This window comes from Ochotona princeps, chromosome 2 (assembly GCF_030435755.1).
Source record: "Ochotona princeps isolate mOchPri1 chromosome 2, mOchPri1.hap1, whole genome shotgun sequence".
Lineage (NCBI taxonomy): Eukaryota > Metazoa > Chordata > Mammalia > Lagomorpha > Ochotonidae > Ochotona > Ochotona princeps.
Genome location: NC_080833.1, coordinates 61922621 through 62066799, shown reverse-complemented (window position 1 = coordinate 62066799; position 144179 = coordinate 61922621). Strand labels below are relative to the sequence as shown.

General features: G+C 38.3%; 1 protein-coding gene across 1 annotated transcript; it reads left to right on the top strand.

The window, feature by feature from the left end:
* Window positions 1-34407: 34407 nt before the first annotated feature.
* ERICH3 (glutamate rich 3) lies at window positions 34408-125489 on the top strand. The gene is made up of 10 exons (XM_058681246.1): window positions 34408-34668; window positions 35386-35544; window positions 38940-39158; window positions 59177-59357; window positions 67764-67950; window positions 89355-89644; window positions 94802-95038; window positions 105835-106269; window positions 119979-120104; window positions 123472-125489. Exons 1-10 carry the CDS (start codon window positions 34408-34410, stop codon window positions 125487-125489), a joined length of 4113 nt encoding a protein of 1370 aa, XP_058537229.1.
* Window positions 125490-144179: the final 18690 nt, after the last annotated feature.

The following is a 144179-nucleotide window of genomic DNA, read 5'->3' as shown; positions in this document are numbered from 1 at the left end:
AGAGTCCTCAAATCTAGGTACTTGCGATACAAGCGGGTTTTTTTCCCCTTTTCTTCTTGTATTTATCTGTATGTTGAAAATTTTCTACTTTGAGTAGGAAAGTGATACAAAAAAGTTAAAACTGTTCAAAGTCCTGTCACCCATAAATAATTAAGGTATTCTGACAATAAAATTAAGGTAGTCTGACAACAGTATACTAGTTTAAAAGCTATCTTTAAGACTATACATTACTGGGCCACAGCTCCCACTGGTTGAATAAAGGGCCGAGTGCATGCTGGGCAGAACCAGGTTTGACTGCAACGCCCATTGGTTCCAGTGCAAGTCGGGACTGAGAGCAGAACCAACCCAGCAACTGCAACCACCAGCTGATTGTGGAGATGGACTGTGCCGGGCCCTGTGCTTACTAGAACATACGGGAATCTGATCTGGGAATACCTCAAAGTTTCTTTGGAGATCTCCCCAATTGAACTGTTGAAGTCAGAACTCTAACCAAGAAAAGACAGAGGACAGAACAAGTCAATCAACCATTTCAGCTGTATGTTGGCAGCGAAATACTGGGCGGATAAAGACTCTATGATGGTCTATGGCAATCAATGGATTCTTCAATGACCTCATCGAGCTGGAAGTGGCGAGATTGGCAGCGATTCACAACTGGAGAACTAATACAACCACTTGAGCAGATGAATAAATGAAGATACAGAAAGGCAACTACAACCTTGTTAATAAGTGGTTGATTCTTAACAATCAGGTATTCAACAGATGAACTTATCTGGACAATATGATGCTGGACTTTATGCCTGGTAGATGCTTTCATTGAGAGAACCTCAGCTGAATTTGAACTGTGGTAACGCAGTGGGGTGGAGGAGTCCGCCATGGGGAGGGGTTGGGGGGTTGGGGGGGGTGGGGGGAATCCCACTGTCTATTAAACTATGTCACATAATGCAATGTAACCAACAAAAAAAATTTTTCTAAAAAAAAAAACAGTAAAAAAAATTAAAGTGTGTGTGTGTGTGTGTGAGAGAGAGAGAGGGAGAGAGAGAGAGAAAGAATCTTTCATTCCTTGTAGCACTCTCTAATTCCCCCCCAAAAACTGAGTTGAGCAAGGCTGAAGGTAGGAACCAGGAACTCAAGCCGAATCTCTCAAGTGGCTGAAAGGGAGTCAACTACTTGTGTACCACCTGCTACCTTCCAGGGCATGCACTTACAGGGAGCTGGAATCAAAAGTGGAGTCAGTTTTCACACTCCAGCATCCAATATGCAGGCACACCAATACTTACCGCAGAGTACACATGTTACTTCCATCACAGAGTTAGAGTTGTCTTCATTTCTCCCATGTAAACTGCAATACTTTATACTAAAGGATGCATTTCTTTACAACTTCAAATCCTCATTTCATCCTCAAGACTATCCCTGAACTTAATTGAATAAATGCTGGTGTATGTCTTATTTTAGTGACCATTTATTGTAAGTCCTGACAGTGTATTCATTCAGTCAGTCAAATAATAGTTACTGCATGTCTACAGTGTGCTAGTTTCTCGGCAATCAAATTAAGCGTTTTTGTGTTTCAGAAGTTCATTTAAGAGAAATTCATTTGAGTTCTTGAAAACTATCTGAATAGCCAGTTTTAAAAAATAGTCGTCAAGCATTACTGCAATTTGTCCTTGAGCAGCACTGTGGCTGTTTCCGTTAGACTGTGCTCAGCTGCTGTGTGGTTTAAACCAGAAGAAACTTTGATATTTATTTCACAAGCAGGCTACAGATAAATGCTTATATTTTTAAATAATATCAGGATTTGGATCCTTAGATCTGTAACTTTTTTGGTCATTTCTTATGATAGTAAGATGATTTCCCTATATTTAGGCATTATATCCTTTTAAAACCACCCCAAACAGAAAGGAAAACACAAGTCCAAGGGGAAAAAAATCTTCATTTTTGTTTTTGTTATTGAATAATGGAAGCAAGTATTCCCAGAGTTCTTCTGTCAGAGCTTTCTTTGCACCTCCTTGATTATAAACACGGTCAGTGGACTTGCAGTGAGTGAGCAGTCGATTTTTTCAGCTCTGCTTCTGGTGGGAGCTAGGCAATGGAAAGCACTTGACATTGGTAACATCCAGTAAAGAGTTTAGTCACTGCTTCTCCGCCACTGAACCCATGTTCTCTGAGATTGAGACTGCTGTATGTGCCACAGGACTGTTCTGTGACCTTGAAGATTTTGCTATCTCTATGATTTTTTAAAATTTTTATTGAAGAGTTAGATTTAGAGACAGAATGAAAGACAGAAAAAGATCTTCCATCTGCTGGTTCACTCCCCAAGTGGATGCAATGGCCAGAGCTGAGCCTATCCAAAGCCAGGCTCCAGGAGCTTCTTCCAGGTCCCATGTGCGTGCTGGTCCCAAGGCTTTGGGCCGTCCTTGGCTGCTTTCCAAGGCCACAAGTAGGGAGCTGGAAGGGAAGTGGAACAGCTGGGATACAAACCGCTGCCCATATGGGATCCTGGCGCATGTAAGACGAAGCCTTTGGCTATTACACTGCTGTACTGGGCCCTCTGATTCTTTTTTTAAGAAAAGATTTTATATTTATTTTTATTGGAAAGGAAGATTTACAGTGAGAAGGAGATATATGGAGAAAGTTTCCCATATGGCCAGGACCTAGCTGATCTGAATCCAGGAACTAGGAGCCTCTTTCGAGTCTCCCACAAGGGAGCAAGAGCCCAACAACTTGGCCCATTCTCTACTGCTTTTTAGATCAAAAGTAGATTGCTGGATCATAAGTGGATCTGCTGGGACATTTAGTGGTACCCATATGGGATGTCAGCACTTGCAGGTGGAAGATTAGCTTGTTGAGCTACCATACTAGCCCCAATCTCTATGATTCTTTTGGGATTTGCCTCATAGGAGACATTTCTGCTTTGTAGGTTGTTAGAATTACACAAGATACCCCAGTACATTTAGCACAGGGCCTGGCATGCAGCAGTAATTCTCATATGCCAGGTTGGTGCCTCATAGTTTTTGCCCATAGAAGACATAGATATCTGGGGAAGAGCTTCTATTTCCTAGTCCTGAGATAAAGGTCAAGTTAGATTAATTAGATATCACAGAGAAATTAATTTGGGGCAAGAGTCTTGAAGGAGGGGGGATACACACAAAACAGTGAATGATTTTAAAAAAATGTAAAATCATTATCATAATTACTGCAGTAGTCACTACAGTAGCCCATTAAGATTTTGAACAAGTGGACCTGCCTCGGTAGCCTAATGGCTAAAGACCTAGCCTTGAATGTGCCAAAATCCTGTATGGGCACTGGTTTGTATCCTGGCGACCCCAGTTCCCATTCAGCTCCCTGCTTGTGGCCTGGGAAAGCAGTTGAAGGTGACCCAAAACCTTGGGGCCCTGCACCTGCATAGGAGACCTGACCTGGAAGAGGCTCCTGGCTCCTGGCTTTGGATTGGTTCAGCCTGGCTGTTGTGGCCACTTAGGGAGTGAATCAGTTTACGGAAAATATTCCCCTCTATCTCTCTTCCTCTCTGTATATCTGCCTTTCCAATAAAAATAAATAAATCTTAAAAAATGATTTGGGACAAGTGAAAGGTGAAAGCTGCTGAATTTGTTTACTTAGCTGACATACTCTTAGTAGGTAAGGAAGCTGTAAAATCAAGAGAGCCGGCCTCTGCTGGGAAGTTATCAGCTCTGACTTGATTTGAAGTTTCCCTTACTTTTTTTCATTTTTTGGACACTTGAAAAAGTGCTAACTAGATATACTAGGTATGAAATTTCCCTTCAATTTGATGTCAGAAATTAATTTCTAATGTATTATTGACCATCTCTGAACCTATACAGAAATTAATTTGAACATTTTCTTCTCTTAAAATAGTTTGAATATATCTCTGTAACTATAGTTAATGAATTTTCCACCACAATTTACAAGGATTTACATGGGACGATTTATCTCTGTTAAAGTCTTCTTTTCTAGAAATTCTTCTTTCTCTTCAGTGAAGCTGTGGCCATAGAGCTTGGGCTGGATCTTCCCAAACTTGGAGTAGGTGTGAGGCTGGTTTCCGGCTACAGTAGTTACTAGAAAGGGTATTCAATTTCTAATTCCTGGATGAAACTGGCTCAGGAATATGGAAGATTTTTGTAGAGTTTGTGTATAATGTGTATTTTGAAAAAAATTATTTATGAATGTAAAAAAATGGCACCAAACAGATATCTTTTAATTTTACTTCCACCCGGAATATTTTGAAAGACTTTCGTGTAATGGAGGATCTGGAGTTTCAGGGGCAAATGCAAGAGCAGGCAGCAGTAATTAAATTCCAGAATCCCATGACAGGGAGTGGGAGCATTATGGCAGGGCATTTGGGAGACAAGACAAAAAAAAAAATTAAAATTGTGCTGGGAGGTGTAGGCACAAGGCTGGGATACTGGAGTGTAGGATCGGGAGCTGAACCATCTTTATACATTTTTTTCCTCCTCCAAATAAAAGAAAGACTGATATTGCAAAATCAATGTTGTATAAAACTATGTTACTGCTGTAACAACTGTTTTTGGAATGAGAAAGATAAAGGTTGAACCTCAGTTACACCTTGTGAGAATTGAGGAGAGTTCATTTCTCTGTGCCACACTTTTCATTTTCAAAAAACACAGATGAGGCTAGCAGCTGGTGTTGTGGTACAGAGGGTCAAATCGCTCTCTGTGATGGCAGCATCTCATATGGGTGCTGATCCCTGTTCCAATTGCTCCACTTCCAATCCAGCTCCTAGCTAAAGGCCTGGGAAATACAGTGGAAGATGCTTGAGTGTTTAGGTCTCTGCCACCCACCAGGAGTCTAAATGATGCTCTAGCTTTCAGTTTGTGCCTGGCTTTAGCAGCCATTTGGGAATGAATCAGCAAATGTAAGTTCTCCTCTTTCTAACTCTGACTTTCAGATAAATAAATAATTTTTTCAAATGAGGCTAATCAATACCGCTCTAGCTAGAGTACTGAGTGCATGATAGGGGCTCAACGTATGTCAGCTCTTGCCCATTTATGCTAATCATTATTTAAAGTATATATAATTAAATCTTTCTGATTTAATAAACTGTATAAACCAAAAACAAATAAAAAGTAATCATAGTCCCTAAGCTTATTGGAAATGAAGACAGGGAAGATGCTTGTGGTCCATAGATCACTTTCCTGTTCAGTTAAGGTAATTTATGTGAGATGAGAATTGCTATTAAAATCATACATGTTTATAAAGAAATGTTTAACACACTGACCTGGTGAAAACCACTGTGTGTGTTGAAAAGAGACATGCAATCAACTATTCCAACTATTCCAACCTTAAGTTAAGGTTGTCCCTTTGAGTAACTCATGCCCTGGACAAGTGAGGATTTTAGTAAAAGTGGACACAATAACTCAGGACATTTTAACCTCTGCAGTACTCTTACTCAGTTGCCAGATTTGAGAATATAAGACAGTCATAAAATGTATCATCAACTTGACATTGACAAATAGTAGAAAGACGAGTGAGTTTCATGGATATTTTCTTTTTAGTGGTTGACTATTTAAAATTTAGTCAACCTCTCAGATCTTTGACCAGAAACTATTGCTGTTTTACATCTTACTACTGCAGATAAGGAATATATTTTAGGAGAATGAGAGAAAGGAGTTTTAAAATTTATTTATTTATTAATATAAAAAAAACATGGATTCAAGAATTTCTCAGGCAAGAAGACAATGACACTTCTGCCGCCCACTCCCCCGCCCACCGCCCGGTCCGCCCTCCTAGAATGCTTGCTCACACATTCCTTTTCAACACATCCGGTGATTTTCTTGAAGTTGTCTTTTCGGAAGCTTGAAATTTTTGGTGTTTTCTTCACATTTTTTCCCTTTCCTTTTTCTTTCTTACAGTAAGCATAGTAGTTTCTTGAGTCATGACTGAAACTTTTCTATTGGGCTTAAAAGAGTGGTATTAATTTATATTGAACAATATTTCCCAAGCTTAGGTGGGTAAGCCCTGTGAGTGTCTAAGCAGGAGTCCATAAGAGCTGCTAGTTGCCATCTGTGGACAAACCCAATAACTAGAAGGGACCTTAAAGTTGTATACATGCATGTGTTAAAAGCATGTGTCTATGACTGTGTGCACATACACACACATTCAGCCTTCTGATCATCAGTAGGTGGTACTTTAAAAAGGTTATGTGGGCTAACTGTATCTATTAGGACTTTATTCCACGATCAAGAATAAACAATGTCAAACTTCCAAATCTGGAGAGCCTGTTGAAATATATTTGACATATAATATGTAACTGTCTTAACTGAAAATCTGATAATACTCTGTGTGTCAACACCCCCATTAGTACTCATTGTAAATGAGTGAAAAATCCCTACTAGGGTGCCAGGAACTTGTGATGTCCTTCTGACTTTGTGTATGACATTCCTACTTCTTGGAGTGATTAAGAATACTTCTGCCCCAAATCCCCATCCATATTTTCTCCTTTCATTAACACTTGATGTACCATGTAGAAATCGGCTAGAGTTCTCATTTACTCTTCCAATTGGCATAGTGTTCTTGCAAAATAAGATAATAACTTCAGATGGGATGATTTGAAGATCAAATGAGATCACGCATGCTGGGCATGCTAACCAACAGCTTTTACTATTGTAGCACCTGATACTCTACTGCAATTGTTTCCTTGGTTGACTTCTCTGTACCTTGAGATGAAACAGCATTATAACCTCAGGACAGCCACAAAGCCAGGGGTCTCTTCATTTTTCAGAAAATATCTTTACCACTAACTTTTGCATCAGCCTTGCTGTCCTCCCTCATTTTAGTTTTTTAAAAAAAGGTTTATTTATTTGTTCTAAAATATTTATTTTATTAATTTATTTTTATTGCATAGTGAGATATACAAAGAGGAGGAGAGTCAGAGGGGAAGATCTTCCATTCGTTGATTCACTCCCCAAGCAGCTGCAATGGCTGGAGCTGCACCTATCTGAAGCCAGCAGCCGGGAGCCTCTTTTGGGTCTCCTATGTGGGTGCAGGGTCCCAAGTTTTGGGCCATCCTCAGCTGCTTCCCAGGTCAGAAGCAGAGTTGGGTGAGAAGCGAGGCCATTGGGACATGAACCAGCACCAAAATGGGATCCTGGTGTGTGTAAGGCAAAGACTTTAGTAGCTAAGCTACCACGCCAGGCCCCCCTCATTTTAGTTTTACCTCTGAGCTTTTTAACACACTTGGAGTCCCCCAGATTTCCAATAGGGACCTAGAACTGTGTGTGTAGAGGAGTGGTGGCCAAAACTCTACCTGTAACAGGAGGGATTTTTGCAGGGAGGATAGGGTAAAGGTAACTTCCTTGTTTGTTTTCATTATGAATGATAATTCTTCTTCCAAGAAAATTCTGATATCAGTTTCCTTACCTTTGCATCACATGGTCTGGCCCCTATTTGCACTGGCTCAGATTTCAATTTCTTGCTGGGCATTTGTTCCAAACTCCTGCTCTTCAAGTCTGCTTGATGTACCTCTGTGATTTTGAAGCATGGTATATTTGCTCCTTTCAGAACACAGAAAAATATACATAGTTTTAGAAGTTGTGATCTCCCATAATACTTGACTCTACCAATAGGAAGAAAGTGGAAAGTGGAACAGCATGGAGATTTAAAGGCTGCGGTTGTTTGATTTGTTAAGTTAAAATGGATATTGACAACTAGGAAAAAGATTGAGAATCTTCATAAGTACAATATCTATTTATTTATATATGAAAAAATATGTCGCAGGCATGGCTCTGTGTACCTGCAATACTAGACACTAGGACACAGGGCTAAAATTAATGCTCTTGTGGAGTTTATAATCCAGAGAAATGACATCAAGGAATCTGGATTTAAATGCTCAAGAAGATGGTGTTTGGATTTACATGAGATTCTAGTAAAAGGATCAACTCTTCATTCTCTGAAGAACAAGCAGGAAGAACTCCAATTCTTTCAAGCATATTTTCCAGCCAGGGGGATTTCACTATAGGAGAGAGTGACTGAGGGTGTAAGTCTTTAAGGAGTAGCTGGGGTTAGTATTATTGCAATTGAAGTCTGTATTGGAGAGCCCGGAGGAGGTGTATTCTCAGTGCAACTTCTGTCCTTTACTGAGCATGTACGATGTGTTAACTATGTGTGCACATGCTGTTTCAGGAGGCTGTATTGAACTTTCTAGGAAACAATAGTATTATTCTCATTTTCAGAGGAAGATGTGAGGCACAGAGAAGTTCAATATGTAGTCCTTGTTACCTATCTGATAAATACTCTGGGTAGTGTTCAAACCGAGTAACTCTGCCTTGAGAGATAGGACACCAGCATACTGGGCCTCTCAAGATCCAAGCAAAAGGTTTTGGGGTTTTAGGATATTTCGATTTTAGGTTTTTCTGTCTAAAACCCCTTGACTTCTGTCACAAACATTGAGTCCCACTGGACATATAGCTTTTCTGTCTAAAACTCTTCTACTTCTGTCAGAAAACATCAAGTCCCAGGAGAATGGGCCTTATCAACTTACAGTCTCTTCCTTGAATTTTAACATAACTTTTCTTTTGATCAGGTTGTATCTGTTTTTTTTTTTTTTAAGATATATTTATTCCCATGCTCTCACTTTTTTTTTTTTCCTGATCCTGCCTTCTTAGCATCATCCACGGGGCAACTGTTTACTTTTTTCTTTTTTTCAGTCTGAGCTAAATGCGGCTTTTGACCTCGTAGACATCATAGAACTCATGCTCTCCAGTGGCTGTAACAGAAAGGTTGCCAGTTTGATTCCTGGATCTGCACTTAGCTAATGTGAGCTACTTAGCTAACCATCTGTATCGCGGTTTATTCAACTATGAGGAGGGAAGATAATAATACTTCACAGCACTCTTGCATGAATTAAACTATACAGTGCGCGTTATATGGACAGTCTTCTGTATTGCTACAAAAAAGGGAATTCTCAACAAATGCTAATCCTGGGAATTACTGATTTCTAAAACATCTCCTCTTGGTTATCTTTTCTCTGAACTGCCTCATCATCTCCTTTCATTTGGTTGTGTTTTTATATGAATGCATGTTTTTAAGTGGTCACTTTCTTTTTCCGTTTGAGGTTATTAAATTTGAAGAGAAGAGCTTGGAGGCAGACAGCATATCTTCTAGGGAGGTGGTCAGAGTTGACATGTTCTGGGGCTCCTGACTCCCCTTGCACAGCTATCCCATGGCCTCGTCCGTGAACACTACAAAACTGTCTTGCTGGCAGTCAGCACAGTTGGAGACCAGTTTTGTTTTTACTAGTCACTTCAAACCATCATATTAAGGCTATAAATAAAATAATATTATGGTTCTCATCTGGCTGCATTGCTAGAATAAGCTGAAAGAAATTGTAAATCAATATTTAGCATAATTGCTGAGATCTGGCCGGTTTGAATGCAAATAAAAAAGAGTGAAGAATGTAATATAAAATCATTTGTATTATATCAGCTCAATCACCCCCTACAAAGTGGCAGGCTGCAGAAACTCCTCATTTAATTTGACTTGGCAAAGAGTTTTCTTATACAGAAATGGAAAATTATTGACCGTTATACCAATTGTTCTTCTGTATTTGTCTTTCTTCAAGTTTCCACAAAAGAATTTTTTTTTGCCTCCTTGGGAATTTTTTTTCTAGGACAATTGTGTAGCACACTGCAAAGGCACATATTTGACAAAAACAAACAAACATGGTTAGTATGATCATCCCCATTCAAACTTGTGTATTGAAAAAACAAAGCAAAAGCATGATATTGACCCATTTATGTCACAAATTACTTCCATTTATCTAAAGGTAAGATAGGAAAGGTTATGATTCTCACATGTGGGTTTTTTTAAGATATGTATCCAAAAATCAAATCAATATACTTTATTTCCATTAACTGATTCCATCATTCACTCGACGAATATTGGCTGAGTGTTTATTCCTGCATGGCTCTATACCACACCCGCTGAGAGGGCCCCAGAAAAGAATTTTTTTGTGAGTCTAAAGGAAGTGATTAAACATGAATGAAAGAAATTCTGGCAATGGCAGTGTGAAAGGCATGGACCCAATTCTGTGGGAACTCCTCTGACATTCTGGCATCTTCCTTTTTTTGAGTCTTTGACATGATTAATTAATTCTGCCTACTCTTAGAACCTCATTTTTCAGAATTTAAAATGAGAGAGTAGGCCAAACCCTAAGTGGTCCTGTCCAAGTGTGTATTTCTATAAGCCAATGCTACAGTAGCTCCAAGTAGATACATTTCCAGACCAATGATCTTAGATCATCCACTTCAGGAAACAGCTATAGCATTCCGCCTCATGGAGATAATTTTAACATTGAATTTCCAAGGCCATGCACCTTGTAAGATTTATATCATCAAGTCTTACAGACACAGGGATACATCCCTTTTAAATGTCATCAAATTTTACATTGGGCTGGTGGTAGTTGGATACAGATTTATCTGCTTAAAATAATTATAGGAAATCATTGTACCTCTAAAGACTTAATATGCATAGTTCTTTATTCTGTAAATGTTCTCACTTTTAAACAATGCATATGCAGCCTTTAGTTATAGAAAGCTGCATTATCTAGGGCTATTTGTTATGTTTCTGGTTATTGTTAACCCTTTCAAATACTTTATTTGGAGAATTTAGATATTACTAAGTTCTTTGCTGAGTGAGTCTCTTGCTGAGATTGAACACGTTTGACTTCATTGTGTGGCTTGAGGTGATGAATTTTTATGGAACTGGAATTCTTTGTGTTCTTGCAAAATTTTCAGGCAGAATGAGAAAGGTATTAGGCCACGAGATAGAGCACCATCCCTTGTGATCTGTGAACTAACAGAAAGGCAATCAAGCCATAATAAGCTGTGATTTGTTTAACTGGCCTTCACAATGCAAGCACTTGATTTGTGAGCTGCAGAAACATTTTACCAGGCTTTCATTAGAAGCCTGCCTTGGCAATGGAGTTTGGATGCGGCCCTCCTTTAACACTTTCAAACTCTTCACAAATTGCAGCTTTAGTGACCTCTGAAATGCAAAGCAGCTCTCAATTAGACTTTTCATCTTCAATCATAAAACTGTGATCAGTCATACAAATCTCACTCGATTCTCTTGAGCATAAAATGGTGTAATCAGTTTTTTTTTCCAGATTGGTAGGTGAATTGAACCTTCGCATTTGTGATGATGTCAAGAAATATCTTGCACAGAATTTCTCGATTGATGAAGCAGAATGTTTGTTAGACTGCTTATATTCTTATTAGGAACAGGAAACAACTGAACAAGTACATGAGCCTTTAGCAACTATCACATATAAAAGATATTTTTTTAGGCTAAAAGTATGTAAATCCTAGTTTTGTATGTTTATTAATTAACCATACTATTTTCCTTCTGTATTTATCTGCCACTTTGAAAATTTAGTCAGTAGTGTGCTTGTAAACGGGCTTTTCAAGGGAGAAAAGGAGCCCTGATTTTCTATGTTTGCCAAGTTCTATAGTGTAAATACTCCTATGATGACCAGTATCTTGAAAAATCCTGGAAGAATGTTAGAACTATAGAGGAAATATGAGGCTACTCTTCCATACCAATGTATTTGTTTAAATATGGTTTTGCATTGTTTGCAATTGTTGTGTGCATTGAGACCTTCCCTGGGTCATTATTTCAAGACTCTAAATGGTAGAGATCCTGTCATGCTTTTGTAATTGTCTTGTTTTTCTTGTCCCCCACATATGCTCATCTGTGTTCAATGGACAGCATACAGTAATATGTTTCATCAATATGACAATAATTTCTTTTTTTATATTTTAATAGCACTGAAATCACTTGTAGCTTACAATGTTAAGATGTGGTATAATTGGCAAATTTTTTGGCTTTTTGCATTGTGTAAAATGTAATTATCTGAATTAAATGATGTATGCTAAGAACTGAATAAGTGGTGTTTGACATGAAAACAATAATCTACAATGGGCTAATCTGTCACCTTAAAGGAATTTATTTCTATGCAATTATCCTTAGGAAGAAAAGCAAATTACTTGAAATGCTTTTTACTTTCCCTCTTGTTCTTTTGTCTTGACACATCAGCAGGACAGACTTCAACTTGTTCTGCAAGGTTTCAAGAATGTTCTTCCTCCATTTGGGAAGTATCTCTTTGGAAGTGTGGATCATCAATATGACTCATCATTGAACAATATATGTTATAGCCCAATTATCAGCACATTTGGTATTGAACATTTCTGTTCCATGGCATCTGGCACACAGGAAAAATGTGTGGTGGCAGAAGGTGTCTGATCATAATCCTCAGAATACATGAAAATATTATCTTACATGGCAAGAGAGAATTAATGGTGCACTTGTCATTAAGGTTGCTAACCAATTGATCTTAAGGCTAGATAATCTCTGTGGGCTCCATATAATAACAAGAGTTTCTAACAGTTTTATTTTATGTTCATTTTATTGGAGAGGCATTGAGCGAGAGAGAGAGAAGGCTAAGAGAAATTATCCACAGTTATAGTCCCCAAATACCCCAAACAGCCAGGGTTAGTACTGGCTGAAACCAGGAGTCTAGAACGCCATTTGGGTTTCCCACAGGGGTGGCAGGTCCCAAGTATTTGAGGCAGGCATAGCTGCAAACCAGGGTATACATTTGCATGAAGCTGGATCAGAAATGGAGTAGTTAGCACCTGAACCAGGCATCCCAAGTATCAGTCTGTGCTAAATGCTATCCCTCATAAAAGTCTTTAAGTGGGAAGGGAGGAAGCAGATTTGTTAGAACTCAGGAGATAACATTACATTAGAAACATTTTTTTAAATGATATGGTTCCATAGGTACAAAGATTTCCCCTTCCACACCCCTCCCATTCCACACTGCCACTGTTTTTCCCCATATTGCAACAATAGTATAGTCTTTTAGCAACAGTCATAAGCCCATCATTCTGCTGTTTAAGTGTATCCTGAAATTGCAGGCATAGAAAACTGTAGAAAGTCCAGTATCCTATTTCAAGATCTATTTAATGGTTTTATCTGGAGTCCTCCTTTCATGTGGGAGTACAGATGCATACTGCAATGTATTTTCACTTCCTGTGTGCTACTCTCCATTACACAGTTCCTCTAGGTGAACATAGGCATGCATGTCTACCTATATACTAATTGATTTTGTATTTTCCATGAAGGTTGCCTTATATCAGAGAGAACATATGATATTTTTCCTTTGGAAATTGGCTTCTTTCTTTTTTTTTTTTTAAAGATTTTATTATTATTGGAAAGCCGGATACAGAGAGAGGAGGAGAGACAGAGAGGAAGATCTTCCATCCGATGTTTCACTCCCCAAGTGAGCTGCAACGGGCCAGTACACGCCAATCTGATGCGGGGACCAGGAATCTCTTCCGGGTCTCCCACGCAGGTGCAGGGTCCCAAGGCTTTGGGCCGTCCTCTCCTGCTTTCCCAGGCCACAGGCAGGGAGCTGGATGGGAAGTGGAGCTGCCGGGATTAGAACCGGCACCCATATGTGATCCCGGGGCTTTCAAGGCGACGACTTTAGCCGCTAGGCCACACCGCCGGGCCCCAAATTGGCTTATTTCAATGAAAAAAATGGTCTCAATGATTTTGTTGCAAGTGGTAGAATTTCATTTCTTTTTAATGGCTGAGTAGTATTTCATGGAGTAGATGTATCAGTTTCATTTTTTTTAAAAGATTTATTTATTTTTATTGGAAAAGCGGATATACAGAGAGGAGAGACAGAGAGGAAGATCTTTTCATCCGATGATTGACTCCCCAAGCAGCCGCAATGGCTGGAGCTGAGCCAGTCTGAAACCAGGAGCCTCTTCCGGGTCTCCCACATGGGTGCAGGGTCCCAAGGCTTTGGGCCATCCTCGACTGCTTTCCCAGGCCACAGGCAGGGAGCTGGATGGGAAGTGGAGCTGCCAGAATTAGATCCAGCGTCCATATGGGATCCTGGCACACACAAGGCAAGGACCTTAACCACTACGCCATTGCGCCGGGCTCTGTACCAGTTTCTTAATCCATTCCTCTTTCGACAGACATCTGGGTTATTTCCATGTCTTTTCTATTGTAAGTTGTGCTGCTGTGAAGATAGGGTTGCGGGTCACTTTCTCATAAGCGGATTTTATTGCCTTTGGAGACAGTCCCAGGAGCTGGATAGCTGAGTCATACAGTAGATCATTTTTCAGTTTTCTGAGTACTCCCCAGAGCAAGTTCCATAGTGGCAGTGGAATTGGCTAGCAGCCTGCAGAAAAAAGAAGAAACACCTCCACCTCTTACCTTATAAAAACAAAATCAGTTCTAAATGGATCAAGAACTAAATTTGCACTTAGATTCCATCTATTGAGGAAAATATAGCATACAGCCAACAAGGTTTAGGCATAAGTAAAGACTTTTTAGAAAACTCTGTATAGCACACGCAGTCAAAGCCAAAATGAACAAATGGAACTACATCAAACGAAGAAGCTTCTTAACAGCAAAGGAAATATTCAATAAAGGAAAGAAGTAACCAGAAGAATGGGAGAAAATCTTTGCACATTACACATTGGTCCAGGATTTACAAACAGCTTCAGAAACTCAACTACAGTAGAACAAACAACCCTGTGAAGAATTGGGAAAAAGAATTGAATAGGCACTTTTCAAAAAGAACAAATTCAAATGGCTAATAGACATGTAAAAATATATAGTCTTCCTAACTATCAGGGAAATATAAGTAAAAACCACATTGAGGTTCCATCTAACATTAGTGAGGTTGACCTATATTTAGAACTGTACTAGCAACACCTGCTGTCATAGCTGTGGGGAGAGAAACAACATTTTAGGAAAGATTTTACCAGTCTTTCCTGGCTATACCAAAGGATGGGATCAAGACTCTAGGATTATAGACAACTTCCAGAAGATGTACAAGAAAAGGAAAAGAATTCTCTATTTATTTTGATTGGAAAGGCAGATTTACAGAGAGAAGGAGAGACAGAAAGATCTTCCATCTGCTGGTTCACTCCCAAAGTGGCCACAATAGCCAGAGATGAGCCAGAAATTTCTGCTGTGTCGCCTATGCAGGTGCAGGGTCCCAAGGCTTTGGGCCATCCTTGATTGCTTTCCCAGACCACAATCAGGGAGCTGAAAGGGAAGTGGAGTAGCTGGTTCATGAACTGGAGTCCATATGGGATCCCAGTGCATGCAAGGTGAGGACTTTAGTCACTAGGCTATCGTGCTGGGCCCAAGAATTCTCTCAGCTTTTCTTAGAGAAGCAAAATAGCTTGACTGGCCCTTGTCTTTAGTTCAGTCTGTCCTGTTAAGATTTTTTATTTCAATGGATAAGAAATTTATGTCTCTTAAAATAGTAGTGTATACTCCTTCATTAGAGCAATAATAGGAAACTAATACAGACTTAATTAATTCAGGTGAGCAAAGTTAAAACCTAAAGTATCCTGGTTTTGTTAAAATGATTCTTTGTTATTCTTTCTGAAAAAGTTTTTTTTTAAGTGTTTGCCAGAGAAACCTGTACTATAAAGCAGATTTTGGCAATATTAGCTGATTTAAATATTTTAGTACATTGTTTTTATGCTAATTATATGGATAATTACAAATGAACATTATGTATTTGTTAATTTAGTCTATAGAAAAATACATTTAAAATTTTCCTGTCTCTGTATTTGAGAACTGGTGGAATTACAGTTCTCTATGAATATTTCATGATCTGTATTTTCCATTATCCTTCAGTCCTTGCCTTAATAAGGGCTGGTGTGTGCTATTCACTGATTCAGGTGTAGTATCAGGAACCGGTTTTAGGTTATATGATCTTTGGCAAATGATAAGGAAGGTTTGTTTTATGTACAAATATTTGGACAGTACTGTTTTCCAGTGTGGCCTATATGTTTCTGTTTCCTTCAAATCTATGTTCACACAGTTCCCCATTGTGACAGTACTTGGAGTTAAAGAGAGCCATGTCCTGTATGCACTTTCCTGTAAGGATACTATGAGACCAATACCATCTGCCTGAACATGTTGGCACCATATCTCAGACTTAGTATCTAGAACTTTGGCACAGACTTGGTTATTATTTAAGATATACAGGCCATGATGTTCCGTGTTAGCTGCCCGGACAGACTGAAATAGAAATTAATATTGAGATACAGAGTGCTGTGAAACCACTGCCAAAAAATATGGACGTGGCTCTGAAATTGGGTAGTGCATAGAAGCTGAAAGAGTTTTCATGTGCACACTAGAAAAAGTTAAAATTACCTTGATGGGTTTTAAGAAATGATCCAGGTGAGAATTCAGAAAGAAAAGAGAAAAGCTGCAGACAAAATGTGCGTTTTCTTAGGGAACTCTAAACAATTATGGATTGAATGTGAATAGAAACGCAGTTGTTAAGGGTTATAATGACGACTTTTCAATGTTAGGATAGACTAAGAACTTAAACTATTTATGTGTGTATGTATTTAAAATATTTATCTTTATTGAAAAGCATATTTTACACGGAGAGGTCTTGGTATCTGCTGATTCATTCCTCAAAAGGCCACAATAGCCAGAGCTGAATTGATGTATGGCTGGGAGCCAGGTGCTTTCTCCAGGTTCTCCAATTGGGTGCAGGGGTCCAAGGCCTTGGGCCATCTATTCACTGCTGCTTCCCCAGGCCATAAACAGAGAGGTGGATCAGAAGTGGAGCAGCTGGGACATGAACCGGTGCCCATATGGGGTGCTGGCATTAGCAGGTAGAGGATTAGCATGCCATGCCACTTAACTGTGTTTACGTTCCAGTGATTTGTGAATAGTAGAACAGTCATGGCAGAGGGAGGTAGCTTATGTTGCTTGATTCAAGTTACAGAGTCAGGTTCAGTGTTGCCAGGATTGAATCAGATCTGGACATCAGGAGCTGTATCACTTTCCTACTGACAGTGTCTGGATGACCAATACTGGGTGTGGGGTTTGTGGTTAAAGTGCATTTTAGGCCAGCAGAATGACTGAAGACATAAGGAAATAGTACTTTAGTCATATTTTCCTTCTAGTGACTCATATTAAGCAATAATTTTTCTTCGGAGATTTTTTTACTTTGGAAAGATGGAAGAATTATAACAGTTAGATATTGCTCAGGTTCCAGGGGCCTAGCAGAAAGCAAATGAATCCTGGTATGTGGAAGTACATGGTGATCTGCAGAATGATAAATGGATATTGGACTCTTTCAGCTCAGGGCACAATGTCTGAATGATAACACCTAGTAACCCTTTGTGAATGAACCAACTCATGACACAGGGAGCAATCAGCAAACATGCACACACCGAACAGATGCAAGATGCAACACACGCAACACACACAGGATGTGCACAGCTCCCCAATAGGTTGCAAATATGTGGCTTCAGTATCTGGGCCACTGTATGTCTCTAGTACTTTAGTAAATGACCTAAACTAATCAACAGTCAATTAAATATGTTTCAGTGCCTATTCTTTTAACTGGGTTGTTTATGGGGACGGCTCTTTGGGGCCAGATGGAGGGATGGATAGGATTCAATACTTTTAATGCTATAGGATCTTGTTTATATGTTCTGCATAGTGGGTGGTGGGGATTCAGAGTTTACTGCTAAAAAGCAACAGTTGAGAGGTCAGCTCTGTCAATGACTCAGCAGTCAGACTCTAAACTCCAAGCCCTTTGTGAAGGGATGTGGATTGTGAACTGCAGTGGGATTAGTAGAAGCTAACACAGAGACGACATAGCTTTGTTTCGTGGAGGGTGGTTTTCCTGATGGCATTGATTCATAAAGTGCACTTTGCTCCACAAAGACTCCAGGGCTGAGTAAACAGTCTATCACATCAAGACACAAATGAGTTAGACCTATCTGGCAAGTGAGGGACTTGGTGTGGCCTGTGAGTAGTATGGTTACCATGGCCTGGTGGTTTTGCTGTGACCAAGGGAGACACAGTTGAGGATCCCAGGACAAAGGCAGCATGACCAGGAAGTCCAGTTTTGACAATGGATGCAAAGAGTAATGCTAACAAAGGAGTGTTCGGTGTGCAGGATGATCACAAACCAGAGCAAGGTAACCGTATCTGGCCTGGGGTTATGCCAAGTGCAAGAAAGGAAAAGAAAGCAGGGTGAGAAACAGCAGTGAATGCAGAGGATCAGGAAGGAGCATCAGAAACACCCTACTGCCTTGTTATTGTGGCTTGGCTAGTACATTTTTATAATTCAGTAAATATAGTGGGAGGTTACAGCCCACACCAAATACAAAGACAAGCAGTGCAGAAGGGATCAAATAGACAAATGGCTTGCACAGGAAAGGTGCTTGAGAGAGCAGAATTACAATTAGGTGGTGCTGAAGCTGGACATTGTTATTAGGACTTAAATATTAAAATGGTGCAAAGCCTGAATCAAAGGAAAAGGATATTTTATATATCAATAAGGAAACTAACATCCATGCTAATCCAGCTTTTTTGACCCCAAGTCATGTAGTCAGGTTTTTGGAATCTTAGCTATTCTGAAACTATTGATTTTTTTTTGTACTTGAGCCTAAAAAACAGACAAAAGAACATATATGATATCACTTTAATGATTTATCTTAGGAGTCCGTGAACTGTGGAATCAGCATTGTTAGGACTGAGAGACACCTGCTCACCTTTTGAAATGAGGAGCTGAAAAGACATTCTGAGATTCAGAAAGGGTAAGGGATACAATGTTGACCTTTTGGAGACAGGAAACCTTTGATGAACTGTAGGACACCAAGACAGTTCATTTAAAAGATGGTTTCAAAGCATTATCTGGGTCTGGTTTTATATGTGCCTTAGTGAAGCTCTTGGGCTGTCTTTTTACATAAACCCAGCAAAATAACAGTTTCTGTAGTTGTTCATATGTCTGCAAAACTCACGTGGCACCTTGGCTTCTGGGCTTTGTAACTGCTTTTCAGTTTCATTTGTGGACAATATTAAACTTTCCTTGCCATTTGACAGCATGGAACTTTCCTGCGATGAGCTGCTAAGGAGAAAAGAGACAGGAAAAGGTCACCAATACCATCTCCATATAATTAAGGCAGTGCAAACAGCTAAATAAAATTGTTGCTAATGACATTTACTCGATTCTATGAGTCCCTGTGCTGGTCTCTGAATAAATTAAGGATCAGCTGTTCCAAAAATGTACAGATTGTAATTTTGTGTTGCAGGTAATAGAGGATCTTTCTTTGTTTCTTTGTTTCTGCTTTCTTTTTTTCTTTGTTTCTCTCTTTCTCTCCCTCCCCCCTTCCTCCCTTCCTTCCTTCTTTGTCAAACAACTTTAGTTTAGGTTTGTGTTTTGGCTTGACTGTGCTTTTTTCACTGCCTCTTTCTCTCAGAACTCAGCCCCATCTCTATTTATTCACATATACTTATATCCAACATTTGTGCATATCTATTTATATGAATGCGTATGTACAGGCACACATGCATACATAACTATATGTGTAGCTTTTTTCAGTAAAACACCAGACTAACTCATACAGCAAAGGTTAAAACTGGAAAAAATAGTTCCAACTTTGATTTACAGACTTAGACTGATAATTTGCTGGCGTATAAGCATGTAATAAATAAACTAGTCTGTTCTCTTTTTGCCCTTAAAATAAAACTCTCAGAAAAAAATCTAAGATAAATCTAAGGAGGGAGGTTACGGGTTATGAAATTAAGAAAATTATCTAGGTACATATGAGAGTGTTTAACACTTCAAAAATGCCTAACTTAAAAGTTGAGTAATGACTTAAAACAGTAAGAGTAAGTCCTAAACAAAATGACATCTTCGTGGCTGGCAATGTATCTGTGCCTCCATCTGCACAACTGGCATCTTACATGGGCGCCAAAGCTTGCCTTAGCTGTTCTGCTTCAGATCCACCTCCTGCTTGTGGCTTGGTAGGGCAGCAGAGGGTGGGATGAGTACTTGGGCCCCTGAACTGCATGAGAGACCCAGAGGAGCTCCTGGCTTCAGATAAGCCTGGCTTTGGCTGTGGCTGTCATTTGGGGAGTAAATCTATTGGTTTTCTCTCTGTCTCTCCCTCTCTCTGTAACTCTGCCTACAAATAGAAATAAAATAAGTCTTAAGAAATAATTGTGTCTTGGTTTGCTGGTTACATTACAGTTTGCCATATCACAAGTCTATATCCATGAATTCTAAAACTTACAATCAAAAGTAATTTTTAAAAAATTGTACATGCATTGGTCAAATTGACTTTTTTCCCATTGACATTATTTCCTAGATGATAGTGTAACATTTACTTACAGTGCATTTGCATTGTGTAAGGCCTCATAGACAATCTAGAGATAACAAAGTTTGTGGTAGGATGTATGTAAGTTACATGGGACTACTACCCTGTTTTATGTCAGAGACTTGAGCACATCTTCAGGTTTCAAGATCCACTGGAGAAAAGAGAGGAGTCCCAAACCCAATACTCTATGAGCACCACACGTAGGGATATCATGAATAATGCACTGTTCTGAGCCTCAAGTCTGTGATGTGAAATGTAACTCAGCATCCTACAGGAGTGGAGTGGAAGGTAATTTCGCACACTCTTTGCACAGCAGTGCATGCTTCCTCAAGGAGGAGGTGCCTGTGCATCAGTTGTTAGCAACTAACAGACAAGGGGTGGTTCTTCACAGTGGGAAGACTGGTTGATTTTTGATAGTATATATTGAGGGAGAGCAGACAAGCTTGAGTGTTCGGATTTAGGATACAATGTAACAAGAGGCCAGAGCCCTACTTTTCTATCAGGACTTTTCTCAGAAATCTTTTCTGGCAAGTGGAGCTGGTGTCCCCTTCTGTGTTCCCATGACTGTTTGCATGTTTCTATTATTGGATTTTTCACACCCTATTTAATTGTCTGCAGGATAATGGAAATCAGGCTGTCTTCTAGCTTGAGTCTAGAAAACAGTAACTGCTCATACATGTTTATGAAATATATCCATGAATGAGTGCCTGGATGAATGAATGATTAATCACAGTCTGGGGATAAGAACATCAAGAATCATCTTGGTTATCAAGCAATACTTCATAAAATCTTAATGGTTTCATTTTTCTGTTTCAGATTACTTGCAGCATACAACAGCCTTACTGATAAGCACCTGGCTGGGTATTTTAACAATACGAGGATAAGGCGGCATCTTTTAAGATCAGGGCTGGTAAGATTGGCTTTACTTACTTTCCATTTTCCTGTTTCATTAAGTCCAATAATTCCCTGCCTTTTTAGATTCCCCTTGTGAACTAATCAATGGTATATTTTTGTGCATTAATTTTAGAAAAAAATTACTTCCATTCCAAAGTTCTGCTTTATCTGATTGTGCTTCAAAAGGTGGGAAGAGATGTCATAATGCGTTCTAAAATTTAAATTGAGAAAAAGTCCCTGTGATTTTTTTCAATCACTTATTTATTTGTTTATCTATTCATTTGGGGGTGGCACAATGGCACAATTGGTTAATCTTCTGCCTGTAAGTGCCTGCATCCATATGGGGATCAGTTCATAACCCAGTTGCTCCATTTTCAGTCCAACTCCCTGCTTATGGACTGGGAAAGCATTGCAGAATGGCCCAGAGCTTTGGGACCCTGCACCCACAAAGGAGAACAGGAAGACTCCTGGCTCCTGACTCCTAGTTTCGGATCAGCTCAGCTCTAGTTGTTGCATCCATTTGGGGAATGGATCAGCAAACGGAAGATTTTTCTATCTCTCCTTCTCTCTTTGTAAATCTAACTTTCCAATACAAACAAAATCTTAAAAAGAGTATAAAACATCTATCTGTTCATTTATTTATCACATAGTTATTGAGTACATTCTATGAGCCAGAAAATGTTAGAGAATGAAGACAGAGGAGATTTTATTGACTTTGGAAAAAATTGTATTGTTTTTAATAATCATAGACATGATGTGTGGAAAACATGAAGAGTTCTGTATCTCCTCTGAAGTTTATTTAAACTTTTGTTTCCTCTGATGGATAGTTGATACTTATTATTATTAATTACGTTGCATTATGTGTCACAGTTTCATAGGTTCTGGGATTCCCCCATCCCCTCCCCGTGCCCTTCCCCCATGGTGGGTTCCTCCACCTTGTTGCAGTATTACAGTTTAAATTAAGTCAAGATTCTTTCGTTGCAACCATATACCAAGCACAGAGTCCAGCATCTTATTGTCCAGAAAATTTCAACAGTTTCTTGGGGAGATCTTCTCTGGCCTGAAGGTAGTGCTGGCAGAATATTATCCTATTCAATTGGAAGCCCCAGCACAACATCAACAACAATTTACTACTTGGGTTTTCCACTGAAAGGGGTGTGGTTATAGAAAGCGTAAGCTATTTACCTCTTTAATACACAGTGGGTTTCCTTAACAATTGTTTTCCTGATGTTGAAAGAACATACACTGCCCTTCTAATTGCTGTTTATGTGCTGGGCTCTCTAACCGCATACATCTCAGAGCACTTGTCTTCCCTCTCCTAGGGCTTTGTTATCAGACAGAGCTGGTTGAAATCTGATTCTTCCCTTATAAGAGAGAATACTGAGCAAATCACTTAACTTTTTCAGCCCTAGTTTCCTTCCCTGTAAAATGAAGTGCAAGATCCTGATGCCTAGCCCTCAGGATTGTTGTGGCTATTAGTAGTATGCAAAAATGGTAGTTATAGTTATTGTATTAATTACTAACATCACTTCTTGGATAACAGTCTGTAAGTTCCATGTTTAAATGGCCAGGACTTTATGTATTTACATATCATATCATGAACTAGCTCTTACTTAACAGTGCCTATGTTTATGTAGCTCAAATAAGGAAGATACAGCCAAACCTCTAGAGCAGTTGTTCAAATACAGTCCCTCATCTGCAGTGCTCAGTGTCACCTGGGAACTTGTTAAAGAATGCAAATCTGAGACCTTCCTGGGTCCTATCTGTAAGAAACTCTGGGACAGGGACTATGAGTCTGTTTTCAACAAGCAATCCAGTATTCTGTTGCAGGTTCAATTTTAAGAACCTTTGCCCTATAGGAGCTTCCAATCTAATTAGGAAGACCAGATATAGTCCCATAGGAGAAATCACATTGACACATGTTATCTGCCATGTTGTTTCAATCAGGGTCTGCTAGCATTTTTCCCAAATTTTACCCATGTGACTAGTGCTGCTATCAACAGCACATTCTGAAAGCTGCAGCTGGGTTGTTATTCCAAGTATCCTTTTTATAATCAGTTCTTTTTCTTCCATTGGAAAGTGCATTTTTAAACAAATTATCATAGCCAAACACACATAAAATCTTAGTTAATCTCTACACCCCAATAGATGGCAACAAGTGTTAAAAACACTCTATTTAGAAAAATTGAGAGCACAAGTAAGAAGAAACACATGCCCTGTATTATAACTAAAAGGAAGAAAAGGGGTTAAATAACCAGAAAATAAGATAGAAATCTAGAAAAGATTCATCTACAGGAAGGAATCCTGCCCAGAGGAAGTATTTAAAGAAAAAAGAAAGAACACAAACTTTTACCCCTGGGACTTGTAGTGATGCCAATTGAGACCATCATTAAATACTTATCTATACAGTACTGCATACTTCGTAAAAATCTGAATCACAACTAATTAAAGTATATTCTAGGCTAGAGAGTGAGAGAAGAAAAGCAGGGGGTGGGAGTTTGGGGGTAAATCCCAGCTTATACAGAATTGTATGACATAATTCAAAATACAAAAAATATATATATATTTTTTAAAAAGAAAGCAAAGCAGTGGGACAGCAGAGTAGCAAAACCAATTATTTAAAAAATAAATAAATAAAACTGATAAGATCCTTAGTAGCTTGAATGTTTTACCCTTCAAGGCGTCACTGTGAGATCATCAGTGGTGTGATGATCCCTGCCCCTGTTCACTTTGGCTACCCCCTTCTTCCCAGCATGAAAAGAACACCTGGGTTCCATCAGGGAAAATTGTTGCTCTAATGAAAACCTTGTTTTGAAACGTCAAGTGCACCACCTGTGTGTGTTCTCACAATGAAGGGTATATGAGACTGCTTTTCTCCTTTTTGCCTTATGAAATATTTATTAGAAGTGAAAGTTTATCAGCCATCTTGATACACTCCGTTAGACTTGGAGGACACTGCTGCTTTTTCCCCTGTGTCTGCCCACCCCACCCTTGCACCTCTCTCCTCATCACCCCTTTTATTTCTTGGTAACAAAACATTTTCTAGTTTGCATTTATATATATGTTTTATTTACTCATGACAGATCACTAGAAGTGGAAGAATACTTTCTGAAAAAGAGTACAAACTGAATATCATGAAGCGAGAACACCAAAAATACATCCGGGAGTGCTTAGCCCAGGCTATTTTTCATAAGGTTCTTGATATGGAGGTATAAATATTTACTATTTTCTTTATAATTGATATTTTCTAATTCGGTGATTAACAGAGCTTTCGTACTGAGAATCAGGGGGAATTCTTCATGAATTTGATTACAAAGGAAATGGAAAGAAATAACCTGAGAATCACTATCTCTCTAGGTAGCCAAGAGCCAGGAGGCTGAAATATGCATTTCTCTTTATTTGGGAAAAAAATATGGAGAGTATATATTTTGTGATACTCAATTTTCCAAATGTAGATTTTTGAAAATCCACAATGGCTACTCTGAAGCATAACAGCACTCACCATCTGCACTTCAATTTCCATTTGCTAAAACAAAAAAGTGACATCTGTTTAAATATCAGTAATTCCATTGCCATGAATTATTTCAGATCTGTTATTCTTTTAAGGCTCTGAAATGCAGCCATATGTTAGGTTTCAAGGAATAGGCATTGAAACATCTGCTGTCCCTCCTACTCTAGGCCACATTGGTCAGCACAGATTCACAACCTAAGCATCAACTTTTTTTTTTATCTTACATAGCATTTTTAGTGGGATATCTGGATAACTTGATAAATCATGAAAGCCTTGCTCTGTGAAGCTTATAGTTTCAAGCATCAGCACCATTGTAATCTCTGTGAAAAAGGGAAAGCATATCACTTCTTGGTTTGGCCAAAAAGCAGTAAATCAGAAAAGTTGGCTTGTGAAACCATTGACCTGTGAGTACAACAAACATTTACGAACAGCTCTAGACCTACCAGTAAGCCAGTAGTAAGTACAGTGCCATTGAAATTATGTATTGTGCTGCATTTTATTTAGTTAGTGCAGTTCTTCCATAAGATACTTCTGATAGGGCCCGGCGCGATAGCATAGTGATTAAAGTCCTCACCTTGAACTCACCTGGGATCCCATTTGGTCTCCGGTTCTAATCCCGGTAGCTCTGCTTCCCATTCAGCTCCCTGCTTGCAGCCTGGGAAAGCAGTCGAGGACAGTCCAAATACTTGGGACCCTGCACTCATGTGGGAGACCCGGAGGAGCTCCTGGCTCCTGGCTTTGGATTGGTTAAGCTCCAGCCATTGCGCTCACTTGGGGAGTGAACCATCAGACAGAAGATCTTCCTTTCTGTCTCTCCTCCTCTCTGTGTATCTACTTTTCAAATAAATAAATAAATAAATAAATAAATAAATAAATAAATAAATCTTTAAAAAAAGATACTTCTAATAATTTAGGAATTTTGTGTATTGTATCATGTGTATGAGTTATAGAGTATCAGCATTTATAGTCCTCTTGCTTACAAATGTTTTAGTTGGGATCCATAATTCTGATAGAAAGTAAATAGTGTAGCATAAAATTAATTTATACAAAGTTTCAGTAGGTGTTGAGTCCAATATTAACTTTGCTCATTGAAGATTTTCCAAAATCTCATTTATGTGATATACCATGTCACATCAAAATTATTAATTTTCCATTATTTGAGTGTTTGTGAATTCTTAAAGTATAACATGACTCTTAATATAATATAATGCATAATATAATTTTAGATAATAGAAAACACACAAGTCTTAACATATAAATTAGGCATCCCTAACCCCAAAATATAACATCCTTTGCAAAATAAACATTTTTGAGGGCTATTATTCTTGAAGTTTCAGAGGTTGGATTATTTTAGATTTGGAGCCTTGATATTAGGGATGTTAAAGCAGTAAAATCTATGCAAGTATTCCAAAATCAAAAACCTCTGAAATCTGAACCATTGTTATTCCTAAGTACAAGTGTACCCACACACTGTGTCGTAGTATTCATATAGTATGAAAAAACAATACTTGTGAATTGTCACATTTGTCTCCCATTTAATTTATGCTGATCATATTTTCTGATGTATTCATATGCTTAATCATGCAACAAACATTAATTTCATGCTTTCCACGTGCCATTATGATGGTAGGTGAATGTAAAAAAAAATACAGTGAAAGATGCCTGAATGCTAGAAGACAGAAAACTTCTGGGGGAGGGACCCGTTCGTCTAGGAGAGTTGTAGGCAGTCAAACAGCTCCTGCTAATGGAACGGAACTGTGAAGGCTAAACGAGAGGCAACACGAAAACATGGGAAAGGCCTTCCAGAGAGTGAAGGCAGCAGGCACACAAGGACATTGTGGATGGCGAGGGAAGAGCACCGAGGCCAGACTGCACAGTGCGTGGTTGGAAGGAGTGGTAGGAAGTGACTCTCCCATAGGTTGGGGCCTTGCTGTACCCTTAAGTTCCCAACTTAGTGTGTGGAGTGTAGGTGATAGAGGATGAAACATGTTTCAGCAGGGGAGTGAAATAAATGAGCAGAGCTCTTTCAGAAAGATGATGTAGCTAAAATTGTGGAAGATGGATTAATGAGCTGGAAAAGATGGGAGGTGGGAGGTCAATTAGGAAGCTATTGCCAGAGGGCATGGGCTAACAGCAGTTGTGGTAACGCTTGGGAGATGCAGCTGTCTAAGGAAACACTGAAGACATTTAAACTGACTGAACACAGGGGCTGAGGGAGAGGGAGGAGCTGCAGGCAAGCCTGAGTTCTCCAGCCTCCTACAGGTGCTGCATTTACTGAGGGATGGCAGGGATAACAATAGGGGCCGGGCAAATACATTCAGGTGGCAAAATCGTGTCCCATAGAAGGGTGCCCAAGACGCGTGAGGCTCTCCCAGGCAGGATGGGTGAGCAAGACAAGCACTGGGGTAGCAGGAAATTAGGTTTGACCCAGAAGGCAAAGATGTTAGTGGCCTTGGTGAAAGTTGTTTCCAAAGTGGTAATGAGCAGGGACTGACTGCTGAGAGCTGGGAATAAGTGAAAAGATTGAAAATGGTTGATAGTGAATTTAATAAAGTTTGGTGATAAGTGGGTGAGAGATCAGGGAAAGAGGGAGAAAGGAAAGGGAAGTGTCAAGAAGAGGATTGATGATGCTCAGGTAGAGAATGATTGAGTGTGTAAGATCCCCAAGGCAGCAGGAGAGGCTCAGAAGCAAAGAAAACATTTTCTCAAGGAGCCAATAAATAAAACACCCTCAAATATGACCAAATGATTTAAATCCATATTATAAACAGGTTACTTTTATGCAAGATTTATTTTTAATTTACAGAATTATTACAAAATTGTTATTCCAGAAAAAAATGGAAAATGAAAGAAGCACATTATAGGAAAACAAACTCTTATGATTTCTCCTCTTGGATAACTGCTGTTAACATACTCTAATTTTTAAATTTTTAAATTCACTTTTATACATTAATAAAATAATGCTGTGTTTTGTGAGGGACATGACTTTATGGAAAAACGGAAACGTTACAGGCAGCTAATGTCAGGTAGGTTAAGGTTCCAATTATACCTCCCCTACTGGCTGGATGGTGAGGATGATCCCCGGCCTCAACTTCTTCGTGAGAGCGCTCAGCAATTAAAGTTGTTTAAGAGGAGATAATGGACTTGAATCGTCTTTCTGCATACCATGAATTCTCCATTAAAAGAAAATATTTATGACTCTGATTTCATTTATGACTGATTATCATAAGGATAGGCAGAGAAACCATTATCTTTGAAGTTTGTATTTCTTTTGTTGTTTTGTTTTGAAGAAAAAGCAAAAAACCATTTTCAAGCAATAGCATTGTACAGAAAACATTTCTAAGATTATTCATGTTTTCTCTAGATTTTGAAGTTAAATTTAGTGATTAAAGGATATAAACACTTTTAACTGCCTAATATATGTTTGAAATTGGTTTGCTGAAGACTTGTTCCAATTTATAGTCGCACCTGCAACTTATACACAGGTGATTCTTCTCCATCTCAATGACGGGAGGTAATTGACAATATAGTTTGCTATTGAGATTTTTTTTCCTTAAAAATTCTTTGCTATAATTGATAGGGATGTTCTTCTTCATTCTTAGCGTCACCATCAGCTTGAAATAAAAAAGAAACTGGAGATCTTAGCTAGGAAAGAGCGAATGCCTGGATTTAAGGTAAGGAGCTACATAACTTTTACTTGTATTATCTTGGAAAAAAGTTGCACTATTAGATTCCCTGGAGCACTTTTCTTTTGAATAACACATAGCTGAGGTCAAATGATGGTTTCACCACGCCTGAATTTTGATTATGATGTTTATGGATGATGGTGACAAATAGGAGCCATTCATTGTTTAAATGTATTTTAACAAACACAAATCTTTCAAACTTGAAATCATCCTTTTTATGTATGAAATTTTGTTAGTATTTTCCTCTAATAGAGGCCAAATAATGTTTGTGCTGTATTAGAAAAATAGACGTAGATGGTGATGTTCCCACCATGGTAGGTGACTTTGACCAAGCATTGGCAGTGCTACATTTTCACGTGAATGTGACACATAAAAATTACAAAGGGGAAAGATCGTTCCGAGCAAAGGAGAGCAGAGTAAAATTTCAACATTCTGCACAGAGCATCTTCCAATTCCTTGTTTGCTTTCTATTTTTCTGTCTGGTATCTCAGTTTGGCAGTGAATTTATGAAATATATAAGTTTGAACCAAGAGATAAGACATTCTATTAGGCGTGTTGAAAGATGTCAGTTTACGTTGGCAATGTTCCTATGTTTCTCAAGCCCTTCAGACTCATGTGTTGCTAGTAGTTTTTTAAATGTGGGGCTCAAGCCACCTTTCACAGGCGGATGAACACTTGTAAAGCTTCTCCAGCATAACTTGCCATAACAGACGGTGTTTCTCCCTTCTTGCCTGCTAGACACAAGTCTATTCTAACATAGCCAAAAGTTAATCCTGTTACTAACATGTTGCAAAAATGAGAAGATTGGTCAGATTTTCAAGAACAGAAGAGTGGGCACGTAAAGATTTGTGGTAATTCAGCTTGGTGAATGTTGTGCTACATCTAGCACTGCGTTATAGATTCTGTAATTTATCTACTGAAATGTTGATAGTGAAAAAAATGGTCGCTGAAAATCCAGAGTTACTATTTCAGTCTAAAACCCTAGAAGCTGTTGTGGCTGTGGCCAGCTTGCCAGACACACAAAACCTGGTCATGTTATGGCATTGGCAGAATTTGGAGGCAATGCTGCAGGCTCTTTCTCGCTTGCAGGGTTTTTATTTGTGAGGATTTTCCCTGTTTGGCTGCGATGGGCCACAGATACGGTTTAGAGCCCCTCATTTAGTATGCAAACTTTTTGCTTAATGTCATTTATTTTTAAAGATAGAAAAGTGCTGTTCTGCAGTGTTTTTTTCTGATCCCAGTAAAGGACTATTATACAGTAGGGAAAGATTTGTACTCTCTGTGGTAATTTGCATCAAGAAGCTGAATAACCTGCTTCTGTCCCTCACATGTCAGCTGCTAACCTAACCTGTATCTATTCACTGAATCCTTTTCTTATTTCAGGGAGAGCACACAAGCCGGTCTGCTGAAAACAACATGACAATCCTGTCTCCTCACCCCCCATTGGGCCCAAAGACTAACGGTGGCCATAGCATTCTGATTGATGAAAGACATTCTAGTCCATTGACACTGGTGAGTCAAGTTAAACACTCTGTCAAGCAGAATCCCAGTTATTTAATTTACATTTTCTTATTAATCTCAGAAAGAATGCTCTCTGGGCACATGTCCACATAAGCCTGTGGTTCTTACTGATTGCAAAGATAGTCTAATACTTGTTCAACTCTGTTTCTCTTGAATGCTCGCTCACCTCCAATCTCCATTACCCCTGCCAAATCCATTTTGCCTGCTACCAACCAGCTATTTTTCTTGAAGTACAGAGTATTTAACTGTGTTATTTCCTTGCCCAAATACTTTGTCTGCACATTACTTGTTAAAAAAAAAAAAAAAGGAGAGTCTTCTACCTGACAGTTAAGACCTTAGATTATATGACCAATTTAGCTAGATTGGCATGTCCTCCATGATTACCCCATTAACACCTTATAATCTGGCAAACCTGAACTACTAGATGGCCCATGCATGATTTATATTTTTCTAACTCTGGATTTTGTTCTTGAGGCTCTTGCCTTATTTGTACAAATTCACTGGTACCATAAAGTCTGTTCAGTCAGATACAAGTATTTGAACTCCTTATGTCAAAAGTGTGTACATGTACTCTAAAATAAAAACAAAGATACGGAAATTCTATTTGAAGAATTACATGTTTGTTCCATTTCTATCCTAGAGGTAGTTTTGCATGAAGACAGGTGAAGTATCTTGAAACAATATACATTCAGGGAAAGTTTTGCTAAGATTTGCAGGAGATCAGTAGTTTCAAATGGAACTGGATTGCTTGATTAATCTTCCTTCTTGTTTTGTGTAACTTACTATATTTCCTTGTTACCTTTAGCATCTTTTGAGTTGCACAATATAGAGAAACACAATGCTTTCAGGTTGTTGAAGCAGGATCATTGCCTATGTTAAGCTTTGACATTTTTTCACAAGGTAAATCTGTTTTGACATTTGCTGATGAACAGCACAACTGTTCTTCCTTTTGTTGGCACCCTATTCCCAGGTTTGATTTGAATGTGTATGTATATAAAGGATTCTTTTATTGGATGGTAAATTCACTAGATTCTCAAAAGCTTAACTGGGGTGAAACAAAGGAAACAATCAAGGGTTGTTTTTCAGTCTTCCCACCTGTTTCAGGGAGGAAAACCCTTCACAGGCTTTCTTTTCAATTTTCCAGCTGAACACTCTCAATAAATAGTTTATGATACATCCAGGAGATCTTAATGTAGCAGGAGTGAGAAAGTAATTTAAAAATTACAGGAAACACTGACACTAGCAGCTTAAAAGTCTTCTTTTCTTTGGTAAGCTGGAATTCTTCACTTGATTACCCCATCGTGCCTTTGCACCTGAGTGGATACCCACTGTTCACCTTGGAATTGTAGTAGTTCCCATTTTACAGAAGCTCAAGTTTGATTTTTTTGTTTTCCTAATGTGGATACAGATCTTTTGAAGCTGACTTATGATTTAGAAGTGCCACGCAGATGAGGATGATAATCCTTTGGGGATTTCCCCACTGTTTTTTTTTTTTTTTTTTTTCATTCTCTTGAGTGAACAAGGAAAGTACCAGGGCCTTGTTAGTGTCGTTGGTTCTAATTGCATTTAGAGTTTGAAAATAGCGTATAAGCTTTGAGCTGCAACATTCCCATTTAAACTGTGGAAAGTCATTTCAAGTAATTCTGCACATGCTTGGAAAATTCACCCCAAGAGATCTGCTAAGAATTAGAAATGCTCAGCTAAGCTGAGTAATCACCAGGTAGTCAATTTCAATTCACATTTGGGTATATTTGGAGAATGCTAAGCTACAGTGTCATATTTATTCTCAGAAAATATATTGCGACTGACTTAAAATGTAGCAAGTTTAAGGTAGTTGTTAATGTGAACTACAGTAGTTTGTAGCTCACAGCTGTTAGTTAATGATGCAGATTTGTTTTGAGAGATAAATGTAGTCAGTTAAACATTTGCCACATTCATCTAACTGAATGCTATCTGTAGGCAAATGGAGGGAGATAAATTTTAGGGCATAATGACTGATAGATCATGTTCTAGTTCTGTCACCTGCTTTGTTGAATTCCTATGAAATATTCTTCATGTTTTTGTTTTCAGTGAACTGTCTATAGGGCAGTCTCTTAAGGCACATTTGTTTTTTTAGAGGTCAAGTGAATTCTTTTTATTTCCTTTGTTCAGGAACCTACAATTTAATTTTCCTGTATGGGCCTTTATACTTCCTACCTCTTGGCCCTTATAACTCTTATTTCCCCTTTCTTTCAACCAAATGTTGCTCCTGTCAACCCACTTGGCTCCTTTTATTGCTCTAGATATAGGTTTGTGTTAAGAGGACCAAAACAAGGTGTTGTGGCTCAGTGAGCTAAGCTGCCTCCTGAATTGCTGGAATCCCATATCAGGGTAAAAGTTTTGATCTGAATATTATGTTTTTGCTTCAACTCTCTTCTAATTCACTTGGGAAAGCAACAGATGATGCTCTAAATAGTTGGGTCCTGGCACCTCCATGGGGTACCTGGGTGAAGTTCCAGGCTCCTGGCTTTGGCCTGGCCCAGCCCAGGCTCTTGTGGCTATTTGAGGATTTAACCAGCGGGTGAAAGTGCCTTCTTTTCTTCTCTTCTCCCTACTTCCTCTCTCCCCTCCTCTCCTCTTCACCTTTTCTCTGCTTTCCTCTCCTCTCTTCTTCCTCTCTCTCCCCCTGCCCCTGCCTTTCAAATAAATAAAAAATAAAATAAATATTGAAAAAAGAGTTGGATGCCATTATTCCATGTCAGAGTGCCTAGGTTTGAGCCCCAGCTCGATTCACCATTCCAGCTTGTTGAAAATGTGGGACCTTGGAGGGAACAGGTGTTGGTAGCTCGAGTGCTTTAGTTCCTGCCACCAACTTATGTGTGAGACCCAAACGGAATTCCATTGTACAACTGTTATGTACAATGTCTTAAGTAAACTTTTAAAATTATATTTATAAAAAGTTTGTGGAAAATGAAATCAAATGGAATATCAATTTTCCATAAACTCTTTGAAGTTACTAGTATATGAGTGTCTCTTAGCCTGCCATCCTTACTCAAGAGAGTCACCAAAAGTTCGTATCTTTTTTATGCTGCTGACATACCAGATGTAGAGTGTTGCCTTCACCCACATGAGACTAGATGGCAGACCTATGTGGATCTTTCTGCCAAAGGGAAAGCTTAGAAAGCATCTAACTGTTACCAGAAATGCCCGGTGGGTTCTTTCCTCAGCTTAGTATAGAAATAAAAAGCCGGGAATCTGTTGTTGACAGAAAAGTTTATTTGCGAAGGGACCAGGTGAGCAGGGAAGGGAGGGAAGGGAAAGCACCTCCGGAGAGAAAACCGGGAGGTGGGGTGCCTCTCGAAAGGGGAGGGAGAGAGAGACGCTGAAGGTTTGAAGAAGGGTCTTGGGATTTTAAGCATTCCTTGACCCCTCCTTATTGGGCAGGGAACCTACAGGTAAGATGTTCCCCATTGGTTGTCTCTTAATTAGTTAGAAAATGGGTGGGCAACACTGGTGCCACCCACCTGAAGGTGTGGCCAAGACCTCAGCAGGCCTGAATGGGCTCATAACAGTATGATCTGAAAGTTTTGTGTATCACATTTGCTTGTATCTTATTCACCAAAGCTAAAGTCATTCAGATCTTTTCAGGGTTATAATGGATGTTAAAAAATGCAACACTTACTTCTGATATGTGTGATACCAGATACAAATTCTTTTATTAGTGAAGAAATAAAAACAGGTATCACAAAATATTATCCCCTACTACTCTTTCTGTGTCTTGGCTGACAACCAGTTCTCTTCTTTTTTGAATATTCAGACTTATCATTCTTCTCTGCTTACCAGTTTCTTCTTTTGTTTAACCAGTTGAATATAACCTAGTTGCTTCTGTGAAACTTTAATTTTATTATTCTCACTGGGCTAACAAAATATTTTGAGATATTTGGTTATGTGTTCTGTTTGCAGGTATTTTGTTGTCACTGCTCGGCAACTGTCTTGGGTTACTGATGTTAAAAATTACTGTTTTGTTTTAGCAAAAGACCTATCCAATGGTAGAAATTCAATAAATGCGGATGCAGCAGAAGCAGATATTTAGCAATATATGCCATGCTTCTCAAGATGGTACCAAGATTGATTTTTGGAAGTAGAAGCTGCTTCAACATAATTTTTTTAAAGTACATTTACACTTCTTTTTTCAGTGTTTGTTCTGTATGATTCAAGGGAGTCAAAAGTATTGAGCTTTAGTCATGAGAACTTAACATACCATCTTTGCATTATCCTCTTATCCAAACAAGCATGTCCTATTGTTGACCAATTTTGCACTATTTTTGTAATAAGGAAACCAGACCAAAAATCTCCTTTTTCCTCCTGCTTTTGACAGATTGCAAAGCTTTGCACTAAACATACATGTTCTATCAGTGCCCAGAAATGTGATTCTCATTCTCCATACTGACACTTTTGGTATTTGTTGCAGCACTTCGTGACTGGAAAATGCCCCAGCTAGGGGCTCAGCAGGAAACAGATGGCTCACACAAATAGGGTAATTAGGAAGCATTAAAAAAAAAAACTGTTTACAAAAAAATTGCACTCAGGGTTAAGGAAAAATCAAGGAGTGATGTTAAGCCTGCTGAGGCTGGCGCAGTGGGAAGCCACAGCCTCCAGAGACATACAGGAAGAGAAATTGGATATCAGGAGTAGACAGTACCTGGAGCTAGGAGAGGACTTTCCCACAGGAGCTATGGACCTTCGTAGAGGGTCTCAGCTGTCCCATTATGAGCTGCAGGGAGGGGTCCAGGAGAATAAACACCCTGATCTCAGTCTCCTGTCCTGTCTCCTGTCATGCCTCTCACTGGAGGAATCCAGCTGCACTTCTGAGGTTAGTTGGTGTGGTTCTCAACAAAGGACTTCCTGATGCCCCAGCAAACCAGAGAAGGTGAGCGGTAGACCTAGAGGAGCAACTGGAAAACATCCCTTTTTTATACGGTGTTTGCCAAAGTTGCCAGTTTACAATTTTTCATCTTTGTTTTCTTATTATTTCAAGGAAATGATTGAATAAATGACAAGGAATTACAGTTAAAAATCCATCTTTCCTCGTGTTTGAATTATATTGTCCGGTTTTACTTCCGCACCAATTTTAATCTTAAGTCTTGAAAGCTTCAGAGGTAGAGTTTTTATTGAAAACATTGAAGCAGAAGTGAGTCCATTCCAATAATATCCTTTCAGACCTTTAAAACAGGAATATTATTCAACTTAACATTTAATTGAGCAAAGCCAATCTATGCACAGCATAAATTAGATATTGTCTGTGAATTTATGGTATGAATAACAATACAGGAATGCAATAGAGGACATCTCTTTTGTCTACAATGTTCCATAATTGTGGCATTTAGTTATGTAGAGGACTTCAACACCATATGTTTTAACAAATACTTTGGGTCATAAGGGTATGTATAATGGAAGAACATAATTAAAGTTTAATCTGCTCAGTAAAAAGGCACCATTAATTACTCTAGGCAATTTGTTGGGTTATTAATTGGTTCTGGAAACATGTCAAGGTACTAATTTAAATGAAATTTTCCCCCTAATTGTCTAGACAGCCCCTCGACCATATACGGCTCCAGGAAATATGCAGCCTCCAATTCGATTGCAGCTTCTTGCCAGTAATCCAGCTGTAGGAACTGTGCCAAAGATAACTTCAGGGTCCAGACCAAAAACCTCAATGCTGGAAAGTGAAGCTCCATTTCCTGTTGGGGTAAATGTCATTTTATTAATGAAATATATTTAAAGTCTTGATTAAACATTAGGTTATCATAGTTGTTTATATGCGGTATTCGTTAACCCACATTGTGAAGTATATGCAGGGCATTTATTGAGCAGTTACTGTGTACTTTTGATTAATTACATGATACTCCAATTAAAGGCCTTCAGTTTTTATGTTATTGATCAAAAAGAGTATGGATAGATTTTTGAAAGCGTGTGGAGTTCTAATTACTCAGAAAGACTAATTGAAAAACAAAGAGCAAAGACTTCATAGTCAGATATGACTTTCATCAGAAAAGACCCTTGTTCACTCCTTCCATATTTTCAATTCATGAACCCCAGAAAATGAAACTTTCCAAGAACAGTTTTGCATTTGCATGCCGACTTACTTTCCCATCAGTGTATGAAATTGCTTTGAGTTTGACTCTGAGAAGGTTGAATATGGAAGGAAGTGAATGTCCATCTTTGAAAATGCTGATTTAATCGCACCCAGGAGCTTGAATCTGCTTCTCTTTCAAGGTTATGTCTAAGATAATTTTCATTTATTTTAACACAGCACATGCGGGTGGTATGGTAACCATGAAATATGAGTTACTTAAATAGGGAAGGATAATTAAACATTCCTATATAGGGAGGACATTGTTTATATTTCTGACATGAAAGAGCAGCATTTGCCAGTTTCAGAGTGAAGCTATGCTATATGGTTGTCATATTAAAGTGAGTGGATTACATTTTGTGTCTTATTAGGAAATATGAAATATCTTAGATATTTTAAAGCATTCACTTGCCGCTAAAAATCATTCAAATAAGCCATTGAGTTTTATAGAAAAAATATAATTATAGCTAAAAATGATGTTTTTATCCATTAATGTATTTTTCAGCTTGTGAAGCACTATTTACTAACCTTTACTTCAATAATTTAACAGTAGCTTCCAAGACAGTAGTAGAATTAATCCAAAGGTGATGGTGTTCTGTCTAGGCTTACAGCTTAGCAGGAACACATTGACTCCTAAAGCAATTAGTTCGGCACTTTCTAGGATCAGATCTCTATCCTGTGGCAAAGATTTCCTATGTCAGCTAATGTACAGAAATGGTCAAGTCATGAGAGCCTGTTGGGGTTGAAGTAAAACAATTTACAGTAAGTTCATTTACACTTCAATAATCAAGCCAAAAGAGCAACAGAGTCATAATTAGTGGCCACTGAGTCACCAATGAATGTCAGTCAAAGGAGTGGTGTGTTCTTTCTTGTAGGCAGACCTACATGGGAAGTGAAACCATAGTGAGAAGGTTGCTTAGTGAGTGTGGAATCAGAATGAGTGATATGGAATGTTATCCATTTCATACCAAGATGGGCTAATGTATTCATTGCATTATAGGAGTAGGTTTGCTTGGGCAAAGGTTACCAAAACCCCTCAAAGGCTTTGGCTGAAAATTGCTATCCTCCAAGGAGAGTATTACAGTTAGAACTGGAAATACTCAAGTCCATGGATAGTATTTTCTCTTCCCAAGTTCATCCTCAGATGAGTTCTTCACATACTTACCAAGGTGATTGTTTTTTTTTTTTCTCAGCTCCCCATACTTACAAATTTTATCTTTGATCAATACGTTGTCTTATCAGATGTCTTATTCACATTCTATTGACTGGGAACCAGTTTTTTTGTTTTGTTTTGTTTTGTAGGAGGATTTCCAAATCCTCCCAGCCTTATGGATAGATTTACTTATTAAATCTATATAAGACCTTTTATTTTCCTGGTTCTAAGTTTTTGGTGTGTGAGTTGTTGAGAGATAGCCACTTATTGGTTCATGAATGTTGATAAGGTTAAGATAATTTTCACAATGGTTTTGATTAGCTGTACTTAATTTCATTCAGTGAGTATTGAGCACTTGCTGTCAATAGGTGTTGATATAGACATTTATGGTATATCAGTTATCAAAGCAGACAAAGTAACTTTTTGGAGATTATTATATAATGTAAAGAGGAAGCATACAATTATTGTCATTGACATTGATTATGAAAATACAATATAATCAGAAGTTCCATAAAAAATACTAATTCATGGGACTGGTGCATTGGTTCAATAGCTATCCTCACCTTGCAAGTGAGGATGAGCCAAAGCTTTGGAACCCTGTACCACATGGGAGACCTAGAAAAACTCGTGGCTTTGGATCGGCTAAACTCTGACCATTGTGGGAGTGAACCACCAGACAGAAGATGTTTCTGTGTTTCTCCTTCTCTCCAAAAATCTTATCTGCCTTTCTAACAAAAAATATTTTTTTCAAAGAATACTACTAGTTCATGATTGAGTTAGTGAATCATCACTCAGTAAATTCTCATTGTCTTTAAGTTAAGAGCTAAAGACTTGTGTATGGGTAGTATTTAAAATGCCATAGATATAAGCCAGTTGAATTTTGCTGTGCAGTAGAAGTGATATTCCTTGAATTAAGCAAAAAAATGGGGTAAAAAACATGATTTGGAGATGCAACTGAGTAAAATAATGAATCGATGGAAGATGAATATCTTCAAAATCTGGTTTTTGTAATACCAGTAGTAGAAGTATAAAATGTTAGTATATTTATTTGTGAAGGAAATAGAGGACTATCTATCACAATTTCAAATGAAGACACTCCAGCATATAAGAATTTAACCTAAGAATATTCTCATATATAAGGAGATTTAGCAAAGTTGTGTACTGTCATCTTTGTAATAATGAACAATTGAATGACACCTAAGTATTTCACATGGTATTGTCTAAAATGTTATTCATTGACATAATAAAGTGCATTTAAAAATGCTGATTCATTCAGACCAGAGATGGTCTCCCAAGGAAACTGTCGAATTTATCTGGACAATAAGACGCCGGACTTTCTGCATGGTCCATGCCCGCAATGTAGGAATCATGACTAGATATGAATTGTAATACTGCAACAATGTGGAGGAATCCAACATGGGGGGAGGGCATGGGAAAGGGTTGGGGGAATCCCAGAGCCTATGAAACTGTCATAAGACAAAATTTATAAAATAATAATATTTTAAAAAATGCTGATTCAAAACCATAATTTGCAAACTTTTTTATTTTGTTACCTAAATGCATTGGGTTTCTATAGCGCTTTGTTAAGGGAAAGAATGCTGAAAATACTATCATAAAAATGTCATCCCTATTTTGTTAAACTGTGCTATATAGATTTAGAAACTTACAAATATTTAGTTTGCTATGGAATGACTGTAAAATTCCTCCTCATGCTTTTATTTTTTTAAACAGTTTTGAGTTTCTTGATGTCATATGTGTTTGCCTGCAATTTTAGTCATTCAAGCTGTCTTTAATTTTGGGTTAAACTCGGTCACCACTTTTGTTTCATTGGTTCTTATGTCATGATATGTGATTACAGGGCAAGAAGGCCATGATGAAGTTCAAGAACTCCACAGACAGTTCACAGAGAATGAATCCATATCAACTTCCGAACATTAGCAATTACTTGATGCCTATTCCTCCTCCACCTCCTCCCCTAAATGGACAAATCAGAAAGGAAAATAGATCTGAACCCTGGAGAAGGAGAAGGTTTCGCCCAACCACTGCTCCAAATGGCTTGGAACCTCTCTTCACAAGGGTGATTATGGAGTTGCATGTTCTTATTGTAGTTTCACAAAGATTAAGTGGTCCTATTAGATTTCTAGATTTTCCATAAAGATTTTATGGAAATTTCATGCAAACTGCCTTAGATAAAGAAATAGAATAATGTTATAAATATAATTATAAGCTTAAATTAATCTGAAACCAAATATTTTAGTAAACGATTTTTAGCACAATTGATAATAAAGGATCCAGCAAATCTTGTGGTGAAACTGTACCTATTTCTGAATCACTGTTTCCTCTTAATTTGCTTGTACAATCATATGTTGTCTGAAGTATCTTAACATTTACTTTATGAGAATTCAGAAACTTAATTATACCTAACATATTCAATCTACCTTATCAAAGATAATTTTTAATGATATAGCTAACACATGTAAAGAGTTTTCTCTCAGTGTTCTTTGCAAATAATACCATTTGTTGCACTCATATCCTGAAAATGCTGATGAAGAAATTATGCAAAATCTTCAAAACTATTCTGAAAAAGTGTGCATTGTGGAAAAGGTACATCATGGTTTTCTATTTTTTTTTTTTTGGCATCAAAGTAACATCTTTTAATTGCATTTTTCTACATAGTTTTTGAAGTGCCCTGCTAGTCCTAAAGCCACATGAATCTACACTTATATAGGCTAGTAAGAAAGCAGTGGATACATTAATTTCCCCTATGTAAACCGACAAAGAGCCAGTAGTGGTTTTATGCTACTTTTGCGGTTATTAGCTACACAAAGCCAGCATTTCACTGGCCAGGCATCAGGCAATGAAGTTCCCTTGTGTACAGACTCGGACAGCTGTTTCTTCAAAGCCAACCTCACTCTGCAATGGCTCCTCACATCATGTCCACAGCTCACTCCCAGCAGCTGCCCTCACCTCTAACCTTCTCCAAAGAGTGGAACTCCCCTGCTCCAGCTTGCTCACATTTCCTCCTTTCATCTCCATTTTTACCAGTTCTCCCTTTGTCACTGCCTCTGATGGAGCACTTTCTCTCTAATCCCCAAGGTTCACCCTCTGCCCTCTGACCTTCATCCTGGACTTTCAGCTTGCCGGTAGTATGAATGTTGTACTGTCAGTCATTCTCCTCCCTAATTTGGATGTCCTGTAATATTCATCTCCACTTCTCAAGGTGTTCTTGTTTACAGTAACCAGAGCCTTTCCTCACTGGTTGTAACCGGAGACTTTTTGTTTTCTCCTTTGTTTCACTGTACCACTATCCAAACATAGCTTAGCCTGTAGACTGTAGTGTACAATAGCAAAGATTCATTTTGTGATCTCATAATCTTCAACTGGACTCCTGGCCCTGGACAGGATGAGCAGTTCAGACCACAGGAGTCTGGCACATTTCTTCATGGGTATCAGAACCATGCATCTCTGTTAATGTTTTGCCTCTGAGTGGCACACATCGCTTACATGCTTATACTTAAAATTCCATTGTTGAAGCAAAACCATGGCCAAACTTGTCAGCCACAGAGTAGGGGAAATCACCTTTGTAAAGTCAAGGCAGTGAATATTTGGAGCAGTACTGGACTACATACCCACTACTATTTAAACCCTGTGTGCCGACATATGCTTGCTTGCTTTCTCTTTCTCTCTCTCTCTTTCTCTCTCACCCTCTCCCTCTTTCTTTTTTTCTTTCTCTCTTTCTTCTTTTTTTTGACACATGCTTTCTTGAAGTCACCTGCTTAAATGACAATGACTTTCTCATCATCCATAAACACTTAACTGGCAGCATTTAAATTTTTGAAACTAAAATAAATTATTGGGATAAGTCTACTTGGTCATACTTTAAAGAACTGAATATCTCATAAACAAAGAATGCATGAAATATAAAGATACACCTTAACATTGTAGTCAGACAGACTTTCACGTATTTAGCATTATGACTAAAGGAATCATTTACTGTTAGATTAGATACATGTCCTTGTTTCTGATTCCATCATGTTCCCTACTTCCTCAAGCAATCACTTTACTGATTCCTATGTTGTTTCCATGATTTTCTTGAAAGTTGTTTCATTTACATACATAAACTTTCAGAAATACTCATCAATCCAAATACAGCAGTACAATGACAGGATAACATTTACAGGAGAAAATAAATTGAAAAGAATCTTTGGATTAGCACCTGGTCTTGTGTCCATGACAATGTTTTAATTTATTGATAACCTCTCCAGGGTCAGAGGTGAAACCCTGAGCACATTCTGGGAAAAAATGGAGCTCACTGGAATCACAGTTTGTGGCGAGGTCCTGGTGTTGGACAGGCTCTAGATGTCAAGAGGGAAGATGGATAAGGGTATGGATGGGTGTGCAAGGGAGATCACAACTGCTTCATCTTCTGACATGTTAAGTGAAGCACAAATAAGCATCTGAATCAGGTTACCCAGAGTTCTGCACTCAAATGAGCAGCACATAGAGTTAGCAGCCATTCTGACCTTGGCAGATGACTTCATGTCTTTTTAAGTTTTTATTCAATATATTATTATCTCCCCACATTTTTTCAAAGATTTGCTAGATGTTTGATGGATATTTCTGTAGCCTTGCATGATGAGAGTCATGCATATTTCCAAGTACACAAGTCAAATGCTGGATTTATTTTAGACACAGAAAATTCGTTTAATGGGAAATGATGCTCATGACCAATTTACACAGTAATGTCACTTTTTAAAGATTTATTTATTTACTGGGAAAGGGGAGGGCAAGATGTACAGAGAAAAGGACAGATTGAAAATTGAAAGATCCTCTCTCCAGTGGTTCATTCACCAAATGGCTGCAATGGCCAGAGCTGAGCCAATCCAAAGCCTGTAGCCAGGACCTTCTTCCAGGTCTCTCCCATGGGTGTAGGATCCCAAGACTATGGGCCATCATCCACTGCTTTCCCAGGCTACAAGTAGGGAGCTGGAAGGGAAGTGGAACAGCTAGGACATGAATGGGATGCTGGCGCTTGCAGGTGGAGGATTAGCCAACTGGGTGTTTGTGTCGGCCGCTGGTCTTTTGTTTTATGACTGCTACCTACCAAAGCATCCTGCAAATGTTCTTGAAACAAAGGAAAGAGTCAGGTGTTTGTTGCATTGGCCATACTGCTATAGCATGGATAGCTTGAATTGCCTACATCCCACACTGAGTGCCTGTGTTTGCATTCCCACTCTGTTCCTGATGTCTGCTACATTTTAGTGTGTACCTAGGAAGGCAACAGGTAATGGCTCATATATCTGCTTAGTCGCCAACCATGGCAAAGACCTTCTGTCCAGCCCTGATTGTTGCAGACATTTTGGGAGTGAACCTGTGGATAGGAGATGTTGGTGAATTTCTCTGCCTGTCAGATAACATAAGCAAATTAAATAAATATTTTTTAAATCAGAAAGAGGTGGATGTCTGGCACAGTGATTAAAGCATCATTTGGCACAGCTATATCTCAGATCAGAGTGCCTGGATATGAATCCTGGCCCCACTCTCCAGTCTTGCTTCTGCATTGCTTGCCACCCATGTGGAAGAGCAGAATGGAGCTCCTTCCTTTTGGCTTAAGTCAGACTCAGCCCTAGTTGCTGCAGACATTTTGTAAAGGAACAACAGATAATAGCTCTCTCTGATTTTCAAACAAATAATAAAAATAAAAACAGTTTTAAAAAATGAAGTTTAAAATCAATGAAATATGGCCTACTGGTGGCTATCACCTGTTCTCTGCAGGCATGAAGAGCAACATGGTCTGTAGCTTCTGTGACTCATGTCTCTGGAGTGTGGTCAGGGGAACCTGATGCCCAAGGGTGGTAGGACTCATAAACTAGTAAGTTGCCTCTGTCTTGTTGCTTTTAGTATTGTAACCTGCTCAGTGCCACTGACTATATTGGAACAAGCTGCAAATCAGCTTGTATTTGGCCTTGAGATTTCTGCCTTCACCGATCTGCAGATGTTAATACTCCCACTCGAATTGAGAGAACCTGTCTTTGTTGTTCACTACTCCATTCAGAAGCATGCAGGAACTATATATAGTTCATAAACACTGCCACCCCACCCCACCCCATTTGCCCATATTCATTTATATATTTGAAAGGCAGAAGGAAGGACAGCAAAAGAACAACAGACACAGGGATCTCCTGTCTGTTCACTTTTCACGTGAGTGCAAGTTAGGCCTAAGTATGGAACCAGAAACTGAATCTGAGGCTTTCTGTTGGGAAGGGCCCAGGTCCTTGAGTCATCACCTGCTGTTGAAGGAGGCAGAGCCATGACTATTAAAGGATACAGGCCTGCCAGGCAGCATTTTAACTGCTAACTCTGATGCCTGGCTAATGAACATCCTTTAAAATGTGAAAATATGGACTCACTTTCAAACAGGAACCTACTTAATGGTTATGTTCATTGATTAGAACACTTGAAATGAGACTTGTCGTTTCCTAAAATTTATTTTCTTTCATTGGTGGGGGAGGAACAGAGTGGGCAAAGAGCTCTGGGCTTCACAGCAGTTTGAGACTCTGCCCACAGTCAGTTGAAGCTGCATCCTGGCTCCAGATGAGTCCTGTGGTTACAAGCGCCTGACTGATAGTGTGGGTAGCTCTTTAAAAGCAGCGTGGCTAATACATCAGTCAGCTTCTGCATTCAACTGCCTTGTTTCTCTTCAAGCACAATTTCTCTATTGTCATTTGGTCTCAAAATCTGAGATTCTTTTTCTCTTCATCAAAACTCCAGTTAATTGCTAAGACTTGAGATCAGAATTGAGCAATGGAAATAAAATGCAAGCCAGAAATTCAATTTAAAATTTTCTGATAGATTTATGAAAAAGGCGCAGAGAAATATGCAAACTAATTTTAGTAATATATATTCTAATTAAATATATCCACATGTTATCATTTGAACATATAATGAACAAGAAAATTTCAATGAAGTATTGCATATATTTCACTGTGGTTTTGAAATGCAGGGTTTTGCACATACAACACATGTCAGTGAAACCAGCCCACTTCCAGATATTCAACTGCTAACTAGGGCAAATGTTTACTACCCTAGCTAACACAGCTCCAATCCATCTTGACCCTGGTTCATGTATGTATTAGTGTTTTTTATTCTCATTGCAAGATTCCTAGGTCAGGTACATGTAGTTAACTCTTAACAGGACTATTCCAATAATCTAGCTATTCGGAGTCTGTCTCTGAATCTCCAAGTATTATGTTCAGCTTTTATTGCTTATGCAGCAATTACATATCAGGTGCTGAGGTTACAAATTTGATTTAAGACTAAACTGTTTTTAGAAAGATTTCAGCTTATTAAGGGAGACAGAAGCATGAAGAATTAACTGCAGTACATTTTCATTAGTAATTTCATTGTGATAGAAATAAGCCCCAAGGGGAATACAAATGCAGAAAATACACCAGTTTTGACTACCAACTTTGAATAATGCCTTGAAGAGAAGGTAGCCTTGGAAATGTGCCCTAAAAATGAGTAGGAAGTCAGCATGTAGGAGTGGACAGTGAAAGACAGAAGAATCCAGCTCAGAGTTAACAGATTGCAATACTGGTGCTAAATTGTACATGGCCCTCACCTGCGTAAAACCGTCACTAACCACTCCATTCCAAATGAAAGCAGGGGTAGTCTTCTGCCTGATGTTTTTAAAGTATGTATTTCAAAAATTACTATTCTTGCGGTATGGCAATACCTATGTATCAGAAGAAGATACCATTGAAATTAGAATTTGTTACTCACAGTTGCCAAGAGCAGACATCATACTGTTTTCATCAGGGTTTTATCCAGAATTGTATTGCATCACTTGTCTGGACGTGGTGGCTCAGCTAAGTTGATTGATAGCACCAGCCGTCATACCACAGCAGGCAGGGCTGCACAGGAATCATGGGGGTAGGTTTGGGGGCAGAAAGAATGAGGAGGAAAGTGTGGATAAAACCCATTACTGCAGTTGTCATGAGAAGGAACTGGTGAGTATGGGTAAGCAAGTTTAAGACTGAGAGGCTAATTTTGACTCTGGAGTGGTGGGGCACCTCAGAGTTGGTTCATACCTACCTAGTCTTTGGATAATCATGGCATGGCTATTTTTGGTAGAGTATACGACCAGATGGAAGATGGGGTTGCAGTAGGCAGATGTAGTCTCCAGATTGGTTGGTTTTCAGATGAAATGTACCCTTTCAGGCAATTCCATAACTATCTGCAGATACTGTTTAGCTTTGAGAGGGGCAGTTTCTACAGTTGATGATGCCCCAGTTGCTAAAACATCAGAATAAAAAGTCAAGTTTAATACACTGGCATTCTATCCCACTACAGCTTTCCATTCTGCTTCCACCCGCTTCCACAGCTGGAGAGTATCCGGCTGGTTTGACTCTCACTTGCTTCCCCCTTACTACAGATTTGTTTTATTTTCTGGTGTTAAATCACCTACCTTCAAATCATCTGTTTTTTTTTCCCTCATTTCGTTACATGTTGTCATGATTCTTCCCTTTTTTCACCTTTTAATAAAAGATAGAAGTTTATACTTAATTATGACAATAATGATTGATTTTGTGACTCCGCCTAAGACTGTTCTACTTTCAATTGCTAATATATAGCTTGTTAGAATTATAAGACTTTTGATTGCCCTAGAATGCACAAAGTTCTGTAAAAATCTTGCTTAAATATTATAAACTGATACATTTAAATAAAAAGAAAGTGCCCCTCCCCCAAAAAAACTTCTTTATGATATCCTCAGAGTTTTGCTTGGCATTTTTTAAACATTCTATTTTCTAGATGGACTGTAATAATGTTTTCCCCTGGTCTTTCTCATGGGAGCAGAGGCCAAAAAGCCCAGGCCATCTTCTGCTGCTTTCCCAGACACGTTAGCAGGGAGTTGGATTCAGAGTGAAGGAATCATGACTTGAACTGTTAAATATTTGGGATGCTGGCATTTCAGAAAGCAGCTTAATATACTATGCCACAATCCCAGTCCCAATGGTTGTATCCCTTTCAATCAACTTTCAATATGTTTTTCCAATTTCTATTCCAGTCAATATATTACACTCACATATTTTTACTGTTGCTTTTCCTCACCTGTGAACTCAGATGTAAGAATTCCAACGAAAACATCAGCATGATTTTAGTATAAGGTAATTCACTATTTGTCAGTGCAGTTTGGTAACTACAAACAAACATGATTTGAAAAGCAATTTGAATAGTCAATCTACAATCAAAATATCTTAACAGTTAGCCTTGTGGGACAAAGTCTTGCAAGAAAGGGAAAGTCAAAGCAGCTTCTGGTGTTGCTGCAGAGCTGGAAGTTCAGAGGAATGCTCTTGTTGGGGCGTTGGCCTGGCCCAGCAGGGTCAAGACGCCTTTGCTTCTGGGTTCCATACCCTGATGCAGCTCTTGATTTTAGCTTCTGATCAATGCATGTTCCGGAAGGCAGCTGTGATGGCTTAAGTGACTGCAATTATGCAATCCACTTGGGAGACCTGGGTTCAGTTCCTGGATCCTGTAATTGGCTTCAGCTCAGCTCTGGCACTCTGGGAGCATTTGAGAAATTAACCAGGATGTCAGAACTCTCTCTCTCTCTACATTTCTCAGTCTTTCAAATTAATTAAATTGAATAATTTTTTAAATATGAGATGAAATCTTGGTTTTTCTGAAAAGGAAATGGAGGATATATTCCTTGCTGCATCATTTATGTATTTTCTTTTTAAATTGTTGAATTGATTTTGTTGAGGGAGGTCAAGTAACATGTTTCACCATGCATCTCACTTTGATTTATAGATTTTGTAGTTGTTCTAATAACTAGTTGTTTGTTACAGAGCTCCAGGAAAGACTTGATAAGATTGAGAGTTCACTAGGACTTGGTTAAGTAATTGGGAGGAGGCGTTGTCCAGCAGGTGCTGATGGTATAGGGGATTGACTTGCTGTTTTAGTTACCTGTATCCCATATATGTACATGTATGTATACATGGGATACAGGTAACTGTATAACTTGCTTGTTCAAGTCCTGGTTACTCCATTTCCTATCCAGTTTCTGCTAATACATTCTTGGACGAAGGACATTGTGGGCAACTATTTGAGTCAGTCTTACCAAAATAAGAGACCTGAATTGAGTTATAGGCTCATGGCTATGAGCCTGGTCCCAATCCTGGCTGCTACAGCCATTTGGGGAGTGAATCAGAACAGGGATGCACTCTCTTTCATTCTTTCTCACTTTTTTGCTCTTTCAAGTAAACTTTTTTTTTAAAATGTAAATAATCAATCACAAGAATGGGAACATTGAAATATATAAAACCTTTTTAAAGATTTGTTTACTTATTTATTTGAAAGGAAGAATCATATCATAGGATAGAGAAAGAGAGACAGAGGGGGAGATCTTTCATCTGCTGCTCAATATGACTGGGGCTGTGCCAGGCCAAACCCAGGAATCCTGAGCTTTTTCTGGGTTTCCCACATGGATCTAGGCACATGAATCATTCTTCACTGCTTTCTCACGTGCTGTAGCAGTAGGGGGTGTGGGTGGCGGGGAGGGGGGCGGGGAAGGTATGGGTTGTAAGTGAAGCAGTGGGACTTAAACCAGTGCCCGCAGACACTGCAGGTGGCACTTCAATTCACTAAGTCACAGTGTCAACTGCAATACCAGTAAGATCTTTGTTATACCGTTACATACATTCGGGCAGGGATAAAATAGATTCCACTGAATAGTTTTAATTTAAAAATAAATTTTGCAAGTACACGATGAGTAACTGCTTAGCTATGCAATGAGCCTGCTGTTTGCTCAGATAGCACTTGCCTAGATAATCTGAACATAAATGAACATTCTAAGCAACTGGAAAAGGAAGGAAGAAAGATAATAAGCTTTAGCTGGGGAGGGGCATGTGGACTTGTTCCTGCTCTTGAAATGCAGCTAAATTTTCATGGGAGGTTTTAATACTTGCTTGAGAATGGAAGAAAGGTCCCAGAAACCTTGTTAAAATTTCATCAGTCCTGGGTCATTTTAACCTTGGAAGATAGTAAGTTTAGAAGCAATTTAGTCAATGAAAGAAACGATTGTTTATTTCCTAGTGCATGTCTTTAATCAAGAGCTGTCACACAGGCATTTTATTAGAACTCAGGAAAGTTTACTTGGTGGCAATAATTGGGGAATATTTTCTAAAACAGAATGAAGTAACTAGACCCAAGAGAAAATATATGTTGCCATCAGAAATACATTTTTGCAGGAAAACAAATATGATTAGTGGAAATGAAGACAGGTAAGGACTATCAATATATTTATTAGTATTTTCTAAGTTTTTCTCCTTCATTTTTCAACTTGTACATGTGACATAGGCCTTTTCTCCATTCTGATCCAAATATTATCTTATGTTTATATTGTGTTTATCTCCCCAAAGCTCAATTGTCTATCTCTAATGCATTAATTTGATCAGCCATTTTATTAAATGCTCCAGCAAGAGCTTGGAGCTGGGTTTGCCTTAGGTCCACCGATTATGCAGTGCCCTCCTTCGTGGCACAGGCAAGAGGAAATATGGGTTAGGATATTGCAAGTTAGAGTGCAGGTCCACCTTTGCTTTCAGCTTTAATGTATGGAGATGTCTCTAACCTATAAAAGATTACCCAGCTTGCTAATTAGCCCTTGCAACCTTTGATGTCTCTGACTTATATCTAGTGAATTCCTGTGTATTGAAGAGCACAGTCTGTGCAGAGTCAAAGGCCGTTTGCTTGACTTGAACTTCTCGCTCCTCCAAACCACCATTTACTCTGTTCAGGAAGTTGTTTGCAGAATTTCATTTCAACAGATGTATCTCTTCCAGTTTTTGCTTCAGAGAAATAGAATTAAATGAAAAAGAAAATCCTTTGAGGTAGAAAGGGATGAGTTTGGGATGGAAATGTTTTTGTGCTTCCTTCAGATTTTTTGGTGCATCTTTGATATGCTTAAAAACGTGTGCTTCCCATGCATCCATAATTGAATGAAATTAAACTCAAATAATTGCCTTGGATTCTTTGCAGAGTGATCTCTCTACATTTCTCATTTAGTCAAAAATTGATTTTTAGAAAAGTGAAGTAGACTAAAAGCGAAGCCTGCCTTTCAGAGTTCTCAACACCTTCAACATTCTTCCTAGGCCCTCTTAAAGTCTTTCAACTACTCCTATCTGACTATTCTCCCTTTTCTATTTCCTAGATCTACTTCCTCCTCTGCTCCTTTGAGTTTAGGTAAACTCTATTCTTCTCATAAGATAAATTAAGAGAAAATTCGCTGCATATAAGAGTAATTCATCTTTAACAATAAATTGTGGCCTGGCGAGGTAGCCTATTGGCTAAAGTTCTTGACTTGCATGCACCGGGATCCCACATGCGCTCCAGTTCTAATCCCGGGTGGCCCCGCTTCCCATCCAGTTCCCTGCTTGTGGCCTGGGAAAGCAGTCAAGGACGGCCCAAAGCCTTGGGACCCTGCACCCGCATGGGAGACCTGGAGGAAATTCCTGACTCCTGGCTTTGGATCAGCTCAGCTCCGACTGTTCTGGCCACTTGGGGGGTGAATCATTGGAGGGAAGAACTTCCTCTCTTGTCTCTCCTCCTCTCTATTTCTAACTTTGCAATAAGAATAAATAAATCTTTTAAAAAAACTGAAGAACACATAACATTTATAGAATAATTTAAAACATAATATCTATACTTAAAATTGTGGATATGATTATGTTGATAATAAAAAATAACAATTTTCTTAAAAGCTTCTGTACAGCAAAGGAAACAATTACCAAAGTGAAAAAGCAACTAATAGAATGGGAGAAAATTTTTACACACTACGCAAGTGATAGGGGACTAATATCCAGGATCTACAAAGAACTTCAGAAACCCAGGGACAGAAGCAAACAAACCAACCAACCAACCAACCCTCAGTACTATGCCAATTAATTCCATAACGTTATAAATTGTTGCTGATGATATGTTCGAGCTTTTAATTGATCGGGATGATACTCTGCTGACTCTACCTTCAGACCAGAGAAGGTCTCCCTAGGAAGCCGTTGAACTTAACTGGACAATAAGATGCTGGACTCTATGCTTGGTATATGCTTGCAATGAAGAAATCTCAACAACTTAAACTGTGGTTATGCAACAAGGTGGAGGAATCCACCATGGGGGAGGGTTTGGAGAGGGGTACCTATAAAAATGTGTCACATAATACAGTGTAATTAATAAATAAATTAAAAAAAGAATGTATTTGAGCATTATAAGGTATCTGAATCCATGCTGAATATGTCAAGTCGGGGATAGGGATCAATTCCTTTTTCTGATTTATTAGCTGACTGAGGAAAGCTCATCCAAAATTTAAAATGCTGACATTCTGCCAAGCATACACCCTTCAGAAAATTGATAAAAAAATATTTTGTTTCCTTAAGCCAATTTTAAAAGATTGTATTCAAACATATTGATTTGACTTTACAAAAATGTTTTCTTTTTTTTTTTTTTTCATTAAAATGATAACATTTTCTGGTTTGTAGTTAAAAAAAAAAAAAACAACCCTGTAACAAAATGGACAAAGGAAATGAACAGACATTTTTTTTAATTATTTATTATTTAACTTCATTAATTACATTGTATTATGTGACACAGTTACATAGATACTTGGGTTCTCCCCACCCCTCCCCAAACCCTCCCACCATGGTGGATTCCTCCACCTTGTTGCATAACCACAGCTCAAGTTCAGTTGAGATTCCCACATTGCAAGTGTATACCAAACCTAGAATCCAACATCTTATTGTCCAGTCAAGTTCAACGGCTTCTTAGGTATACCCTCTCTGGTCTGAAGACAGAGCCAACAGAGTATCATCCCAGTCAATTGAAAGCTCCAACATACCATCAGCAAAAATTTACATCATTATGGAATTAATTGACATAGTAATGAGTAACCAATATGTTAAAGGTAAATGCGAGTTCCCAGCCACCTTCTGTGACCACCTCACCTACACTTCAATTTTAGTTTATACACAACATATAACATTCAAAACATAACATGTTATACATAACATCATATCATCTTAAATTAAGGCAAACATGTGGTATTTAACCTTTTGGGATTGGCTCATTTCCCTTAGCATTATGGTTTCCAGTTTGGCCCATTTGGCCACAAAGAACTGCATTTTGTTTTTTTTAATAGCTGAGTAGTATTCCATGGAGTAGATGAACCATAGCTTTCTTATCCAATCCTCTGTTGATGGGCATTTTGGTTGCTTCCATGTTTTTGCAATTACTGATTGTGCTGCTATGAGCATAGGAGTGCATGTTGGTTTCTCATAAAACAATTGTTCTGGATATATTCCTAGGAGTGCTATTGCTGGATCATACGGTATGTTGAATTTGAGTTGTTTGAATATTCTCCATACTGATTTCCATAGAGGCTGTACCAGCCTGCAGCCCCACCAGCAGTGGAGTAGGGATCCCTTTTCCCCGCAACCTCGCCAACAAGTGTTGTTGGTGCTTTTATTTATTCATGTGGGCCAGTCTTACTGGCGTTAGGTGGTACCTCATTGATGTTTTAATTTGGATTTCTCTTATTGCCAGGGAACTTGAGCATTTTTTCATATGTTTATTTGCCATTTGGGTTTGTTCCTTTGTGAAGTGTTTGCCCATTTCCCGTGCCCATTTCTTGAGTGGCTTGTTTGTTTTGACATTTTGGTTGTTTTGTAGCTCTTTGTATATTCTGGAGATCAGCCCTCTATCACCTATGTCGTGTGCGAAGATCTTCTCCCATTCTGTGGGTTGCCTTTTTACTTTGTTGATTGTTTCTCTAGCTGTACAGAAGCTTCTTAGTTTGATGAGGTCCCAATTGTTTATTTTGGTCTCGATTTCTACTGCATTTGGAGTCTTTTTTAGGAAGTGAGGGCCTACCCCTAAGTGTTGCAGTGTGTTTCCAACATTTTCTTCCAAAAGTTTGAAGGTTTCTGGATGTAGGTTTAGATCTGTTATCCATTTAGATCTGATCTTAGTGTATGGTGAGAGATGTGGATCTATTTTTTTGTTTCTGCAGGCTATTAACCAGTTGTCCCAACAGCATTTATTGAACAGACCTTCCCATTTGCCTGGATTGTCGTTTGTCTTTTTGTCAAAGATTATTTGGCTGTATCTGTGTGGGTTTCCTTCTGGTGTTTCTATTCTGCTCCATTGATCTTCCTCTCTATCTTTGTGCCAGTACCACGCTGTTTTGATAACCACTGCCCTATAGTATGTCCAGAGGTCCAGAACTGTGATTCCCCCTGCTAACTTCCTGTTCTTCAGGATGGTTCTAGCTATCCGTGGTTTTTTGTGCTTCCAGATGAACCTTTGGATCATTGTTTCCAGTTCCATGAAGAATGTTTTGGGCAATTTGATTGGGATTGCGTTGAATGTATATATTGCTTTTGGCAGTATAGACATTTTAATGATATTGATTTTACCTATCCAGGAGCATGGGATGTTACTCCATCTTTTGAGGTCTTGTTCAATTTCTTTTTTAAGTAGTTTGTAGTTTTCTTCAAATAAGTCTCCTACATTTTTGGTTAGATTTATTCCCAGATATTTCATACTTTTCTCTGTTATTTTGAATGGTATCTTGCTGGTTAAGTCTTTTTCCATCTTGGGGCTGTTCGCATACACTATGGCTGTTGATTTTTGTTCATTAATTTTGTACCCTGCCACTCTACCAAACTCTCGTACAAGTTCTAGCAGTCTCTGTATTGAGTCTCTTGGCTCTTCTACATAAAGAATCATATCATCTGCATATAGTGAGAGTTTGACTTCTTCGTTTCCCATTTGGATTCCTTTGATTTCTTTTTCTTGTCTTATGGCCTCAGCGAGTACCTCTAGGACTATGTTGAATAGTAGTGGAGAAAGTGGACATCCCTGTCTTGTTCCAGATCTCAGTGGGAAGGGTTCCAGCTTTTCTCCATTCAGTATGATGCTGGTGTTCGGTTTTTCATATATGGCTTTAATTATGTTGTGGATTTTTCCATCTATGCCTACCTTGGTTAGGGTTTTTAGTAGGAAGTGGTGTTGGATTTTGTCGAAAGCTTTTTCTGCATCTATTGATACTATCATGTGATTCTTGTTTTTCAGTTTTTGGATGTGGTGTATCACATTTATGGATTTGCGAATGTTGAACCATCCCTGCATTCCAGGGATGAATCCTACTTGATCTGGATGAACGATCTGTCTGATGTGTTTTTGAATTCTGTTGGCTAGGATTTTGTTGAGAATCTTAGCATCAATGTTCATCAAAGAGATAGGTCTGTAGTTTTCCTTCTCTGTTAGTTCTCTGTCTGGTTTTGGGATTAAGGTAATGTTGGCTTCATAGAATGAGTTTGGAAGGGTTGCCTCTTCTTCTATTGTTTTGAAGAGTTTGTAGAGGATTGGGGTCAGTTCTGTTCGGAATGTTTTGTAGAATTCTGGAGTGAAGCCGTCTGGGCCTGGGCTTTTCTTTGTTGGGAGGTCTTTAATCACTGATTCAATCTCTACTTCAGTTATGGGTTTGTTCAGGTCGTTTGTTGCCTCTGGGCTAAGGTTTGGCAGGTGGTAGAAGTCTAAGAACTTTTCCATTTCTTGGTGATCTTCTGATTTGTTGGAGTACAGTGCTTTGTAGTAATTTCTAATTATGGCCTTAATGGATGCGGTGTCTGTTGTTATGTTGCCTTTTTCATCTTTGATGCTGTTAATTCTTGCCTTCTCTTGTTTTTTCTTTGTCAGTCGAGCCAGTGGGGTGTCTATCTTGTTTATCTTCTCAAAAACCCAGCTTTTTGATTCATTGATTTTGTGTATGGTTTTTTTTATTTCTATCTGGTTGATTTCCTCCCTTGTTTTGATGATTTCTTGTTTCCTATTGTGTGTGGGGCTCTTCTGCTGTTGTTTTTCCAATTCCTGGAGGTGTGTGTTTAGTTCCTGTATTTGGCGCCTCTCTTGGGCCTTGACATGAGCTCCAATTGCGATGAGTTTACCCCGTAGCACTGCTTTGGCAGTGTCCCACAAATTTTGGAATGTTGTGTCAGAGTTTTCATTTGTTTCCATTAACTTTTTGATCTCATCTTTAATTTCTTCTCTGATCCATTGTTCGTTTAATAGCATATTGTTCAGCCTCCAAGAGTTTCTGTATTTCCTGCGGCATTTTGAATTGCTGATTTCCAGCTTCATTCCGTGGTGGTCTGAGAGGGTACATGGTATGATTCCTATCTTTTTGAAGTTATTTAGGTTTGCTTTGTGTCCTATCATGTGGTCGATCCTGGAGAAGGTGCCATGCACTGCTGAAAAAAATGTATAATCTGTGGCCTTAGGGTAAAAAATTCTGTAAATGTCAACCAAGTCCAGTTGTTCTATTGTTTGTATGAGCTCTGTTGTTTCTTTGTTGAGTTTTTGTTTTGTTGATCTGTCTATTGTTGTTAGTGGGGTGTTAAGATCACCCACTATTATTGTGTGCATATCTATGTCTCCCCTTAAGTCCGTGAGTAATTACTTCACGTAGCTAGGTGCGTTTGAATTTGGTGCAGATATGTTCACAATGGTAATTACTTCCTGATGGATCAGTCCCTTCACCAATATATAATGTCCTTCCCTGTCCTTTTTGATGTGTGTCAGATTGAAGTCCACATCATCTGAAATTAAGGCAGCTACCCCGGCCTTTTTTTCTCGTCCATTGGCATGAAATATCTGTTTCCAACCTTTCACTTTCAGCTTCTTCGAATCTCTTCTGGTTAGATGTGTCTCTTGTAGGCAACAGATAGTTGGGTGCTGTTTGATAATCCATTCTGTTAATCTATGTCTTTTGATTGGTGAGTTCAGGCCATTTGTGTTAAGAGTTAAAATTGAGAGGTTGTGATTTTGCCCTGCCATACTTGTTTTTGTGGGTGTTGATATCTGTGTAATTGCCCTTCCTTGTGTGGACTTTAGTGGGGAGATCTTCCTGTTTGCCATCTTTGCTTATGATTCACCTCCTTTTTTTCTGGATTTAGTGCATTTCTAAGGAGATTTTGTAGAGCTGGTTTTGTGCTGGCATATTCTTCTAATTTCTCTTTGCTGTGAAAGTATTTGATTTCGTTCTCAAATACGAATGAGATCTTTGCTGGGTACAATATTCTTGGTTGACAGTTGTTCTGATTCAGGATTTGGAAGATCTTTGTCCATTCTCTTCTTGCTTGTAAAGTCTCTTCAGAGAAGTCAGCAGTGATCCTGATTGGTTTTCCCCAGTATGTGATCTTTTCTCTGCTTCGTACTTGTCTTAGGATTCTTTCTTTGTCTTCGTTGGAGTGGAACTTGAGCACCATATGTCTGGGTGAAGATCGCTTTGGGTCATATCTGCTGGGAGTCCTCTGACCGTCCTGGATTTGGGCTGGGTTCATGTTCCAAGTGTTTTGAAAGTTTTCCTGTATAATTTCGTCAAGCACCATTTGCATTCCTGACTCTTTTTCCGCTCCTTCAGGAAGGCCAATAATCCTAATATTTGATTTTCTGAGGTTGTCTTTCATTTCTTGTATGGTCTTTTTGGCTTTGTTCAGACTTGTCTCCAGCTGTTTAATGAACTGGGTATGTTCGTTTTGTGTGTCTTCCGTTTCAGAGATCCTCTCTTCTGCTGTATTTGTTCTGTTGGTAAGGCTCTCAATTTTGTGCTCTAAGTCAAGGATTTTACTTTTCATTTGCTGTATTTCTGAGTCTATGTGGTTCTTGAATTCCTTGAAGTCCTCCCAATTCTTCTCATTGTCTCTGACATATTTTAACATTATTTTTTTGAATTCCTTGTCTGGTAGATCTTCTATGTCTTCATCTCGCATCTCCGAAATAGACATTGGCTTTTGATTCTTTATTGGTAGGGTGTTGGCACTCTCATCTGGATCATTACCTTTTCTGGTATTTCTTCCCATTGTGTTAGTGTTTCTTTTTTGAGAGACCTAGGCACCAGTGTGCTGAGGGGTCTCCAAGCACTATCCTGTAGAGATCGGAGTCTGCAGGCGTGGAGTAGCAGGGTGTGGGAATTTTCAAGGCACTTTTGGTGCGTCTCCAGAACACTGGACCTCAGGGCGCCACTTCCAGGGCCCAGCGGATTCAAAGCGCACTCTCAGCTCATCCCCTACAGGTATGCTACCACAGGGCATGGGGGAGTGAAGGCACTCTCTGTGCGCGCCCCCTGTGCGCAGGATCACAGGGCTCAGAGGATTCTAGGTGCTATCTCGGTGTGTCCCCAGTGCCAGGGACTGCAGGGCGTGGAGGTTCCAGGTGCTCTCTGGGAACGCCTCCTGCACGCGGGTCCGCAGTGCTCTCCTGGTTCGTCTCCCAAGCACGGGACTATAGGGCGTGGGGTGTTCCAGGTGCTCTCTGGAAGTGCATCCTGCGCAGGCCACCCACCCCAGCGCTTGCAGGGGACCGACCGCCCCAGCGCTAGCACGGGACTGCCCAGCCCAGAGGCGTGCTTGGGTTCCTGTGAGATAGCACTGCCCAGCTGAGTGCCAGACCACGAAGGCATGGGGGAGTATTCAGTGTGCCTTTTGCCTTTCTCCCAGACACTGTTTTGGCAGTTTCAAGGCACTCTCCTGGTGTCTCTAGATGCTGGAGTCTGGGGGGGGAGGGGCGGGGAGACGTGCACCAATTGTGTTCAGGCTCTATGCATGCCCCGGGGGGCCAACTCCCGAAGCCTCCAACCAACCACTGTCCCCACCCAACTCACTCAAACCTCAGGTTCTTGCAGTCTGCCTCTTCCTCTGGTGGGAACCCTAGCCGCGGGTGCGTCTCCTGGCTACTGCGTCCGTTGCTGGTCCCAGCGGGTGCAGGCGGCTGGAACCTGGAGGCTGCGGCTGGAACCTGGAGGCTGCGGCTGGTGCAGGTCCCGGCTGGGCTTGGGGACCAGGGTGAGCAGATGCCAGAGGGTCCCAATCACCGCCGGTCCTCACAGCGTCTGCGGGTAGGTCTGTGGGTCAGTCTGCGGGTCGGTCTGCGGCTTTCAGCGTCTGCACTCAAAGGTGACTCAGCAGGTCAGGAGCGGAAAGTCGTCTTCCCTGCCCTTTGTTTTGTTTTGTTTTTCCCTGGTTGCTCTTCCGAGTTGTGTGGATTTTTTTGGTTCCACACTGTCCAGGGAACTTCACGTTCTTCTCCCTGTAGTTCTATGCTGCTCCACTTACGCTTTTGTCGCATTCTAGCCCTCTCTGTCTGTGAGCTCTCTCACAGTCTTCCTCCTATGTCGGCCATCTTGCGAGTCTCCCCGAACAGACATTTTTCAAAAGAACAGATTCAAATGACTAACAGACATATGAAAAGATGCTCAGGCTCCCTAGTCATCAGAGAGATACAAATGAAAACCACGTTGAGGTACCACCTAATTCCAGAGAGAACTAACAACACTTGCTGCCGTGAATGTGGGGAGAAAGGCACCCTGCTTCACTGCTGGTGGGAGTGTAGGCTAATCTAATACAACCACTGTGGAAATCAGTATGGAGAGCACTTGGAGAATTGCAAATAAATCTGCCATATGACCCAGCTATCCCACTCCTAGGAATACACCCAATAGAAATGAAATCTGCATATGAGAAGGAATCTGTAATCCTATATTTGCAGCAGCACAAGCTACAATAGCAAAGACATGGAAACAATCCAGATGTGCATCCAAACAAGCGTGGTTAAAGAAATTGTGGTACATCTGCTCCATGGAATATTATTCAGCTATTAAGAAGAATGAAATTATACTATTTACAACTAGGTGGTCCCAACTAGAGACTGTTATCCTCAGTGAAATGAGTTACTCACAAAAGAACAAATACCATATGTTCTCTCTTGTATAAGGAAACCAGCATGGAAAGTGTAACTTCAATAATCTGATTCATACTGATTTTTTTGTGTGCTTTTTTGGCTGTATTCCATGTGTTTTGATGCTTTTTTATTTCAGTTTTATTTATTCCAAATACTTTCTTTTCTCTTGTTGAATTCATTGCTGGCTCTTGGGTTACACGGTGGCATCATTTTTCCCAAGAGACTTCTGTGTTTCCTTTTTGTCACCCATGTGTTGGTTACTCAGTGGCGCGTTTTTTCATGGTGCTGTAATTTGTTGTTGTTGATGTTGTTATTGTTGTTGCTGTTCTAACTCATACCAGTTGTTGACCTTGTTTCATGACTACTCAACTATGGAAATGTATAGTGGTGGAGTACTGGGGTCTACCATATCCAAATGTGGGGGTATAATGCAACATGTATCCCTGCTTCTAGACGAAAGATGGATTCACAATGAAACTGATGGACATGTGCATACAATTGGATACTAGACTGTCTGAAAGTGTCTGTACCAGCAATGTTGGGGCACACTTAAATAAGAGACTGATGGAATTATGATTCCTTATGAAGGACTATACCACTATAGTAAAATGGGAAAATCTGTTGGGGGGTGAGTGTTTGGGGGAAATTCCCGTCTATATAAAATTGTACCACATAATTCAAAAATTTAAAATAATATATATTTAGCCAATTTCTTTCTTTTGTTTTTTAGTTAACTTAAATGCCTCTTGAGAAACTGAAAAATTGTAGTCACATACCATATATGGTCCCTAATTTAGAGTGACAGTAGAATTAATTGAATGTATACATCTTTCTGCGAACTACCTAAGCACAGTGCTCAATTGTAAAGACAAAGCAGTCAACTACAGAAATTATTACAAAATCATAATTGATGTCAATTCAAAATAGAATAAAGTGATGTCACCAATATCTGTTTCAATTTTTAAGAACCAGTGAAGAAAATTAGAAGTAGTCCCTTTCCAGTGCCATTGATATTTTTGCCATATATATGAAGCACACATAGAATCCTAAAATAAAAACATGACAGATTTGCTGAAATCTACATTTGCATTAAAATATAAAGACAAAGCACATTAGCTATAGTTGTTCAAAACTATGTCTATTTTATAGGATGCTTGATTTCATTGCACAATGTAGTTAAGCTTGTAAAGATTTTGTTACTACATGTTTAAAAATAGTCTTTTCTGTTCATATTCCAATGTTATCTGAGACTAAGAATTCTGATTAGGAAGTGATTAGTTAATAACCTTCATTGTTTTTTATTTATTCCAGGATTCAAGAAAGATTCATAAAACATCACTGCATAGTAATGCAGCTATTACAATGATTTATTTGGGGAAAAATGTGCATCTCTCTTGTGATAACTCTGACTTCAGAGATGAAATAAAAGTTTATCAACAGCACTGTGGTGGGGAGAACCTTTGTGTCTACAAGGGCAAGCTACTTGAAAAAGGTACATATAAAATGTGAATTTGTTTAAATTGCCTGAAGTTGACGCTATAGATAAGCTGTTGTTGACATAATATCCAAACGACTTCAATCACTTTATGAAATTATGCATATCCAGGGACTTATAAACCAGCTGCCTAAAAGTAAATCTAGATTTACTGCCGCATGATTGAAACTGAAGTAGCAATTACTCTTGCAGTTTGTGGAAGAAAGATTTGGAGTGATTTAACCTGGTAACAGATTAATTTGGGGATAGAGATAGATATATGATCATTCAAATATTGCATGAATAAGCTGTCCCCCAAATTACAATTTAACTATTTAGCTTGCCATAGTGAATTATATCATGCATTATTCTAAGAGGAAAACAGCAGATTGGCAATTCATTTTTTGGAGGTATGCTGAGATAAAATCACAAATCCAATAAACTCCAGGGTGAATCACACCTAAATAACTTGGTTTAAAACTTGGCTAAATGGCTTTTTAGTACATTTACGCTATTACTTGCTAATAAATCCATGCTTGTTGGCATAAGATACCTTCTATATTCAACACAGGTTTTAAAATAATGTATTGTGCTATCTTTCTTCAGTTGTGAGTTCTGTGGAACAACAACGAGACGAAGGTTTAAAGGATTGTATTTGCTACTTTCTTGCTTAGGAAATGGTTTATAAAGTCATGCTATATTTTGTCAATTAAGTTAAATATTTAAACTTGGGTAAGCTTCATATAACATTTGGAGATACACAGAGAACATATAACATTGGGGATATACAGATAATTTTTACTTTTTATTTTTGTCCTTTCTGCGTTCCCCGCTTAGTCAAAAAGAGTGACTCTATGGGTAGAAGTTTGGCCTAATGGTTAAGCTGCTGGTTAAGATAACTGAGTCTGATATCCAAGGCCCTGGGTCCCATGCCCATCTCCAGGTCTTATTAGCTTCCTGTCAGTGGAAATCCTGGCAAGCAGCAATAACGGTACACACTGTTGAGTTGTTGCAATGCTCATGAGAAACTTTCGCTGAGTTCCTGGGCTCCCAATTGTGTTCCCAACTTCTGTGTGCATTTGGGAACAGGCAGCAGAGAGGAGCATTCTGCTTATCAATTATCTATCCCTTTCTCTCTCTCTCTCCCTATCTCCATTCTTGTTTCTACCTCAGATTAGTAAATAAATATGTAAAAAGACTAACAACTCATTCTTTATAAGCAAAATACCTCAACATAACATTGACTGTTAATTATAATAAGTTATGTCCTTAAAAAGAAATCATAGCTGTATGTCTAGGAATTATATACTTAAAAAAAATCCCAACGTAAAAATTGAGTGTGTGCTTGAATTTAGTTTTAACTTAAAGTAAAACAATGCAATGTTTTATCATGCTAGGAACAACTTTTCTCACTTTGTGTGTTTGGTGGAAATTTACTATGTCTCATTTTGAGATAGAATGCCAGAGTGCTTCCCCTCTAGTTAGTACAAGAGGAAAATGAGAGCAGTTTGGAGGCAGTGCAGCTTCCTATGGTCTCACATCCAGCTCTGGATACACTTAAGAGCAGACCCTGGACCACAGACTGGGAACAAAACTTTTGCTCAGTCAGTTCCATGCTGCCCCAGTTACCTTACTCTCAACAGCAAGAAATTTCAGGAAGATGTGAACTCATAATCACGGTGGCATAGATACATGCATTTATTTTTTAAGTATGATTCCAGTTAATATTTTAGGTGAATTGCTGAAATTAGCTATAGTCAAAATTGGAATTAACATCATGAAAATTTTCCTGGGCTTCAGATCACAATTTATTCAGCAAAATGCATTTATTATGTGTGTTTGACTGCTGGAAAATGTGATAGAGAGAAACAAAATCCATTCTTCAGTGAGGCTCAGCTGAATGATTCTGTGCTAGATGAGAAACCCTGTGTGCTGAAAGTGCAGTATCAACAAATCTGGGAGTCAGGCTGGTACTTGGCTCAGAGTTAGTTTGCACACACATATTGAGCCTCGGACTTTTTTGTGATGGTGCTTGGCAGTCATGAATAATAGGGTGGAATGAGGATTTGAATAATTGAATACTGTCCACACAATAATTTTGTTTCGGCTTGCCCTTGGTTGCCAGGAAAGTAATTGTCCAAAATTGAAAAGTTGGGTGTCTCAGAGTTGACTTGTGCTTCAGCAATCTTAGCAATTTAGTTAGACTGAAAAGAATGTGCCCTTTTTGAAAATCAAAGCTGTGCATGATTCAGTGAAATGTGGATAGGTTTTTAGAAGCTTTTTGCTAAAAAAAGAATGAGGGCATTTAACGTTGTGCTTGGAGCAGTAAACTCATTAAAAAGTGGCATTTGTTAATTTGTCTTGCTATTTTATTAGAAATAACAAAATCATTTAGGAAAGTGGCAACTGCCCCTTTTATTTTCACAGTAACTCATGATGTCTTGCAGTTTGATTTTAGCCTTCAAACTGCAAGTTGATTGTTTACTATATACACCTGTGAAGACTCTGAAGATTTTCTGCTGCTTGTACACAGCATAATTTCTTTACCAGCATGTTAGTTTGCCATGTTTATCTTTTAAAACAAGACAAACTGTGGCCTCTGGGGGCTAATGTGGAGCAAAGTACAATGTTAACTTTTTGCCTGGCCTGCTTTTAATCCCTTCCTTTGCTGCTTAATTTTCTTATACCTCCATAACTTCCTTCTTTTATACTCCTCTGTGCAATCCTCATTAGTCCCCCAAAGGTGGTCCTTCTTGACCTTTACCTCACACACACTTATTTTGCCCTTTCTTGTGCTAAATTCTTTGTCCTTTTTTTTCTGCATTTAATAACTGACATCTTAGCCATCTTTTAGGACTCAGATGGAGGCCCTACAGCCTTCCTAGCTGACTTTTGTTGTTTATCCCATGGCCAATACCCTGAATTATAATAATTAAAAAAAAAAACCTGAAAAAATTTATTTTAACTCTGATTTATAGTAGCTGGTTTTTATTTATGTATTTTATATATTTATCATTTTAATTTTTAAAAACAGCTTATTGAGGAATAAACAACATGGCTTTGCTAAAAGTGCATGATCAATCATTTTTCCGAATTGTACAGAGTTGTACAATCAGTATCCAAGATCAGTATTAGGATAACTCATGTACTCATTGCAGCTAGTCCTGTTCTCATAGCCAGCCCCAGGAAGCCACTGATTTGCTTCTATAGCATATTTTTTTTTGAGAGGCAGGCAGGCAGAGACAGACAGGCACACACATTCACACTCACAAAGAGCCAGCTCCCATCTGATAGCTCACTTCCCAAATGCCGAGAATGAGCAGAACTGGACAATGCAGAAACCAGGAGCTAGAAACTCAACCCCCCAGGTGAGTATTAGGATGTAGTCACCGAAGCCATCATTTCTGCCTTCCAGTTTTTGCATTAGCAGGAGGATGGAGTCAGAAGCTGCTGCTAAGGATCAAGCCTATATATGCCAGCATGAGTCTCAATCAGTAGGCTGAACATTTGTCCCAAAGTCTTTGAGAATGATGTTTTTGTAGTGCTTGTATATCCCTAATCTCAATACCTGAAATACAAACTGTCTCAAAATCTGCCATTTTTGAGTGTTGACATGATAAAAGCTTACAGATTTTGGAGATTTTCAGTTTGTAACTTTCAGGTAGGGATTTTAAGCTAATAATTGGTATAGTGATATTCCCAAATCCAAAAATACCCCTCCAGAATCTGAAATATTTGTAGTTTCAAGTATTTCAAGTATGAACTATTCAGCCTCTATCTATTATAGGTGCTCTCTTCTTATACTGCTGAATATATTCCACTGTATGCTTAAGCCACGCTTTCAAAATCTATCCTTGGTGGATGGACATTTATTCTATTTCTAGTTGGGGTCTATTAAAATAATGCTATTCTGTGAACATACAGATACAAATTTTGTGTAGGACTATGTTGCTTTGCCTTTTAATTCAACCCTAGATGTGATCCCATATCCCTTTTGCTTTATGTGCATTTTTTTGTCACTGTTTTTGAAAACTGGATATTTCAGCTAGTGCATTATACCTACAATGAACTGTGGATTCTGATGTTTTCCTATCAAAAGTTACCTTTGTTCCTGATTTGAGTATGTGTGAGTTTTGTTGCTTATTTAGTAACTTATCTAGAACAGATCTGTGAAATACAGTCTTCATCACCCTGGTGGGCAGTTAGGAATGTTTAACAAGATTTTTTAAAAATTATAATTTCAGTTTGCTTAGTTTGGTAATCATCATTGATTTTTTCAGAAATTAGGCTCAAATGCTCAGAGCCAGCAGAGCCTTCACCACGTGCCAGTGGAAGTGTTTGTGTGTATGTTAATTTCCTGGAGATGATGTAACAAATGTCTCCCAAATTTGGCCTGAAACAACAGAAATTCCTAAATCTCACAGGTTTAGATGCAGAAGCCCAAATCAAGGGGTAGACAAGCTCAAAGGGATGCTCTTCCTTGACTGCGGTCCTCTAGTGGCTATTGATGGTCCCTCGTATTCCTGAGTTATGGCTCTATCACCCCAATCTCTGCTTCTGTTTTCACTTAGCATTCTTTTTGGGTCTCTTCTTCCAAGAGCATCAGTCATTGGCATTAGGATGAAACTTTCGTTTAGGGTGACATCCTCTAGATCCTTCACTAACCATCCTTGTGAAAATCCTATGTCGGCAATGCCCGTGTCGCCCTGTACCCCGAGCCGAGTGGAGGGACTAGGGTTACAAAAAGACAACACAAGACAACACGCAGTGGGTCATTCTTGTAAAGAGAATGCCGTTTATTTGAGGTTAGCCTGCCTCTTTTATAGTCTTTCTAGTTCCTCCCAGTATTATCCCAGTGCTCAAGCAACTCCTAAGCTCCCCTGGGGGCATCTTAAAAAAGGGGAAGCAGGGAAGAGGAACTTGCAGTCAAGCCAGGGGCTGAATGTATCAGGCCAAGATTGCCCATCCTGTTACCCCTTAGAAACAAGCTAAGCTGTGGAGTTAACCCTTGGGAGACTGGGGCCTACAATCCTATTTCCAAATAAGGTCAAATTTTGAGGTTGGAAGAAGTCTTGAATTTTTAGAGGAAACAATTCAACCCACTACAGTGGAATCAGAAAGGCATTCACAGTTTGAGTAATTTGTAAATCTCTTCCAAACTTCCACCACACTATCTTTTGTTTGCTCTGTGTATGTGTAAGGGGTTCTGATAGACTGAAACATGAGAATAGTTTTGGGTCATTCCCATCGATGCAGTTAACAGAGATATGTGAAGAGTTCATTGAATGTCACAGTGACTGCGTTAATACCTGGATCTTCCTGTATAATTTTGGGTTAGTACACTGGCTTGTTGCTAGCTCTAATTAGAGCAATAGTCTCAGGCTAGCAGAACCTCTGGCCTTCCCTGTTTAGCTTGCTTGAGAGGTTACTACTTATTACTAGCAAAGCCACATGTCAAAATTTTTTTGTCTTCTGCTCCAAGTCAAGTCAACCGCACTGACAGTGAAGCAGCTGCTTATTTATGGCCTGCCCTAGCCAATTAGAAGTGCTGTGAGGAAACAGCAGCAGGGGTGAGGCATGAGAGCAGCACCAGGCAAGGATGCTGCAGAATCCAACTGCTTTTACCTAAAGTTCAGTAATTTTTCATGAATAAGTGCTGCTCACTTTACATCTTCAGTCTGTTTACAGAGACAATATAATGGGAAGGATGGATTTGGTGACCTCACTGCAGAAATCTGGTGTATTAATTTTCCCTCTCCTGCTGAATTAGAGCTTCCTGAAAGAGGATGTGCCATGCAATGCTTTTCCAGTGTACTTATTTTCCTTTAGTGTCATCAGCAGCACTACCCATTGTCAGTGAATAACACATAGCTACACTTTATAAATATTACAAAATGTGTTTGGATATCATACATTATATAATCTTAAAGATTGCTGTATGAAGTGGGTACACTGGTGCTGCCTTCTCACACATTCTCATTTTGTGAGAATGCTGAGATACTACAAAGTCAAATGGTTTACAGAGAAACATTCCACTAAGTGAAGAATAAGGCACAGACTCAAACTTGATTTATGAGCTATATTCTTTCTATTTTCTTGTAAAAAAAAAAAGCCTGGTTGGGAGATGTCATTGCATGTTAAAATACAAAATTAGAAATAAATAACAAAATATTAAAGATAGTATCAATTCTTATACAGTAAGATTGAAAAAAGGTGGATGGAAGGAAGTGGAATATAGCTGGGTATATGCTTGAGCTATGTGGACATCAAATAGAAAGGAGTCACATCTAGAAGTTGATTTTCTCAGCATTAGATTGACTTCATGATTTCTCTGGATTAGGTGTTTTGGGGCACAATGGTACATCAGAATGGATAGCATGACATGAATGCAGGATTTGAATCTTACAATGAAAGCAATCAGACATACTCATCACCATTTGAGGCATCCATTTATCATGAAGGCAAATGGGCTTGTGTCTTGGACACTAATTTTCTCCAGATTTTCCTTTTCTTGTTATTTTAATTCCTATCTCAAATTGTAAGGTATGAATGACAGAATTACTTTTTAAATAGTTTGGGCATTTGGAATAAGTTGCATCTGATTCAGAATTTTTTTTTGAAGAAAGGGATAAACAAATGATATTTAAAGATGTTATCAAGGAAATAAACAATGAAATGATTTATATTGCTTATTGTTTATCAAAATAACAGTTCCTTAATTATTTTCAAGGGGCATGTGTGTGATTTCTCTGGGATTTTGTGAAACAGAGATATATACACGAGCCTCATCTCCCCTGGAGTTCACAAGCATGCAGGGCAGCACACATCAGGTCATGGATTCTGAAGTCGATCTTGGGACCAGTAGCATTAGCATCATCTGGAAGCATCTTAGAAATGCAAATTATTGTGCCCTGACCCAGGCCTACTGACTTGGAAAGCTAAGCATGAAGCCCAGTAACCTATGGTTTAATAATTCCTCTGGCTGATTCTAGCACATAGTTAAGTTTCAAATTTCTGCTGCGGCTATACTTGAATCTATTCTATTATGTGCAACAGTAGAAAATGCATGTACAATTGAAAGGTAGAATTGGAAAAGTCCAGAGAAGGTTTTTCTGTTTTCGTTTTCCGTTTTGAAGGAAATGATACTAAAAGTGTTCCTGAGAAACAGCCTTCTGAATTGTTCTTTAGAGAATGTTTTCAGATTCAGGGTTTATGATTTGCTAGTTAGAACCCTATCATAAACATTTAAAATAGTTGGGGTTGATTTTATGGTACCTCAAGTTAAGCTACCCTGTGTGTGGTGCAGGCATCACAAAAGCGAGTACTGGTTGGAGACCCAGGTGTTCCACCTCCCTTCCAGATCTCTGCTAATGTGCCTGAGATATCAAAGGATAGTCTGAGTTATTGGGTCGCTGCCACTTCTTGGGGTTTAATCCTGCCAGCAGGCCCCAAGGTCACCAGGCGTCAGGAGACAATGTTCTTCAGCCAAAGAACCACCAGAGACAAGCTGGTGAGGCATATCTGCATTATTATGCATAAGTTATAAGTTTCAAAGTTTAAGGAAGGGGGGAGGGCAGGAGGGCATCATCTGGCAGCCTGTCCAGCCACCAAAGACACTGTAATTGACTAGAAGGCATGTTTATTTCCTTTGACCTTCTGGTCATGTCAGAGTTCAGGTTCATGTGGAAGCTGTGCCTCAGGTCATGGGAAGGTAAGCTCTAAGCCACTCCCACCAGATGCAGGTTATAATAATCTTCAAAATCAAGTATAGTTTTCTATTAATGTACATTTGTCATGAACCTTTTGCAAACTACTCATATCTTTGGCACCAAAACAAGCATCTTTCTTTACTATAATTGTTATGAAAGGCAGATTAACAGATGGTGAGAGAAAAGAGAGTGAAAGAGGGTGAGATCTCATCCCCAAGTACCTGCAGTGACTGGGACTGGGCCAAGCCAAAGCCTGGAGCCAATGACCCAATCCAGGCTGCCCATGTGGGTGGCAAGGACACAATTACTTGAGCATTTTGCTTTCCAGGGTCTGTATTAGCAGGAAGCTAGATTCAGAAGCCAGGATTGGGCATGGAACTCAGTCTCTGTGATAGGGATACATATATCTTAATTGATATCCTTAACTACTAGTCTAACCCTACTACCTCACAGATTTATCCTTTAATTCCATTTTCCTATAAAAAATGTAAAAAGTCACTTTTTGTATCTATATGTCAAATAGTTTTATAAAGATTCAAAATATTTGTTAAAAATGAGAGTAATAGAATGTGGTTTTAAGACTGAAAGTTCTCAGATGGAAAGATGCTGTTAGAGCCCAATAGTGTATTTATCTCATGGAAAGCACTAATGTAGATGGTATCAATCCAAAGATTTGCTTTCATTGATGTATTTCTTTCTTTCTTTCTAATTCCAGAAACCTTCCAATTTATTTCCAAAAGGCACCATGGTTTTCCCTTCAGTCTTACCTTTTTCCTGAATGGAATACAGGTGAACAGGCTAAGCTCCTGTTGTGAATACAAGCATCGAAAAGGTTCCAGACTTGGAGGCAAACGAGGCTACTTTGGAATTGTGTGTGTGGAGAAAGCATCTCCTTGCTACAAGTATGGAGTTCAGTGTACTTTGGTGGAGGGCAAGTTTTGCCATGTTTTCCTTCTTATGTTTTTATTAATATGATTTTCTGTGACATTTGTTGAGAAAAATCAGTATAGAGAAATATCCACCTACATTAAGATTTACTTATTATAGTTTTGAATATATTTAAATCGTGACATAAATCAAATGAGCAAATATACTCAGAGACAAAAACTGATGATGTCTTAAATTCTGTCTCACTTTCTGTTTCTCCTTCTCTATATTGCTTTTAATTGTTTCTGAAATGAAGAAGAGAGCAGTTTTATTCCATCCCACCCCCTGTCCGTTTAATAATTTGTTTTGAACTAACCTCAGATGTTTAACATTTTGTTTTTACTGGGAACATTCAAAATTCTATTAGCTTTTTAAAAATACTGAATGAATTATTGTCAACCATTATTACCCACTGTGCTACCGAACATTAGGGGTTATACCTCCCACCCAGGTGTACCCTGGAACCCTTTAACCACCATCCCTCTGTAACTCCTACCCTACAGCCTTCTTCAGTTCTGGTAAACACTATTCTAGTCTTACTTCTGTGAGATCAACATTTTGGCTTCCACATATAATGAACATGTGTGGTGTTTGTCTTTCTGCACCTTATTTCACATAAAATAATACCCTTCAGTTCGATTAATGTTGCTGTATGTGACAAAATTTCATTTTTTTAATAACTGAATATTTCATTGTGTATAAAAATTCATCACATTTTCTTTATCTGTTTGTCTATTTATTCCGTATTTTGGCTTTTGAGCATAGTGTTGCCAGGAAAGTGGGATTTCTCTTTGACATACTTACTTCATTTTCTATCTGTTGATTTCTGTTTTTGTTACCTACATGTTCAGTGTCATGTCTAAAAATTCCTTGCCAGGAGAAGGAACCAAAAGCATTTTCCTTGTATTTTATTCTAATATTTTCATAATTTCAGTTCTCACATTTAAATATTTAGCCCATTCTTCATGTATCACTTCAATTTCCTTATTTGAAAGGCAGAGTTATGAAAGAGGGAAGGAGAGTGAGTGAGAGAAACCAGAGAGAGAAAGGAGGAGAAAACAAAAAGAGAGAGAGGGAGAGATTGAGCTTTTTCTTCTGTTTTACTCTGTAAAGGGCAAAAATGGCTGGAATGGATGAAACTGAAGCCAGGATGCAGGAGCTACAAACAGGTCTCACATGTGGGTGACAGGGTCCCAAGTGCTTGGCCATTTTTTTAGAGCTTTCTGGGATACATTAGCAGGAAGCTGATCAGAAGTGGATCAGCCAGCATTGTAACTGTGCTTACATGGGATGCTGACACTCAGGTACTTGCATAATTTGCTGTGCCCCAATAATTGCCCCTGATTTATTGATTTTAGCAATTTTTAAAATGGAGTTTCCAGGTTTTCTCTATGTAAACTCAATTTATCTGCAAACATTGGAATGAAGCTTTCATGATGTTAGTTTTAACTTCATCAGCTTTAATTCAGGACATTTCATTTGAAATCACTAGTCTTGCTTCCAGAATTGCTTTTATTATTTTTTCCCAATATTTCTCATGGAGATTTGACTAATATCAAAATATAGGCATGAATCAAGCAAAGTTTCTGCCTCTATGGAACGAATTCTGATAGAGTAAGGTCAAATAACGTATCAATAAGCCTATTAAAATATATATGAGATGGTAATACATGTGATGAATATGATACAGGGTAAGAGACATAGGAAGTTAGAGGCAACAGAAACACAGAGGAACTTCGTTTACAAAGGTTGGACCAGTTAAAAAGCATGAACAAGAAAGGCCTCTCCGATTAAGAGGTAGTTTGAGCCCAAATCAGAAAAAATTTTCTTTCTCCAAATAAATTTTCAGGTAGAGGAAAAGAATATCTAGAGGGTATAAGGTAGTGTCATGCTTGGTGTATCTTACCTTACATGACCAGTGACAAAAGAAAGAATGAAACATTGGCAAGAGATGAAGTACTAGAGACAGTAGGGTCAAGCATGCCTGCAAGATGCCTGCAAGGATGCTGATTTTTATCTTGGAGTAATAGAGAGCCTTGAAGGTAAGTTTCAAGTGATGATATAATCATTTGATTGTGGCTCTTACGGCCAAAATAGATGAGTGTTGTTGGAGAATATGTTGAAACTACTTTAATACAGGGAAGAGAAAATGATGGAGAGAATTAGAAGTGGTTGGGTTATAAGGTTTTGAAGAGGGAGCTTCTGGCACTTACTGAGGAATGGATACAGCGCTGAAAGTAAAGAGCAGAGTCAAAGACGACTAAAAATTTTGACTTGAGTAGTTGAGACAATGTCCAAAGTAATATGTACTTAAGATAGAACTGTGGAAGAAGCAACCTTGAATGGTGAACTGAATGAGATTTTGTTTTGGATACACTGAGTTTGAGACATTGGTGGGATATACAAATAGATACATTAAGTAGGCAGCTGAATATGTAAATCTGGAATAAGGTGAGAAGTCCAGAATGGAGACAGGAATTTGACAGCAGCTTTTGTATGGGTAGTATTTAAAGTCATGGGATGGAATATAAAGCATAATAATTGAATGTAGATAGAGAAGGATTATGAGTAATGAGCTCCATTTCCATCTCAGAGGTGAAGGAGGTGAGAAGGAAAGTCAATGATTATAAAGAGAACCCAGAGTAAGATCTTGGAAAGGAACAAGAACTGAAGGATAAGGGCATGGTTAACCTGTTCGAATGTGTGGATAGATCAAGAGGGGCTGAAGTCTGAGTATAGCACTGAACACTGATTAGGGGGTATATTGATTATTGGGGATTTTGGCACATGATCTTGTAGTGCAGTACGGGTATAAACTTGAGTGGAATGATTTTCTATTCAAATTAATTAGAAAAGAATTAAGGCCAAAGATTGTAGACAAGTTTTAAAAAGAGTTTTGCAATTAAGAAGGTAGTTGAGTGGGGTTAAGCAATCAAAATATGGGAACCAAAAGGGTTTTATCAATGTGGTAGATAGTATAATATGTTAATGTACTGATAGGTAGGATTGACATCCTACAAAAGAAGTTGATAGGACATTTCAAGGAGGGAGAAAGTGTTAGAGATAAGTGCTTGAGTAGACCAGAGAGAATGTGATCTATGACAACAGCAAAGACAAGCCTTAAGAAGAGGATAAACTTAGAGTTAAGAGGAGAAAAGGTGGCATACAGGGTAGAGAGAGACACACTGGTAGATGTGCTGAAATCAGCTGAAAGTTCTCTGCTGATTATTTGTATTTCCTCAAAAAATATGAACTATCAGCTGAAGTCACATCCAAGGGAAATGTAGTTGCAGGTTTGAGAAGAGAGAAGAAATGTAAAAAAGAATCATCCAGACAGTGAGTGAATAGCCTATGGTAAAACAGTGCCTGTGTCCGTGCTGCGTTATACTCAGCTACACTTAAGGTCACCTGAGTTTCCTTCTAGTTCCACTTCAGCTGTACTGTTCTTGTGGACAGGTCATTTAACATCCTTCTATTTAACTCACAGGAAATAATGACCTTACATATAAACATCTGTGTGCAAATATATTGCATAAATCCAACCATAAATATTTAGCCCTGAGCACTTTCTGCGGATGTTTGATAATTCATATCAAGATGAGACTGATGCAGTCTATTTTCATATTTATGCCTACTAGCTTCTGTACAAATCTTTCTATGGTTTGTACATGTGGTTCCTTCTGGCTGCTTTCTTTGACCTCACAATATCAAAATGGCTATGTATCCTGAATGATTCCCTTCTGATGCATAAACTACTCAAGTCAAAGTGGCCTTTTAATTAGTATATTTATTTACTCTTCTAAGCACCTTGATGATCCAGGTATGCATTAAGAATCTATGCTTGTATTTATATAACTTAGACAAGCATAACCACTCAGCATCAAGATTCACTCTCAGTAAAAGTATCTATTTAAACTTACTACTCCTATCATTAGAAACTTACGAACGTCCTAACCCCATTAGAGTAAAACAGAAGCTAATCGTATTTACCCGAGTATCCTAGCACTGTTCTGGGCTCAGTTCTTGGTTTGGTGTTGGTTCCGGACCAGATGTAGCGGAGTCTGGTGCCTCCTTTAAGATCTGAGCAATTACTTCCAGTTTGCTGAGCCTTTTGTACCCTAAATTTGGTGTCTTGCCAAGAATGTCTCTTGTCTTTGCCAGATTATCTGTGCACTGTTATCTTTCTGGTCCAGACCTCCTATGCTTGGCACTGCCTGGTTATCCATGTGCAGCTATCCATCTAGTCCGGCCCTTACATGTCTTTATTGTGGGATTTTTGGGGGGGAATAATAGTATAATAACATTATGTTCTACTAATCCCAGTTGAATACGTAATTATTAAAACAATTTCTTCCATTAAAATCTATCAATGTCCAAGGTAGAACATGTAAGGTAATTGGGCGTTTCCTTATTGTAGATTAGATAAAAATGAGTCTAGTTGGTTTAAATAGGGGAGGGAAGCGTCTATATGTTACAGCCAGGCGTGCTTGGCCCTTGCACCCTGAGACTATTATTCTATAGGTACCAATACTGCTGAATTCCAGTGAGAGTTGAGGACTATCTAGGAAGACTTTCACGACATTTATTATTTTCTGTAGTTCTTTGTTGCAGACCCATAAGAATGCTTGTAGTTATTTTAGGAAATGTATGTTAGTTAAAGGGGTTCAAAGTGAAATAAATTTCTTTAAATTACAAGAAAAAGGAAAAGACAGGGCATGAGAAGATAAGACATTAAGGAGCCCTAGTTCTAAAAGTAGTTAGAAATTGCTTGTTAAATGTTCTTAGCAAAAAGAGTTGAGCAGTGGTCAATTCCAAAACATGAAGAGTTCACTATTGTGTTCATTGCTCAGTCAATGGAACTGTTTTAAAGGATACAGCAGTCATTTTCTATTACCAGAGTGAAAGACAGGAAGAATAATTGCATAGACAGATAAGATGCATAATGCTTTGGGTTTCAGAAATCAGAATCAACACTGAATTATACTTAGAAAGCAAATAGGTAGTTAGTGCAGAGGATGGCACATATGACATTCATTCACTCTGTCCAATTCCCACCAACAGACGAGCAATAAAATGTCTGAGGCATCAGAGCATTTCCATAGTCACAATGTACACTGAGCGCCCAAATCAGTGGATTTGAATCTGCTGTGGTAAGGGATGAACAACTTGAGCAGAAGACACTGCTAGTAATCATTCCATGAAGATTTGTGACACCTTAATTCAAAAGAAAGCCATGTGCTAAGCCCATCATTATTACAGTCAAGAATAGGTTAGATAAGTATATTCTTATTATCTCATTTTTTTACAACCTGACAGTTACCTTGAGAACAAATACTTTTAGCTTTATTTTATGAAGAGATATTAGAAAGTTAAGTAATGTAACTCAGTTCTCAGATTTGCTTGTTGGGAGAATTCATTAAAATCCATTCTTGTACTGTTTCCAGCACTAGCACAGCAAAAATCTTCAGCTAATGTAATTGCCATTAGATGAAAAACTACTAAATTTAAAAAGGCAAAGAGACACTGAGACACACAGACAGACAGAAAGACATGTCTTCCACCCAATGTTTCACTCTCTAAATGTCCATAGTTGCCTGGGCTAGGAAGAAATCATGAGCCTGGAAGTGCTTGCAGGTCTCCCTTAAGGTGGCAGGAACCCAGGGACTCGGACATGTCACCTGCTGCCTCCCAGGAAGCTGGAAGTCAAGTTGGGGTGTGAACACATACACTCTGAAATGGGCTGTGGATGTCACAAGCAGTAACTTAACTTCTGTGTCAGATGCCCACCCTTGCCATTGGAGTTGCCTGAGATTGAGGTAATTTTCAAATTTTGCACAATATTCCTATTTTTTCCTGAACTGAAAAAACGTCACTATATTTGGATCCTTTTTCTCCTAACAACTAGAATCAACTTCTGTTAGTGGTTTAGTATGGAGAGAGGGGAACTTCTGGGGTTGGGGAGAAAGAAGAATCTAGAGACTGATGATTGCTAGATAACATTTTTCAGGTCTCCAGGTCTTGGAGGAAGTTTATAGTGACAAAGTGTAAACAATTTCTCTGGGTTAATGACAGCAATATAACATCTGTCTGTGTAAATGGTCACTCAGAGGGCTGTAATTATGGTAGACCAGTGTAGCTACGCTACTAGGTGAGGAAATGGAATTAAATAGTGTCAAAATTAAATCTAATTTCAACACTAACCTATGAGGAGACTTTGGGCAAGGGCATTTCTTAACTCAATTTCCCCTCAACTAAGTAGAGATGATAAATGCTCATTTTTTGCACTGTGGGGTTAATGAAGCCCTTAAGATTACATGCAGTGATTACATAATAAACATCATGGATCCAAGGAGATACTCATTTAAAATATTATAATCTTTTTTTAGCATTTTTATCTAATCATTATTGGGATTCTTGGTTTCATATTAATGTGAGAGAGAATTAGGAACTATAGAATACAATTTATCACCATTACTGTTTTACAGATGAAGAGAAATACTTTTAATGTTTGCTCATCTTTGTACTTTACAAGATTTGCTTTAATGTCTATTTAACCATTGTGATTTTTTTGCCATTTTGAAAGAATAAAAGCTTATTGCCAGAAAAGAAGATTGTTAATACAAACTTCAAAAGGTTATTTAAAAATAATGATGGCAATTTTATTAAATTTGTAGAATTCAGAGTTATTTACTTAAAGGGCACAGCAATGTTTAACTGTATGTTTCTCAAAAATCAAGCATATTTATTTAAAGTTGATTTGTATGTAATCTGCTGCTGTGGTTTTGTTATTGGAATGGTAAATTATCAAGGGCTAAATGACATTTTTACTCTGATTGTGATTATTTCTGATTCCTTTTGTTTACAATCCTGAAAGTTATTTTATCACACAATTTTTACTTAGGGGTTTGAATGACAAGTATCTGTTTAACATTATATAAAAACATCTATGTATCTCTTTTTTTTTTTTTTTTTTAATTATTTATTATTTAACTTCAGTAATTACATTGTATTATGTGACACAGTTACATAGATACTTGGGTTCTCCCCACCCCTCCCCAAACCCTCCCACCATGGTGGATTCCTCCACCTTATTGCATAACCACAGCTCAAGTTCAGTTGAGATTTCCCCATTGCAAGCGTATACCAAACATAGAGTCCAGCATCTTATTGTCCCGTCAAGTTCAACGGCTTCTTAGGTATACCCTCTCTGGTCTGATGACAGAGCCAGCAGAGTATCATCCCAGTCAATTGAAAGCTCCAACATACCATCAGCAAAAATTTACATCATTATGGAATTAATTGACATAGTAATGAGTAACCAATATGTTAAAAGTAAATGCGGGTTCCCAGCCACCTTCTGTGACCACCTCACCTATACTTCAATTTAGTTTATACACAACATGTAACATTCAAAACATAACATGTTGTACATAACATCATATCATCTTAAATTAAGGCAAACATGTGGTATTTAACCTTTTGGGATTGGCTCATTTCCCTTAGCATTATGGTTTCCAGTTTGGCCCATTTGGCCACAAAGAACTGCATTTTGTTTTTTTTAATAGCTGAGTAGTATTCCATGGAGTAGATGAACCATAGCTTTCTTATCCAATCCTCTTTTGATGGGCATTTTGGTTGTTTCCATGTTTTTGCAATTACTGATTGTGCTGCTATGAACATAGGAGTACATGTTGGTTTCTCATAGAACAAGTGTTCTGGATATATTCCTAGGAGTGCTATTGCTGGATCATACGGTATGTTGAATTCGAGTTGTTTGAATATTCTCCATACTGATTTCCATAGAGGCTGTACCAGCCTGCAGCCCCACCAGCAGTGGAGTAGGGTTCCCTTTTCCCCGCAACCTCGCCAACAAGTGTCGTTGGTGCTTTTATTCATGTGGGCCAGTCTTACTGGCGTTAGGTGGTACCTCATTGATGTTTTAATTTGGATTTCCCTTATTGCCAGGGAACTTGAGCATTTTTTCATATATTTATTTGCCATTTGGGTTTGTTCCTTTGTGAAGTGTCTGCCCATTTCCCGTGCCCATTTCTTGAGTGGGTTGTTTGTTTTGACATTTTGGTTGTTTTGTAGCTCTTTGTATATTCTGGATATTAGCCCTCTATCACCTATGTCGTGTGCGAAGATCTTCTCCCATTCTGTGGGTTGCCTTTTTACTTTGTTGATTGTTTCTCTAGCTGTACAGAAGCTTCTTAGTTTGATGAGGTCCCAATTGTTTATTTTGGTCTTGATTTCTACTGCATCTGGAGTCTTTTTTAGGAAGTGAGGGCCTACCCCTAAGTGTTGCAGTGTGTTTCCAACATTTTCTTCCAAAAGTTTGAAGGTTTCTGGATGTAGGTTTAGATCTGTTATCCGTTTAGATCTGATCTTAGTGTATGGTGAGAGATGTGGATCTATTTTTTTGTTTCTGCAGGCTATCAACCAGTTGTCCCAGCAGCATTTATTGAACAGACCTTCCCATTTGCCTGGGTTGTTGTTTGTCTTTTTGTCAAAGATTATTTGGCTGTATCTGTGTGGGTTTCCTTCTGGCGTTTCTATTCTGCTCCATTGATCTTCCTCTCTATCTTTGTGCCAGTACCACGCTGTTTTGATAACCACTGCCCTATAGTATGTCCAGAGGTCCGGAACTGTGATTCCCCCTGCTAACTTCCTGTTCTTCAGGATAGTTCTAGCTATCCGTGGTTTTTTGTGCTTCCAGATGAACCTTTGGATCATTGTTTCCAGTTCCATGAAGAATATTTTGGGCAATTTGATTGGGATTGCGTTGAATGTATATATTGCTTTTGGCAGTATAGACATTTTAATGATATTGATTTTACCTATCCAGGAGCATGGGATATTACTCCATCTTTTGAGGTCTTGTTCAATTTCTTTTTTAAGCAGATTGTAGTTTTCTTCAAATAAGTCTTCTACATTTTTGGTTAGATTTATTCCCAGATATTTCATACTTTTCTCTGTTATTTTGAATGGTATCTTGCTGGTTAAGTCTTTTTCCATCTTGGGGCTGTTCGCATACACTATGGCTGTTGATTTTTGTTCATTAATTTTGTACCCTGCCACTCTACCAAACTCTCGTACAAGTTCTAGCAGTCTCTGTATTGAGTCTCTTGGCTCTTCTACATAAAGAATCATATCATCTGCGTATAGTGAGAGCTTGACTTCTTCGTTTCCCATTTGGATTCCTCTGATTTCTTTTTCTTGTCTTATGGCCTCAGCGAGTACCTCTAGGACTATGTTGAATAGTAGTGGAGAAAGTGGACATCCCTGTCTTGTTCCAGATCTCAGTGGGAAGGGTTCCAGCTTTTCTCCATTCAGTATGATGCTGGCGTTGGGTTTTTCATATATTGCTTTAATTATGTTGTGGATTTTTCCATCTATGCCTACCTTGGTTAGGGTTTTTAGTAGGAAGTGATGTTGGATTTTGTCGAAAGCTTTTTCCGCATCTATTGATACTATCATGTGATTCTTGTTTTTCAGTTTTTGGATGTGGTGTATCACATTTATAGATTTTCGAATGTTGAACCATCCCTGCATTCCAGGGATGAATCCTACTTGATCTGGATGAATGATCTGTCTGATGTGTTTTTGAATTCTGTTGGCTAGGATTTTGTTGAGAATCTTAGCATCAATGTTCATCAAAGAGATAGGTCTGTAGTTTTCCTTCTCTGTTAGTTCTCTGTCTGGTTTTGGGATTAAGGTAATGTTGGCTTCATAGAATGAGTTTGGAAGGGTTGCCTCTTTTTCTATTGTTTTGAAGAGTTTGTAGAGGATTGGGGTCAGCTCTGTTCGGAATGTTTTGTAGAATTCTGGAGTGAAGCCGTCTGGGCCTGGGCTTTTCCTTGTTGGGAGGTCTTTAATCACTGATTCAATCTCTACTTCAGTTATGGGTTTGTTCAGGTCGTTTGTTGCCTCTGGGCTAAGTTTTGGCAAGTGGTAGAAGTCTAAGAACTTTTCCATTTCTTGGTGATCTTCTGATTTGTTGGAGTACAGTGCTTTGTAGTAATTTCTAATTATGGCCTTAATGGATGCGGTGTCTGTTGTTATGTTGCCTTTTTCATCTTTGATGCTGTTAATTCTTGCCTTCTCTTGTTTTTTCTTTGTCAGTCGGGCCAGTGGAGTGTCTATCTTGTTTATCTTCTCAAAAAACCAGCTTTTTGATTCATTGATTTTGTGTATGGTTTTTTTTATTTCTATCTGGTTGATTTCCTCCCTTGTTTTGATGATTTCTTGTTTCCTATTGTGTGTGGGGCTCTTCTGCTGTTGTTTTTCCAGTTCCTGGAGGTGTGTGTTTAGTTCCTGTATTTGGCGCCTCTCTTGGGCCTTGACATGAGCTCCAATTGCGATGAGTTTACCCCGTAGCACTGCTTTGGCAGTGTCCCACAAATTTTGGAATGTTGTGTCAGAGTTTTCATTGGTTTCCATAAATTTTTTGATCTCATCTTTAATTTCTTCTCTGATCCATTGTTCGTTTAATAGCATATTGTTCAGCCTCCAAGAGTTTCTGTATTTCCTGGGGCATTTTGAATTGCTGATTTCCAGCTTCATTCCGTGGTGGTCTGAGAGGGTACATGGTATGATTCCTATCTTTTTGAAGTTATTTAGGTTTGCTTTGTGTCCTATCATGTGGTCGATCCTGGAGAAGGTGCCATGCACTGCTGAAAAAAATGTATAATCTGTGGCCTTAGGGTAAAAAATTCTATAAATGTCAACCAAGTCCAGTTGTTCTATTGTTTGTATGAGCTCTGTTGTTTCTTTGTTGAGTTTTTGTTTTGTTGATCTGTCCATTGTTGTTAGTGGGGTGTTAAGATCACCCACTATTATTGTGTGCATATCTATGTCTCCCCTTAAGTCCGTGAGTAATTGCTTCACGTAGCTAGGTGCGTTTGAATTTGGTGCATATATGTTCACAATGGTAATTACTTCCTGATGGATCAGTCCCTTCACCAATATATAATGTCCTTCCCTGTCTTTTTTGATGTGTGTCAGATTGAAGTCCACATCATCTGAAATTAAGACAGCTACCCCAGCCTTTTTTTCTCGTCCATTGGCATGAAATATCTGTTTCCAACCTTTCACTTTCAGCTTCTTTGAATCTCTTCTGGTTAGATGTGTCTCTTGTAGGCAACAGATAGTTGGGTGCTGTTTGATAATCCATTCTGTTAATCTATGTCTTTTGATTGGTGAGTTCAGGCCATTTGTGTTGAGAGTTAAAATTGAGAGGTTGTGATTTTGCCCTGCCATACTTGTTTTTGTGGGTGTTGATATCTGTGTTATTGCCCTTCCTTGTGTGGACTTTAGTGGGGAGACCTTCCTGTTTGCCATCTTTGCTTATGATTCACCTCCTTTTTTTCTGGAATTAGTGCATTTCTAAGGAGATTTTGTAGAGCTGGTTTTGTGCTGGCATATTCTTCTAATTTCTCTTTGCTGTGGAAGTATTTGATTTCGTTCTCAAATACGAATGAGATCTTTGCTGGGTACAATAGTCTTGGTTGACAGTTGTTCTGATTCAGGATTTGGAAGATCTTTGTCCATTCTCTTCTTGCTTGTAAGGTCTCTTCAGAAAAGTCAGCCGTGATCCTGATTGGTTTTCCCCGGTATGTGATCTTTTCTCTGCTTCGTACTTGTCTCAGGATTCTTTCTTTGTCTTCGTTGGAGTGGAACTTGAGCACCATATGTCTGGGTGAAGATCGCTTTGGGTCATATCTGCTGGGAGTCCTCTGACCGTCCTGGATTTGAGCTGGATTCATGTTCCAAGTGTTTTGAAAGTTTTCCTGTATAATTTCGTCGAGCACCATTTGCATTCCTGATTCTTTTTCCGCTCCTTCAGGAAGGCCAATAATCCTAATATTTGATTTTCTGAGGTTGTCTTTCATTTCTTGTATGGTCTTATTGGCTTTGTTCAGACTTGTCTCCAGCTGTTTCATGAGCTGGGTGTGTTCGTTTTGTGTGTCTTCCGTTTCAGAGATCCTCTCTTCTGCTGTATTTGTTCTGTTGGTTAGGCTCTCAATTTTGTGCTCTAAGTCAAGGATTTTACTTTTCATTTGTTGTATTTCTGAGGCTATGTGGTTCTTGAATTCCTTGAAGTCCTCCCAATTCTTCTCATTGTCTCTGACATATTTTAACATTATTTTTTTGAATTCCTTGTCTGGTAGATCTTCTATGTCTTCATCTCGCATCTCCGAAATAGACATTGGCTTTCGATCCTTTATTGGTAGGGTGTTGGCACTCTCATCTGGATCATTACCTTTTCTGGTATTTCTTCCCATTGTGTTAGTGTTTCTTTTTTGAGAGACCTAGGCACCAGTGTGCTGAGGGGTCTCCAAGCACTATCCTGTAGAGATCGGAGTCTGCAGGCGTGGAGTAGCAGGGTGTGGGAATTTTCAAGGCACTTTTGGTGCGTCTCCAGAACACTGGACCTCAGGGCGCCTCTTCCAGGGCCCAGAGGATTCAAAGCGCACTCTCAGCTCGTCCCCTACAGGTATGCTACCACAGGGCGTGGGGGAGTGAAGGCACTCTCTGTGTGCGCACCCTGTTTACTGGATCACAGGGCTCGGAGCAAGGTACTATAGGGCGTGGGGTGTTCCAGGTGCTCTCTGGAAACGCCTCCTGCGCAGGTCCGCCCACCCCAGCACTTGCAGGGGACCGACCGCCCCGGCGCTAGCAGGGAACTGCCCAGCCCAGAGGCGTGCTTGGGTTCCTGTGGGATAGCACCGCCCAGCTGAGTGCCACACCACAAAGGCACAGGGGAGTATCCAGTGTGCCTTTTGCCTTTCTCCCAGACACAGTTTTGGCAGTCTCGAGGCACTCGCCCTGTGTCTCTAGACGCTGGAGCCTGGGGGGGGGAGGGGCGGGGAGACCAATTGTGTTCAGGCTCTGTCCGTGCCCCTGGGGGGCCAACTCCCGAAGCCTCCAACCCACCACTGTCCCCACCCAACTCACTCAAACCTCAGGTTCTTGCAGTCTGCCTCTTCCTCTGGTGGGAATCCTGGCCGCCAGTGCGTCTCCCGACTGCTGCTTCCTTGGCTGGTCTCCGCGCGGGTCGCGATGGAGCCTGGAGGCTGCGGCTGGTGCAGGTCCCGGGGGTTGGCGACCAGGGTGGGCAGATGCCGGCGGGTCCCGGTGATTCAGGGTCCTGGTGTCCGCAGCGGGGCAGGTCCTGGCGAGTCCTGGTGACCAGGGTGAGCAGATGCCAGCGGGTCCCAATCACCGCCGGTCCTCACGGCCACAGCGTCTGCAGGTCGGTCTTTGGGTGGGTTCGGCGGCTTTCAGCGTCTGCACTCAGCGGTGACTCAGCAGGTCAGGAGCAGAAAGTCGTCTTCCCTGTCCTTTGCTTTGTTTTTCCCTGGTTGCTCTTCCGAGTTGTGTGGATTTTTTTGGCTCCACACTGTCCAGGGAACTTCACGTTCTTCTCCCTGTAGTTCTATGCTGCTCCACTTACGCTTTTGTCGCGTTCTAGCCCTCTCTGTCTGTGAGCTCTCTCACAGTCTTCCTCCTATGTCGGCCATCTTGCGAGTCTCCATCTATGTATCTCTATCACCTCAAAGGCAAAAATATTCCTTTTTAAACAAGATTTTTTTTTTTTTATTGGAAAGTCAGATTTACAGAGAAGGAAAGACAGAGATTAAGACCTTCCATCTGCTGGTTCACTCCCCATGTGGCCACAATGTTGGGAGTTGAGCCAATTGAACCTCCACAGGTCTCCCATGCAGGAGTTTAGGATCCTGAGGCTTTGGGCCATCCTTGACTGCTTTCCCAGACCACAAGCAAGGAGCTGGAAGAGAAGTGGGGCAGCCAGGACAGAAGCTGGCACCCACATGGGATCCCAGCACAGTAAGATCCTTATCTTACTGTGCCAGTTCCAAAAATGTTATCTTTTTACTTTTAAAATTTCTGTAAGTGGAACAAATTTCATGTGCTTCATATTAATAAATTCTAGAGCATAATGATACTTTTATCCTTTTTCTTATCTTTTTAAAAACATTTGCAATGGCATAAAAATATTTTGTATTCACAAATTTAATCTTCCAGCAAATAAAGAATTCAACAAATAGCAAGTGGAAGAAACACTGTTCCTGAATCATATGGACAAAGGCTACAAATAGTCAGATCTCATTGTGCCGACTTCATTCATATTCATTACATGTTTTTCTACTCTGAATATTAGTTACCACAAATCAGGGAACACATGATATTTGTCTTTGGGGACTGTTGTACTTCATTTAACATAATGGTCTTCAGTTGCATCTGAAAGACAGTATTTCATTCAAGACAATATTTCATTCATGCAAAAGACAGTATTTCATTCTTCTTTATAGCTGAATAGTATTCCATAGTATATGGATATTACAAGTTATTTATCCAATCATCAGTTGAATGGCATTTTGGGTTATTTCTGTTTCTTTGCTATTGTGAGACGAGTTGTATAAGCATGAGGTTGTAGATAAATAATTCTTCACATGCTGATTTCATTCCCTTTGGGAAATTTCTAGAGAGAAGAAGGATTAGCCATATGGTAGCTATATTTTCAGATCCCTGAGAAATCTTTATTTTGTGTTGTATAACGGTTTCACTAGTTTATATTCTTCAAAACAGTGTATTATAGTAACTTTTATGCACATCAATACCAACCTTTGTTGCTTTTTGATGTTTGGATTACAACCATTCTAACTGAGGTAAAATGAAATCTCAGTGAGTTTTTATTCTTACATTTTCCCAATAGCTAGCAATCCTAAATATCTTTAATGTGTTGGCCATTGATAGCCCATCCTTTGATAAAAGTTTGTTCGATTCCTTAGCTCATTTCTTCCTGCATTGGTTCTTTGGTTTGTTGAGTTTCTTGAGTTCTTTATATATCCTGGATACTAATCTTTTACCAGATATATAATTTGAAAATATTTTCTTCCATTCTGTACATTGTCTCTGTAATTGTTGACTGTTTCCTTTGCTGTGTAGAAAATACTTAGCTTTATATTTTCTGATGTCTGTTTGCATTTATTGCCCGTGTTTCAAGAATCTTATCCAAGAAGTTTTTGCATTTGCAAATCTCTTACAATGTTCTCCCATTGTTTTTCTGTAGCAGTTTAATTGGCTTAACATCTTAGATCTAAATCTCCGATCTATTGTGAGTTGCTTTTGTATATATTGTGAGTTAATTTTTGTGTTTTTATAAGTAGGGATCTTACTTTATATTTTTGCATGCAGAAATACAGTTTTTCAGCAACATATGTTAAAGAGACTGGGAGCAATTTTAGATTTTTTTGTCAAAATTTAATTGGTTGAAGATGAATGGGTTAATTCCTGGGGTCTCTAATGTGCTCCAATGGTTGACATGTCTGTTCTGTGCTAGTACTATGCTATTTTGACTGTTACTTCCTGTAACATCTTGTAATCTTGTACGATGATGTCTTTAGTGTTTTGTTTTATTGTTTAGGATTCCTTTCACTATTTGGGATCTCTTGAGATTTCATGTGAATTTTAGAGTCTTTTTTTTCCAGATCTGCAAAGAAAATCTTTTGACATTTTTATTAGGATTACATTAAATTTGTAAATTGTTTTGGCTAATGTGAAAATTTTGATATTAATTTTTCTTACTCAAGAACCTGGAAGATATTTCTACTCTTTATTGTCTTCTATTTGTTTCCTTAATATTTTGTAATTCTCTTGGTCTTTCACATCCTTGGTTAAATCTCGTTGCAAGCTATTTAAACATTCTTAGCTTTTGTGAATGAGGCTTGAAGTTCTTTTTTTCAGTCATTGCTTTAATTGTGTATTGATCTTTTTGGTGTTAATGAACCATGATCTTTTAAAAAAAATCTTTTATTTATTATTATTATTATTATTATTATTATTATTATTATTATCTGTTTTTAATACAGTTCCTTAGGCCTTGGAATTTCCCTAACCCCCTCTCAAATCCCTCCTCCCTCACCGAGTTCCCTTATATCATCACTAAAGTATAATTCTTCGTACACAGTCATATGTCCATTATTGTGGTCATGGGCAATGGCAGAGTCCATCATTCTATTGTCATATAGCAAACAGTTTCATTGGGAGTACATCTTCAGTGTGGAAGTAGAGATGCACACTGCACTGTATCCACATCTGGACATGTTAGTCTCCATTTCACAGTTACTGTACATCCCCTCAAATGAGAAGCCACAACACAAAATCAACAATAGGAAGAAAAATAGAAATTTACAGTGCCATGAAGTTAATTACATTTTCCTGCATATGAGAGTTTCCATTGCACAATTACTACATATCCACTTAAATGAAAAGCCACAAAACAAAATCAACAACGGTAAGAAAAAAAGACATTAACAACACCATGAAGTTAAATAACACGCTATTGAATGACTAATGTGTTGCTGAAAAAATGAAAAAGAAAATCAAGAACCTTCTTAAAGAAAACAATGCTACTGTATGATCTATATAAGCCATTGAAGAATTTAATCAGAAGAAAATATTTTGAAGAGATGAAACTAATAACAACAAAAATCCATGAGATACATTTTCCACTGATTTTTGTTAGTGAAATGTGTCTCCTGTAGACAACAAATAGATGGATTTTGTTTTTTAATCCAGCCTACTAATCTATGATGTTTAAATGATTAATTTAAGCCATTTACATTCAAGGTTAATATGAATGATAATTTGGTTCTGTCATTTTAGTAATGGGTTGTTCTTTGATTTAGTCTTCTGTTGTCATTTTACTGGGATGTTCTTTACATTTGCCTTTGGTTTTGTTTGGTGGTATTCCTCTTCTCTGTCAAGAGAACATTTTTAAGTATCCTTTGTAAGGCAGGTTTGAAAGAGACAAATTCTTTTAACTTATCTTTACTGTGGAAGAATTTTATTTCATTTTTAAAGACAAAAGCAAGCTATGCAGGACATGTAATCCTGGGCCGACAAATTTTTCTTTTAGCATCTGGAATATGTTGCTCCATTCTCTTCTGGCCTGTAAAGGTTCTTGTGAGAGGTCTCCTGTGAGCTTAATTGGCATTCCTTTATATATCAATTGTTTTTTTTTTCATGTGCACATTTAAGCTTCTTTCCCTTACGTTTGATTGAAGAGAGCTTGATTATCATGTGTCATGGTGAAGATCAATTTGATCAACCCTGTTGGGAGTTCTGTGACCCTCCTGGATGTTGTTTCCCAATTCTTTCTCTAGATTAGGGAAATTTTCCCTTATTAATTCATTAAATACATTTTTAAACCCATTTTCTCTTTCTGCACCTTCTGTGACTCTAATAACTCTTACATTTGACCTCTTAATAGTGTGTTTCAGAAATTGAATACATTTTTTTCTTGGCCTGATCCAGCTCTACTTCTAGCTTTTTGTTTGTTTTCCCATAGAGACAGGAAATGTCTCCCAATTCTGAGATTCTTTCTTCTGCTTGTTTCATTCTGTTTTGGAGATTCTCCACTGTACTTCTAATTTGCTTCACTGTATTCTTCATTCCTGATATTTCAGCTGTCATTTGATTCATTTCCAGTGTGACATATTCCTTTATTTGCTTACCTCCTTTATTACGTGCTTCTCATTTTTGATAAGAAGCTTTATAACAAGTGCATTAAATTTTGTATCCCCCATTTTCTCCATGTCTTCCTCAGTCAACTCTGAGGTTGACAAAAGGTTTTGTTCCTTTGTAGGGGAGTCTTCAGTAATATTCATTGTACTTCTGTCTTATTTTTTGCTCCTTGTCATGATACTGCTAGTAAACAGATTCTTCTCCTTGGGGCAGGTTTCTAAGCTGTGTCACTCAGTTCAGCCTACAGTTCAGTTTTACTTATTGCAGTCGGTTCATGGCTCTTTGTTGGCAGTCAGTTGTGCCACTCCGTCCAGCGAGTTCCAGGTCTGGGTTCTTATATTAGATTTCCACCATGGTCTCTGTAACCCCAGCTCCTGTCTCACCATTCCCCACTTCCTGTGACACTGTGCTGAAGCTGCACTGTTGTCTGTATAATCTTTCTCCCACTTTCAGTTGGAGCAAGTCCCAGGATTAGGGAGACACCAGGAGTCCTATATAGCTAGGTTGTTGTTTTTGGTAGGATTACAGGAACATGTTGGCTATTAGTTCTGAGAGCTACACGGACCTATTTTGGTACTTATGATGCCATAGTCAGTATTATTTTCCTGTGGGACCAATGCAATGCACTGAGCTCAGTGAGTTCACTCCCAGCTCAGCACATGCACAGCTCATTGTTTTCCCTGCAGTCCTAAAACTTTTGCCACACCTTACAAAATGGCACCCGATGTGTCACTCTTACAGTTCTTGATCTGCCGGACTTCAGGCCTGAGGGTTACCTGGACCTATCTTGGGTAGAACCTGTAGGATGCCACATTATTGCAGTTCACTGAGTCAGTAACATGTTCACTCCCAGCTCAGCGTATGCTCAGTCTTCTTCCTTGTGTTTGCCTTTTTAAACAAAATGGCACCTAATTCAGTTCTGGGGAGTGGACTGAGCAGTGAAATCCACCCTGTTCCCACATTGCCTGTCTGTGATCTGCCACTCTGTCTCTGCTCCTGGTCAAATCAACCAGACCAGCAGAACGGGAAGTTCTTTTTCTGGGTTCCTGAGCTCCCAGTGAAAGTCCCTTCCCACCTGGTTGCTAGTGAGTTCCTGCTGTTGGTGGAGTTCCACTTGCTGAATGCTGCTGGGGTATCAGTCACTGCAACACCGCATCTGCTGTTTTTGCTGCTTTCCTGTGTCTGCCAGTCTCCAGGAACCCCTCTGCTGTTGTTCTGTCCTCTCCTATTTCCTCTAATGTACCCTCTTTGCTTCATGCTGGCTAATGTTTCTCCATCCATATAAACGAGTCTTCCTTACCTTATTCTGCCATCTTGATTCTCTGTGTATTGATTTTTTGTGATGATTTTATGTCTGTAACTTTTCCATACTCTTTTAGGAGCTCAGCATTATCTTAATATAGTCAGTTGGTTCCCCTATATATAGGATTGTAAGATCTACCAACAGAGATAATTTGACTTCTTGCTTTCCCATCTGTTTGTTTTTGGCTTCTTTTCTTGTCAGATGGCTCTGGCTAAAATGTTCAGAATAATATGAATCGTAATGGTGAGAGTAGACATTCCTGATTCAGATCTTAATGGAAATGCCTCTAACTTTTCCCTTCAGTATGATGTTGTGTATTTATCACAAATTTTCTTTAATGTACTGAGGTATGTTCCTTCTATACCTAATGTGTTTAAGGCTTTTTCCTAAATGAATGTTTATAAAATGCTTTTTCTTCATCTCTTGAGATAATTTACAGGGTTTTGTTTTCCAGCTTGTGAATGTGATATATCACATTTATAGATTTTCATATGTTGAACCATCTCTTCATGCTAGAGATAAATCCCCGTGGGTTCCAAGTTAATGATCTTTCTTTTTTGTAAATATTTATTTATTTTTACTTGTAAGGCAGATATAAAAGAGAAAAAAAGAGTGATAGAGGGAGAAGGTCTTCCATCCACTGGTTCACTCCCAAATCGCTGCAATGGCCAGAGCTGAACTGATCTGAAGCCAGGAGGCAGGAGCTTCTCCCAATCTCTCATGTAGGTATATGTTCCCAAAGACTTGGGCCATCCTCTACTGCTTTTTCCAGGCCATAAGCAAAGAGATGGATCAGGAGTGGAGCAGACAAGACAAACGAGCCCATATGGGATACCAGCCCCACAGAGCAGAGGTTAAACTCACAGCAGCATTGTGCTGGCCCCATGATCTTTCTAACATGTTGTTAGATTTAATTAGCAGTGTTTCAGGGCTTTTGCCATTTATGTTTTTTAGGGATACTGGTCTGTAGGTCTCTCTCTTGATTGTATCTTTTTCTGATTTTAGAATTAAGGTGATGTGGCCACCTAGAAAAGTTCTGTAGAACTTACTCCCTTCCGCTTCTTTGAAAAGTTTATGAGAAAGACTTGAAATAATTCTTCATGTAGTGTTAGGTAGAATTCCGCTGTGGAACAATCTGTCTCTGGGTTTTTGTTTTTTGGGGAGTCTTTATTAATGAGTCAATCTCTGTTTTGATTATTGGCCTATTTAAGTTTCCTGTGTCTTCATGATTTCAGTTTTTATAGATTGAGTGTGTCCAGAAATCTATCCCATTCTTTCGTTCTTTCGTATTCTCCAGTTTGTTGGCATATAGCTTCTTCTTTTTTTTTTTTTTTTTTTTTTTTATGATTCCTTGTGATTCTTCTTATTTCCATGGTATTCTTTGTAACAGCTCCTTTTCTTTAATCTCTTATTTTGTTAATTTCGTTCTTCCACCACTCTGTTTTGGTTAAGTGGGCCAATGGCATTCTAAAAAAAAAAAAAAAAGGAGCAGGGAGGAGGGCAGGAAAAAGCAGTGCAAAGTTTCAATGACTAAATCCTCACCTTGCGAGTAATGGCATCCCATTTGGGTACTTGTTCATTCCGGGCTGCTCTGCTTCATGCCCAGCTCCCTGCCTGTGACTTTGGAAAGCAGTGAGGGATGACCCCAGACTTTGGGAGCCTGCATCTTGGAAAATCCAGAAGAAATTCCTGGCTTCTAGCTTCAGATCTGTTTGGCTCCGGCCATTGTGGTCATATGGTGGGTGAACCAGCGGATGAGGATCTTTCTCTCTTTATCTCCTCTCTGTAAAAATTCGATATGCCTTTCTAATAAAATTAAATGAATTTTACCAGGAAAAAAAATAACCCAGTTGTTCATTTTCTTGATCTTTTGTATCATATTTTGCTTTGAATTTTTTCTTCTATTATTTCCTATTACTTGTTTCCTTCCGCTAATTTGGGGATGGTTTATTCTTTTTTTGTATCCTTGAGACACAAAATGATCTGGTTAGATCATTTGTCTAACACATTTTCAATTTCTTGATCTTGGCACAGATTACTATGCACTTTTCTCCTAACATTGATTTTGCTGTTCTCCATAAGTTTTGACATGCCGTCTTGTTGTCTTCATTCATTTGTAGGAATTTTGATTTATCTTTTAATTTAGTCTGTGGCCCATTGTTCATTCAGGAGCATGCTATTCAGTTTCCATGTGGTTGCATTTTTACTGAATTTTTTGAAGACATTAATTTCCAGCTTTATCCTGACCACCAAAATATTCTTTAAGGAACACATTTTGTTTTGTCACCACATTTGTTGGTTAATGAATTGTTTTCCTTTTGTTTGTCATAGTAAGTAAAATGATCAAGAATTTGTTGATTTAAAATATTTTAATTTCAATACAGAGAAAGTTTTTTTAATTAACCTATATGTACTCTAATAAAAATAATTTCTTACTAGAATTAGACATATGGTTTAATAAGCCTTCAGATTCCACTGTGCCACTCGTAAGGGCTAATTACCATTTTATCTTTGTATTTTTAATAGGTGTATTATTGCATTGGGCCTTGACACCAAAGCATTTTCATCAAAACATAGGAAAGAAAAGAACTCTGAGAAGAGAGAGGAATTGGAGAGTGAAATGAAAGATAAACAATACTTGATACCAAGAAGAAATGGGACCAAGTGGAAGAAAGTTTCTGTATCAACTGTTTTTTCAGCTGAAGAAATAGAAGTGGGGGTCAGAGAAGTAAGAACAGCCATAGAAGAAATTGAACATCTAGGAAAACCAGGACAAGATGTTTGGGAAGATTACCAGGAAAATACTTTCAAATATGGTAACCAACAACAAAGGATTCTGTTGTTATTTTTTGTTGTTGTTGTGTAATTCTTAAATGTGTTGCACCAGTTTCTGTTCCTTGTTGTTGCCTAGTTGCATTTTAGGCAGCCATGCTGCCCGTGAGGAATCCCTGACCTACTTCTTGAGCCGTTTTCCCTGAATTCCTGGCTAATGTTTCTGCTGGGGAGTTCTGTCTGACCCCAAAAGGCCAAAGGTGCTGAGTGTAGGACTACATAAGGGAAGCAGGAGTTGGAAACTGAGCCTGAGGCTATGATGACACCTGCAGAAATTATTCCCTGCAAATAGGGTTTTGACTGCTTCTTCGCCTAGTTTTTCAATATACTTGCTTTGGCAAAATTAATGAATTAATGCGTTACATGATTCTATGATGTTAGAGCTAAGTAAAAGCACTTGTCATGCCTTAGTTCTTGAAGTTTTTCTGTTTTATGCTTTTTCTTATCCTTTTCCTTTACACTCACCCTCTCTTTTCACGTACATTCTTATATATGCAGATATACACATATGTAATCAACCTAAAGCAGTATGACAAACATAACGAAAGTGCCATTTGTCGAGCACTAAATCAGATACTTTGCAGTGGGGAACTGAGGCTCAGGCATGCTAAGAAAGTAGTCCAACTAGAATTCAAATCCAGGCTTGTCTACTTCCCAAATCTACACTTTGGAATATTGTGCAATCTTCTATGCTATGCAAGCTCTCCTAGATGCTGCATGACTGTGGATGGTGTGCAAAGAATCAGAAAGAAGAGCTGCTTTAGCATCCTTTCATATCCAGGGAGAAAACTTAGGTTGGAGGCACAACAAGTACAGTTTGGAGTGACTGAGGAAGGTCTGGACTTGGCTACTCCCAGATCCTTGTTCCTGCTCTTATCTTGTTTTTGCCAGAAGGTAAAAGGACTCCAAGAGAATAATTACAGAACAGTTTTAGCCCAGGTTTGTGTTTTCTCCCTCCTCTGGAAATAATGTGACTAACTAAAAAAAAGAGTTTAGTCATAAAAGTTTTATCCAAGGTCACCTCTTTCTATGACCCTTTCCCATTTTTATTCCTTTTGTAGAAAAATTTTAAAAAGTCTGCAGCAGTAACAGTCACAGGGAAATTAACAAGTGCTGTGTGGTTTTGTGAGTTTTAACATTAAAGATGTGGATTTATCAAAACCATGTTCAATAAGAGCTGTTCATTTTCTTCATTTATTTTTAATTAAGTAAACATGTCCAGTGCTACATGGGACATACTTTATACCTGTGACATAGCTTTTTCTGAGAACTTTCTTCTTGTTAATGGACTTTAGATGTTCGTATCTATTAAAAAAACAACAACAGACAGCAGTAGCAGCACCAGCAGCGAAGCGTTGAGTCTCTGAGGGACAGCCATAGATGTAAGGGCAGCCAGTGCTTGATGGGAGGTCAGAGGGGCAAGGTGAGGGCTGAACTGATTTTGATCTGGTGTTGACTCAGGTCCTCGTTAGAGGGTATGGTAAATAACAAGCTAATTAAATCTTCTGGAGGAAGAAAAATGGAATGGAGGGAACAGAAAACAATTAGGAAAAGATCCTAGAAAGCATACTGCTTAGTTGATTCATATGAGAACTCTGAGTAGGTGACACCAGGGTAATGTGGTTTGAGCTGTTGTGCTGATGGAAGCCTCATGGATAACAGAAGGATGATAGTTTGGTTGGATGATAGTTGAGACAGTACAAAGTCAGGGCTACCTTGAATTTCATACTTTGAGAGAAAACGCAGAAGCTATTGCAAAATAGAATGCAAGGGTTTTTTCTTGTTCATGCTCCTCCAATTTTCTTCTGCTCCAGTTTATATAACTGTAACTGTCCTAACGGAGGACTCTGTAGTGTTCCGACTTTAACCAGCTGTCTTTCTTGTAAGGATACTGCTGTCACAGAGCACAGATCATGTGTGCTTTCTCTTGCTCTACAGCCAGCTCCTTATACTCCCTGCCACAAGCACTATCAGTTCTAACTCCTTGTGTGTTTATTAGGCACCTGGTGTTCATGACACTGTGCCAATCATGTTGCAGGGATTATTGCTTTTAATAGTCATCACAACTTCATGTTACTTTATGAAAAAAATTGACTGAAAGTTATTAAGTTGTGCAAGTTCATAGAGCTATTAAGTTTTTTTTAAGATTATTTCATTTTATTGCAGCCAGATATACACAGAGGAGGAGAGACAGAGAGGAAGATCTTCCGTCCGATGATTCACTCCCCAAGTGAGCCGCAACGGGCCGATGCACGCCGATCCGAAGCCAGGAGCCAGGAACCTCTTCCGGGTCTCCCACGCGGGTGCAGGGTCCCAGTGCATTGGGCCATCCTCAACTGCTTTCCCAGGCCACAAGCAGGGAGCTGGATGGGAAGTAGAGCTGCCGGGATTAGAACCGGTGCCCATATGGGATCCCAGGGCTTTCAAGGCGAGGACTTTAGCCACTAGGCCACGTCGCCGGGTCCGAGCTATTAAGTTTTAACTGAGTCTTGGGCATGAAATTTCTCTCTGTATTGCTGTGGAGGCAAATGCAGCAGTCCACTCATTTCCTGATTCTGTGATCAATAGAAAATATGTGTAAAGTGATACATGTACAGAACACCTCTCTGATACAAAACAGCTTTTATGCAAAATACAAGATCAATAGATGTATAGATGAACATGCATGTACATATAGTCATCTCGAGGAACAGTATAATATTTGATGTGAAGACACAATGCGGTATGCATCTCTACTTCTGAAATGAAAGATGGACTCCCAATGAAAATTTAAAAGACATCTTGACAATAGGATACTGGACTCTGCCATTGTCTATACCTGCAATGGACTTCTGACTGTTTTGAAGGACTATATTTTTGTAATAATATAGGGAAGACCAGTACAGGGAGAGTGAGAGGGGGAGGGAAATCCCAGAACCTGTGGAACTTTATTGTAAAGTAAATAAACACATTTAAAAATGTTCATGGAAACTAGAATCAAAATATTAACTTAGGGCCCAGTGTGATAGCGTAGTGGTTAAGGTCCTCACTTTGAATGCCCAGGATCCCATATGGGCACCGGTTCTAATCCCGGCAGCCCTGCTTCCCATCCAGCTCCCTGCTTGCGGCCTTGGAAAGCAGTTGGGGATGGGGGAGCCTGTACCTGCGTGGGAGACCGGGAAGAAGCTCCTGGCTCCTGGCTTTGGATTGGCTCAGCTCCAGCCATTGCAGCCGCTTGGGGAGTGAATCATCGGACGGAAGATTTTCCTCTCTCTCCTCCTCTCTGTATATCTGACTTTCTAATAAAAATAAATAAATATTTTTAAAAATTAGCTTATTTTGGTGTTCAGGACATACAAAATCTTTATATAGAGTGTTTGAAAATCCATGAAATTACATATTTTGATAAAAATATGCACATATTTCATCATTTTTGTACTAAAACAAGTTTGCCTTTTAATTTCATTGTTCCATGAACAATTTGGAGTTCCCTTGTATTTGTGTTCCACAGCTAACTTCACATTTTACTTTTAGAAAAATCTTGTGCAATTCACTAAAATTCATTCTCCTTTGATTCTACCTCACTTACTTGACAGGATAATTTGTCACAAGTCCTACAGAAAAATCTGTACCAGTTGAGCCCAGGAGTGTTGAAGCTAACATTATTCCAAGTCATGCATTAAAAACTGCTATAAAATGAGCATAGGGTCTCTTGAGTACCTGCCTCTTATTTCTTGAACAAAACCATGCAGATTCCCTGAGGGCAGGATTGTCTTATTGTAATGTCTTTAGTTTTGCAGTTGTATCCTCTTTTACACTGGAAGTTCTCGATAAAGCCTCACTGATTCACAGTTAACTGGGTTGAACTACATGTGTTAAAAGCTTTGCTTTCATTTGGACGTCCAGTGGGTGTCACGCATATAAAATAAGTTGTCCATCTTTTTACTTATTTAACAATTTTTCTTCATTGATGTTTACATTTCTTCAGTAAGTGCATTAGATTTTTTGGGGGGGAAACATTTTGTGATTAATTCTGTTTGCCTTTCTTTGTTGCTGTTTTTTAATTTCACTTTTCCTCTTGCATTTCCCTCATATCTTTTGTACATTAACAGTTTTCTTCACATGCACAGAGCACACTTGTCTAAATTAAGTTGCTTTCATTGGAGCAGGGTGGACAGCTCTCAAGTAATTACCCATCTCTAGAAGCGAAGGCAGAGAGCTAACAACTAAAACAGACACATTTGGGAAACCTTTATTTTCCTTGTAATTTTTATTTTAAGGATAATTATTTGCTTAATTGGTTCTGCATGAGATCATTTTCCTTTCTAATCCTTGCATGTTGTCACCTCAATATTTTTAGTTCTTGGTGTAGGAAGAAAGGGAACAATTAAATATGAAAGATGAAAAATTATAACCACAAGGGACAGTTGGAGCTTATCTGATGTGACAGTTCCTTTTCCTGGTACAGATTTGCTGTGGCTCAGTAGAAAATGAAGTAAATTTGTGAATGTGACAGGAATATATTATTTTGCAAAAATTTTTATCCTAGGATTGCAAATTATTTCATTTATTGTATGAATGAATAATGCATATGCTTTTAGTCCTGACCTAGGCATGAGTTCTTCATAATGCCTTTTCTTGAGTCCATTTGGTTCTCAAAGAATGTGCTATTCACAGTGTTGCTTCTCAGAACCTCTATACTTGATTAATTGATTTTTTTCTACTTCAGTATTCATTAAGTTGATAACCAAATATTTTGACCATTTTTCATATGAAATATGACCTCATTGGATTGCCAGATTAACTTTCATTATTATAATCCTGTTCTTTTCATTTTTAATTTATTCCTAATTTATTGTTTTATATCATGTTCTCTTTCCATTTTGGTCATTGAGCATGATGATGTCCAATTGTAAATGAACTTTTATTAGGGTCCAGCCTTATCATTTGGAGCTTCAGCTCTTCTGTGCTCTTGTGTATGTAGGTGATTGCAATCCTGACCATTTGCTGTTAGTTTCTCATGTTCACAAGCTGTGTGAAAAACGAGAAAAAGGCTCTGAGAAGAGAGGATAATAGAGTCATAGCTCTCATTAATGTGAAATGGGTTAAATATCAGGGATTCTATTTTCATTCTTATAGTGGAGGCTTTTTTTTTTCTTCAGAATATGAAGAAGACTTTGAAGTCGATGAGGAGAAACAAAATGAGAAATCTAATGAAGAAGGACAGGCCGATGATCAAATGAATGGAATGTCAAAGTCACCCTCAGATGATGAAAAAGATAATTTAGACCCTGAAAAGAAGAGTGAAACCTCATCACAGAAGGCACCAGATGCTGATGACAACGTGAGAGATGAGGATGATGGATGCTCTGAGAGTGAATTAGAAGAGGACAAACAAGGCGAGTTGTTTAGTTTATCCCATGACCTAGGCTGCTTAGTGAATGTCCCTACTACTTTTCTTATATTTAATGAGATAATTCTCTTCTAAGGGAGTGTTTAGCATGTGATTCCTGAAACGTGTTTATATAATTAGAGAGTCATTCCTTAATCCTTTTCTTGCCTTCCTCTGCTGGGATTTTTTCAGCAGGGTGTCAGATAAAGCTTGTAGTGTACTCGATTCTGTTTACTTAGGAAGTTGTTATCTTTTAAAACCAAAATATTTCCCTGTTACACACATACACACACACACACAGAGAGAGAGAGATTTCAATAACTGAAATGTGTGTTTTATTTAATTACAGGCATAGTTGAGGATTTGTGCCCTAAGTGGCTTTATATAAAGCTCCTTTGAACACAGGATGCTAGCGTATTAGTCTCATAGATCAGTTAGTAGCTTACTGAAAAATTTTAAGAATAAAATCATTGTAAATGTTCACAGGAAAATTAAAGAAGTTTTCAAGTGTAGAAAAACCATTCATCATATGAAGCACTCGTTAAGTTTTTCAAAGCCTTCTAAAGAAATTCACTCAGTTGATTTCTAGTTAATGAAAAAAGGAAGCCAATTTTTTGGTTCCATATAAAGATTTGACCAAGACTTTGGTTATTAATCAAAGATTGCTCATCGTGCATCTTGGCCATTAAGAGGCATAACAATTGCCTTCTCTTACATTTAAGTTTGTGCATGTCCTTGCATTTTGATTCTCACTGAAGAACCAGATCATATTATAATGATGATTATGAGTTTTGGTGTGTTTTACAATTCTTTTACTCTCTTTTTTACATACAAGCTCAAAATTATGAATTCAAGAAGCATATCAAAACAATGCAAGAGTAACAATAATTGTGAGAAAATATTTAATGTCCAGTTTCTCCTCAAAGAAAGAATTCAAGTCATTCACACTTCATACTTCAAGGCAGTACAATAAATAACAGAAGTGATTTAGTGTACTAGTCCATTAGGAAGGGGTTTATTTTGGCTTATGGTTTGGAGGCTCCAGTTCAGGAACAAGTGGTCCCATTGCCTGGCATATGTTGGAAGTTTATGTGGGCAGGTGCAGAGAAACCATCACACAGGGAGGAAGCAAGCATAGACAGAGAATAGCTCCCTTGATCCTCAAGTCGAAATAAGTAACCATCTTGCAAGAACTGCTCTCTGAGAGCATGCTCCAATGACCTAATGGCCACCCACTGGTCTTACTGTTAGAGCATGATCCTGTCTCCATCCTTAACCCATCAACCATGTACATTAAGATATCAGAGTTTAAACACATGTGTGAAATTTGGGAAGACAAGTCCTACTTAACCCATAAAATTTAGAATAAAACAGAACATAATTTTGCTAGGAATCGGAGATAGAACAATGCCTATATATGAACTACAAATTTTGTCATGGGCTGTCTGATAGCCAAAGTGAAGAGTGAAAGACAGTGAGAAACATTAAAATGATATTAGCTATCAGTAAACCTGAAAAGCAACCTGAAAAACAGCTTGCATTAATTTTCATAGTGAGCGAACTACTTAAGATTAATGGTTGGGAATTGAAATACTTCTAAAATTTCTTAAATGATGCTTTCTTTATAACACCTGTTAGCATTTAGACTTTATGTTTCTGAGACTAGCCATGCCTAGTATACAAGCACTTTTCTCAAACTGAATGTGAATATTATAGTTTGTATTTCTTTATGGCATACAGAAAGTTCAAGACTCTTATGGAAAAGTGAAGTCACACTAATCCACAACTTCAACAAACTATTCCCAATGAACTGAACTTGGAAAATCGTTTAAAATGTATTTGCATGTAAATACAACTGATGAAAACCACAAAAGACTCTTACTTTACTATTGTTTTTAACTAGCAAAGAATACTGGAAGTCTTGAATTTTCCTTGAAAGAAAAACTTGTATCTCTTAGAACTGTAATTATTGAAGAACTGACAATCATACATAAGCTTTAGCATTGCTCACTGTGAGCATGTAACTGCATGAAATCCTGTGTTTAGAAAGATACTAGGTCCCATAATAGATGCTGTTTCTTTTTACGAAGACTTTATTATGTACTATTTCTGAGCTAAATATTTTATGCTGGTGTTATCATTTACATCAGATAACATGACAAATCCATTACCTTTTTTTTTAACCTCCATTTCACAAATATGTGAACTTGGAATCACTCAGGAAGTCTCTCAGCCAGCAAGTACATTATCTTACCTCGGGCTCTGAATTTTGGAGGATAAATACAACACTTCTCTAGAATTAGAGAATAACTACTTAAGCAATTCCTCCAACAAAGATTTTGTTTCCTAGCATATCAAGGAAGCGGGAGAGGGAGGATCTTTCTATCTACAAAACTGTATAATGGAAAGTAATAGCAACAATCAAAAAGTTAAACTACACATTTTAAAGGTATTTATCTTGAGCTATTCATATTATCCCATTTTCTAGGCTCCATATTTTATTTTATTTTCCTTTCAGTAAGAGGAAATAAGAATGGACAATTTCCTGTTCTTCTTTTCCTACTGTTTGTTCCTATGTTATCATGAAAGCAGTCACTCGGTTCATGGTTACCAGCTTAACTTTTTGACATTTAAATTCATTGTGACATGGTAAGCATAGGAAAGGGAGGAAAGCATAGTATCATGATATAATGGTATATTTACAAGTATCATTACGAGTTGTGCTATTATTTGGGAGTAAAGAAACATACTGTTTAGTAACTTTACTTTCCATTTTGCTAATCTCCTTTGTAAGGCTCATTTATATATATTGTACTTTACATATTAGCTGTCTTATATCAGACAGAAAATGTGATATTTATCCTTTTGGGACTAGCTTACTTCACTAAGTATAGTGGATTCCAGCTGGGACCATTTGTTGCAAACAGAAAGATTTCATTCTTTTTATGGCTGAGTAATATTCTGTACAGCAAATATATCACGATTTCTTTATTCATTACTCTGTTGATGGGCATCTGGGTTGTTTCCATGTCTTAGCTATTGTAAATTGGGCTGATACAAACATGGGATTGCAGGTAGCTCTCATGGACACAAATCTTTTTGTGTTTTTATATATTCCCAGGAGTGAAATGGTTAGGTCATATGGTAGATCAATTTTCTGTCATCTGAGGTCTCTCCATTCTGACTTTCATAGTGGCTGTGCCAGTTTAGGTTTCCAACAAGAGTGGATTAGGGAATCTTTTTTCCCCATATCCTTTCCAGCAATTGCTGATTGTTGATTTCTGTATATAGGCTATTCTTGCTGGAGATAGATGTAACCCTACTGTGGCTTTGTTGCATTTACCCGATAGCTAGAGAATCTGAGCATTTTTTTATTGCATTTTTTACCCTTTTGAATTTTATTTTTTGAAAAACGTCTGTTAATATTTTCCCATTTCCTAACAAGATTGTTTGACTTGCTGTTGTTGAGTTTCTGGAGTTCTTTGTAAAGTCTGGATATTAGTCTGCCTATGCCTATGTCTTGCAAGGTGTTCCTAATGTTTTCCTCTAGTAATTTGATGGTGTCTGGGAGGGAGGAATCCTTATGCTTATAAAACTGTATTCTGAAAAATAATGAGTAAATAAGTAAAGAGTCTTAGAACATCACATCAAAACCTCGACAAAGAGGGAATTTGATTGGAAATATGTGTGAGTTTGAAGTTCAGAATCCTAGTTATATACTGGAATAATTTAAGGTACAATAGTCTATATTAAAATTTGATATTTAGATATTATATTAGAGTACTAACAATTTCGTAGTAACCATTATCATCACAAATTAAGTACAATATGATGAAAATGTTTGTCAATAAATTATCATACTTTTTTACTTTATAGTGTTTACCTGTGCTTTTTGTATACATGATTACTCACATACCTATGCAAATATGTAAATAACCTATGGTATTCCTTATCTATATTGCAATAATATCTTTAATATATGTCTATAATGTGTTTTGATTGTTTAAAAATATATTGTATATGAACATTTTGATTTAAAAAATGGACAGTTTCTTATTGTACCCAAATTGAGCTTTTTCCTTCAAGTGTAGCCTTCAGATCCACTGTCAGGTCTTTAACTCAACTCTACCTTATTCTTTTCCTCTCCTGTGATTCTACTCGGCTTCAGTAGCCTTTCTTGAACTCTTTATATCACAAACGTCTATGAAACAACTGTTGTATTTTAAAAAACATTTAAAAATGTATGTATTTTGGGCCCGGCGGCGTGGCCTAGTGGCTAAAGTCCTCGCCTTGAACGCCCCAGGATCCCATATGGGCGCCGGTTCTAATCCTGGCAGCTCTACTTCCCATCCAGCTCCCTGCTTGTGGCCTGGGAAAGCAGTCGAGGACGGCCCAATGCACTGGGACCCTGCACCCGCGTGGGAGACCCGGAAGAGGTTCCAGGTTCCCGGCTTTGGATCGGCGCGCATTGGCCGGTTGCGGCTCACTTGGGGAGTGAATCATCGGACGGAAGATCTTTCTCTCTGTCTCTCCTCCTCTCTCTGTATATCTGACTTTGTAATAAAAATAAATCTTTAAAAAAAAATTCTTTCCTCATGACTTAAAAAAATATGTATTTTTATTGGAAAACCATATTTAAAGAGAGAAGGAGAGATAGAGAACAAGATCTCCCATCTGCCGATTTCAGCCCCGTGTCGCTGCAATAGCCAGAGCTGAGCCAATCCAAAGTCGGAACCAGGAGTTTCTTCCAGGTCTCTGACACAAGTGTAGGGTCCCAAAGCTTTGGGCAATCTTCTACTGCTTTCCCAGGATGGAATCAGGGAATTGGATGGGAAGTGAAGCAGCTGGGATAAGACCTGGGTCCACATGGGATCCCGGAGCTTGCAAGCTTAGGACTTATCCAATAAGTCATTGCACTGGGCCCATCAAATGTTGCATTTTTTTAAAAAAAAGTTTTATTTATTTTTATTACAAAGTTAGATATACAGAGTGGAAGATATTCTGTCCGATGATTCACTCCCCAAGTGACCACAATGGCCAATGCTGTGCCGATCCAAAGCCAGGAGCCAGGAACTTCCTCTAGGTCTCTTACAAGGTGTAGGATCCCAAGGCTTTGGATCATCTTTAATTGCTTTCCCAGGCCACAAGCAGGGAGCCAGATGAGAAGTGATGCCCACATGGGATCCTGATGTTTGCAAGGCGAGGACTTTAGCCACTAGACCACTGTGCCAGGCCCAACTATTGCATTTTTTTAACTCATCTTTCCTGCTTGTTAAATTTCACCTCTTAAATTAATCACACAATTGATAAAATATGCATTAGTTACACATGGAATATAATGCTATGTGTTATTATTTTTACTCTTTTTTATAAAAGAATTCCCTAAATGCTTATCTTGTAAATATTAAACACTATTGCTAACATCAAGAATTCTAAAGTGTTTTTGTTAGTGCTATGATTTTTAGTTACAATTGTACTGCATGATTATCATTGTGATTTTTACAAAAATCTACAGCTAACAGCTTTTGATATATACTTATCTGATATACATTATATATATATATATATATATATATCTCTGATACATAACATTTTAACCAGATATACAGTGAAAGATATAAGAACACAGATTTCACAAATGTTGGGAGATTTAATTCTCCAATTAAATAGGTAAGTAGGGGGCTGATGTTGTAGTACAGTGGGGCAAGCTACTGCATGTTATACATGCATCAAATAGGGGTACTGATTTGTGTTCTATTTGGTCCACTTGCAATCCATCTTCCTGTTAATGTGTCTGAGAAACTTGCAGAATGTGGTCCAACTGAATGGGTCCCTTTCATCTACGTGGGAGATCAGTTAGAACTCCTGGCACTTGACTTTGGTCTGACCCAGCTTTGGCCAATGTACATTTTAAGAGCGAGCCAATGGATGAATGATCTCTCTGTCTGTTTCCCCTTCTCTCTATAACTCTAGGTTTCAAATAAGTAAATACATCTTAAAAGAATAAAATTTCAAGCTGTTCACTCTTGGTGTTTCAATAATACTCTAGCAGAATTATCCTTTTAAGCGACTCTCTTGTGTCTTTGATATTTGCATTAAAACATCACCATTGTTATAAAATCAAATCCCACTGACTATTACTGTGTCTTTCACATCCAGGCTTTCTTATTTTCCTTTCCTTTATGTTGGTCATTTGCCTCTGTGTTATTCAAAAACATACCTTTCACATATACAGTTTTAGAATTAGAGATCTCATTCAGCCAACAAGTGGCATGTATTAATAATGATACTGGCATTATAGATTCCTTGGAACATTGTTAAAAAGTCAGACAGAATTTTATCTTCGGAAATGTAAGAGGCATGTAGTGACCACTGAATCTCAGACACTAGTACATTCTTTTCATTGACATGATTAAGAATCCTGCTGTTAGTTTTTGGATGTATTTCATCTGAACCTTCCTGCACCTGTTCCCAGAGGGCAAACAATTACCCCGGTGGTCATTCCTGTGACAAGTCAGCCCCATTTAAACTGCCAGCTACCAATTGTGCTGGTCTACCTTGATGAATACGCTGTGCTGAGTGGCTCCTGAGTTATAGAGTGCTTAGGATTGGAAGCTGAGCCAGAGAGAACCCTGGTTTAGGAATGATGTGTGAGACTTTCTGGAGTTTAAAATGAATGACAGCTTCCTTTTCTCTGCATTTGTGTTGGCAACCCTGGGCACTAATTCACCAGTTGAAAATACATTGTCATTGATTAATGTTACAAGGTTCAATGAGAAAAGTATCATGTCACAGAGGATATTCTTGTATGATTTCATGGACAATTGGGATAGTAATGTGTGTGAGTAATAGGTAAGGACTAAGTAGCTCCTTATGTGGGAGAGATAGGGAGAAGGAGAGGAAAGGAGATACAGACATGGTTGGAGTCTATATATGTGACTTTTCTCAAGCTTCTTCAAAACTGTAACTTTTCTTACGGAATACAAGAAAGACACTCCTTAGACACTCAGTAATAAATATCTTGTGAATGAATGATTAATTGTCTTGAATAATGGATTAATAGACTTATGCAGCACAATATGACACATGATCTGATTAAAATCACAGTACTGTAGCTATTATTTTTAGTGCTTAGAGTTTGTGTGCTGTACACTGAACAGAACTTAGCTCCCCAAATTCATGCAAACATTTACAACTCTCTTGCTGGGGCTGTGATTTTTCCCTGTGTTGGTTCATCCTGGTTATTCCACTTCCAAACCATTTCCTTGCTCATAGCCTGGGAAAGCAATAGAAGATGTCCTGAAGCATTGGACCCTATTCCCATGCAGGAGACTCAGAAGAAGCTCCTGGTCCCCAGCTTCAGATTGGCTCAACTTTGGTCATTGTGACACTTTGGAGGATGAACCAGAAGATGCAAGGTCTCTGTGTCTCCCTCTTTCTTTGTAACTCTGTCAAATAAAATAAATACATCATTAAAAAATAAAATAAATGTCTTGTGTTAACAACCAATGAATAATGCTAATGGTTGAGGAATAATGGTGTATAATGATCTGTCAATCTAATCAGATGGCTAAGAGGTGGGCTAGTGGGAGGTCTCTGGCAGCTTGTCCTTGGAAGTCCTTGGTAGTTCTTGTGTGGGAGCCAGTTATTCAAGTTGAGTTTGGCCTAACTTTTTTCTTTGCTTCTTGGCTAACAATGTGATCTTTCCTTCAAACACTCACCTGTCTTCAGCCCACAGCTCATGCTAAACTAGTGGAGCTACCTGGCCTTGAACTGTGAATTCACAAATATAAGCAGAAATAAACCCTTTCCTCCCAAGAAGCTTTGTAACAGACACTTTAGATAAAATGATAAGAAACTAACTAATGCAGTAGTATGGGGGAAATTTTAAACCTTAGCTGTATCCTCCTCCTATTATTTCTGCATTTAGCTGGAAGTATACATATCTGATAATGTGTGGAGTTGTCTTGATAAACTGAAGCGGTTCAGTTCCCGGTAATAATGTCAGTAGTAGGATGTATGTTGTCTCTCAAGACAGATACCTAGTTATTATTCATAGCTGAAATTTAATGATTTCCACTTCTATTTTCATTAACCACACATTCATTCTACAATATTTATTGAGTATAAAGCACTTGTCTAATTAGGCTTTGCTGTACAAGAACATATTGATTGAACTATAGAAGCTAATATAAAATATAAACTGATGTGTATTAACTCATGAGTATAATCAAAACAAAATTATTCTTATGATTAATAGTAGGATGTATAAATTCATGTATCACGGAAGATTTGAAGAAAATTAGAGCATCATTTATGCAGATTTTTCACTGAATCTCGATAAGAACAAATTAAAGATACTGGGTTAGTATCAGCAATCAGAAGATTGCTTTCTTTGGGTTGAGATTCATGTCATGTATTTGAAATATTTCACACAACATATTTCTCTCATATTGGTATTAGGAACCCAAGGACTTGACCATTCCCTGTTGTCTCAGGTGTGCATGAGTAGGAAGCTAGAATCAGGAGGAGATTTGGGGTTCAAACCCAGGCACTCTGACATGGGAGTTGGGTATTCCAATTGGTGACTTTCATTCTATGCCAATTACTTTCCCCACAGAATTTCTTCACATAAAAATCTTGGCACAAAGTTTGCTTTATTTCTAAGAGAATAAATAAAAGTGGTTTTGAAAATTCCATTCTATTATCAAGAAGCTTTTTGGTAGGCAGTCTTAGCCCAGTGCCTCTTTGAAAATGAGAGCAAGAAATGCTAGTGAAACTGATGGTGATACCATGAGGTCAGAGACAAATCTGAAAACTAAAATGAGTTTATAAAGAGAGGTCAGGTGTACTTTCCACTTTAAGGCCGTTCAGTCTCCTGATCATGTTCCTCTGAAGAACTTACTCAAAATTAAACTGGAGTGTTTCAGCCTCTTGAAATAAAATAATATAATTAACGGAAGCTACTAAGAAAGACAAAAGAGTACTCATTTCTTATTATGTGAACAACCCTCTGAGCCAAATGTGGGAGTCATCAGATGGCAGATACGTTCTTGGAAGGTCTGAATAAGTATAACATAGTGTCTCAGCTATCTGTGTAATTAATAAGAGGTATTGCATAAATCACTTAAAAACAAGTTATCTTTCTTCAATGAAAACACAAATGTAAAGGGCTCAATGGAGGGAGCAAAAAGATCCTAAGGTTTCTAAACTGATAGAAATAAGGGGAATACTTTTCCTTGATCTGTCATTTTTTCTACAGAGAGCCAGCATATCTAGTTTATAAAATAAGGAATGAAGAATGAGTGGGTGAAGTATGTGATTTCAGTGAAAAATACTGGTCATCTGGTACTTGTCAAGGTATTAGGAGATAAGAGCAAATGGAATTGTACTTGAAGTGTTCTGTTGCTTAAAGGATTTTTTTCAAGTTTGCTTTTCCTGCTGTGTAGCATCTCTTGAATTATTGTGGAAACTCTGATGTGTCTCTGAGACAATACTTACAATGATAAAAGCTGTTACAGAGAACTGGTGGGCTGGAAGGATTGAGAAAGGAGAATTAAAGACAGTTTTTTTTTTCTGCTTACCCTCTGTATTAGCTGCCATAGACATCTGAGAAACTACAATGCGGAAATAAAAGGGGTAAAAAAAAAGAGTAAGAGGTATAGAAAACAAGGAAATTAGGCAGCCTTTAAGGGTGGGATGGCTTCCTTTATCTACCAGAAACAATTATAACCCAGGTGTATTGGCTAAAACAGTAAAACCAAATCTGTAATTCTCTGGCCTATAGTATTATATGTATGGATTTTTAAGTGGTGTAGTTTCTGTAGATTCAGAGTGTGTTTTACTTTCAAGAAGATTTTAGAGCCTTAGGTAGTGCATATCACTTCTGTGTACTGTAAGTTTCAAGACTGCATATCTGCAGCATAGCTAAGTGTATTCCTAAATCTCCCAGATCTCCTTTCCCAGCTCCAGTTCTGGCCGTCTGCCCCCTCCACCTTCTACAGATGACTTTCCTGGGCTACTGCAATAGCTACTGGAATAGCTTCACCTTAGACACAAGTTCTAGGGAGTTCATGTCCCCCTGAGTAGTCTGTAGTCATTGTCTGACTGCTCTAAAATATGCAAGCAGAGCTCTTTCCCAATATAAATCACATTCTTATAATATAACTTGCATTTCAGAGCTCCTTGTGGTATCAGTCTGAAGTTGAGATGTTTGAAGTAGTTCCCTTGATCGACTTTTTCCTTTCCTTGACTTACTTCCTGCATTCCCTTAAGAGTTTTTTCTGGAACACATCCTTAATTCAGCACTTGCATATGAATCTTCTTCTTAGTATCTAATTTGGAGAATTTGAAATAAGACTACAGGGTCCTGAAACTGTGCAGTTGCCTGAATACTAGGTTAAATTAGTATGGTGACACTATAACAGATCAACATTTGAGTTTTATGCACAGACAGCATTGTGATTATATAAACAGATAGCTAAATAAGTGTCCTTGTCCAAGAACCAAATTATTCAGTTTTTTTCTATAACAACATAGATACTTACAAATGTTTTCCAAAAAAGTGCCTTTTACACATAAAACAAAGCTAGTTTTCAGTTAAATGCTGTTTCCTAGTGAAACATTCTACAAAGATTATATAGATTGGTCCTTATTATAACAATTATGTAGGATATTTTGAAAAATGATATCAAGTTTGCTTAAGTATACTGTTTTAGTTTGAATATTATTAATATAATTTCCACAGTTAAGCCCATTGAATCATGAATCAACAATTGATGCTATCATTTTCATTTTTTGTAGACATAAAAACTGCTTCATCAACCTCCTCCAGAAGTCACACATATTCTAGTGACAGTGAAGATGAACCTGCCACGGAGGACAGGGAAGTCCATGGTGAAAACAGTGCTGATGAAAGTGCCAGAAGTTCATTGTCTCCGGAACTGAGTGAAAGTGACAGGCCAGAGAAATCTCAACTTCCACTTACAGAGTCCTTTGAAATCAAAATTGAAGATCAGGAAGCAGAGAAGTCAGATGTGGAGACCACACCTCTCCCCATTCAGGAAAGCTTTGAGAATGTTCTTGAAGAAGAAATTGAGAAGGGAACCCAAGGTGATTCAGAGAGTTTATCTGAACGTTTATCTCAAGAAGCAATGGACGAGAAGAGTAAGCTTTGGGAAGGAAGATCTGCTAGCACGTGGGTCAATAAGGCAAGTCTCCCTGAAGTGGAGAAAGGTGGTAAGTATCATCACTGAGTTGATCTGCCATTGTACTCATGCATGTGGAAGCTGATGCAGGTCACTGCATTCTGCCAATGCTCAGGAAACACTATTGTGATGTTGCTGGACGATTCAAGTTTTCCTGTTTCTCTCATTGTCACATGATCACACATTGATTTTCAGCTTGCTGTTTCCTTCTATTGCACTTAAAAATTACTTGATAATTCTTATAAAGTCTGTTTCCTATTTTCTGTAAATTCCTTCCTAAGGCATCCTATCTCAAGAATCAAATAAAACCCAGTACATGTCCAAAGGTAAGGGTATGTGTGGCTTCTTAGTTTATTTAGTGCTAGCAATGCTCTTAGCTCTACATGCATTGAAATATATATGTATGGCAATATTGATAAATGCTATGTTCTAGACAAAGTCCTAAACATTTACATGTACTGATGCATTGCATTCTTGCAATAGCTTGTGAATTTGTATTATTGTCTTTAAGCAGGAAAAATCATGGCTTGAAGAAGTGAAATGAGTTGCAAAGGCTTAAAAATCTAACAAGCACGTTTCTGGAGTTTGTATTTGGGTGGAGGAGTTCCATGGTTTCTAAAGAATTCTAAAGAGGAATTTAGATTTAGATAAGCAATAAGAAAATTTCTGAAGAAAATCTGAACTTCACTTTGAATTTTTCACCTCAGTTTGACTACTTCCTGGTTGCTTGGGTTCCTGTGTGTGTACGATGTTCTCATTTGATGTGGAAGGAATCAGGAGTGTCCCACCCTCCCGTCAGGCTCAAGGCCTTAGATACAGAGATCTTGAAGCTTTTTTCAACTTTGGAAGGACAGTGAAGAATCAAGCTGTGTCTTTGGACCTGTGGTTTGTGCCTGTCAGATACCTGGCCTTCACAGAGCATCCTGTGGTATCACTGGTTCCGCAGTCCTTCCCCTGTGTCTCCCCGTCCATGTGGTGGGCATTCTTATTGATTCTAAAACAACATTTGTTGTCGTATTTTAAATTGAAAATTCAGCTGGGTTTTTAGAAACTTATGAGTACATTTAATGTTTATGTTACTTTTATGTCCTTGAAAGTTGCTCTTAAACTACTGGGATCTACCAAAAATGGAAATTTGAATAGTTATCTTTCAGTTACACATTGTTGTTACTCTTCTGCTGGTACACAGCACCATAATCAATCAGAAATACATGAGATGTTTCTTCTCATGCATTTTTGAAACTGGTTGACACATTAATGATATAACTAATTTCAGTAGTTTTATGAAAATTAGAGAAGGTTCAAAATTCTATGGCACATCAGAGGAAAAAAGTTCCACGTGGTTAAGGACACCTTGAAGGCTTACATGAAGAATGTGTCTGAGAAATTCCTTAAAGGTTGGATAATATTTTGAAGATGGGCTGAGATGAAAAAAAAATGCAGTTGTGTTTCCCTGGATTTGTAATATCAAAAGTATGTAATCTTGTTATTTTCCTCCAATATATTGGAAAAATCATGTTTTTGATGAGTATGATAATTTCAAAACATTCTGCTGCTATATTTTTATTAAGATAGTCTGAAGACTAGATGATGAGGTTTGGAAATAATTATCTTTCTTCAACTCTAATATACGTTCAAAAGATGTTTATTGATGTTTCTATTCCATTAAAAACTAATGCATACACATGAAATAACATTTAGGAAATAATAAAAAGTAATCTTTAAACTCAGGATTATCATACATAAAAAGTCACTTTGAACATTTGGCCATGCTTTTAATTTTTAAACCTTGTGTTTACAAAGTTACATTGTCATAGGGTTATAAGATACAGTTTGTTTTACATCTTAGAGTATCATAATAATTTTTATATTATTATGCAACCTTATGAACATGTTTGATGTCTGTGTTATTGCATTCTGTGGCTTTCTTATAATTTAACCATTTCCCTATTATTGGATCTTTTTCTGACTTTCACTATAATTATTAATACCTCTGTAAATATTTTATTACTTGAAGTATTAGAACCTTAAGTCTTTTTTATGATGAGTTTCAAGAAGTGTAATTTTGGAACAATATTTAAGATATCTTTAAGATTTTTGACAAACTTTTTCCTCACAAAAGATGGGTTGACAAATTCAAACATTACAGAACAAGCAATACTGAATCAAAATTAGAAACTTCCTTGCCCAATTACTACTTTTATCTAGAATAATTATGGATAATTGTTTCTTTTTGCAGATGATTCTGGGAAATTGTATTTGTGGGTGTATATAAAATATATGACAGACCACATATGATAGAGACATGTATAATATACATGTTATTTTATATAGAAACAAATTTGTTCTACAGCTTTGCTTTTACCTGATACTGTATCTTGGATCTCTTCACACTAATGCTTTCCTTTATTAAAATTTATCTTAGATGTTATTATTGTATTGACATAATATTTTGTAACTTTGCTAATTTCCTTTAAGATGTGTTGACTTCTGTGCCAGGATTTATAGTTTTATTATGTCACTCATCTTCTGCAAAACTTTGGCTTTGTGGAAATCCACAGGAGGGGACATAATGCATTCTGAAAAGCAAGACAGTAAGAAGAAAATAAGATAAAGTTTATGTAAAAGAAATCCCAAATGATACATTAGGGTTAATGCTATCAAACCCCTAAAAAATGTGTAAATTATACCAGTTGGGTGTTAATGCTTTTTAAATACAGCTACTCAGGGAAACGATGTAATAAAATTGCAAAGATTTCATTAAAAATGAATGAAAATAAGTCATAAACATTAGGAAAACCATTTATATGAATAACAATTTCTAGGAATAATTTGGATAAATCACCCAAGTTTGATTGCACTCTTCATGATATCCATTTTGATGCCCAACAAAGAGGTTTGGGGTTACTTCTCTCCTTGCTTCCTTTATTTCATAGCTAATTGTGTTAACATTTTAGTTTTTTTACTGGCACATAAAACTGCATATTTTTGGGAAGCCATATGATGTTTTTATTCATGCATACATTGTGTCATGTTCTAATCATGTAAGCACATACATCTTAAATATTTATCAATTATTTCTAATAAAACATTCAAAATTCCTTCTTCTAGCTTTTAAACACATACACATTCAGAACATTATTTATAGTTAGTTGTGGTACAGTAGAGCATCAGAATGTTTCATTCCTATTTAATGTATAAATTAGTATCCTTTAAGCAACCTTTACCCATCACTTCCTCCACCTACTTTCCTAAGTTTTTGATAATCATCACTCTACTCCTAATTTCTACAAGTTTACCTTTCTTTATTTTGTTTTCAGTTAGGGAAACAGAGGGATGAGACCCGCCTTATTTGATTAAAATGAATAACTATTTAGGTGGCTATTTTGCAAAACATAATGAATGAAAATCAGATCTGAAAGCTGTTGCAGTCATAAGATTGAAATTTGTCTGTTTTTTTTTCTCAATCCTTGACTAGAGCCTTAGGTCAAATAAAATAAAGTACAAGATAATTTATAAAAGACCCTTCTCTATGTTATATTTTATATGGTATGCTAATTAACTAATCATTTTTCAATTAGACTTGGAAGGGAAACTATTATGTTATGAATAGATCAAGTAGTCAAAAGCTACATACAGGTATGTTCTATCATAGTAGTAGAAACATGAATAATTTTACATATTGTCTTCATTCTTTTTAGGTTGAAAGCATAAAATATTTTTCTTCTTAATATTTAACCATATATGGTAAATGTATATATACATTTAACTGAGCTTTGTTCTGCCCATTAGTAATTGAATTATAGAAAAGATGTGTTGTATAGATACAGTGTAAGATTATAATTGTTAGCTACAATATGATAGTGTTCTCGACAGTCAAATTGATATAATAGATCACAGTCTTATTTTAATGTGTTTAATTTGGAGGAATTATTTTAGTTTAAGCTGCCTTAGTGCATTGGGACAATATGCAATGTTCTTAGCATAAAATTCAAGTGCAGTAATAAGTCAAGTTGGTATAGTGAAAACATCATGTTAATAAAATGACATTGAATTAGTACATTTTAATGTAAAGTACTGTTTAAATGTATACAGAAGTAGATGTTTTATATTTTATATGTGAATAAAGAAAAATCATGGAGTTAGGTAATTAAGCCTATATTTTATTATCATGTAGGCGGGATCAAAGCATTCTGATGAAAGAAGACAATTGTAAGAGAGTTCATGTTTAATAAATTTCTGATTGGATCATGGGAACATTATAGTTTTTGGTAGACTTTAGGTAAGAAATATTTTTAAAAGATTTATTTTTATTGCAAAGTCAGATATATATAGAGGAGGAGAGACAAAGAGGAAGATATTCTGTCCGATGATTCACTCCCCAAGTGACCGCAATGGCCGGCGCTGCGCTGATCCAAAGCTGGGAGCCAGGAACCTCTTCCAGGTCTCCCACAGGGATGCAGGGTCCCAAAGCTTTGGGTCGTCCAGGACTGCTTTCCCAGGCCTCGAGCAGGGAGCTGGATGGGAAGTAGGGCTGTTGGGATTAGAACTGGCGCCCATATGGGATCCTGGCGCGTGCAAGGTGAGGACTTTAACCGCTAGGCCACCGCACTGGGCCCAAGAAATGTTTTTGAGATATCTATGTCACACACTGTTCTCTGTGTGAGCAAAACAAATCCCATTCTACATGATTTTATTCTAAGATGGAAATATGCCTGAGAAGTGAAAAACAAACATGTGATGAAGCATATAGACTAAGTGCTGGTAAAAACATTATGCAAGGTAAGGGGATAGAGTCATAATTTTAGGAAAAAAGAAGCATATGATGATTAGCTGCGTAAGTAGTGAGACTTTTGCACAGAGACCTGAGTAGAGCAGAGTGTACGTCTGTCATCTACAGAAAGAGTGCACAAAGCAGAGATGGTTCAGTAAGTGCAAAGGCCCCAAGCAGAGAGTAGAGTGGAGTGAACCCTTCATATGGGTGATGGTTTTGGCAGCAGAGCCAGTGTGACAGGAACAGAGGAAGCAGGAAAGAAAGTTACAAGGTACGAGGCAAGTTATACCATGAGGCGAGACGAGACGAGGAAGAAGAGGTCAGGGGTATAGAATAAGCTCCGAGGAATTTATTATGAAATGAGAAGTCTTCCCACAGGAAACACAACAGCAGGAAAATGACATCATCTGAACCTTTGAACACACAATCCTGGCTACAACTCAGACGATGAATTTTGCTTTGTACAAGTTGTTTTGACATCTGTGGATCTGAGTTTGTAACTAACCGTGGGTTTTTTTCATGGCCATATTTTGATGTCAAAGGTAACATCAGAGCATCTTCATTTTGCATGTGGATGTTTGTTATTTATGAATTTTGTCATGGATAGTAACTGGGCAAATGATTGATTAACTACTCAAAGAATAATCAAAGCACAGGGATACTTCTCAAGGTGACTGGGCAGTCGCAATATATTCGAGTAGATCTTTGCTCTTCTTTTATGATTTTCTTATGCTTTAAAATTGAGATGAAAAATTCCTGAAAGAATTCTGTTTGGGTAGTGAAATGTTCAAAATTCTTCCCTTGTTTAAGGTGAGATCAGTAATTTTGTTTCAAATCAAGGAACAGTAAGAATGAAATGTCATTGAGAATACAGTGTGAGCAATATAAAAGATGTAATATGTGTCAAATTAGGACACCCTTGTTTTGTTGTAAGGGATTTAGGGAAGGGAGCTGTTAATGAGATTAAATATTAAAAATAGAGCAGGATGACTTTTTGTTATGTAACTTAAATAAATTTTTTTATACATATTTGCAGATGATTCCACTTCCCTTCACCTTAATTCTGCTCAAATTTCACAGATACTAATAGTTAGAAAAAACGTAATTCTCTAAAAAAGAAAAGAAACAAGGCCCGGCATGGTAGGCTAGTGGCTAAAGTCCTTACATGTGCAGGGATCCCATATGGGCACCAATTCTAATCCCGGCAGCCCCACTGCCCATCCAGCTCCCTGTCAGTGGCCTGGGAAATCAGTCAAGGACAGCCCAAAGCCTCGGGGCCCTGCATCTGCATGGGAGACCCAGGGAGACTCTTGACTCCTGGCTTCAGATTGACTCAGCTCCAGCCGTTGCTGCCGCTTGGGGAGTGAACCACTGGACAGAAGATCTTCCTCTCTGTCTCATCTTCTCTCCGTATATCTGATTTTCCAATTAAAAAAAAAAGAAAAAGAAAGAAGACAAGAAGTCCATAAACCCCCAGGCTTCCCATAAGTGATAATTTAAAGTTCTTGGATGTTTCTTGGACTTTTCTTCTTATTTTTTGAAGTATTTTTTTCTTTCATCTGAGCTGGATAATAATGACATGTAAAAGTCAAATCATAGAATTGGAAAATTAAAAGAAAACACTGTTTGCTTTGGAAAGTATTTCACTTCCATTGATAAATGAGAACTTCTGTGGGTATGTAGTATTCTGTATTGGCAGTTTATTTCTTTTGAATTTGAACTGTATCTTCTCATTCTCTCCTTACCTTCAGGTTCCTGATAAGTCTTCTGTTAGTCTAGTTGTGGATACTCTGAAGTTTATTTCTCTTGTACACCCTTTAGAATTTTAAATTTAACAGTTGAAAGTTTGACAATATTGTATCATGGTGAAGATCTTTTCTGATGATGTCTATTAGAAGTTCTCTGTGATTCCTGCAATTGCGTATTCCTTTTTTTCCAAATTAGGGAACCTTGAATAGATCTTCTAGTTCATTCTATGTTTCCACACCTGCCAGAATCCCTAAGAGACATAATTTTGGTTATTTGGACAATCAAATCCCATAAATCCCACAAATCTCAAACACTGTTTTTAGCTTCTCCTTTTTCTTCTTTGTTTGCCTAAGACATTTCTAAGGATTTGTCATCTAGTTCAAACATTTTTTATTCTTCTCACTAAGTATGTTGTCACATCTTTCCACTGTATTTTCTATTTAACATGTTGAATTTATTTCTAATATTTCAACTTGATTTCTCTTCAATATGCATGTCTCTCAGTAATTTTCATTCATATTATATATGGATGTTTTAAACTTTTGTTTCTCTATGTTTTATTTTATTTGGCACAAAAACTGGTTTTTTTCCTTAGTAAAGAATCTCTAAAATGTTTATCGGTTTAAATCCTTTGACTAAACAGTGTTCAAAATAAGTTTTTTTAAAATTTGGTATTCAAAATAGCAAGAATGTTGATTTTAAATTTAATATTTATGATTATTAATTCTATTTGCACCATAGTAGATACAAAAAGTCACATTTTTGTATCATGTGTCTGATGACCTGAATTCTACAATGCATTAACTTGCTTGTACAATAGCCAAATTGCTATAATGACATGTTTGTATATTGCTTTATTAATGTAATAGTAAGGATAAAATGCTTATAACTGAACTTTTATTAAAAGTTAATTTAATTTGAAAATTCTGAGATATCAATTTGATGATAATAGCTCAAGTACTTAATGTCTGTCTTGCTCTTTTCTCTTTTAAATTAACAACAGCAGTTTAAAAGTTTATACCTGAATCTAGAAAAGGTACCATCCAGATTTGCTACATAAAAGAACATATTAGAGAAAGAAATTATGAGCTATCTTGAGTTAATTTCCCAAGGGAGAAACTATAGAATTTTTTTTTAAAGATTTATTTTATTTTTATTACAAAGTCAGATATACTGAGAGGAGGAGAGATAGAGAGGAAGTGGAGCTGCCGGGATTAGAACCAGCGGCCATATGGGATCAAGGCCTTAGCCACTAGGCCATGCTGCCGAGCCCAGAAACTATAGAATTTTAAAAAGAAATAATGCAGAGCTCAAATATTAAAAGTTAGTGGCTAGAAGCAGAGACAACTGTGGGCAGGGCATGGGGAGGGGAGAGTGGGAGGCAAGAAAGAAGTGGTCCCATGTAGCTTTTTCATTATTTTTTTTAAGTTTTTTAAATTTATTTTTTAATTCATTAATTACATTATATTATGTGACACAGTTTCATAGGTACTTGGGTTCTCCCCACCCCTCCCCAAACCCTCCCACCATGGTAGATTCCTCCACCTTGCTGCATAACCACAGTTCAAGTTCAGTTGAGATTCCCCCATTGCAAGCAGATACCAAACATAGAGTCCAGCATCTTATTGTCCCGTCAAGTTCAACGGCTTCTTAGGTATACCCTGTCTGGTCTGAAGGCAGAGCCAGCAGAGTATCATCCCGATCAATTAAAAGCTCCAACATACCATCAGCAAAAATTTACATCATTACGGAATTAATTGACATAGTAATGAGTAACCAATATGTTAAAAACAAATGCGAGTTCTTAACCACCTTCTGTGACCACCTCATTGACATTTCAATTTTAATTTATACGTATTTTTCTTTTTTCGCTTTATGACAGTTTCATAGGCTCTGGGATTCCCTGAACCCCTCCCCAAACTCTCCCCTATATTGAATTTCTCCATATTGTTACAGTAGTACAGTTCATATCCAGTCATGATTCCTTCATTGTGGACATGGACTATGCAGAGAGTTCAGCATCTTATTGTCCAAATAAATTCAGCAGTTTCATTGGGAGACCACCCTTGGTCTGAAAGCAGAGCTGGCAAAATATCATCTCCTCCAATGAAAAGCCACTACACAATTTCAACAACAATTTACAACATCATGAAGTTTATTGATAAGGTATTGAGTGACCAATATGATAGAAAGTGCAAGTTCTTAACCACATCCTGTGACTGCTTCACTGACATTTCAATTTTAGTTTATACACAACCGGCTGCTATACACCTTAAAATGGTTATAGGGTACTATTCAACTGTCTCGTGTCTATTTTCATTTTTATATTTAGTTGCTTATAGTTTTCGAGTGTGATTTTTACTGAACTTGATGAATTTTAGGATAGTCCAAACAGGCTTATAACTCAAACATGCCATATATTAACAATTGAGGAGCAGAACAGTTTTAGGAGGTGTGTGTAGAGAAATCTTCAATACCTTAGTGAGGAGTAACTAATCTTTGTGTCTTCGGTATGGGCACCAAGGACTATATCCCAACTGCCAAGGAGACCATGGGGAATTGGAGTGCCCTCGTAGGCCAAGAACTCTGAGGTCATCCATTCCCTATTTGATCTCCCACATGGGATGGAAGAAACCCAGATCCTTCCTCACAGGATCTAATGTCATCGGAACAACAGCCAGGAACCCTGAGCGATCCTCAGAAACAGAACAGTAAACTTCCTTTGGGACTTGGGAGAGGAGCTTTCTCTGGTCCTTATTTAGTTACAACTTCGGCTCCCCACCCTCTCTTGCAATGACCATCAGGGTCGCTCTTGAGCTCCCCCTCTCCTCCCTCAAAAAATAGATCAGAAAGAGACCAATAAGAAAAGCTTAGAACAGACAGGAAAAAGTCAGCCTTTTTATAAGTCAGAAGTTCTCCTCATTACTAAACCTCAGGAAAAGCGTGGATGACAGCCCCAAACAGCAGTCAACAGAAATAGAAAAGGATGTTTACTCCTGAAGGAGAAAAGGCTCTGCTAACACAGAGGGTGACAACGCCAACAGCAGTGGTCTGCTGTGACTGAGTGTTTCCATGGGACAGTAACACTCAAAATTTTGTTCAAAGTCTTGCCTTCTTTGTTTCTAACCTGATTTCTTGGGTCACTAAATTGTACCCTAGCTTAATGTATGAGACGAACATCTGAATCCAACTGGAGCTGAAGAACATTCAAGTTATTGCCCAAAAGTTGCAAAATTAACAACTCTCATTTTTATATAAATGTGTCAATATTTTCCATAATAGACACAAAAAGGGATTAATAGAATTTACAAGGTGATAATTCCATCCTTTTATCTTTTTTTCCATCTGCACAAGGAAAAGCTTAAGTCCACATTTTATTGTAACAATTCAATAATACTAGAAAATTTTCACAATATGAAACTTTCACTAAAAATGGATTATAAGCAGGTTTCTAAATAAATATTGTCTCAAAGCAACCAACTCTAGATATTTAATTATTGGGGCTAGAAACTTTCTTTTTTTTTAATTGTTGTGTCAAAATACTACAAAAATTACTTGGTAGTAAACAAGAGGTAAGCGGTACCTGTATACCTGTATTCATACTCTAAAGAATGTAAAAAAATGGATAAAGATTATGATGGGTTATGGATTTGGGGCAGTGGTTAAAATGTTACTTAGAATACCACCAATCCAGATAAATCCCTGTGTTCAAGTCTTTACACTGCTTCTGAAACAGCTTCCTAATACAGTTTACTCTGGGAGGGACCAGGTGACTGCTCAAGTAGTTGGATCACTGCTGCCCACATGGGAAATCCTGAATGAGCTTCTTATTCCTGTCTTCAGCCTGACACAATCCTGGTTGTCTCCGAATTAGGGGAGTTGACTGGTAGGTAGACAATCTCTCTTTCCTTCTCTTTTATTCTCCACCCCTATACTTTTTAATACATTAAAACAAGAAATAGAAAAGATAGTTCTGATAAGTAAGAAATAATTCCAAATATTTGAGTAGATGACTAAATGGTAAAATGCTTGCAAATTTTATGTGATTCCTAGTCTAATGCAGAACGTTTTCAAATACTAAACATAATTCTTTGACATCTAGAAATAATTTTAATTAATTTGGAAAAATAGTACCGATAAAAATTGCCTACAATTGTAGCATCAACAACTCATTACAGTGTAAGAAATATGAAACAGAAAATTTACAAAATGTATATGAAAAAGGATTCACAATACATAGTTTTTATGAATCAATAAGGCAAACCTCATTGCCCTAGAATATGTATAACAGGAAATTCACAAAAGTACACTTTACCCGCTAATATCAAAAGAGTCTATCCTATTATCACTTTTTAATTATAAACTTATCAACTAAAGGAATTGGTGGAAATTGTGACATTGTTGGCAAAGTACAGAGACAAATGCCTTTTAGCCATTGCAGATGAAGTTGTTAATTACTTCCCTTTATGAAGAATATTTGGAAGTATTTATCAACAGCTTTTCAAAAACATATTTTTTGACTTAATTTGAAGAGTTTATCCTAAGGATATAGTCACAAGTACACACAATAATACTGATTAAATGATATACAAAATAGCTCCATAATAAAAGTAAATAGGCAGTTGGTTAACGAAATATTGATGATGATTTATTAGAACATTCTGTGGAAGAATCTTTCACATTTAATGATATGGGAAGTAGTCACAACTATTTCTAAATTAATAAAGTGGAAGATGAAGTGTTATCCACAATAAGAGTGACTAGGGTTAAAATCTTTAGAAACCCCTTAAAAGATTAGTGAATAATTTTCTCTGAGTGAAGAAATTATGGAAATTTTTATATGTTTGTTTCTTCTTTTAATCTTTTAAAATATTTTATTTTGTTCATAAAAAAGCTAAGGGTGTAATATAAGAACTGCTTGGTATTTTGCAAAAAATATATGAAAGTGTTCATTTGAGTCCAAAGAAGTTCTTTCTATAAAGTTCAGTATATGAGACGATTTCACTTTGCTGTCAATTCTGCTACCTTTCCCTTTAGTGGCAGTAGTATAGAGACAGAGGCAGGAGTCTTCAGGGATGAAGGGCTCAATGGATAGAGCAAAGAAAGCAAAGGGTCACCTTGCTGACATGGGAGTCTCAGCACACACGGTCTTCTTAACTCTATGTGGAAAACATTGAGGTTAGGCACCAGCCAAGCGCTTGCTTTTAAGTTGCAACTTCAGAAGAGGTTGTGAGAAGAAAAATGACCAAGTGAAGCCTTTTGTGGTCTCACATCTAGTAAGTCCTTGATTCTGCAGCCAGGGTCCTCAGCACCTGATGATACTGGCTCATCTCTATTTCTAAAGCCCGTATCCCCAGGACCAAAGCAACAGATGTGAGAGTGGTGACTATAGAGACTACAAGGCTTACTATCACTGCCAGGGAGTTGGGACTTTCAGACTGTCTTAGTACTGTTTGGGTTCTTGGAATAGTCTGGGTTCACTAACTCCCATTGGTTTATTATTATTATGAACCATATCTGCTTAGAGTCCACGTATTTCTTGTAAGAATAGCTTAGCTGTCTTGTTAACACCCGTGAAACAAAGCTTCCTATAACTGACATGAAATCTGACTTCTTACTCTTCCCTGGATCCGTTACCCGTGTGATTTCCATTTTTGTCAGCCAAACAAATTTATAAGCAAATTCCTAAAGCAGCCTATTTTAAAATCTTTAAACATACAATACTAATATTATTATACTGGGTAAGATGATATCTAATGTACATGTGCTGTATTTATAAAATTTGCATGTTCAAGATTAACTTGATAAAAATAAAAACCTTATTGTTGGAATTGTCATCTGTAAATTATTTTACCGTAAAAGTTTTATGTGTCAATAAATTAAAAAGCTGATGTTCCAAAATCCTTAAAAAGTGAATACATTTGAAGTGTATAATGCTCCTTTTCTCTCATTTCATTATCTAGTTAAGTCACGATTTCCTCCCAAAGCCCAGCCAGAGCAGATATCTCATTTCTTTTCAAACATAGGAAACGATTACCGTTTAGCAAACAATCTTTAAGTAAGAAACTACATTCTAATTATTTTTTTTTCTGAAACTACAGTTCTTGGGTCAGCTGTATATATCATAATGTGTTGGAAGAACAGAGAAAAGGAGGAAGGGAGGTTATGAAAGGGTGAAGAAAGGAAAAGAGAGTGATTTAAGACAGAGAGAGGGCGATGCAGTTCTGGAGATATGTTTGAATTCTGAAAGGCAGTCCTAGGCCCAATAGTTGAGTGAACCTTTTTAACCAGAGGCAGCCGGGTGATAGGTGGCAATGATATAGAACGTGGCTCATCAGATAAGCAAGAAACAAAGATAGGGAGCTTTGAGAAACTTAAGCTTAATTGACTTTGTAGTTTTGCCTAGAATCATACCACACTGAGCAGTAACACTTAAAATGTTCATCATCATAATCATCATCATTACTTTTTATGTATCAACTATAGGTACTTGGTAATATAAAGGTGAACATATACTTATTGTATTCACTTAATTGTTCCCAATCCCACTGAGTAGATATCACTTTATGATGGTTGAGTAAACTGAATCATGGGTCCAAATCAAAGATGTTTAGGTCATATAGTCATTACAGAATGTGGAACTTGAACTTCGTGATCCAGAAGTTCTGCTAGTAACCAGCTATAGATAGAAAGAATCTCTAACAGCTTTTGCAGTCGCATTTATGGGCATCATGTAATAGCTTCTGTCCACAAAGAGTGGGCACTAGGGTCAAGTCATGAAAGTATACTAATGGGTGAAACGCTCATCATGTAGTCAGCACTGATCATTTTAGCAATTTAAAATAGCAGTAATGATTGATGTCATAAAACCACAACATGTTTCTAGAAAGGAAGAGCCAACTAAATTGCTTTTTTAATCATTTCATCGCATGGGCACTTGGCACACTATCACTGCTTCTGGCTGTTGTTTTTTTTTTAAATGCAAGTATTTCTTCGCATGGATTTCTTTACTTCATGATCTTCTATGTCTTACATATTATTTTTGGATTCATAGCTTGGTAGTTGTTTAATCTTAACAGATTTTAGAACCGAGGTATTATTTTAATGTGTGCATGCTTTAAAGTTGACCCCACTTATTAAAGTGATGTGAAATAGCTCAGACATGTTCGTGTGACCCATTTTTGTACCTTTTGATATTTTATATAATCTCCAATCAGTTGGACAGATAATAACTGAAGCCTTGGCGCTGGGTTCCCATTGCTACTCTGATGCCAAGTCTGGTGCGAGCCGTGCAGATGAGCCGGGGAAGCCCTCGAGGAAGCTGAAGATTGACACAGGTGGAGGTAAGGGCACATCATTACCTCGCACAGACCTTCAGAAATCTCCTGTGAAAGACAGTCCATTTTCCTCTTTCATCTTCCTGTTTGCCACATTCATTTTCTTGGTAACTAATGAATGTGATGGCAGGACCTGGCTGAGGGGCCTGAAGGGGAGCTTTGAAACTGACATCAGATATGATTATTATTACACTTTTTTGAATACATTGGTGCCTAAGATAAAAAAGAAAATAAAGATTGGGGGTTATAAAATACTTGTAGGGATTTTTCAAATCCGGTGTATTTCTTTTTCTACCTCCCAGTTAGTTGGCAGGCTGAATTGCCTTTACCGGCTCAACTGGAAACAAGGAGAGTTCACAACGATTCATCTGAACTTATTTTTTTTAATTAGGAAAGAATTCATTGCCATCAATATATGACCTGGCTCTTGGTGACGAGTATTCCATCTGTAGAAGTGCCAATTAGAGAGATTCAACAGACCGTGACTCATACATATGTGGTCCAACTTTCTATGTCCTTGAAATCAGGCATTGCCATATTTAGTTAATTCCTTTCTAAAACTGTTCTGATTTAAATACATCTCTGTATAAAGTATCCAGGGGTATTCACTGTATTTGTCACATACAGCATTCCTCCCATTTCAAATTTTAATGATAGCACTAATTTGAGATTCTACACTACTTTTAAGCAAACATCTTAGCCAGCCACTTTTGGGGATGTTGGCAGAATACAAAAGACATTGGGGTTAAAGTAAAAGGACTTTGTTAAAGTGAATAGCAGTAGCTAGAGTAATTGTATAGAGGTTGGTCCTAGAGTGTGGGCTCTCCCTGGGCAACATGAACGGGTGATTTTCATCTGGGAAAGGGGCTGAATTGCAGGACAGGCATCCTGAGGTTAGAGAAGCTAAAGGTTTGCAGTTGGCATTCAGATCCCTTGCCCCCAGTTCATCCTGCAATGCAGCCATAGTAGTTACTAATGATCAAATCTAATTCAGGTAAGAATCTCTGATTAATCATGATCAGTGGAAGGGAAATGAGAAGATTTGTTTGTTTTCTCTATACAAGGTATTATGCTAAGCATTTTATATAAACTATATCATTTACTGTCACAGGAATTCTGTAAGGCAAGCATGACTGTTCTCATTTTACAGATAAGGAAATGAAAGCTTAGAAGTGTGTTGTTTCATAAATTCACACATCTAGTAAGTGGCAGGCCTGGCATTCTCACCCAGAGCTGTCTCACTCACAGGTACATACTCATTCCACTAAATCAAATTACTCTGGTTTTGAATATTGTTCGCTCTTGTATATTAAATATTTTTCCAAAAGCCCATGTGGTTGCCATCAAATAGCAGATGTCATGCTTTTGTTCTGATTATTTTTAGGAAGGTTTCAGTTAGTTTCTCTCTTGCTCCAACAATGCCATATTGAACTCCTCCAAAGCACGCATGTGTGTGTGTGTGTGTGTGAGATAGAGTGTGTTTATATAATATCTCAGGTGGATGCCATTAACATTTTCTCTGCTACAATTTAGGCACAGTATATTAATAATTAGTGGTTAGGCAATTCTATTCCCATGTTTTCCTGAAAGTTCTTTAATCCACGAATTTAGAGGCCAGCACAGAAACACAGGGGACTTTTAAAACTGACTTTTTAATATAATTTCATGCAGGCATTGAAATAGCAAGATATACTGCCATAGAAACTTGACATATGTTGTTTTTCATTGTTTTCATTTAATTCTGCTTTAGATCCAGTAATAATCTGTAAAGGAATAGAATGGAATATATTCTCTCAGGTGAACCGCCTACATGCTCTCTGAGTAAACACTTGTTAGACATCTCCCTTTGGAACTTTTAGATACAATTTAGGAAAAAATTGCTATGATACACTGAGGAACACCTATAAAACTCAATCTCAGTCCCATTGATAGAGCTGAAATTTCTATTTTACTCCTTTGAAAGAAGACATCCAAAGTCACTCTCCAGATATATTTTTAAAGGAACTGTAATCTCAGCAATTATTGCCTTACTTCAAAATAGTTTATCACGGTAGCTGGTAGGAGACTGAGGCAACCCAAGCTCTAGCCATGTTTTGTGTTAGGAGAGGTAGTGGGCAGTTCTGAATGCGGCGTGAGGAGAGCAAAAATGGTCAGGGTTTCAGATAGAGATTGTTGGTTATGGTGCTCGTAAGACAGTCATAAAAATCAAGCATGTGAAAATGTCAGAAAGATGCACCGAACTAGTTTCTATGTGTATTTATTTATATGCTTATTTATTTGTATGTGCATACAGGAGACTGGTGCTCCTGCATGGTAATAGCTTATTTTATTACATACAGCTCACTGTCTTTCAGCAGATGGAAAATTTAAATACATAGGTGTTGGACAGGACTTGCCTCTAACTATTTGGTATGGGTCGTTCAAAAGTATACATTTTTTATTAAATAGTGAGAAATTATTTGAAGATTTAAGATATGTATTAATTCTACACTTATTGAACAATAATGCAGCCAAATTTGTTGAGGAATTATAGATCAGATTTTGAGAAATTGCTTGAACAAGGTAATTTATGTTGCAAATTGTCTCAGATGATAAAGTCTTGTCTTGCTCCTTTTGACAAAGGCATATCAGTTTCCATATGTAAATAGAAGGCATCCTGATCTGTAACACGAATTGGTGTCTTTGCTAAAAATCTTTGAGCTATGAAGTTTTTGACGACTAAATCATGATGTAGTAGCTTTAAAATATGGAGTGAAATATGACATAATGATGAATTCACATTATGTGTTGCTAAATGGCCACACGAGAAGCAGAAAGAAATATTACAGCACTGGAAGCAAATATTATGGTGCTGTTGACTTCTAAAAGTTGAAATACTATTTTTCTTATTGTGTAATTTTCCTAAAATTATTTGAAATGCAAGTAGAAAGCTTTTGCTTTTATGTGAGAGAAAAAAGGTAGACAGCAAGATTTATTTTTTTTTATTTTATGACTTGGGAAAATTAAACTTTTTCTTTGCTTATTTTCAACATTTTGATGTCCAATTTTAATTAGATTGTTGAATAGATTTGCAAGGGTTCAGTTGCATAATGAAAAGCCATTATTCAATCACAATGCATTCTATAATTGATGACATCGGGAAGTGGGACCACTGGGATTAGAACCGGCGCCTATATGGAATCCTGGGAGTGCAAGGCGAGGACCTTAACCACTGCACTATCGCACCAGGCCCGCAGGCAAACTTTTTATGTGTAATTTTCCATTTCCCTTGACACAACATGCAAAATCTTTGTCAATAAGTAACATACAAATACAGTATCTCCTTTGTTTATTTTGACTAAAGCAACCTTGTTTTCTTATCTTACTTTTATAGCCCCGAAGAGGGATTTAGTGGTGGAGAAAACGCTAGCACTCAGTTTAAACAAGGAAGCAAAGCAAGCTGCACAAGAAACTGACCTGTTGCTGAAGAAAGAAGCAAAGGCGGAAGACGAAGCCACCCAGTACAGAGATGCTGACACAAAGGAGGGAGAAGGGGCCACGGCACCCACAGAAAGCACAGGGATCACCCAGGTTCCCCTCGGGGAGAGGAAGCGCACAGCAGAGCTCCCAACACTGGAAAGATTCCCAGAGGAAACAGAGATGCTTGTAGGTACAGGCAGTGTGACAGGACCAGAAGTAGACAGTCCTGGCCTCCCAAGAAAAGCAGCAGCAGGAAGTTCTGAGGCTCTCAGTGCAGCGGAGGTTCCTGAAACACAGGCCTCTGTGGAAACAGTGCCAGAGCCAGTTGAGCCAGTGCCTGCAGGAGAAGCAAGCTCACTGTGGGCAGGACTTGCAAATAAGGCCGATTTTCAGGAGGCAGCAGTTGAGAGAGAGTCAGGGACACACTCATCTCGGGAGGGAGAGGCTCAGACACCAGCAGCTGTGAGTGAGGCCCCATCCCGAAAGCCAGATATGGGTGAAAGCCAGGTGGAAGCACTCAAAGACATAGAGAACGTGGCGCTGGTGGGAGACGCAGCCTTGGAGACAGGGAGCAGCTCCAATGAGGCGGTGGCTGGGCGGGAGCAGCAGGCTGGAGAGAGGGAAGGGCTGATGCGGGCAGAAACACCTGTGGGCACTTCCACAAGAGAGGCAGAGGCAAGCTGTGGGGGCATCTCGGAGGGCATTCCCGAAGCACTTAGGAAGCCAGAACAGGTTGTGAAGGAGGTCAAATCAGACAGGGAAGAGGACAGGAAAGACGCCTTGTGCCTTGGCGCATTGGAAGTAGCAGGAGAGAGGGGGGCAGCTGAGAGGCCCAACCCAGCTCCACGAGGAACTGAAGATGCGGGAGCAGAGGGGAAGAAAACCAATGCACAGGAGGGTGAAAATGCTCCAGAAGGCGAGCATACCTCCAAAGGGGAAGAGAGGAAAACTGTGCAGGAAGTAAAATCCCAGGAGGTGACAGGAGCTCTTCAAAGCGGAACAGAATCGGATGCTGAGCAGGTGGCTAAATTGACCGAGGGGACAGAAGTGGAGGCGGCTTGTGAGGCAGCCCCAAGATTGCAGGAGTCCCTGGAGGGCATAATAGCTCCGAATAAAGGAAGATCAGAGGAAGAACTGAGCGAGGCACCAGACACTGTGCCCAGGAATGTAGCCAAGCTGCAAGACTCGCTCCCCGCTGGAGGAGTGGGCGAGACAGGAGCACTGGAGGGGGAGGCCGAAGAAAGGGCACGGGCTTCTGTTGGGGCTGTCCAGGCCTCAGCGGAGGCCAAGGAGACTGCAGCCAAAGACGAGGACTGCCCTGCAGGGCAGGGGAAGGATGAAGACACGCCTCTAATGGGACAAGGCAGAGGGACATTTGTGGCCCAGGAAGATGATCCAGAAAGAGAGCCCAGGATAGCTGGCAAGTTAAGCAAAGCAGCGGGTGTTGAGGACCCAGAAGAAGAGGAGGAGGCTAAGGAGCTCCCTCAGGGGACAGGAGAAATGAAATCAGGGACCCCATTGGGTTTGGCTAAGGACTTTCAAAGCCAGAGGAGGGAGCTGTGGCAAGGCCCGCAGGGGCCTGAGGTGAAAACTGCAGCAAACACAGCCGCCTCCGATCCCTATGTTGGTGGGGAGAAAACTTGTCACAGTGGGGAAGAGTTACTGGGAAAAACAACAGCTGTAGAGAGGGAAGCGGTGGAGATGACAGCGACACAGGGGTCTGAGGCAGCTCTGAGACAGGACACAGAAGACAGGATGCATATAGAGATGATCCCGGAGTCACCGCCTGGGAAACCGTCAGCGTCAGGAGAGAACCTGCTGCCGGTGGTAACACCTCCTGCGGGGCTCAGTGTCCCTGGTGCCCAAGAGAAGCAAGAGCAGGTGGTGCAGCAGGACCCTGACCCTGCAGAAACTATCAACGTGAAGACCTAGGTGACTTCCTGGAAGGCGGTGAGTGGCAGGAGGTGGATTTAAGCCTGCGTAGGAGGAAGCCCAAAGGACAGACCAGAGGCATAAAGCATCCAATTATGTTCTAGAATTCATTTCCAGTTTAGTGTTTTAAGGAATGATGCAAAGTAGTCTGCGATCATATGCCCTTAAATGGACTCCATGACTTCCCTAATGCAGTTTTAGATTTCCTATATGTTTTAGCATATTAAGAATATGATATATTTTTAATATATCACACTTAACTACTGGGAGGGTGTATAGGTTGATTTTTCCTTGATGCCATCTCATTCTTAGTACCCAGATTCTAGATTTTGAGTCATTGTATCTGTGATATCACTAACATTTTTATTATTTTTCAGAAAATGTTCAAGATCTCTTCTGGAAGACCTATAGAATATGAAAAATTCACTCAAACATCTCCGCAGGATATCAGATGTCATTTAAAAATTTTTTTTTCGTTACTGTATTTGTGGTTTTTCCAATCTCTAAGCTCCAGTCAGTAGATCAGAAAGTACCTTAGAATGATAGCTCAAACACATCCACAAGCTCCTCTGTAGGAAGAGCGCTTTCTATTGCAGAACTAACTGCAAGTCTCTTCCATGTTCTACAGAGCCAAACCAAAAGGATGATATTGAAATGTTTGAATTGTACTGACTTTCACTGGAAGGCCTAGTCTTGATATTCAGTATTCAATAATCCCTTTTCACTTTATACCCAATTTCATAAGGTAGAGTTTATTTAAAATCTTGTGGTGGCTGGGGCTGGTGTTGTAGCACAATACTGTCTGCAACTCAAGTGGGAGCACCTGTTTCACCTTCTCAGCTGAGGCCAACCTTCCTGCTGAGGCACACCTTCCTGCTGAGGCACCTGGGAAAGCAGCCAAAGATGCCCAGAGCTCCCGGGCCCCTGCACCTCACTTGGGAGATCTGGATGAAGTTCAGGGCTCCTGGCTTCAACCTGGTTCAGCCTTGATCTCATGGGGCTCTTTCTCTGTCACTTCCTGTCACTCTGTCATCTGAATAAAGAATATCAACTCTTAAAAACAAACAAACAAACAAAAAGCTACACTGTGGTTTGGGATTATAATGAGTTAGTCTTTGAAAAGGAACTCTCAAGGGCCTTCCAAATATACTCAAGACTGAAGATTGGTTCACACCTCTATAGGACACAATCAATCTCTCTCTCACTCTCTTTCTACTCTTTCTCTCTCTCCTCTCATGAATCCCTTTCTATTTATGCTTGAGGGACAATTTAAAGTGGAAATATTATTCTAAAATGCTCTTCATTTGTGTAAGTGTGTGTGTGTGTGTGTGTGTGTGCACGCTTCTGTAGTTCTGCTTTCCAAGGTAAAGTCATAGCTTGCACCTTTTTTTTTTAATCTTTGGGGCCTTATTTATAGGAGTATTCAAATTTAAAGCAAAGCAGTAAATGATTCAGCTCTGTGGAGTGTAGGATACTATTTGTAGCAGGTAAACATAGTGCATGAGCATCTATTTCCCATTCTGCTCTTTAGCTGGTATCCTTTAATGGAAGGGAAGCTTGTGTTAGATTAGGGTGCTGCTGACCTGCCCGACTTCTGTTATTTCAAACCTGTGAACTGAACTTGCCGTCTGTTACAAATCAGCAGCCGTGTTGCCTTCCCATTTACCCTCCGATATTATTTTTCACCTGGCTTCTGAGAGGTTTTATTTTCCATGAAGATATCTAGATTACAGTGCCCCAAAGGGTATCTTTTCTCTGTTAGGAAATGGAGGAGAATGTCCTAAAACAAAGATTGTTTGGCCAAATTCTACATTTTGTTTTGCATGGAGAACTTTCATAAATGAGTTAATCCTCTGGCTGATCTTAGAGATCATTACGGTTTTAGATAGGACTGCATGTGAGTTGTTAGGTACCACCCCTGCCCCCGGCCATTTCATTTAACTATGTAACCATTGTTGAGAGCTGCAAGACCTGCTGACTGCCCTAACATCTATGTCTGTAGGGATCAGGAGCATTATCATTATAGGTCTTCTCCATTTTAATGAATATTGGAACCATTTAACAATTAAAGATGTACTGGACTAAAAAATAGATGGATATTGGACAGGTTCCCTGATTAGGGGCATCAGCATCATACTTGGCCCTGCCCTCTTCTCATCACTAGTAAATGAACAGCTGTGTGGGACCTGGTGATTGGTGCTTTAACAAGCATTCCAGACAGTCCTGATGTGCTCTGAAGTCCAGCAATTGCTATCATTGACTACTGAGAGTTTCCACTGGAAAAGCAGGTTACAAAAACATTGCAAATTTGGTCTTTCTGTTTGTCAATCTCTTCTCTCTCTCTCTCTCTCTCTCTCTCTCTCTCTCTCTCTCTCTCTCTCTCTCTTTCCTTTCTATCTTCTCTGGGAAGTGGTAATCAACATGACAGTGGTGAGGAATATCACTGTAGTGTAGCAACTAAACCCCTGCTTGCAGCACAGGTATCCCTTAAAGCTGATGGTTCAAGTCTAAGCTGCTCTGTTTTTGACTCAGCTCCTACTAATGTGTCTGGAAAAGCAGTAGGGGTTAGTGCAACAGCTTGGACCTACATCAGAGACCTGGAGGAAGCTCCTGACTCCTGGCTTAAGACCGGTTCATCTCCTGCTATTTGGGAAGTGAACCAGTGCATGGAAGATCTCTGGGAAAAAAAGAAAGTATTGAACTTACTCTTGAACTCATTTTATTGCTTTTTGAAATAATTTTACAGTACTTTATTTCCATCCCCATTGAAGGATTAAAGTGTTGCTCATCATAGTCTCAATCATTCATCTTAGTTTTATCAGGAAAATTCATCTACATTATAAATGATTCTACATATTACTGAGACACATTGCAGTGGAACTCTATAGTACTTGTTCCATGATTTCAACTTCAGTGCTACAGAGCACTTTGAATACATGGTACCTTGTGGGAAAGACTTTAAATGTGTTTATCCCACTGACAAATGAGTTTTGTACAAGTGCTAAATGGAAATTGCATTGAATTATTTTTATATTTAGCACATTTCATCAAAACATTCTGCAATGTAATTCTGCAATCTGCATGTGGGTTTAACTGTGAAATTTTGTGTTGTGATGTTTTGATTAAGTAAATTCTTTTTCTGCAAATACCATATTGATAAAATTATTTGTGTGTTCAACTGGTTTTTTTTGTTAGCTTCTTAACTATTAAAAGCATAAATAAATCATGTTTATAGGTTTGGCATGTGGATGGTTCTTTGTAAATAAGATTAGGCTTTTTCTATCTTTTCTTTTGTTCTTCCTTTTCATATAAAATTTGAACTCCATGGAGAAAGGCAGAGAAATTTAGTTTCAATGGATGATATTTCTGAGTATTTGTGTTTAGATTGACTATCTGCATTCATAGAAATCATTCAGCAACAAGAGTAATGGCAGGGAGAAAAACTGTTATCACAATTTTGTAGATAATTTCAGAAATAAATTTAAGTGGCCTGTGCAATCATGCTCAATTTCATGGCTCCTCACTTTTAACTGGCCTTAAAAACAATGTACAAAATAATAAATAGAGGCAAAAATTAAATTCTCATTAATGTATCAGTCATTGACAAGATAGTTACATTTCCAGCCAGTGTCAACCAAGGACCAAAGTAGATCATTTAAACAATTCAAGGGAAACAGAAACAGCTGAAGGAAATGGGGCAGAATTGGACTTTTTGCTTGCATTTTTGAGTTAAGCCTTTTCTTTGACTTTATAAAGTCTTATGCTGTGAAATAAAAATAGAGTTGATTTCCTTAACCTTTCTAAGATCAATAATTTCTCCACAATTATTACCCTTGGAAAATGATTATTTGAGAAAAGAAAGCCTTAAGGAAGATTCATTTAGTAGGTGAAATATTCCAACAAGCTCAAGGACAGTCAAGAAAGGACTGCTTCTGACCTTCAGTAATATTTCCTTCAAGGCTTTTGGACCACTCGATTGTGTCATTAAAAAAAAAAATCCATGTCAACATCGCCAGCAGCAAGAAGTATGAGAGAATGGCAAATAAATACTGCCAGAATTCTTTAATAGCTTCTCTCTAGCAAATCCTTCTTGCATTTTCTTTGTTATACTTTTTTCTTCTAATATCATGTGATGAGAAAACTATATTCTTCAAAATGATTGGAAACTAATTCTGCCAGATAAAGTGTATTTTTGAAAAGACCCATGTCACAATGCCTTCATTCTTGTTGGTGAGAAGGAGGTACACAAATTGTTCTCATCTCAAAGAAGTTAGTGCCAAAGTGTGCTTCATTTATCAAGGTTCCCTGGTCTTCATTTTTTAAAAAAAGATTTGTTATATTTTACTTGAAAATCAGAGCCTCAGGGACACACACACACACACACACACACACACACACACACATATCTTCCTTCTGCTGTTCATTCTCAAAAGGGTGGACAATGGCCAGAGTTGGGCCAGTCAGAAGCTGGAATCCCGGAGATTCTTCCAGATCTCCCACATGGCTTCACTGGCCCCAGGACTTGAACCATCCTCTGTTGTTTTTCTAGGTCCTAAGAAGAGAACTAGATCAGGGAGTAGAGCTCCTGGAACACAAACTAGCACCCCTATTGGATGCTAGCACTGGCAGGCAGAAGATTAGCTTGCAATGCCACATCACTGGCCCCTTTATTAAATATTCACTAATAACTAAGTTTATAGAAAAGGTCCTTTTATTATGGCGTACATCTCACAGTTATTCAGGATCTTGGGACTGATGTGACGCAGTAGCCTCTTAATTGGTATGTTTACCTCTGGGGTAAAATGAAGCTTTTCATGGGATTCCCTGCAAGGCCAGATTACAGATGCTATATCTCCATATGCAGTCTTAAATCTAAATCGAGTACTGTAATCAAGATCTTTCCTACTGCCAATCTGCTGCCCTCGTTTAGAGCCCATTCTTCACAAAAGGTCATGACATGTAGCATGTAGGGGATGAAAAGAATGATTTTATGAGTAACCAGCAAATCTTTGTGTAAGTCAGTCGGTTTACAACTAAATCTGAGGACCTGGTTGAGTTGTTGACCAATAAGCTGTAAAAATATTTTCCGGTATTTCATCAATTTGCTAGTTTTAGCAAATCACTCAGATGTACAAAGAAGAGTTTCTGCACAATATAGCAAAAGTGCTTTTATTCTTATCCCATTGTTTGTGTGACATGGATAGGAATTGAATTATACATCTGCATAGCAAATTTAACTACCACATGCAGTGTTCGCCTCCTATATGGGTGCCCATTCAAGTCTGGGCTGTTTAACTTCTAATTCAGTTCTTTGTTAATGGCATTGGAAGCCACCTAAGATGGCCTAAGTGCTTGGGTTCCTGCTGCCTGTGTGGAAGATGCAGCAGAAGCTCCTGCTCCTGACTCTAGACCAGCCAAGCTCTGGTCATTATGCCCAGCTGGGGAGTGAGTGAAGCAACATATGGAAGATCTCTCTGTCTGTCTATTTCTCTCTCTCTCTCTTTATAACTCTCATCTTCATACAACTAAAATAAATCTTAAAAAAGAAAACTCTTGGTTCAAAGTAGTTTGTTAAAAAAATAGAAATACAGCTGATGTTCATCAGGCACATCTTAGCAGTAAATAATATTTTTCACAGTTACACAAGTTAATTAAAAATAGAAATCACTATCCCAAGAGATATATTTCTATGTTTATTTTTAGGTGTAATATTCACCAAAATTTGTGACAGATGTGTTTTGTTTTGATCAAATATGCATTCAGTTTAATGATAGTTCAGTCCAGAAGAAATTTAGCACACAACCTGAAGATCATGAGACATTTAAAAATTAAATTTTACCTTGTGCAATAATCTAGTGCCTGAGAAGTATGACAGAGTGATCCATAAAAGGTTTCAACTATAAAAACATAGTAGAAGAAGCATAAAGAATCTGTGAACAAATAGTGGAAATATAAGTTTAAGAAAAAAAATCAAGATTTTTCAACACTAAAGCAGAGCTTAACACATTCTTTTGGGCAAGGATGTCTTGGCTCGGGTTCTCTGGTAAACGTTATGCAGCAGAGGATTGTATTTCGGAAGCTCACTGGGGTGTACTTTGGGAACAACACAGAGGGGAAGCGTGGACACAGTATAAAGAGCCAAGAGAAACAGTATACGCCTCAATGGCAACTACTCATCCACAGGATCTCTACAGGTAGGGAGTCACAATGGGGCTGAGGAAGCAGCCCTCCTCATTTACCACAACAGACCACAGAACATAAACTTGGACTCAATGGTCCCTTAAGCCAAAAGCAGTCCTGTGGAGAAGCAGGCACTAAGTCTCACCCCCCAACAGATGGAGAATGAAGGCAATTGTGAAGGAGGCTTCAAGCAGGCTCCCTGCTACATCCAATACATGGCTAAAGATGGAATCATATTGGGATGACATTTTAGTCTGTTTTGATGCAAAAAGATGTAATGATTTTATCTTAAATTTTCATGTTTCATGTCATACTAAAAATTACATCTGTAACTACTATTTAAAAGTATAATGAGTTCAAGATATTCATAAAGAAATGGGCAGTTTCTCAAAACTTTTAGAGGCCTGTAGACAAAAACAGTTGAACAGTAAGAAGGACAAAGTAAACTCTACAGGACTATTTTTCAAACTCCATGATACAGTTATCATAAATGAATCATCAAATTTTTGTGTACAGATTTTTTTTTTGCAGTTTTGTGTTATTAAATCTATGTCTACCAGTGAAGTGAATTTTCTGATCATGCAGCTTGGTGTTTCGCAAAGGAAGGAGAGTCAAATATATTTTCTTCGGGTGCATCATAAGGGACTGTCAACAGTATATTCAAACACCAATTTGATGCTAAAGCATCAAGATGACAGAATAGTGTAAGGACACATTTAAACAGATGGAGAAACATTAGCCAGTGTGAAGAAGAGAGGGCACATTCCAGGAAATATGAGAGGACACAACAGTAGCAGAGGGGCACCTGGAGACTGTCAGACACAGGAAAACAGTGGACACAGATGGCGTGGTGTTGCAGTGACTGATAATTCAGTGGCATTCAGTGAGCAGCTATCTGAACTGCAACAGCAGCTGGAAATCCACCAGCACCAAGGGGGAGAGGGGTGTTCACTGGGAGCTCAAAAAGTGAACCCGAAAAACTGCCCGTAATGCTAATCTGTTTGATTTGATCAGAAGCAGAGACAGAGCATCACATCCTGGACAGGCAGTGTGGGAGCAGGGTGGATTTCACAGCACGTCTGTCCCCTTGAGACTAACTAGGTGCTATTTAGCTTAGAGAGGTAAAGGCTGTGTGACAGGCCTGCACATGCACTAAACTGGGAGTGAACACATTGCTGACTCAGTGAACAATGTAACATCCTACAGGTTCCAGCCAAGATAGGTCCAGGGAGTCCTCAGACCTGATGGTCAGCAGATCAAGAACTCTAACAGTAGCACATAAGGTGCCATTTTGTAAGTTGTGGCAAAGACTTTAAGACCGCAGGAACAACAATGAACCACACATTTGCTAAGCTGGGAGTGAACTCACTGAGCTCAGTGCATTGCATTGGCTCCACAGGAAAATAATACCAACTTCAGCATCCTATGGTTCAAAATAGGTTTGTGTGGCCATCAGACCTAACAGCCAACAGGTTCTAACAGGATCAGCACCACTACCAACCTAGCTATATAGGACAGCTGGTAACTTTGTAATCCTGGGACCTGCTCCAACCTGAAGTGGGAGAAAGATTATACAGACAACAGTGCAGCCTCAGCACAGTGTCACAGAAGATAGAGAGTGATGAGGCAGGAGCTGGGGCTATGGAGACCATGGTGGAAATCTAATGTAAGAACCCAGACCTGGAACTGGCTGGAGGGAGTGCCAAAATTCGACTGCCAACAAAGAGCCATGTACTAACTGCAATAAGTAAAATTGAACTGTAGGCCTGTGGGTGACACAGCTTAGAAACCTGCCCCAAGGAGAAGAATCTGATAACCAGAAGTACAATGACCAAGAGCAAAAGAAGACACAGAGGCACAATGACTATTACTGAAGACTCCCCTGCAAAGGAACAAAACCTTTTGTCAACCTCAGAGTTGACTGAGGAAGACATGGAGAAAATGGGGGATACAAAATTTAATGCACTTGTTATAAAGCTTCTTATCAAAAATGAGAAGCACATGATAAAAGAGTTCAGGAAATGAAGCAATATGTCACACTGGAAATGAATCAAATGACAGCTGATATATCAGGAATGAAGAATAAAGTGGAGTAAATTAGAAATACAGTGGAGAGTCTCCAAAACAGAATGAATCAAGCAGAAGAAAGAATCTCATAATTGGGTGCTGTTTCCTGTTTCTATAGGGAAACAAACTAAGTTTGAAGAAGACCTGGGTCAAGCTAAAAAAGTATTCAAGAATTGAAATACACTATTAAAAGGTCAAATGTAAGAGTTATTAGAGTCACAGAAGGTACAGAAAGAGAAGATGGGGTTAAAATGTATTTCATGAAATAATAATGAAAAATTTCCCTAATCTGGAGAAGGAATTTAGGTAAAAACATCCAGGAAGGGCTAAGAACTCCCAACAGGGTTGACTAAAGTGCTCTTCATCACAACATATGACAATCAAGCTTTCTTCAATCAAACATAAGGAAAAGATCCTTATATGTGCACATGAAAAAAAAATCAATTGACATGTGAAAGGAAACCTCCCACAGGAAACTCTAGAGGCCAGAAGAAAATGGAGTGACATATTCTAAACATAAAATAAAAAAATGTTGGCCTGAAATAATGTACTCAATAAATCTTTCCTTTGTCTTTAAAAATGAAGTAAAAGAATACGCCTGTTCCAAACCTGCCCTACAAAGAATATTAAAGATGGATAAAAGGAATAGCACCCACCAAAACAAAAGGCAAATGTGAAAAATATCCCAGTAAAATAATAACAGAAGACTAAAGCAATGAACAACCCATTGTTAAAATGACAGGACCGAATTATCACCCATTCATATTAACCCTGAATGCAAATGGCTTAAACTCATCAATCAAACATATAGATTAGTAGACTGGATTAAAAAACAAAACCCATCTATTTGTTGCCTATAGGAGACATATCTCATCAACAAACACCAGTCAAAACTCTATTACATGAATTTTGAGGTTTTTCTTTTTTATTAGTTTCATCTCTTCCAAACATGTTCTTATTAAATTCCTCACTGACTCATAGATCATACAGTAGCATTATTTTCTTCAAGAAGGTTCTTGATTTTCTCTTTAATTTTTTCAGCAACATATTAGTCATTGAGTAGCATGTTGTTTAACTTTATGGTTATGTTATTATTTTTTTCTTCTTGTTATTGATTTTGTTTTGTGGATTTTCATGTAAGGGGATGTACAATAACTGTAATGGAGACTACCATATCTAGTAGTATGTTATTTAACTTCACGGCTTTGTAAATTTCTATTTTTCTTGCTGTTGATTTTGTATTGCAGTTTTTCATTGAACGGGATATATAATAACATGTAATGGAGACTATCATATCCAGATGTGAGGATACAATGCATTATGCATCTCTACTTGCAGACCAATGATTGATTTTCAATGAAACTGTTTACTATATCTTGACAATAGGAAGCTGGACTCTGACATTTTCCATGCTTGCAATGATGGACATATGACAGTTTATGAAGAACTATGCTATAGTAATAATGTAGGGGAAATCAGTGAGGAGAGGGGGTTATGGAGAGGGGTAAGGGAAATCCCAAAGCCTATGGAACTATATCATAGAATAATAAGAATAATAATCAGTAAAATTTAAAAAGAACAGTGATAAGCATACTTTTTCTGAAAAAGATTAGATTGTAGATGTTGTATATACAGCTGCATCTATTTAACTCTGATGAATTAGGGTGAAACAGCTATAGACAATAACTAAATGAGTTTACGTGGAGTGTTCAGATAAAATTTTGATTACAAATAAAGGTGAAGTGTTTGTTGTAGTCTAAGGAATGCTGTTTACTCATCTCTGCTACCAGGCTGTCAGAGTAGTTTGGAAGAACATAGACAAATCTCCAATCTCCACTCACTAACACGCGTCAGGGATGTTAGTTTTCAAAAATGCACCTTTCCAAACTAAAAAGTTTGGAAAAGTTACTGCGGGATCTATTTGACCTTTAACAGCTTGACAAAATGAGTGATTTATTAGAATCCATCTTTCTTTTTTAAAGACTGTCCTAAAAAGTTCCATTTTGCTTAAATTTTCAATCCATTCTTCCTCTTCTTCTTTGTTATAGCTGTAGAATGTAATGAGATCTTGAAAAGAAGTTAAAAAAGAACTGTGTAATTCTGACAACCACATTTTATATAACATGAACTGACTAGTTCTTCAAGAGAACATCAACTCCATGATAGAATTGTGATCTGTTCTGATCCATATGCAATTTCCTCTGTCAAGTATGGTGTCTGGCATATGACACACGTTCAAAAAAATAGGTGGTGAATGAGCAAATGCATGAGTGAAAATGCAGACTGAGGCAACATCCTTCTGTGTTCTGAAAAGCTTTAAATTCACATATGATTGATGCTGACAAAGTAAAATTGATAATGATCTTCATAAAGTATTAAGGTTGGTAGAGACCCTAGAAATTATAGATGCCACCTGCCCTGATAGAACAATCAGTGGCTCAGGGTGAGGAATGGGTTACACATGGGGTAGAGGCAAAAACAAGAAAGGAAATCCTATCTTTTGAGCTTATTTCTCTTTATAGTTCCATTTCTCATTCAGTTTTCTTTTCAGAGACATAGAATGCTAAATTCTAATTAAATTCACTCTATAAAATTCAGTGATTTTTTTTAAAAAGAAGGATTAATTTAGTTATCTTGCAAATGCTTCAATACAAAAATTTCCAAAGGCAAGTGGAAGATAATGCCTTTCGGTATTCTAAATTCAGACAAACCTGAAGTTTGTCTTTTCCCCATAACCCTCCACTGGGATTATGAAGGTTTATATTTACATAATAGTTATTTTGTCTGCGCATACACATGGAATGCTCACACAAACATGCATGTAGCACACACACACACACACACACACACACACACACACTGTTGATTAAAAATGTCTCCGAGAACCAAAGGAAGCTCTCTCCACTGAATGTTTGTGATTTACCACTTAGCAAAGCACTTGCCACTAGAACTGCATGAATTACAAATCTATGTGAACATATAAGGTTGGCTTGATAAATTCAAATCTGACCTCTGGTTCTCAGGTTACGCTGCACATTGAAATTCTTTTGGAGACATTTGAAATCTCTGTGGGTTGGAATCAGGCATCAGGAAAATAAAAATAAATCTATGCAGGTGATCGCTATATGCACCCAATGTTTGCATCACTGGCCTTAACTCTGTAAAGCTCTAGAAATTAAAAGGTGATCTGGAAATGTGTTTTTAAAAAGTCAGTTTTAATCAATATGTTATTGCTTGGTGCCTTACACTTTTACTTTTTTTTTGTTTTATATTATTCTTTTTTTTTTTTAAGATTTATTTATTTTGTTGGAAAGGCAAATGTACAGAGAGGAGGAGAGACAGAGAGGAATATCTTCCCTCCGATGATTCACTCCCCAAGTGACTACAACGGCCGGTGCTGCACCGATCTGAAGCCAGGAGCCAGGTCTCCCACGCAGGTGCAGGGTCCCAGTGCTCTGGGCCGTCCCCGACTGCTTTCCCAGGCCACAATCAGGGAGCTGGATGGGAAGTGGACCTGCCGGGATTAGAACCGGCTCCCAAATGGGATTCCTGGGCGCTTTCAAGGCGAGGACCTTAACCATTTCACTATCGTGCCGGACCCTGTTTTATATTATTCTTCACTTTATTCTTTTACTCCTTCACTTACTGAGCCTCATGATGATACTAATATTAGTCCGCTTTCATAGATAACAAAACTGAGGCACAGAAAGTTGAGGTGACATAAATCTAGACACAGAACCAGAGTTTCACAGTCTGGAATCTTTCCAGGCAGTTTAACACCATCTAAAGCAGAAGCTTAAAGTGTAACTAGCATATAATGAAAAGGCTTACTCACAGATAATTTGCAGGGTCCCTACCCCTAGAGTTCCTGACTCATTATTGCTACAAGGCATCTGAGAATTCACATTTACAATGAATTTCCACATGATGCCAGTCTTGCTAGAGTAAGTTGGAACTTCAAAAACCTCGAGTTCAAGCTGTTTTCTTTTTTAAAGATTTATTTATTTTTATTACAAATTCAGATATACAGAGAGGAGGAGAGACAGAGAGGAAGATCTTCCGTTCGATGATTCACTCCCCAAGTGAGCCGCAACCGGCCGGTGCTACACCGATCCGAAGCTGGGAACCAGGAACCTCCGGGTCTCCCACACGGGTACAAGGTCCCTAAGCTTTGAGCCGTCCTCGACTGCATTGCCAGGCCACAAGCAGGGAGCTGAATGGGAAGTGGACCTGCCGGGATTAGAACCGGTGCCCATATGGGATCTCGGGGCGTTCAAGGCGAGGACTTTAATTGCTAGTCCACGCCGCTGGGCCCTATTTTTTCATTTCTTAAAGGTTAAGCAATCATTAGTCCAAATATACCTGCTCATCATATGAGCCTGTAATGCTCACATGCCAATTCTTATTTTTGTATACTTGGTATCATCTTATTTAAAAGTGTCTTTAAACATTTTACATACAGTTTGAGTGTTTTCTATTATTAACCTGATTCTTCTGTCTGGATTCTTGGGAATTTTGTTCTGTAGATTGTTTCTCTTGACTCTAATTCGTGATGCTTTCTTCTCAATTGCATGCATCAATTGAGTTGATGCTAATTAACTACTTTATTTGAAAGATACAGAAAGTGTGTGAGAGAGATCTTTCATTTATTTGTTTGCTTCTCAAATGGATGCAGCAGCTGGGTTTGGTCCAGGCTGAAACCTGTACCCAGAAACTCCTCTGTGTCTCCTACGAGAGTGACAGGAACTTAGATACATGAGCCATTTTCCACATTTTCTTAGAATACCAGTAGGGTGCTGGATTAGAAGCAGAGCAACTAGGACTTAAAGTAGTGCTCAGAAATGGGAATCTAGCCTTAAAAGTGGCAGTTCAGTCTGCTATGCCACAACAAAAACATGTCATTTTTTTAAAGATTTATTTATTTTTTATTGGAAAGTCAGATATACAGAGAGAGAAAGATCTTCTGTCCACTGGTTCACTCCCCAAGTGGCCTCAATGTCCAGAGCCAGAAGCTTCTTCTGGGTCTCCCATGTGGGTGCAGGGTCCCAAGGCTTTGGAACATCCTCTACTGCTTTCCAAGGCCACAAGCAGGGAGCTGGATGGGAAGTGCAGCTGCTGGAATATGAACCATAGCCCACGTGGGATCCCAGCAGGTTGCAAGGTGACGATTTAGCCATTAGACTATCCCACCAGGCCCAAAATGTTCCCATCTTAATGTATATTTGCTTGCTGCTTCTCAGCTAAAACCCCAGTTGCAACTTGGGTACTAATAATATCCCACAATCCTCAGGGAGGCCCTGATCCGTTCCCCTTACAATGCTTACTCAGATTACTGCTGGCTTCAGCTCACAAGTTTTGTTAAACAGTTTCCTTTTTCCTGCAACTTCAGCAATAAAAGACATTTTACATTTTGTGCAGTATCTGTATTTTAATGAGAATATGCTTCAAAATATTGAATTTTTATATTTTCAATGGATTTTCAAATGTCTCACATTATTTAATTGAAAATAAATATATCTATATATGCATTTTGATAAAAAAAATTATAGGGAAAACTACATAGATGTAAATACCCAAGAAAAAAGTTGGATTGACTATGAAAATACTAGCAATCAGAACTAAGCTCTTTCCACAATGGAAGCTTCTTAAATGATGGTTTAACACAATTGTCTCAAAATGGTTGTGCAGAGGTTTTGAAATTGCAATGCTCTTGTTATTGGCATTTAACATTGTAATACTCGTTTTAGTGGCATTTAAACTGTAATGCTCTTGTGAGTACTAGTTCTGCCTTTATTTCAACTCCAACGAAGGGTTCATGTATGGGTCAAGGAAGCGAGAAGGTTGTATGTCACTTTAGAGAACCCAAGGTGTAAAGCATTTTATCCTCTGCATACCCCATTTTTCATTGTTTTACTCTATTGTAACTTGTCTACTGCAGCAATATCCCAGATTCTCATTTTGGCAGTGAACAGCAGGCCTCATTAAAAAGAGAGGGAGCTGTAGTCTGTGTTGATTTAACACAATACCTCAGATCTACAAACAGCAAACATTGATTTCTCCCAGTTGTAGAGGCTGGATAGTCAAAGCCCAGATGCCAGCATGTTCAGTGCTGGTGCAAGCCTGTTCCTCCTGTTCCTGGCAGAGGGTACCAGGCAGGTGTCCTCTCATGACAGAAATGGAAGAGGGGAAGACGACCCTTTGAAGCATTTTTTATGATTGCTTTAACCCCGTCTTTGGAGGTAGGACCTTCATAATCTTGTTAAATCCCCAAATTCCTCTTCTTAATAACATCACCTTAGGGGTTTTATATCAACATCTGAATCTTACAGGGTCATGTATGTTCAAACCACAACACGGGCCAGCACTGAAATACTGATTTTGATCGTATACTAGAGCTAGCAAAATGTCCCACTGGGGCAAACTGGAAGAGAACATCAAGACCTCTCTGTACACTATTTTGGTAAATTCTTGTGAATTACATAAGATAAAATTAACAATATTAGGCTGGAACCTAGAATAAGGCCTGGAGGAAGAGCTATGAAAGAAAATGTTGCACTCAGACCAGGCCAGAAGAACACAGAAAATATAATCTGTAGTACATACACAGTTTATTCCAGCTTTCCAAAAGCATATGGACCAAAAATCTAGCTAGAGATAAGAAGCATTCACTTGCCTGCTATCAACTCAGCCACGAAATCCTTGCGTGACCCTGCAGGGTGACAGGCAGCCATATGTGAACAGAGAAAACCAATCATCTTCTCCTTGGAGACACAACTAATAGCCACTTTTTAAATGAAGAATGTTATTTTGATAGTTATGAATGCTAGGCTTTACAAACAAACACCATCAATTAACACCACAGGAAAAATGAGCTCCTGGGTGTCTACAGAAATAAGAGGAAACATGATTTTTAAAGCAGATCACTTAAAATTATAAGAGAATAAAGATGAATCGGAGTTTTAACTGGGCTAATAACAATTATACATATTCCTATTAGATATACAGTACTACTTTGAGTAACTGATTTGTATGTTTATATTATGAATTATCATTTTTGATTTACTAGGGGCATTTGATAAAAATTATAAATACTTGTAAAAGGCATGTTGCTTTGATTTTTGAGCTGTATTCATATTTTAAATTAATTAAAAGCTTAATGGATAGGGTGGGGAACATAGCAAATTAATTTAGCTTCAGTAAGGAACAGTTTTTACTATTCACTGTTTTAAATTTTACAGAATTTCCATTTGTATTAATAACTTATTACTTCTATTAAACATGCATTTTTCCCTAAAGCTTAATGTTTCTTCAGTGGAGACCAATTAACTGGGACAGCCTTTTCTTAGCTGGCCAATTATTTTAATTACTATAATTTTTATAAATGTGCTTGCTTTGCATAGATTTGACCAGCTGACCTGTCCAAAGAATGCATTGACCTTGTATCTTGCGAGATGGAGTATTTTGAGTGAATATGTGTATGCCAAGAAGACTTTTGGACATTTGGGATTCTGCAAAGTGGTGGGAAAATTACCGTGTGCCACTATTTCCTTATTTCTCATCTTAATATTTCCCTTTCATTTGGTGGCTTTTCAGTCTAGTAGTCTTTGTTCTTACTTTGTACCAGGTCGTTTCTTCTCTTTGCACACAGCTACGTGTTGTAGGAATAACAGTCACTTTCTTTTAACTGAGGAGAAACTGAATGTGGTACAAGGGACTCTACTTTTCCTTTGTGCTATTTATTTACTTGAAAATTAGAATATAGAGAAAAATGGGGAAGCCTTCTTTTAACTATTGGTCACTGCCCAAATGGTGAAGCCAGGAATCAGGAAGTTTACTTGGCTTTCCCATGTGAATGGCAGGCCCACAAACATTTAGGCTCTTCTATTCCTTTCCTAGATGCATTAAGAATGGGGTTGGATTAGGAGTAGAGCAGCTAAGAGTTGAACTGGTGCTCATTTTCAATGGTGGCATCTCAAACACACTTAACCTACTTAGCCACAATGCTGGCAGATGATTCTTCATTATTCTGGTACTTGTATTAAAAGAAACAGGAAGGGCTTGGCAGTGTGGCCTAGTGGTTAAGGTCCTCGCCTTGATCCCATATGGCTGCTGGTTCTAATCCCGGCAGCTCCACTTCCTCTCTGTCTCTCCTCCTGTCAGTATATCTGACTTTGTAATAAAAATAAAATAAATCTTAAAAAAAAAAAAAGAAACAGGAAGCCCAAGTTTAATAAGCACTGAAGAGTTAAGAGTACTAGTAATGAAATGATTTTTAATTTGGTAGCCTTCCAGGGTAATAAGTGGTGCTTGGAGTAAAGTCACAAGAAGCACAACAGAGATGAGTTTGGGGCATTGCCCTACATGCTAAGAAGTTACTCATTTTTCATTCAAATGATAAAATATCCTGAATGACAGGTATAAATCCTTTCTTTCCATTTTGCAGAGATATACTGAACAAGCAACTAGAGAGGGAAAAGAATGCCAGCAAAGATTGAGTTGAGGGCTATATATGAACATTCTAGTAGAATAATACAGTTACTAAACAATTAGAATGAAAGCTATAACCAAAGAAAAGAGGAAGTGAGTTTTTATGAATACGAAGATGGCACAGCGGTATCCCCATGTTTTGCTTGTGACTGAGGTTCTTGCATAGGGCAAAGTCAGATATAGCAGTCCTGAGTACCACCTGACACATAACAGAGGCTATGAAAATAGTGAAAACACAAAAGGAGAGAACCAAAAGGGGCAAAAAGAACCAAGGATGGAATTATAATCTCAGTTCACCTGTCTACTAAACCAATTTTTGTTCATCCCTGTTCTCAGTGTAGTATTGACTCACTTACTCCTTTACTCCACAAATTACTTCCTGTTAAGGAGGTGGCCAAAATTGATTCTATTTGTATACCTTGACTCTTCTACTTAGATTAAGTCTCACCAGAAGGTAGGGCCTAACAAAAACACCAGTGCCATGACTTGGAATGTGTAAACCCACAGAAACAAGAATGGAGAAATGTAGGTAAGAAAGAAAGTGAGAGGGAAAAAATTCTCCAGTGAACTGGGTGCTGTCTGGGATTCAAGGCAACTGTTTGTCAGTCTCACTGTACTCTCTCCTAAGGTGTTGAGAATGACTGGTTTCAGGATAATGGGATGCTGCAAGGAGTGGAAAATATATCCCCTACCCTTGATCTCCAATAATCAAGGGTTCATAGATTCAGGAGGATCCGAGCTGCCATGAGATGTGCTCAGATGAAGTTGGTTATGATGGTGGATGACTCAATGGCCAACGGTATATACTAGGTGATGCCAAGATCTGAGGTAGCACCTAAGAGATGTCTAATACACATTTTTTAGATACATTAACTTAACTACATTGCAAAATCTGGTTTAATTATATCCTTATAAAATTGTACTTCTGTGTTGTTCCCATATTCTTTTGTGTTATGTAGACTTGATGATAGGGCCGTAATTAGGCCCATCTTACATGCACTTGAATGTTTTCAAGCCATAATGCTTTCATTAGTATCCAGGAAATAAACAATCAGCTTTTGCTGCTTGGTCACTTCATGTTCTATCAAGCATGGCCAACACTGGTCATGTGTCTGGCATTGCAGTAGGTGATTTTCATGCATTGTTTCACTTAATCCCCTCCATGAGGTAAGAATCATTATCTTCATTTTACAGATGAAGAATTAAGGAACAGAAATGGATTCATTTGCCCTTGGTCACACAGGCCATGCAGTGGTAGGGGTAAGAGTAGTGAGCCAGGTACTCACCTAACCCAATCTCTACCTTGCCCTAGCTCATGATCTTGACTACTAAATCAGTGTTTCAGATCTGTGGCCCCAGAACCAACAGCAGCAGCATTTGGGAAGACTTGTTAGAAATGCACATTTTGGGGAACCCCTCCACAACTTTTGATACTGCTACTTTTCGGACTAGGTTCAGAGATCCTTGCTTTTGTAATCTCTCCAGAGAATCTGATGCAGGCTCATGTTTAAGAACTGTTCAATGTAATTCTGCTTCTTAGAGTTTCATAGCTGGTATAGCAAAAACACACGTCAACTTTTATTCTGATCAGTTCAAGTTACTCTGAGTAGTGACGTTGATTCTTCTTCCTCATATTAATGTGGACGTCAAGGAAGGAAAAGAAATTACCCCTATAGAAGAAACTCATACCCTTCACTGTGGACTAATTTTCGAAGTGGTGTTAGGCAATCCATGAATTACTATGAGTAAAATATTGAAGGGAAAATCAAAATTTAGATATTTTTTTAGTGCATTTTGTGGTTCTGTTTCAGTCTTACCTCTTCCAGGCTACTTGAGATAAAATATGGAGGTCAGGGAAATTAGTAACTTAAGAACCTTCTTTAAGGATGGCGAAATTATCTTTCTTTGGCACATGAGCCTACTGCTTAAAAGACAGATACTTGTGATAATATCCTT

What these genes read in the sequence shown, in the direction of transcription:
- ERICH3 (XM_058681246.1), top strand. Translation starts at nt 34,408, where the DNA reads ATGTTAAGCCTGCTGAGGCTGGCGCAGTGGGAAGCCACAGCCTCCAGA. An exon ending in AATCCAGCTGCACTTCTGAG is followed by an intron (nt 34,669 to 35,385) that starts GTTAGTTGGTGT and finishes CTAATTGTCTAG; the next exon opens with ACAGCCCCTCGACCATATAC. An exon ending in TGGAACCTCTCTTCACAAGG is followed by an intron (nt 39,159 to 59,176) that starts GTGATTATGGAG and finishes TATTTATTCCAG; the next exon opens with GATTCAAGAAAGATTCATAA.